This window comes from Perognathus longimembris, chromosome 1 (genome assembly GCF_023159225.1).
Source record: "Perognathus longimembris pacificus isolate PPM17 chromosome 1, ASM2315922v1, whole genome shotgun sequence".
Classification (NCBI taxonomy): Eukaryota; Metazoa; Chordata; class Mammalia; order Rodentia; family Heteromyidae; genus Perognathus; species Perognathus longimembris.
Genome location: NC_063161.1, coordinates 18,910,793 through 19,054,432, shown reverse-complemented (window position 1 = coordinate 19,054,432; position 143,640 = coordinate 18,910,793). Strand labels below are relative to the sequence as shown.

Below are 143,640 nucleotides of genomic sequence, written 5' to 3'. Positions count from 1 at the left end.
TGAGCTCAAGCCCCACAACTGGCAAAAAAGAAAGAAACAAAGAAAAATCCTTCTGTAGCATTTAATGTCTCTGTATGCTAAGTGTGTGTTCTACCACAGAGCTCCACCCCCAACCTCCTTGATGTTTCCTTTGAAAAGTAAAAACTTCAATATCACATAGATGAGTGAGAAGATGCAGCTTGGGGTATTTAGACTATGATTTGTAGTCATTATTATAGCACTGGATTATTTTCTCAAAATGCTGAAGTGTTAAGTATAAGAAGTAATGGTAGCTGGGTGCTGGTGCCTCACACCTGTAACCCTAGCTACGCAGGAGGCTGAGATCTGAGGATCATGGTCTGAAGCCAGTTTGGGCAGAGAAATCGGAGACTCATCTCCAATTAATCAGCAAAAAGCCAGAAGTAGGGTTGTGGCTCAAGTGGTAAAGTGCTAGCCTTGAGCAGAAACTGCTAATGGAGAGCATGAGGCCCTGAATTCAGGTCCCAGTACCCGCACACACACAAAAAGGTAATGGTAATAAGAATATCTGTGGCTTAAACATTTTTTACCTGACTCCCTAAACATTCAAGGACAGGCAATAGATACATTGTAAATCTGTGTCACCCACATCATGTGTGAGCCCCCACTTGTTTTTATTCTAATTGCTAAAACTTTAATGATTCTGGATGGTGGTTATTCGCACACATGTCCTATCTCTCTAAGTACCTGGAGGGCAAAAGCTGCATCTAATGCTCATGGTCACATCCAAAACAGTGTATTGCACATAACTATACATTTAATAAATGTTTGCTGAATAAATGAAAGTGTTCTATCAGAGAAAACTAAGCAAAAGAATTTCCAGGCTGGCCTGCAAGAGCCTTTTTAGCTTAATTTTCATGGCTCTCCATCCGGAATCCATTCTAAAGAGATATTTGGGCCAAACCTTGCTGATCCCTGTACCTCGACACTGCGCTGTTTTAACTGTCCATGGAGTATCTTGAGCGTGGCAGTAACATATTTCGGGACGAAACCATTCTCATCCTTGTTCTTGTTCTCATCCTTATCCTTTGTACAACTGGCTTCCGATGCTAAGAGGGTCTCAAGAAACTGCTGGGCAAAGCAAATCATTCTCCAGGGAGTATTCTGCCCCACTTCCTGGTTCTGCTCAAGATGAGAATCGCCACAAACCTGAGAACAAACAATACACCCAAGACCTCTGATGATGCCTACCTCTGTGGGCAGCCCCTCCTGGAATTACACGTGCCCTGCAGAGAGAGGCACCAGCATTGAAAGCCAAGAGCGGATACCAAGAGTGGATTTCAACAGCTTGTCTCTTCCCCTCTTGCTTTACTGAGCATTCTTTTTTTTTTTTTTTTTGCCAGTCCTGGGCCTTGGACTCAGGGCCTGAGCACTGTCCCTTGCTTCCTTTTGCTCAAGGCTAGCACTCTGCCACTTGAGCCACAGCGCCACTTCTGGCCGTTTTCTGTATATGTGGTGCTGGGGAATCGAACCCAGGGCCTCATGTATACGAGGCAAGCACTCTTGCCACTAGGCCATATCCCCAGCCCTTTACTGAGCATTCTTATGGTCCTATTTATCATAAAGTTCCTTGTTTCTCTCTCTTTAAATACTTGGTGTATTTCATATCTGTATGAAGAAAATCTTAGAGATATACTATGTTAGAAAATCTTGAAGAAATAGAAAATAATATTAAGAAGCATAAGTCTTATTTGCCATTAACCCCTCAAAATACCTCACATTTCCTGTTTATATAACTACATATTCCTTTGAGGAACCTTGAAGCTATATAGAAAAACTAAATAAAAGGAGCCCAATGGGGGGAAATATACTATGGCAAAACAATCTAGCTGCAACACAAATCCTTAAAACAGAAAAAGATACCTGGCAGTTTTAAAATAGATATTCAATACTAGTTTTGAGAAAAAGCAACTTAAATATGAAAATGGCTGGTCTTGATAGTGACTGCTCAGAGTTTGAGATGAACAGGCAGTAACTTTTCACAATATCTTTTTTCTGTCTTCCCCTTTAAAAAAAGTTTTCTCGAACAGGAGAGGAAACTCAAGTGGCATTTTCTTCAAATAACGAGGTAGCAACAGCATTAAAAAAGTTAGAGATGGGAATGAGAATTAAGGAAGATCATTTACGCATAGAAAACAGATGGAGAGCCTGACCCAGCAAAGCTCAAGGACAGAGAAAAAGAAGCAGGCAGAGCCCTGAATTTGCCACCAGAGGGCAGGCCCAGCCCAGAGCAGGGCGGAAGTAAAGCCGACCAAGAAGGCTGCAGGAGGCAGGTGCTGAGTTTTGGGGAAGAGCCAGGACTATGGAAGATAAAGCACCAAGGAGAGGCCAACAATGAATGGCACGTGATGTGATCAGAGCAATATTTTAGACCGAGGAGAATGTTCTCACAAGGTCTTTCCAACCCAAGAATTCTGTCATGCTACTCCGTACTTCCCAGGCCTCCCTGCTGATGTAGGAAGGATTAAAACGAGAGGTGAACACGTTCTGCAAATGGAAGTGTGTGTGACAGTGGGTGCTCCATTCCACTGGAAACAGACTGGAACAAGATAGATGAATCTCACAAACAGAAACGGTGAGAGAAAGAAGGACACATCACAGGATTCCATGTCTACAAAGTTCATGAACAGGAAAGTCAGCTGATGGTGGGAGAAACCAGGATGGTCTGATAGTCACCTTTGGGGAATGGTGGAGACTTGAAAGGGGAAAGAGGAAGACTTTTAGGAGCCACAGGTGACCATTTATTTCCTGTTGAGTGGTACATGACTTGGTGGAGAGGTACTCTAATTATGTATGTTTTTAAAAATGTGTGATCCTAGAGTTTGATGTGATAGCCAAGGTACTCTGCCACTAGAGGCATACCTCAAAGCTTTTTGCCTAAGTAATTTATTTAGTAACTAGTTACTTTTGTATTTGCAGTACTTAGGTTCTAGATCAAGTCCTTGTACTCTTATCATTTCTTTTTCTTTCTTTCTTTTCTTTGCCAGTCCTGGAGCTTGGGACTGAGCACTGTCCCTGGCTTCTTTTTGCTCAAGGCTAACACTCTACCACTTGAGCCATGGTGTCACTTCTGGCTTTTTCTGTTTATGTGGTACTGAGGAATCAAACCCAGGGCTCAGCCCACACTCTACCATTTCTGGCCATACACTTAGCCCTTTTTGTTTTCATTATTTTTCAAGTAGGGTTTTGATTTGGGGCAGCAGCTGAACTGTGATCCTCCTGTGTACACTTCTTGTGCAACTAGGATGTCAGACATATACCATTGTATCCAGCTTTTTATTGGTTTGAGATGGAGTCATTGGCTTTCAGCTGGGGCTGGCCTTGAATTGCTATCCTTTGATTTCAGCCTCCTGAGTAGCTATACGCCACTGCACTCAGCTTATTTATTCTTCAGATAAGAGTCTTGTGGCATTTTACCTGACTGGGCTTGGAATGCAGCCCTTGGAATTATAGGCATGAGTCACTGGCTCCAGCCCCAAATTTTACTTTTAAAATAAAATAAAGGGAAAACATTTAGGGAATAAGTACAGTTAGAAATGTGACCATTTTGAAAGAATGAGCTACTTGTAATTATCATAGCTCCAAAGTAGCCATTTCTTTATGAATATCCAAAATTGGTACCTCACATATATCAGTAAAGCTACAACTCTTAAAAAATTTGATATGACTGTGTCTTTATTGACAAAGGATTATGTTTTGTATATATTGAGACTTGAAGGAACTGGGTTGAGGGAGGAGGAAAATTGTAAGAAGAATTCTGTGACCTTCAAGTTTTTGTCATTTTGTTTTTGTTTTTGCTTCAACTCTGCTTTCTCACTGCATTCTGCAGAGTACTGGGAGACTACAAATGATCAGCGCATTGTCCAGAGTATGTGTGTACATTGGGCATGACTGTGACCAAAATTTTAATGGATAGCGTTCAAAAGGTAGTTTTGTCTTATCTATTATTATCTAGGGGATCTTGTGGCCTCAATGGTTAAGAGTATTAGAAACCTCACTTTCAAAAGTTGAGTGAAAGGAGCTCACTTTGGTGGAGGTTGGGAAAATTTTATAGATATTCACCTTTCATTGTTTCATGTCAGTAAGCTTCAGGATTATTTAAGAGAGAATTGAAGGGTGGAAAAGACCCAAGTGCCCACCAACAGAAGAATGGGCACACAAAAATACAATAGCTATGATGGAGTATCACTCAGTCTTAAAAGGAAAGCAGCTCTGATACATGTTACAACGCAGATGAAGCTATGTAAAATAAGCTAGACACCAAAGGTCAGCTACTGTATACAGTCCACTTAGAGGCATTTCCTAGCAGAGTCGAGTTCATAGGGATGGAAAGAATGGTGGTTGCTGGGAAACAGAAGAGGAAGGGGGAAGGGTTAGTGGTTCACAGAGGATGAAAGAGTCTGGAGATGGGTTGCAGCCACAACATGAATGTACTTAATGCCACTGAACTGTATGTGCATTTATAATCGTTAAGATGTTAAAATATATGTTGGAATTTTGATGAAAGACTGGAAAAAGAGTATTGATATTTATTACATTTATAATAGTTATGTGGTAACGTGTGTATGCATATATGCAGTACTGGGATTTGAACTCAGGACCTCACACTTGCAAGGCAGGTGCTCTGCTACTTTGGCCACATCCCTATCCTCCTTCTTGTACTAGTTGTTTTCAAGGTAGAGTCTTGCTGTAAGCCTAGCTCAGTCTAAGCTGAGATCCTTCCTTGTAGGCTTCTGTGCCCCTGTGCTGACAGGTGCACACTTGCTGTGCCCAGCCATTGTGTTTCCCTTATACTCAGGTAACAGATGCACAGCTACAGCACCCAGCCATTGGTTGAGATGGAGCCTTGTAATTTTTTTTTTCTCCCCCTGGGGTGGCCTCAATCTGTGATCTCCCATCTCCACCTCCCAAGTAGCTGGGATTACAGGCTTGAACCACCATGCCTGGCTCACATGTATATCTATATGATTAAAGTTTTTCAAAATAGTTACAAAAGCAACGAAAAGGGGACCATTGTTCTACTTCTTGCTGTAGCCATGCGTGCCCCCAGCCCCTGCTAATTCAGGGTATTGTAATGCCCTAGGATATGGAGGGGGGAGATTTAAACAGCTTCTGCTTTTGTTAACCCAGTGGACAAGGAGGAAGAGTCATCTTTTTCTGATGCAATCCCTAAAATCTATCTGAAATCAAGCTGTGTTGGAAAGATCAAGTACATGGCCATAAATATACTAGCCTCAGTGATTCATTTTGATAGTTCACTGGAGGGCATCCAAGAAAAGCAATGTGAGGTGGAGGTCTGAATCCTAACCTGAGCATTCATTCAACAAACATTTATTGAGCACCAGCTTATGAGGACAAAGCAATAAGGCAATCTTTGCACTCAAATCCCTGCCAGTTTGAATTTTTTTCAGTCTAGTAAATTGACCGTTTACATCCTGGCAACAGTGATGCTAAGCTGGTTTTTCTTGGGACTGGTGATTGGTTTTAACTTCTTAGTTCTAATGCTTAGCACACACGGAAGGCAAATGAGCCCAAGAAATATGGCCACAGGCCCCCCCAAAATTACCTGAGTATCTGAATTAAATTCTCCAAAATTGAAGAGCCTGGATCTCAATTCCAGTTCTGCTGCTTTTTCCTCCTCTCTCATACACTGGGCCTTGAGCATTTCCTTGTGCTCCAGCAGGAAGGTGACATTGGAACTTCTAATGTAATCGAAGAGAAGGATTCTCGTCTCTAACTTGCTTTAGCGAGGAAAGCGGCAGTCAGGAGCTACAGTCCTCTTTAAGGATGAATCATTGCTCGCAACTAGCAAGCCAGACAGGAGTTCGTGCTGGAAGACATGGCCTAAAGTGCTCAAGTTACAACGAGGAACACAAACACTCAAAGGCTGCCTTTTGCTTCCATCAGGAGTCATTTTCCCCTGTCTACTCTTGTGGTCCCCTGCGGGTCCCCCAAACACAGAGCAGCAGAAGGGAGGTTTCAGGAACTCAAGCTGTGGTGTGATCTTCTAGGCAAGTGTTCTCAGATATGGCCAATCAGAGCACCCACGGAGCCAAGGAATCTCTCCCTCACCCAGAGAGATTCTCCTAAAGAGCCTCTGGATCACAGGGTCTGACACAGACCCCCCCCCCCCCGCCCTTTTCCTGTTTGCCTGCACCTGTCCTGTCCCCAAAATTACACTGGGGGAGCCACACACTCTAACGACTGAGAATAATACAGGATTCAAAGGACACACAGCGGTGAGGGTGGCTGGAGAAAATGGATCTATTAACATCTAAAACATGAGGTAATCATGGAAATGATACCAAGCTATGTGATGAGGTAAAAATTACACTGGGAAAAAATTAAGGCAGTAGACATCATTTTATTTTTAGTCTTTTAAACTACCTTTCCTTATTACTAGCTAGGGAAAAAAAATGTTCACAAGGAAACAGGCCAGTCTCTTTTTGTAAGCACAACTTTTACCTTTCACACCTGTAGTGTGAATTTTAAAACATCCTAGCCACATCCTGGAGATATCATGGGCCAGGGCCATCATCAATGAGCTGGACATGGTCTCTTGTCAGGAATTGCTTAGTAGGTTAAATACTGTTGTTTTTAAATGACTTACATCTTATCCTGTAAGATTTTTTCTCTTCTGTTGACATCTTCCAGATTTTCATCTATTTCCTGGGAATATTGAACCAAATTAAGATTCTGCTCTTCCAGCTCTGTGAGGACTTGAAGTAGCTCTTCTGGTTCCTTGAAATAAATCTCTGGCTCCTAACCAGTAATGAAGAATACAAGTCACATATACATATACATATGCATATACACACACACACATATATGTGACTCATCTAGAAAATTCAATACAGTAAAGGAACACTGGGGCTAGCAAGATTGCCATCATATCACCTCACAAGGAGGAGAGGTTCATTGTGACTCAGAGTTTTCAGGGGTGTCAGTCCAGACACTTGACCTATCACTTTGCCCTTGTGGTGGCACAGTACATACATCATGATAGGAGCATAGATGGTGGTGGTCTGTTCACCTCTTGGTGGCCAGGAGGGAGGAGACCTGGGCCTATGTCCCAATATCCCTTGCAGGGGGACATCCCCAGTGACCAAGCTTCCTTCCACTAGGCCCCACCCTTAACTTCGTATCTTTACCACCTCCCAATAGCACCCCATGTTGGGAACCAAGCCTTCAACACATGGACCTTTGGGTGAGCATTCTCCATCCAAACCTTAGCCAACGGATTTGATTGGGAGAGAGCAGGAAGAGAATTGTGTAAGTGAGAGATGGCTCTTTGGAAGAGGACATTTTCGGAATGAGAGGAGGTCAGAGATATTAGAGAGAGAAGAGCAAGGGGAAAAAGAGAACAATTAGGAAAAGAAAAAGAAGGGTATAGCAGACAAGAAATCAAGGGCAGGAAAGAGGGAAAGGGAACAGCAAGAACGAAGAAATAGAAGACAAGAGGCTAAATGAAAGCCATTTTCTTTTCACCTTTCAATTTTTTTCTTTTATGCTCTCCAGAGTTTTAAGAATGTAAATAATCAGTGCTACTATACACTTAAAATGGTTAATTCTCTGTTTATGGCTTCACACAAAACACATTTATTTCAAAAGGATGTCTTGGGTAAGGTATGTTATATAAAATAATGAATGTTATTTTATCCTTTTGAGTTTCTGTGGTTGGATTTCAGGTGGGATAAGCATAAAATCAATTTTATAGCAATAAAGATGTAATTGGGGCAAAGACTTGTTTCTCTTCTGGTATAGCTACCCAGTCCATCTCAAATACATGGCTATTTTCAAATGAAGACTGTAGATTATAAATCCTCCCAAATCACTACTTTCCTATAGACATTGGTATAGAGACAAATGAAGAATAACATCAATATCCTATTTTCTTCTGCAAAATGTGAAATATTTGAAATAGAAAATTTTAATTTCCAAAAGCCCTCCAAAATACACATGTATACTTTTCATAAAGCACATTATGTAAATTGAGAAACAATAGCTGGTTACCAGAGTAAAGTTAATGTAGCCATCTAAAAAGAGATCTATACTGTCTTCAGAGCTGCTACTATCAGGCCGGCTGTAAAAGACAAAGATTTTGGAGTGATTTTTCTGTCAACAGATTGGCTTTCCTTTTTGAGTTGACTTTGAGTCCAACTGTAACACTGTTCTTTTCAGCAGCCTGCCAGTTAGCCTTTTAGGGAACTGCTCATTGCAGAAATCAGTGTGGTCCTTGAGAATTGGAAAGAAAATCGGATTTGGTTCCAGTGGAGATGTGGCTGCAAAAGGGGCCATATAAAGAAGATCCTCTAGGGGTGTTTTGGATTTGCCTGTGTCTATGTCAATTTGCTGACTGTGGCATTGGGCTGCACTTGTGTAAGATGGTACCATTGCGGAGAAGTTGGGTCAGCGGTACATGGGACCTGTCTGTATTACTTTTGGAATTGCATGTGAACCTATCATTATCTCAAAGTAAAAGTTGAATTGAAACAATAGGGACAGGTAAATGCCAGAGAAGTAGAGTGGAAGTAGAGTGACTGTTTCATTGTCAGAAAGATATCATGTGGGGCCTTGGGGGCCCCTAAAATTTAGAATCAAGTGTCTCTGTTAATGAATAATCATTGTGGACAGTGTAGTACTGGCTCAGAGCCCTTTTTCAGGGCTGGTGAGCCTGGCCTAGACATACTATCATCTCTTAAGTCTTCCTTGGCAAAGCCAGAGTTGAAAACGAGCCATTTGCAAAACAAGTGTATGCAAATCAACAATCCAGAGGACTATAATAAACCACATGTCAGTGGCAGGTGAGAGAGGAAAACCCCACAGGCAGGAGACTGGCACTTGCTGCAAATAAGATTTGCAGATCCTTGTGGAAGAATTCAGAGGCCAGAGAGCTGGCTCACTTCAGGAGCACACAGAAGCAGCTCCACGTTTGTCCTGATATCTGTGACCACCAATGCTGACATGGGGTCTCTGTGTTGAGGGAAGAGAGCTGACAAGAGCTACTTTCTAAAACTCACTCTCAGTTTCATGGCCTGTGACTAAGTCTGTACTGTACCTGGACGATTTCTTGGGCTCTGGGATGTAAATGGACTTCTTGCGTTGCTTTCCTGTTCAAAATTCCCCGCGGCAGGCATTCCAGGGTGATGGCATAGGGAGAGAAAGAGCATGGCTTTAGAAATTAATCTTTGCCATTTGGGATGAGATATTCAATTTTACCGCATATTACTGTTTTAAAATGTGACTGTTTCATTGTCAGAAAGATATATGGAAAATGGAACTCAGTCTACTGAAATTGAGCTCTAAAAATAGGTATAAAATCAAAAGGGTAGCTGGCCTGGCGGGGGTGGGGGGTGGGCGTGCATGATTTGTCATAAGCATGTTGTAACTACTATTCAAAGTCACAAACTAGGGACAAAAACTACGAAATACATGGATAGTTATCTATCTATCTACAACATATATATAGCTAGTTTATACATATTCATGTATTCCTGTGTGTTTGTATATATATATATATGTGTGTACACATGTGTATGAAGGAGAAAGTAGATGTGTTATACATGTACATGTGTTATGCACGTACATACACATAACACACCCCCCCACACTCACATACACACGTGACAGGACAGACACGTGCAACAGGGAAGTTCATAGCTTGAGCCCACACTAGAGGTTTTCATAGGAAGATGCTAGTTTTTAAATGTTGTCTCCAAATCAAACAAGGCCAACACACTGGAGCCTGTGGTTGTCGTGGCCTGTGGAGGAAGGTGGGGCCATCTACCGGAAGGGGATCATGGCCTGAAAGGAAGTTCTTAAAGCTGTCTATTCTTCCCAAGAGGGGCTTATCTGAGGCACAAGCCAACCGTGGTCACTTGATTGCACCTGGCCCGGTGTCCCGGGGCCGTGGCTAGGCCTTCCTTTTCTGCTTTGAGGAATATTCTCTAGTTTTCCTTGGGGGAGTTAAGTCACACATTTCAACTTTTACCTTTGCTCACTTTTCCTGTCGAATATTCATCTGACGATGTCTTCTCAGATGTCTTCTCAGATCCGTCCACCCGGTGGTGTTTTTTATGTGAACTTACTGTGATTTCTAAACATGGAAAAATAAAGAGGAGGGAGTGGAAATATTGCTGAGAATAAAAGCTTTTTTCCTGTTTAAAATGTTTTATTTTTAAATGTAGAATGGCTATTATAGAAGTGAAGTTTTTCCTGTTGAGGAGAGCATCTCCTCATCAAGGTGGGTTATTTCTTGTCAAAACTTGTAGGCTCTGAAATACAGAATAGAGAATGCTTATTCAGCAGATGACACAGGCAGAATGGACATGGGAGACCAAGGGGTTCCATTTTTCATAGCAGTCAGTCACTGCCTGTGAAATTCTAATAATCCTAATAATTACCATTCTTGACTGAGTGGGTTCTGAATATTCCTCTCTTGATATACTGAGTCTAGGAGGACTAAGTCTTTTAAGCTGTCAAATGCTTGCAAATAACTTCTTTATTTTGATTCATGTTTTCCTCTGCTCAAATTTTCTTTTTTTTTTTTTTTTTTTTTTGCAGTACTGGCATTTGAACTCAGGGCCCTGTGCTTGCCAGTCGGGTGCTTTACTGCTGAGTCATGCTCCAGCAATTTTGCTTTTGGTTTGTCTTATAGATAGGGTCTCATGCTTTTGCCTGGACTGGCTTCAGATTGTGATCTTTTTACCTCCACTCTACCTGTACCACTCTACCTGGTCCTACTTGTTCAATACCCTTTAGTGAACTTTGAGCAGGTGTGAGTGAACACACACACATGATCTCACAATTGGGGTAGTGAGAAATGAGTGATAAAATGGGTGGGGTAACCACCAGTGGTATGCTAGGAAAGGTTTAACCATCAGCTCTCTGCAAAACACATTCTCCTTGGCTTGTGGTTTGCCTGTGTCTGTGGTGTAAACGCTCATCTCTCAGCTGGGCTCTCCCCTCGCTCTCTGTCCTTTGGGACACCCTGGAAACGCTCTAGGAAGGAAGCTAAGGGAATCATTGTGCTTGTGTCATTGACCTCCCTTCTCCCAGGGATTACTGTGCTTGGTGCTTAGTGACCAAGGTCTGCAAACCTGTATTTCTTACATTTACCCAGCTCTCCAGAATGTTTTCCAGGTGGGAGGATACATCTAGTCCTAGTTACCACAAGTTGCGGAAGTCTCCCATTTTGGTTTGAACCTCCATTTTTGATCGCTGATTAAAATGTTTATAGAGTAAGATCAATTTCTAGTCCATTGGACTGACCTCCCTTCTGCTATTCTGATGATTGAAATGGCATGGCATTATATAATACATTAAAGGAACAATAATTTCTCTTACTACTTTCTCACATCAAAGTATTTGTTTCTAGGTGTCAGTAGCTCACAGTTATAATCCTAGCTCTTCAAGAGTTTGACATTCAGAGGATGAGAGTTTGAAGCCCCAGACAGAAAAATCTTTGAGAAAATATCTGCAAAATAACCAACCAAGTCAGGCTGGAGGTGCCGCTCAAGCAGTAGAGTTCCGACCTAATAAATGGGAATGCACACATTCATTTCAGGAAAACTGGTAACTTTATAATATGAATCTTCCTACCTGAAAACATAGATCTTTCTGTTTGTCAGACTTCTAGGACACATATACTAAGGGTTATTGTTTTCTTGAATTTAACTTGCTTATATATTTATAGTTAATAAGATTAGCTTACTTGAAATAATAGATTAATAAAGCATAATTGACTGTTGACTTTACAGAAAACCTTAATCATATGTAATAGTTTTGAGACCTTTAGAGGGATTTCTCTGCTATTATTTCATCTCAAAATATAGGTTTCTCTTTTTCCATGCATATATTTTTATGGCTTTATGCCTACAATGAATCTGAATTTCCAAATGAACCTTTTATAATATAGTAGGAATCCTTGCTTAGGTTTTGTTTGTAAAATTCTGATTTTTTAAATAAATAACACACATTGAAGCAGAAGATTCCAGAATCAAGGCTACTTACTTAATTAAAATTAAACTTACTTGGTACTATTTTTGGAAGAGCAGTGGTACTTTTTGCCGCCTGGCTTTTTTTTAGCGTTTGTTGTATCTGCCAATGTTTTGGAGATAATTTAAACAGAAAATGTCCATATTGCATGTACTCCCTAAGAAGGAATTCCGTTTTTGCTATGTCACTTCAAAAGAAATAAGGATATGGTCAGTTCTATCAGTATGAAAGCCATAAAATGCTTAAAAATTAATTCCCTTGATGATGTACTTATATAACAATGTACTTACAGCATTATAAGTATGACTTTAATAAAATATGACAAGAAAGATACCTATAGGAATGTTATCTGAATGAAATATACTAAAACTAGCCAGGCACCAATGGCTCACACCTGTAATCCTAGCTACTCAGGAGGCTGAGATCTGAGCATCACAGTTTGAAGCTAGTTCAGGCAGGAAAGTCCAATTAATCACAAGTGGTAGAGTGCTATCCTTGAGCAAAAAGGAGGTCAGGGACAGCGCCCAAGCCCAGAGTTCAAGTCCTAGGACTGGCAAAAAAAAAAAAGGAAAGCGAAAACTATCATTTTTCTTTGCTTCCTTATTTCTGCACAAAGCATGTACTGTACTAAGTCTTACACACAGAAGAATTTAGAGTAAAAGATAGTACTGGTCTGAGGGGAAGAAAGACTACTAACACTGTGACCACCTACTACGTCTTCAGCGATTTGCAGCATGTACTGCAGGTATAATTTTATCCCCATGACAACACTTACAGGGAGCAATTCTTATTTTAATCTTTTAGAAGAGATGGATGACTTGTGAAGTCATCCTTTGAGTGTCTGATAGAGCCAGCACTCAAATGGGACCATGAATACCCTACTGCCTCAAATCCTGCTGACAATACCTACTCAAACTGAAATGTTTCCCTGCTCCACAGTGATTTCACCCAATCACATTACAAAATAGACCCAGAGAAATGGAAGTCAGGAAGGCTCAAGTAAAGGGCGTTCATCATTCCAGGTCTTCCTTATTAAGATCCTTGTCAGTATTCTTACTGCTATTATAGTATACCAGTGTGCTCAGCTTCTATCCTTGATCTGTTAGGCTCTTCCTTTAGCTCTGGTGAGAAAGAGGCTTTCAGGGGCTGTCTGGAGGGTGTCACTGTGCAGAAATGTAGAACTGCACACATACATGCTGCTACTGGGCATCTACAAATATTCTTCGAATGGGCAGAATCTTCAAATGATAGCACAGAGTGAGAGAGGGAAAGGAATTCTCTAAGTTGGAGGGCCTTCAACTTTTCAACTTTATACTCCCTAAGTAGAGGAGGAGGCGTCTGTAGCCAGAACCTCCAGAAAAACACATTGTGAGTCCTGTAATTATTGTCCCAGGATGGTACTTAAAAGTAGTTCAAGTGAGTTTCCTTGGCTATAGAGGAAGGAAATACGCAGGTTCAAAAGAGAGTGGCAGAGCTGAGTGCCGGTGCCTCACACCTGCAATCCTAGCTACTCAGGAAGCTGAGTTCTGAGGATTGAGGGTCAAAGCGAGCCCAGGCAGAAAAGTTCTTGAGACTCTTATCTCCCATGAACCAGGAAAAAGCCAGAAGTGGAGGTTAACTCAAATGATAGAACACTAACCTTAGGAAAAAAGCTAAGTGAGAGCACAAAGCCCTGAGTTCAAGAGCCCCCCTACTAGCACTAGCACACACACACACACACACACACACACACACACACACACACAGAGAAAGTAGTAGATGGTACACAAATAAAAATATAAATTCCAACTCCTGCTCTTGTAATTTTTAAATTTTTTTACAGCCTAATTGCAATGTGAGATTCTACTTAATTGGTAGTATAAATATTTTCTAAAATACTCCTGATAAAAATCATAAGGCAAATGTAAAATGAATCCCAATTTCAGAGAGCAAAATATAGGGCAAAAATGTGTCTTAAAATGTATTGAAAAAGATTCCCTAATTAGCCTCACATTGCTTTGTCTTTCAACCCATTTCTGTATGTACAAGTTAGAAAATCTTTCCAGACAGAGCCATGTATTACTGATACCCAGACAAGAATAGTCCTTTTTTTTTTTTTTTTTTTGCCAGTCCTGGGGCTTGAACTCAGGGCCTGAGCACTGTCCCTGGCTTCTTCCCGCTCAAGGCTAGCACTCTGCCACTTGAGCCACAGCGCCACTTCTGGCCATTTTCTGTATATGTGGTGCTGGGGAATCGAACCCAGGGCCTCATGTATATGAGGCAAGCACTCTTGCCACTAGGCCATATCCCCAGCCCAAGAATAGTCCTTGACCAATAGGACTAACAGGACTAATTAAGTGGTTAATTGGAGATAAAAGTCTCATAGAATTTTCTGCCCAGACCTGCTTCAAATCTCAATCTTCATATCTCAGCCTCCTGAGTAGTAGGATTACAGATGTGAGCTACCAGCTCTTGATGAGAAGCATCATGACAACTTAGGTCTTCTTGCTGGGCACCAATAGGTGTCTCTATGGAATGTAAGAATCGAATAACAAAACATCTTTAGGTTTTATTATTAAAAGCTGAGTAAGTGGCCCGGACCTCACCTTTTTACCATCTGCATCTCCATGTTTGCTTTCTTCAGCTCAGCTGTCATTTGGAGTTTGTGTAGCGTTTCTTGAGCCGCACTGCAAAGTTAACAGCGGTGGGTTAGCATGCACCATCCTGGGTTTGAGAGGTGAAAACAAAGCAGCAGTAGGGAAAGTATTTGGCTAGAAGGAGGACACTGACATTTTGAGAGCATCTACAGATCTCTGGTCATTTTCTCGAAGGAACTCCTCAAAGGCCATTGCATCATCCTGGAGCTTTTTCTCTGCTTTTTTCAGTTGATTTTCCTTCGTTGTCATGCATTTATCAAGCTTTTTAATCGTATTTTTTTTGGTTGCCAGAGCGTACTGGGAATATTGAAAATGAAAGTGCATCAGGAGAATTAGCACACATTTCTAGAACATTCCAACAGTCTCACAATAGAGGAAAATAAGTTACACAGAAAGGGATTATTTGTGTTAGAAGTCATAGTAGGAGGACATCTTGGGACAATGGCCTAACTTTTATTTCATGAAGGAATGTGACTTTGAGGGGTAGTTAGAAGAGAGGTGAGGTCCTCTCCCTTACTTGTAGGAGGAGACTAAGTGTTGTTCCAAATTGGCTATGCCCCACAAATGAAAGAGCTCTGAAGCTGTGAAGAGTTAATGTAACTCTTCAAAGAGCTTGTCTGTCTGCTACCAGCAATGTATCATCCTCCAGCCTTCTTTCTAGGCATGCGTCAACTGGGTTGTTTGCAGCCTCCAAGTCTACCAGCTTCTTCTCCAGTAGGAAAGGCCAATGGAGAAAGCAATTTATACTCCACCCTGCCAATAATACATTCTTCTGAGCAATTTAGGAGAGGCCACTTTAGACTCCTAAGTACAATTTCCACGTCTACCTATGTGTTTTTAGGACAGAATGTAAGATTCTACTTGAGTTTTTAATGTCATGCATAAAAAATAAACAAAGCTACATACATTATAATGAATTTAAAACATCGAAATGACAATTGGGTGTAGTGGTACATGCCTGTAATTCCAGCATTCAGTATGAACAGGCAGGAAGATCTTAAGCTCAAGACAAGCTAGGCTGTGGAGTGAGACCCTGCCCCAATAGATAAGGAAAATGTAAACTAAACATAGAAATAAGATAATTTTAGAAAATTACAACCAACAATTGGCCCTCTGAGTTTATAGCAAAACTAGTTTATTTATGACTTTATTCCCCAAGTGTTTATTGAGTGTCTACTATGTGCCAGGACTGTTTTGAGTGGTGCAAATATAGAGGTGAACAAAATAACCATGACTGCTTTAATGGAGTGTCTATTCTAGTCAAGGGAGAGTTGGTGATATCCAAAGGAATGGGTTACCAGTGGGCAAAGGTAAATGTAGAATAACCAGTGAAAATCTTTTTGACATGGTAAAAAAAAATTAATCAGAAACTAGACAGAAGAAGGAAGCCAGTCATGCACGAGAGACAGCCATGTGGTTTGCTAGCCAGTGCCTCCAGTGCAAAGGCCACGAGGAAAGAGAGTGAGTGGGGGTAACTCAGGAACCACCAGGAGGCCCTGTGGTTGGAACACAGTGAACAGAGGGGCGTTGGTAAGAATGAGCTCACAGACAGCTAGGGACTAGATCAGGTTCCTCCATATCTTCAGCACATGAGGGGTTCGTTCTAATTCTGGGCAGAAGAGATTGGCTAAAAGGGACCAAAGCAGGAGCAGGAGGCAGAGTTTAGGGGGTGAGAGCAACAATTCACACTAGAGATAGTGGTGACATGGACTATAGTGGTAGCAGCAGAGCTCACAAAAAGTGGTCTGTGGTGGACACACACACACACACACACACACACACACACACACCCTGAGAGAAAAAGATACTTGGGTGTACTTGAATGTAGATGGTAGGGAGTTGAAGATAACTCCAATATTTTGGCCCAATCAACTAGGAAAATGGAATTAGTACCATGGCACAGGGAATCTTGCATGAAATATAGGTTACAGCATAGGAAAGAGTAAAACAGAATGTTAAGCCTGAAATACCTATGGAACATCTAAATCGAGGTATTTAGGCATTACAATCGCATCTGTGAGTTTTAGTGTTGAGGCAGGAGGACCGATTTCAAGAAATAAATTTGGAAGTTGTATATATGAACATGAAGATTTCAGGAAAGTGGAGGAGGAATGGAGAGAGCAGAGGGGGAAGACTGAGCATTAGGGCATTGGAACAGTTCAGGATCAGGGTGAGGAAGAACCATGAGGGAGGCAGTAGCTGGCAACCAGTTCCTGGAGATCAACTGAAGAAAATGTTTCCAGAAAGATAAGAGTTGAGATGTGGTGTGATGGCTCAGCCTATCACTCTAGCAGGAGGATCCAGAGTTCAAAGCCAGTCCAGCTAAAGTTAGCAAGACCCTATTTCTCAAAAGCAAAAATGAAAGGGTGGGGAATATGGCTCAAGTAGCAGAGTGTTTGCTAGCAAGTGTGAGCCCTAGGTTCGATCCACAGTACTAACAACAACATAAATAAAAGATGGAGTCAAATGGGTCAACTTCAACTCCAAGTTCAAAGAAAAGGAGTCCTGACAATTTGGTGTGACAATCAGAAGTAATCTTGGCAAAAGTAGTTTTGGTGTATGATGTGGACAAAATCCTGACTGAGGTTAAGATAGAATTAGAAGGAAGCAGAAGTGGAAAAATGAAGACAATTCTTTGAAAGTTTTTGCTTATTATCTAAAGGAGAACACCAGATTGGGACAGAAGATGATAAGGAATCTGAGAGCTAATTTGAGTTTCTTTTTTTTTCTTTCAAGATGAGATAAATAACAGGATGTTTGCATGTTTGTGACAGCAAGGGAAAACTAACCTTAATAAAAGCGAGACATCCTGGCACTGGTGGCTCATGCCTATAATTCAAGCTATGCAGGAAGGTGAGATGTGAGGATCAAGGTTCAAAGTCAGCCTGGGCAGAAAAGCCTGTGAGAATCTTATCTCCAATTAACCACCAGAAAACCATAAGTGGAGCTGTGGCTCAATGTAATAGAGTGCTAGCATTGAGCAAAAAAACTCAGGGACAGCGCCCAGGCCCTGAGTGCAAGCCCTACTACAACTGACAAAAAAGTAAAAATAAAATAAAAGATAAGAAAAGAAAGACCAGGGCTGGGGATATGGCCTAGTGGCAAGAGTGCCTGCCTCATATACATGAGGCCCTGGGTTCAATTCCCCAGCACCACATATACAGAAAATGGCCAGAAGTAGCACTGTGGCTCAAGTGGCAGAGTGCTAGCCTTGAGCAAAAAGAAGCCAGGGACAGTGCTCAGGCCCTGAGTCCAAGGCCCTGGACTGGCAAAAAAAAAAAAAAAGAAAAGAAAAGAAAAGAAAGACCATCCTTGGAAAATCATCACCTCTCACTCTAGTTTAATTGAAGCATAACTGATGTTTAACAAACTCCACATGCTCAATGTATATAAAGTGGTAAGTGTTGACATAAATATGCACTTGGAAAATCATCATCATAGTCAAAATAATGAATAAATTCTTAATGCCAAGAAGTTTCCACAGCCTCTTTGTAATCCATCCTTTCTTCCCAATTTCTTTCCTACTCAGGCAACTGATATGTTTTCTAGAGACAAACTTGAATTATCTAGAATTTGCCTTAAATGAAATGATAAATATGAACTATTTTGCTGTCTTTTTAAACTTGGCATCATTGAGGTTCATCCATGTGATTGTGGGCAGCCACAATATATTCCATATTACTACTGTATAGCATTGAAGTATTGAATTTGTTTACATATTTACTCATCCATGGATAGTGGGTTGTTTCCTGTTTGGGATCACTTCAAATAAAGTTGCTATAAACATGTATGCTTTTTCTCAGATAAATACCCAGGAATAGAATTGCTGTGAGTAATCAATTCTTCATCTTTGACCCAGAAATTTGATGTCTCCTACTAAGACTGTGAAACTTATTTCTTAGCTTGTAACTGGTGTTTCAGAGCTTTCCTAGCTCTCAACACCTAGCTTTAGTCTTCTACATGTGGATATCCAGTTTTTCCACCACCATTTGTTGAAAAGACTATCTTTTCTCCAACATATATTTTAGGTTCTCTTTAGCCATCTGTCAAAAATCAGATGGCTGTTGGTTTGTGGATCAATGTTTGAGTTTTCTAATCTGTTCCATTGGTCTCTTTGTTTGTCTTTGTACCATTACTATGCTGTTTTTATTACCATGGCTTTGTAGTATGATTTGAAGGTCAGTATTGTGATACTTCCAGCATTGCTTTTTTTTTTTTCCTCTCAAGATTGCTTTGGTTATTTGGTATCTTTTATACTATTTGATGACTATTTTGTGCCTGCATCTAAATCTGTGAATTGATATTTTTTTATTTCTGTGAAAAATGAAATTGGAATTTTTATGGATATTGCTCTGAATTTGTAGACTACTTTGAGTAATATGTCATTTTATGATATTGAGTCTGCCAATTCATAAGCATAGGAGGCCTTTCCATCTTCTGGTATCTTTTTCCATTTATTTCTTCAGGATTTTATAGTTTTCACTGTAGATGTCTTTCAACTTCTTAGGTTTATTCCTAGGTTTTTGTTTTGTTTTGTTTTGCTGGTCCTGGGGCTTGAACTCATGGCTTGTGCACTATCCCTGAGCTCCTTTTGCTAACAGCTAGTGTTTAACTACTTGACCCATAGCTCTACTTCTGGAATGGTAGTTTTATTAGCAATAAGAATATCACAGACTCTCCTGCTCGGGCTGGCTTTGAACCATGATTCTCAGATCTCAGCCTCCTGAATAGCTAGGATACAGGCATAAGCCACCAGTGTTTGGCTGGCATTTTGTTTTTTGAGGCAATTTTAAATGGAACATTACTTCTAATTTCCCTCCCATCCTGTTCATTGTTGGCATACAGAAAAGAAACTGATTTTTGTTGACTTTGTTCCATGCTATGTTGCCAAGGGTGTTTATAAGGTGTGGAAGTTTGTGGAGCTGGGAATTTGGCCTAGTGGTAAAGTGCTTGTCTCGTATACATGAAGCCCTGGGTTTGATTCCTCAACACCACATATACAGAAAAGGCCAGAAGTGGTGCTGTGGCTCAAGTGGCAGAGTGCTAGCCTTGAGCAAAAAGAAGCCAGGGACAGTGCTCAAGCCTCCCTGAGTTCAAGCCCCAGGACTGGCAAAAAAAACAAAACCAAAAAAAAAAAAAAGCAAAAGATGTGGGAGTTTGGGGGTGGAATCTTTAGAGTTCTTTAGATATAGAATCATGCCATCTGCAAATAGGGGTAACTTGACTTATTCTTTCCCTATTAGTGTCCTGTTTATTTCTTTTTCTTGCCTTACCACTTTGGCTAAGAATTCCAATATTATCACATACTTGTCTTAATACTGACTTTAAGGTAAACCATTTCAGTTTTTCCCTTCTTAGTGTAATGTTGACTGTAGGTTTATCATATATAGCCTTTATTATGTTGGGGTACATTCCTTCTATTCCTAATTTCTTTTTATCACAAAGGGAAGTTGAATTTTGTTAAAGGCTTTTTTTTTGTATCAATTGAGATGATTCTATAATTCTTGTCTCTGGATCTGTTTCTGTGCTGTATTATACATCATTGACTCAAATATATTGAGCTAACCTTTCCTGCTTGGAATAAAACTAATTTGATCATGGCATGCAATCTTTTCGATATGCTGTTGAATTCAGTTAGCAAGCATTTTGTTGAAAATGTTTTAGGTATGTTTATCAAAGAGATGGGCTCTATAGTTCTCGTTTTTGGCTGTGTCTTTATCTGGTTTTGGAGTGAATGTAATACTGGTTTCATAGAATGAGTTTGGTAGTGTTCCTTCCCTTTCTATTTCATGGAAAACTTTTTGAATAGTATTAGTGTTTGTTAAAGGTCTTGTAGAATTTAGCTATGAATCTATGAGATCATGGGCTCTTCTGTTAGATTTTTTATTAGTGTTTCAATCTCATTATTTGTTATGGATATATTTAAATGATTTATATGCTTAGTTCAGTTTTAGTAGGTTGATTTTATCTAAAAATGAATCTGTTTCTTCTGGATTTTCCAGTTTATTGTATAATTTTTCTGCGTATTTCCTAATGATTGTTTGGATCTCACTTATGTTTGTTTTCACTTTTTTTTTAGCCTAGGCTGACCTAAAACTGTGATCCTCTATTTCTCTCTCCTGAATAGCTGGAATTACAGGCATGGGCTGGGCACAAATAATTTTCGCTTAACTCATTAGCATCCAAGACTTTAATAGGTGCAGGCTGTCTTTAGATGATTAGATAATTGACAATAGAGATTTAAACAACGTTCAGTTAATTCCTTTCATAATTATCCTCTCATTGTTAAGTACTTTATCTATGGTAAGTGAATATTCACAGAGAGAAACTAAATTATCACATTTTTAGTTACATGGACTGGTTTCTAGTAAAGGTTTTTGATGGTAGGATAAAAGCTTTTGTTATTTCATCAAGTGCCCAAACAAAGATATGGATTTAAGTGAAGCTGGAAAGATTCCAGAATTCTCTCCAGAGTGCTTTGATCCCCATTGTATTCAACCAAAACTTCAAGAAGACCTAAATTTAAATTGGATTTCTTGAGTGTTACCAAGGTTGTTGAGGGAGAGTATTGAAAAAAAGGGAGACACTCTCAAAAGTAATTTTCCCAATAGATTACTAGGATATAAACTTTTTGAGGAGAGAGTCTTTTTGTGTTCACTACTTAGCACATAGTAAGCACTCAATAAATATTACCCAAATAAATTAAGACAAGACTGAACCAATTCATTCAGCCAATAGACTTGGTACATGTCATGAAAAAATACTATGTTGAAGTAAATATTTGGCAATGCAATACAAGATGTTTTCTGTTTGTCTAGTGGAATAAAAATTATTTTTACTACCTCAAGTAGAAACCTGCCTCTCTGGTCACTAATAAAGTCAAAGAGAGTCCTTTTTGCATCTGCACCTGTAAAGAATATTGAAATATTATCTTCAACATTCATTATCCTTCAAAGACGTTGTATGGAAGAAGAGTAAAAAGTCATTACATTCAGTATGCAGCTAGACTTAATTTTTGTGTCCAAACCTGTTGTAGACACTTCATAACTCTATTATTTAATTCTAACAATGATGTAACTATGGAGTTCTTTACTATCTATCCTGTCTGGGTCCTGAAGCTTCGCAATAGCAACATCCTTGCTTAAGTCCCTTCTAGTCAGACAAGGGGAGATAGGATGCCTCTTCTAAGTCTGTGTTGCAATCCACCAGATGAAATTGTTTAAAATAATAACAGATAGTCAATCTAGACAGAAACCCTGTCCCCACAGCTGAATTTTTATCAGGAAAGGAGAAGATATCATTCATTGGGCCATGTAGAAAATGAAATAGGAAATACTAAAAATTTCCTTTCATAGTTTTTTCCCCATTTGGAAAATTATACACATACATGATAAAATGTGTGTTTATAAAATACAAACAGACGGGGCTAGGAATATGGCCTAGTGGTAGAGTGCTTGCCTCGCATACATGAAGCCCTGGGTTCGATTCCTCAGCACCACATATATAGAAAAGGCCAGAAGTGGTGCTGTGGCTCAAGTCGTAGAGTGCTAGCCTTGAGCAAAATGAAGCCAGGGGCAGTGCTCAGGCCCTGAGTTCAAAGCCCCAGGACTGGCAAAATAAATAAATAAATAAATAATTAAATGCAAACAGAAATAAAAATAAAATAATGTTTCCTAAACAACTTAGTTGATTTGGATTGTTCTAGGAAGTCCAGATTTTCCTGGGATTGCATTCAGTCTCCACCTCCAGCTAGCTGGGAAGCCATGAGCAACGTACTCGCCCTTTGCATGCCTCAGTTTCCCTCTCTGTATAATGAGGATACTAATGGTGGCAGATATTATCATTTCAAAATATCTGCTGGCTCTCTGTATGAGAGGATTGTGAGGTGTGGCCACGTGTGCCATGAACACCATCTATGTTTCTTCCAAGCTGAAGCTTTAAGAACTACTGCCTAGTTCCCTCTCCTTTTGCTGTACCTTCTGCAATGTCCCAGGCATAAGTTGTTCCTTTAGGAGGAATTCCAGGGGGGAAACTCCAGACTTGAAAAGCAAACAATAATTATGTATACTTCTGGCTTTTAGAAAGTTACTGGAATGTAGATGTACAAGCTATCCTAAGTACTTTAGGACTTGGTTACATGTGGCATTGGCAGAAGGAAATGAGGCAGTAGATTACAAAACTCAATAACTTCTTAACAATACAATCAGAATGAGTAATCATTTCCTTTTGTAGGCCAATATGTAATAGCAACAACCATTGTTCTAGATGTTAAACAGTATTACCTTGGAACTAACAATGGAGTCAGACAGGCCTTGACCTGGCTTCTGTATCCACTTACAGCTCTGGGGTGCCTCAAACTCACTGAACTGCATTCATCACATGCAAGGAAGAGGCAAATACATCTGATGGCATTTTGTTGAGGATTAAACTATACAACAAAGAAACTAAAACATAACTACCTTTTAATACTTGAAAAAATTTATAGCCTGGCTCTGGTGGCTCATGCCTATAATCGGTGCTGGGAATGTAACTTAATGGTAGAGTGCTTGCCTAGCATGCATGAAGCCCTGGGTTTGATTCCTCAACACCACATATACAGAAAGAGCTAGAAGTGGTGCTGTGGCTCAAGTCGTAGAGTGCTACCTTGAGCAAAAGAAGCTCAAGCACAGTGCCCAGGCCCCGAGTTCAAGCCCCAAGACTGGCCAAAAAGCAATTCTATATTTCTACATCTAAAGCTCAGTAGGAGCTGGGTGATTGTGGCTCATGCTTATAATCCTAGCTACTCAGGAGTCTGAGACCTAAGGATCACAGTTTGGATACTTTTGTCTCCAATTAGCCCCCGGAACATGGGAAGTGGTTCTGTGGCTCAAAGAGATAGAGCTAGCTTTGAGCACTAAAGCTCAAGGGTGGCACTCAGGCCTGGAGTTTAAGCCCCACAACCAATAAAATAAAAAGTAAAATAAAACTCAGTAGGAATAGACTACATTATTTTGGCAGTGAGTTGCCTCCTAAAAAATATGAAAATCAGTTTTCTTGGAAAAGTATGTTTTCTCATTTAAAATAGACTTCTTTCTTCCCTCTTGACACCCATACATAGAGAAAGACCTTCTCCAGCATTGGGAGGCAGCAGTTTTTCTCACCTTCAGAAAATTCCCCAAACTACCTGAGGTAATATTCAAAACCATGTTGTACAACAAAGAGTCATTCAGACTTACCTTCTGTCAATCTGAGAATGAGAGTTGGATCTAGCTCCATATCTTCCAATGAACCCCCTTTTTCAGTGTAATAAGCCAGCTTGCTCAAGTGTGACCGGCTCTTCATTCGGGAGGAGAAAGTGGTCTTCTCGTGGACTTTCATGCTTTGGTTCAAAATTTTCTCCTGTCCAAGTGGTAAAGTTTAAAATACTTTAATACAATGATGTTTTATGAAGATAGTGATCATATATTAAAATAGTGTTTGTAACACGATATTAAAAAACAAGCAATACCAAGTTCTCATCTTTGAAGGAGTATGCACAGTTTTAATTTTTTTCCCATAGGAAGCTGAGCAAAAATATTTTTAAAAATTAGCTGGGCACTGGTGGCTCATACCTGTAATCTAAGTTTAAGCCCCACAATTGACAAAAATAAAAATAATTATATATATATTTATGTATTTATTTTAAAATTAAAGCTTTGAGCTGGGCGCCGGTGGCTAATGCTTATAATCCTAGCTACTCAGGAGGCTGAGATCTGAGGATCCCAGGTCAAATCCAGCCTGAGCAGGAAAGTCTGTGAGACTCTTACCTCCAATTAACCATCAGAAAACCAGAAGTGGCGCTGTGGCTCAAAGCCATACAGTGCTAGCCTTGAGCTGAAAAGCTCAGGGACAGAGACCAGGCCCAGAGTTCAAGCCCCATGACTGACCAAAGGAAAAAAATTAAATCTTTGGACTAGGGTACTAGTGGATCATACCTATATTTCCAGCTACTCAGGAGTCTGAGATCTGAGTATCATGATTCAGAGCCAGCCAGGGCAGGAAAGCCCATGAGACTCTTATCTCCCATTAGCTACCAAAAAGCTGGAAGCAGCGCTGTAGTTCAAACATTAGCCTTTAGTGAAAAAGCTCAGGGACAGCACCCAGGTTCCGAGTTCAAGCCCTAGGATCAGCTCTCGCCTTCACATGCGCACACACACACACACAGAAAGAGAGAGAGAAATTGAAGCTTTATTAAACTTTATTTCACAAATATGGGACTAGAAATGTCCTTTTGGTTTTATTTTCACATCCTATCCAAAAGGTAGACCAATCTTGGAAACTTTAAAGACTGGTTCTATAGAACTGAAAACTTGAGAGGAAACAGGTCTCTGGAGTGGCGATATATTTATAAACTTCTGAATTCATTAATCTTCTTTCAATTTAATTTTGGGTTAAATTTAATGAAACCACACAACATCTGCAGAAAAGTCATCACCCACTGATAAATCACACATAGATGAATCAACTGTTAAGCCTGTCTTCATCCCCCCCCCCCCAATCAGGGCTGAGAGTCCTGGGATTAAGCATGGCCTTGGGAAGGAAAGGAAGTAAATCTCTAGAAATGTGAACCTGGAAATTGAGAACCACAGGAATAGTGAGATAGACTGTGCAGGTGACCATAGGAATGATTGTCTCATTGCAGATTGAGCTTTATACCAAATAATTCTAAAATGATGCTCTTTCCTCCATTTTAACCCTTTCTTCTCCCCCACCACTAACATACACAGACACTTGTCTTATCCCTATCAGCTTGGGAAATTTTGACTTATTCTTGAACACTCAGCTCCAGTTAGCTCAGTGAAGCCTTTAGTTCACGTGTGTGTGTCTCCACACTCAAAAACCCCCTCCCCCATCTGTCTTTTCACCAACAAAGGTGAGTATGCCTTTCTCTGTTTCCTTTGCATACCTATGTTACCATAGATTATCAACGTGTTATTTATTTTAAGGCTCTTAGAATAAAATGTGCTATTATTTTATGCATAGACAATGATGTATGACACTAGCTATGTAAGCTAGACCCAGTTTCAGAAATGGGAAAACGAGCTGGATGCTGATGGCTCCCGTCTGTAATCCTAGCTACTGGAGAAGGTAAGATCTGAGGATCGCAGTTCAAAGCCAGCCAGGGCAGGAAAGACCTTGAGACTTAATTAACTACCAAATTAACTACCAATCAACTACCAAAAAGCCAAGAATGGAGGCGTGGCTCAAGTGGTAAAGCACCAGCCTTGAGTGAAAAACTCCTGAGTTCAAGCCACAGTATGGTGCATGTGCACACACACACACACACACACACACACACACACACACAGAGAAATGTGGGCGCTAGAATCGAGAGAGTGGGCTGCACCATAACTGTCATACTAGATTACAATAGTATCTGTCTCCTCTCATTAGCTGGCAATCTTTGCAGGTCTCTGCTTTGCACTTGATGTTATTATGCTGTTGCTGTTCATGGCTGTTCTCCAGAACAGTGTCCCCCACATATGGCACTGTGTCAATATTGGATACCATATCTTAACACATAAAAGTTCATAAAGATGACAGATAAGAGCAAATTATGCTCACATTAATGAGAAGTGCAATTTTCACTCCGCCCAAAGTCATACCTTTTTCTTGGCTGCCAATTCATTTTCTTTGAAAAGAAACAGATCTTTGACAAAGACCTTGTAAGGCTTGTCCTTGTTGCCTGCGTCTTTTCTTGCGTTACCTATGAGACAGAGGGAGTCAGCGAGGGAAGAAAAGAAGGAAAATGGGTAATTTTCTTACAAGATTAACCAAAGAATAATTTCTTCTTTGGGCAGAAGGGTAGGGCTCCCCCCAGCATGTGCCATCATGGGGTTTATGAGGAGGTCATATGCAGGTAATGGAAGCTGCAGGTCCCCATTTTCCAGGCACGAGGCACAGCCCTTCTTTTTCCCATGGCACCAATGCCTCATGAATGAGACCCACGTCCATAAAACAAAGAGGTCTTTAGCAGAACAGCAGATCCTATTTTGAGAGGGGCTGGGATTATGAAAATCCCAGACATATTTCTTTTTGTAGATCTGTGAGTTAGGGAGAAGAGGGTGGGGGGAGCAGCAGCAGTTGACAAGAAGGTAAGGAATCTCCAGGTCCCCGCAGTGGGAGGCAATCAAACTGTCTGTGTGTCTGTGGAGGAGAGCAATCTATGAGGTTGAAGATGAAGTAGATTGTAGCTGCTCCAGCTGATGGAGGACTAACCAGGTGGGGACTCTTCTCATGAGATGGGGACACGTCTGGGCAAGAGCAGAGGGACTTATTAGGATTTGGGGACTCTGTGGGGCTTGAAGATGTCAGGGAAGCACTTGACTGGATGGAGAAGAGACAGCTGAGGGTGAGTCCCAGCAACTAGATTTGAGGACAGCCAGAGTGTGGAAGATTGTTGAACACTCAAAAGGCCCTGGGACTGGGTGGCTACGAGTATTGATGTTAAGAGATAACATCAATACTGAATGCTCAGACTGGACCAAGAGATGCTCAGATTAGACTTCAGAAACTCATCAGCTAGTTCATGAGCTCTTTGTGTCTTGTGCTTGTGGTGCAGCATTCTTGTTTGGCTCCTCATGAAAGGTGGGGCCTAATGGCACTACATACAAAGCAAGAACTCATTGATTGCTTTCTTTTTACCTCCCAAATTCAGTGTTGATGACACTAAATGTGATGACATTTTGTCTCCTAGTCCTGTCCAAAGAAAAGGAAATACATTTTAGAACAATTGTGTGGATATTGCATAAAAGAGGCTAAATTCAAGTGCAAAGTTTTCTGGCTTTTAAAGGCAGCATACACACAGTCTCTATACCCAGTGATTTCAGTTCTAGCAACTTATCCCCCTCAAAAATTTTTTTTCATGCCGCAGCCTGGGTTCGTTTCCCGGTCAAGGAACAAAAAAAAAATTTTTTTTTCAGATATCTAGGGGGAAACTATAATGTTCTTTCAGTATCAGTAAATGGGAATTGATTAAATAACTAGTATATCTGTAAGATAAATTGTCATGTGGCCCTTTAAAAAATCTATAGTCACTATTTGTCTCTGCCAATCATATATTACATGTATTAAAAAAAGCCCAACTATTTCAAAAGAATGGAAATTGGGGCTGGGAATGTGGCCTAGTGGTAGAGTGCTTGCATAGCATGCATGAAGCCCTGGGTTCAATTCCTCAGTACCACATAAACAGAAAAAGTTGGAAGTAGTACTGTGGCTCAAGTGGTAGAGCACTAGCTTTGAGCAAAAGAAGCTCAGGGACAGTGCTCAGGTGCTGAGTTTAAGCCATAGGACTGGCTAAAAAAAAAATAAGGAAATAATATGAGTTAAATACACACACACACACACACACACACACACACACACACACACACACACAAACCTGAGGGGTATATGAAAAGCTAGTCACCAAACATGAAGGTGTGGCCTCTGTTTGGCACAATCTCTCTTCTCATTCTGGTCAGGTTTAGAATTAGGGTTAGGGGATTGAGGTACTTACTTTAGTTGTAAAATTCAAGAAACTGTCTCCCTTTAAAAAAATATGAAAAGACAAACATAAACCTCAAGTAAACAGAACAGTTATCAATATAAATAACATGCTAATGCAATATTTCCTAATTTATGCAGGAGAAATCTATAATTCATATTATAGTTTTGGTTGTAAATGCCCCTTGAAGATTGATTAAAAGGTGGAGTTCCCAGCTTGGTGCTATGGAGGGGTAGTGCCAGTGGGAAGTTTTTAGGTTATTGTTAATGTGCCTTTGAAGGAGATTGTGGGAGTACAGTTTCTTCCATTTCCTCTCTCTTTGTTTCCTGGCCATGCAATGAGTGGTTTTACTCCACTGTATAGTATTACTGAGATGTGCTATCTCACCAGAGGCTTAAAGCAACACAGCCAACTGATCGTGGGCTTCCAAAATTGTGATCCAGAACAAACCTTTACTCTTTATAAGTTGATGGTATCATATTGTTTGTTACAGTGATACAAAACAAAAATGCCACCAGAGTAATCTGGAACTTGCTATTGTAGACCAGTTTGATCTCAAACTGGCTATCCTGTAGCCTCTAACTGCTAAGTTCTAGGATTGTAGGTGTGTGCCACCACACTTGAGGTTAAATGGTTCTTAATATTATAAACTTAGAATAGACAGACCTGGAACAAATCATGTTAAGTGAGGTAAGCCAAGCTCAGAGAGACAAACAGTGCACGCATATTTTCTCATATATTTGGAAGCTAGATCTAAAATACCCAGGGGTGTGATAAATTATCTAGGACTTCAGAAACACACAGTGAGACCAAAAGAGGATACTGTTAGGGGAGAAACACAAGGGTGCAATACCTACTCTGATCATATGAAGTAATAGATGGCAACATGAACTCCAAGAAATGGAAATGAGAGGCTGTGTGTGTGTGTGTGTGTTCTTTTCTGTCTTGTTTGTTCATTTATCTGTCTTTGGGAGGGTAAGGGGAGACAGAAATGGATGGACAAAGGGTGAGCAAATGCAGCAGTGATACTATGTTGAAAATCAACTATACAACTTGCAGTTGGGAACAGGAGGGAAAAACTGGAAGAGAGTAAGGGAAGAGGTGATGTTGTCCAAAAAGAAATGTTCTGTACCTGACATATGGAACTGTAACCTCCCTGTACATCACCTTTAGAATAACAATAATTAAAAAAACTAACAGATGCTAATAAAAGCCTGTTAAAAACTGTATTAAAAAAGGAAAGCAAGTGCTGTGATCATAATATCAATATTTTAAATACAGCCAGGATCTTAATTTGTATTGATGTGACCTCAAGGTCCTCAGTCTGAATTTAGCTCATATATCTCATCTTTATTTAAGGCTTTGTTATTTTGTTCATAGTTTTTATATTATGGTTTGCATTTTCAAATAATGAATTAAAATATTGTTTTTTAATTTTTTAATTTTTTTTTTTTTTTTTGGCCAGTCCTGGGGCTTGGACTCAGGGCCTGAGCACTGTCCCTGGCTTCTTCTTGCTCAAGGCTAGCACTCTGCCACTTGAGCCACAGCGCCACTTCTGGCCATTTTCTGTATATGTGGTGCTGGGGAATCAAACCCAGGGCCTCATGTATACGAGGCAAGCACTCTTGCCACTAGGCCATATCCCCAGCCCTGCTATTTTAAATACTGGGGTTTTGCTTTGTCCTCAAATGTTATATCTAAGCCAAGCTAGGTGCCAGCTTCCCACTACTCAGGAGGCTGAAAACTGAGGATTTTGGTCCAAAGCCACAGGCAGGAAACTCTGTGAGACTTTTATGCCCAATAAACTACCCCAAATCCACAAGTGAAGCTATGGTTCAAGTGGTAGAGCACTAGCCTTGAGCAAAAGAAGCTCAGGAATAGCATCCAGGCCCTGAATTCAAGCCCCAGAACCAACACACACACACACACACACACACACACACACACACCCCACACACACGTGCACACACACAGAGCTGCATAGATTCTCTCAGACCCAATATCTTTCCATTTTTCTCCCCACCTCCTCTCCACCCACCTTGGACAAATACTGGGAGGAAGGGCTGTGCCCTGTGTCCTTGGATAGTGTGGAGATTTCAGAGTTAGCAGATTTTTTGTTTACCTGCAAGTCAGAGGCCACCAGGTCCTTGGCCTGCTCCACCACCCACCTCTTCTGATTAGGTCCGGAGCTAAGCACAAGGATGAGGAAATTCCTTTCAGCCTGACCTCTAGGGCCTTGCTGGCGTCAGGCTTGCTGTTTGGTGTGGACTTTTCTGTTGATGTTTCTGACTGCCCCTTTGGCAATCTGGAAAAATGTAACTAGAGGTCAAGTGGCCAGAAGCACAGGGGAAGGAAGAATGAAAATGTGGTCAGGTGATATGAAAAAATACTTTGCAAACTGACCAGATCAACAGGGATGTTAGTTATTACTAAGGAAAATTTAGTTATCCCTACCCTCATACCATCCAACAGTAACCAACGAGACTAATCACTCTTAGCCATCCTGCTTTGCAAACCTCATTTGCAGATGCTTCCCAGGTGACATCATCTGCTTGGATTGACAATCAGATGCATTCACTTCACCTACAAGCACAAATGCTCATGGAAAAGAAGTATGCTTTCTGTAGATTAAGCTGCAAGAACAGTGTGCACTTCACGTGTGCATCTCTGAAGTGAGCAATGTCTGAAACCAGATCCTTAACCTGACTGGCAAGCCAGCCAAACAGCAGTATTAGAATGACCCGAGGAAAGCGGGGCACCCGTGGCTCACTTTTGTAATCCTAGGTTCTCAGGAGGTTGAGATCTGAGAGGGCTGTGGTTCAAAGCCAGCCCCAAGAAGCAAAGTTTGTGAGACTCTCATCTCCAGTTAACTACATACACAAACAAAACACCACCACCAACAATGGAAGTGGAGCTGTGGCTCAAGTGATAGGCTCTGAGTTCAAACCCCAGTACAAGCACACATGCATGCACGCGTGCACACACACACACACACAACCTGATGACGACACTATTTATTACTCATTTAAAAGTAAGCATTGGCCTAAATGATTTATGTTTTATTTTATTTAAAAGTTCAAACAAGTCCAGAGAGTAGAAATAATTATTCCTGTAATGGGAACAAGAAAACTTGAGGTCTAGGGAAAGTTTAATTATCTGAGGTCAAGTAGCCCATAACTATCAGAAGCAGGAGCCCCTCCCTCCCCAAACCTTCTTTTTTTTATAATTTTTATATAATTTATAACCTTGCCTTTACACCGACAGCTGTATGAATCACCATATGTGTTTATAATGGCAAAATAAGATTAAAGTCAGCAGAAAATTTGTACTTTAATATTTCTCTGTGAATCAGTGACAGCACTTGTTTGCATTTCTTTTTGTTTCTTCTCTTTCAAACTGCATAAATACACAGAGGTTTGTTATTTTGTACTGAACTGGGGGTAGTTTTTGGATTTTTTTTTCCATTAGTATCTCCTTCCATCACATTATTTAACTCTTTTCAGTGGCTTTCCTTTGGCTCTTTCCCCTGATCTCTCTTTTTTTAGGTCCTGATAGAATGTGTTTTCTTTTTTAAATTTGTTTTTCTAAGGCAGCTCTTGCGAATCGGCTCTGTAGGGTTTGTTGGTGGGTTTGGCAGTACTGGGATTTGCATTCAGGGCCGTGTGCTGTATAGCCCGAATACAGTGCTTAACCATCAGCACAACACCTGCCCCTGTTTCACAGCCATAGATGGAGAGGGAGAAGAAGGAACGGGTGAGATTCACAGACCATCTTCCTTACACTCGATTTTGTCTTCCAGCCCTGACCGAGAGGGGAGCAGCCGCTGGGGCTACAGTTGGGGTGGGTGTGGCGGCCGCGGCTCCGCCTGCTTTACCTCCTGGAGCGTGGGTCCCTGCGTGGGTCCCTGCGTGGGTCCCGGCGCAGCTCCGACCAAGCCTTCGGGAAGTCGTAGGGGCGAAGTGGGCAGGGGCGTCCAAGGAGGATCCGCGCGGTCTCCTCTCTATCCCTCCTCACCCGGGTTCCCCTTCATCTTGGGGACGCTCTGGAAGCGAATCCTGGGGCGGGACTGACCAACCGAAAAAGTGCGGGCACCCGCCGCGTTCCTCCCCGCCGCGCGGCCCCGCGCACTTCCCATCCTCCATCTTCTCCCCAGGGCAGCCCTCCTCACCGCACCCCTTCCTGCGCCCCTCTTCTCTCCGTTGCACTTCTCCCCCGTCGCACCCCGTCTTCTCGCCATGCCCCTCTCCCCCACCGCACTCCTTCCCGCAGGTGACCCTCGCACCTCCTCCCTCAGCGCACCCCCTTCCCAGTGGATCCTCTCCTCACCCCCAGATCTGTCCCCAAAGGGAGCCCCTGCCGCCCCGGGCTCTGATCTTGGACAGACAGACACACACGCACGTGCTCACACACGCATAAACAGGCACACAATACATACACGCACACACAAGCAGGTACACATGCCACACATGCACATACACACATGCACGCATACATACACACATGCACACACATACAGGCACACAATACACACATGCACACGCGCACACACCATACGCACGCACACGCACACACAGTACACACGTGCACTGAACACACATGTGCACATGGACACACGTGCACATATACATATATACTCGCACAGAACACATACGTGCACACGCACGTTCACAGCATACACAGGTGCACACATGCACGTGTGCACACACAGAGGCTCTGCCCTCTCCTGGGGCTCCTTTCCTGGCTCCTTCACTGGCTCTTCCTGCCTGTTCCCTCTGGGGCTCCTTCCCAGGACCCCACTCCGGAACCCCCCCATCCAGGCAGGGGTCTCCCCCACTCTCATAGTCACAGGTCACCCCCTTTCCCTGGCCAGGGGATCCACAGAGCCCATCCTGATCTCTCGGGGTGACCCAGCCCCAGTTCTCTTATATGAGAAGTGGGGCCGCGATCTCCACCTCCATTTGCCCCACGTGAAAGAGTGACTTAGGAGAAGATGGGAGGCCGTGACAAAGCGCAGCGCTGATTGTCCTCGGTGGCACTCATTGCCGTCATCCGCATCCAGCTTATTGTCCGTCCCTGTTTTCCCCGGCGGCGTCAAAGGGCAGGGGCCACCAGTGCCCGCCCCGTCCCGCCCCGCGTTCCGGATCCCGGAGAGACCCGCGCTGTGGCCCGCCCGGCTGCTGCCTGAGCGCAGCGGCCTCGCGCCCGCCCGGAGGAAACCCGGCCGGCGCCATGGCGGGCGGCCACCGCCTCCTGCTGGAGAACGCGCGCCAGGTGGTGCTGGTGTGCGCCCGGGGCGAGCGCTTCCTGGCCGGGGGCGCGCTGCGCAGCCTGGCGGTGCTGGAGGGCGCCAGCCTGGTGGTGGGCACGTAAGTGTCGGGGCGCGCACGGTGGCAGATGGCCGGGGTCAGATCGCTAGGCTGCGGGAGATGCGGGGCTCTTTCTTTAACTTGTCAAAACGTTTCCAGGTGCCTAGAGACAAGCAACAGGCTTGTCACTTAGACACCTGAGGACAACACCCATTAGGACGCACCAGAACAACACCCATTAAGACGCACCCCGCCCCGTCTGGTAAAATAGCATAGTTAACCATTCCAGGATGATTTGGGGTTCGGCTTTTGTCTTCAGTACTGGAATTTGAACTCAGAGCCTTGCTGGGATGTTGTTCTACCACTTGAACCCCAGCCCTCACCGCCCCCCCACCTCTGTTTGAGTTGGTTATCCCTCCCTCCCTTCTTTTGCTTCCATTTACTGGAATACTGATGATTTTATTAGTGTTATCTTATATGAACAAAGGTACATAGGCTTTACGCCTTTGCATTCCTCCCCTAAGAATATTCTCCGTTGGTCCCACTGTGTCCTGTATAATTTATCATATCCCTGAGTATTTTAGATCTAGTTTCTGCTTATGAGAGAAAACACCGCTTATCATTTGTCTCTCTGAGCTTGGCTTACCTCACCTAACATGATTTGTTCTAGGTCTATTGCTTTGGTTATTTGGGGACTGGGATCTTGCATCTTCAGTCTTGACTAAAAACCTCCTTGTTAGGCTTTTCATGTAGTTAGGATGAGCTGCTACCAAACTTTTATTAAGCTTTTATTAAGTGTATGTGTGTGTTGGGGGGGTGGGCCCCCCAACCTTTTTACCTGCACTAGCTTGGTACTGCAATCCTCTGCATCTCTGCCTTCCATGTAGCTAGAATTACTTGCTTGAGCTGCCTTGCCCTGCCTTTTCTTATTCTAAGACAGATTTCCAAGTGCATCTACCCCCATCATCAGATCTTTTTCAATTGGCACCTGAGTTGATTGAGTCCTGAGACCTGAATTTGTGGTGTGTGTGTGTGTGTGTGTGTGTGTGTGTCTGTCTGTCCGTCCGTCCGTCCGTCTGTCTGTATAGATCCTGGGGCTTGAACTCAGGGCCTAGACACTGTCCCAGAGGGGGTGTGTGTGTGTGTGTGTGTGTGTGTGTGTGTGTGTAATTGGCAATAAGAGTCTCACAAACTGGATTCTTCAGCCTGGGCTGGCTTTGAACTGTGATCCTAAGATCTCAGCCTCCTGAGTATCCAGGATTACAGGTGTGAGGCACCAGTGCCCATCAAACCTGAGTTTTTATAAAGTACCTCTCCCATACCCTTGGTCTGCCCACTCAAACATGAGAACTGGAAAATACTTACAAAGCAGTGGCTTTGAATGATGGGAAGTCAGCATTTGACCTGATTATTTCAGTTGTTTTACCCTTCTGAGCTTTCTGCCCAATGTGAATAAGAGAACAACCAAAGTTTGCTAGGGCCACCTGGAGTAAGAGTGGGGATTGGATGATGATCCCCATGCCAGAACCCTATGGGACTCAGATTCCCCGGATTTCACAAACAGACCAAGGGTTATCAGAGACGGTGTAAGGTTGCACAACAGCCTAGCTAAATGCTAGGTCTGTTCTAGTTAATAGAGGGCAGAAACAATCTCACACTACAAATCGTTAAAATAACATATTTGATGGGAAAGCTGAGAAAATATCTACCTAGTTGTGGGAAATAGAATATGTGTAGAGTGATAGTAATACTATTAGACATGAAGTCTTGAGTTCTAGAACATGTTCTCTAGAATCACGTGCTCATGAGGACCACATAAAACAGGGAAAGAAAAAGGACAGAATCCAGTTGTGGTCTGGAAGGTCTTTTTTTTTTTAAATTAATTTGATCTTTAACATGGTTCTTAGAGTTGGCTGGGTTTGTTTATATTAAAATGTATTTGCAGGAGTAGTCAGAACTTTGCTGCTCAGATATGCCTGGTAATTATCTGGCGAATGTCCACATTTTTGCCTTTTGTGTGTATATATGTGCCAGTACTGGGCTTGAACTCACAGCCTCACATGCTTGCTTGTTTTTGTTTTTTTCCACTCAAGCTAGTGCTCTACCACACAAGCCACAGCTTCATTTCTAGCTCTTTGCTGATAATTGGAGATAAGAGGATGCACTGCTACTTTTCTGTCCAGGTTGGCTTTGGACTAGCATTTTCAGATCTCAGCCTCTTGAGTAGCTATAACTCAGTAATATCAACTAGTAGCCAATCCCTATAGACTGTTGATACAGAAGATGGGCCCTGGGATGGGAAGTGCTTTGAGCGATTCCAGAAACTCTTTTCTAAAATTAAAAATCTCAATACTTACCTGTCACAGGGCATTGTCTCTATTCATTGAGATCTTCAAGTCTCTTAAATTAAACCGTGTGTGTACATGTGCGTGTGTGCATGTGTGTGTGTGTGTGTGTGTGTGTGTAGGTTATAGATAAGCTTAAAAATAACCTCTGACTCTGTCATGAAGAGGTATTTGAAGAGAAGCACCAACTGTCACCTCCTTTACAAGTGTCCCAGCTAAAGTCTAAGAGCAATTGAAAATGTCCAAGTGAACAAGACAAATAGGAATACAAATACAGATTCACCTATAAAAACTATTGAAAGCTTCAAGGGAGAAACCAACATGGACTTTTTCATCCTTTTTAAAGGCCAGTGAAAGAGTTGGGTAGACACCAAACCTAAAAGTGGAGAATCTTCTTATCCATTCACCATAGATGGACTGAGCAGTTAGGGGATATGGAAATGATTAAGACTGGTTCTGCTTGAAAGAGCTGTCTAGGGAGGGACAAGACACAGGAAAAGATAACAGGAACCCAGTATGGTGAAATGCAAAGCTAGAGAGGCCTGTGCAGAATGAGGCTGATAAGGATCATACAGAAGGCTGCCTAAATGAATGGGGTGTAAGATCTGTAAGATAAGAACAATATTTAGAATGATAGACATAAGAGCTACTAGAAGAAACATCATCTTGCTATGCTAAGCTGGGCCTGAGGTGTATGTCTGTATTCCCAGCACTTGGGAGGCTAGGACAGAAGGACTGTGAGTTAAGAGGCCAGCATAGGCTACATAGAATGAGGTCTTGAAAAACAAATACCATAGTAACAAAAATGCCATCCTTCAATCACCCTCCTTGCAGTTTTCATGATGATAATCACCCTGTAGCTTCTAAGATTTGTTTAGGATTGCTGGTTTGCTTGACTGCTCCCAAAGATTTTGTGGAATTTTTCTTCCTAAACAGTGCAGAAATTAAATACAGAACAGCACATCCCTCTCTGTTCTTCTCTTCTCCTTAAAAAAATTACCCGTGATGATGGGCATCATGATGGGCATAATGGCACATGCCTGTAATTTCAGCTGAGAAAGGAAAATTGTGAGCTCAAGGCCAGGATGAGTTACATAGTGAGACTCTTTCTCAAAGCATTGAAAGAAAAGATCCAGTGGCTTGGGTTTGATTCCCCAGCACCACATATATAGAAAATGGCCAGAAGTGGCGCTGTGGCTCAAGTGGCAGAGTGCTAGCCTTGAGCAAAAAGAAGCCAGGGACAGTGCTCAGGCCCTGAGTCCAAGCCCCAGGACTGGCCAAAAAAAAAAAAAAAAAAAAAAAAAAAAAGAAAAGGTCCAGTGGAATGGTGTCTGGGACAATTTAGGGTTGGTTTGTGCTCAGTGGAAGGTCTGAGAGTCCCTCGCACAGGAGGGGCCATTTGTGGTGGAGTTTTTGAATGGAAGGTTGTGATTATGTAATAGTTTTTTAATGACAATGTTTCAACTGCACATGCTCATTTGCACAATGCATTTTGTTATGATGATATTAATGATATGCACAGCATAAGCATGAAAGCTTAACTAGAATTCCTTAAAGACAGCCAAAAACAGTGCCCACATGTGCTATTTAAGGAGGGTTCTTTTCTAAAGATACCACCTTTATTAAGATGTTTTGATGACAAAATTACCCACCTCTAGAAGGGCTGGGGGATTTAGGGTTGGAACTTGAGTAATAGATTTCCACCTTCCTCTGAGATATCTACCTACTTCTTTGCATCACAATCTTGCTCTACTGTGCACAACCCACTTTCTTACAGTCACTCCACCATCCAAGATGGCTGCTCCATCTCTAGTTGTGTCTACTTTCTAGCCAGTGAGAATAGGGAATGAAAGCAATCCAATTGGCTAGAACTTGGTCACATGGCTCTACTTGGCTGATAGGAGGCATGAAAAAGTAACCTTTTACCTGAGTGGTCCAACTAAAACTTAGGGCTCTAGTCCTGTAGGAAAAGAGAACAGCCATGTTGGGGAGCAGCTAGTACTCTCTACTACACATCATTTACCTTTTTGTCTTCACTGTGGCTACAGTCACTCTCCCAAAGACTCAAGTTTAAGAAGGAATCACAGTAAGTGTTGGCTGTTTGCCAGTATGGTATCTGAAAACATTTTAAATCATTAGCTTTCTTGCAAGGAATGTATCAGGGGCATAGTTGACAGCAGATGGGCTTTTCAGAAGTGATTGGACCTTACATCTTACATGGCTTCATAAGATGGCATTATTGGGGGGTGGTGAAAGATAGGAGGTGTGGCCTGTTTGGAGGAGGGAGGTAACTGAGGTGGGGGGGCAGCCTGTCCTGCAAGGCTCTGCTCACCACATCTTCAGTACTATAGTGGGCTGGTCCCTCTGAAACATGAGCAAAATAAGTATTTCCTCTGTTTAAACCGTTCTTTCAGGCAATTTGGTCAGAGCAACATAAAAGTAAAACATCTGATTTCCCACAAACTTGGTAACTATGTCTTGAATTTTTCTCCAGTGATGGGCTCATAAAAGCTATCGGTCCTGCTGATGTTATCCAACGTCAGTTTTCTGAAGACACTTTTGAAGAAAGAATTGATTGTTCTGGGAAATGTGTCTTACCAGGTATTTACTCCCCCCACCCCCAAAGCAACAGCTCTGAATGCTGTTTTGAACAGCCACTCAATGAATGTAAAGATGGAGAATAGCAGCTTGTTTTAAACAGGTCTAATAATGTATGAAAAATATTAATAGCTCCAGGTACTGAGTTTCTACTATTGAAGGTCTGGCTTGTTTGCAGCCATGCTTTCACCTGCAAAGTTGATGCATTCTCCTGTATTCCTTCTTCATGGACCTTCTTCTTGACCTCCGTTGATTGCAGGTTTGGTGGATGCACATACACATCCTGTCTGGGCTGGAGAAAGAGTTCACGAGTTTGCAATGAAGGTAACCTCACTGCATGATGGGATATCAACATAGAGTACAAAGATGAAGCTTTATCTACAGAGTTCCTCAGCTAGCAACCTTTGCCACATTCAACAGTCTTGTTTTTCTTTTCTTTTAAAAATGATCTTTAAGTAGTTGTACAAAGGAGTTGTCATTCACCAAAGCAGTTTGAATGCAGTGCATCTTGATCAATGTAACCCCTCTCAACATTCTCACTCCTTCCTCCCAAACCTCCCCTTCCTTCCTGTCTTAATTTTGTAGGGTGTGCATTGAATTTTTTACTTCATTCTCCCCATGAATGCATATTTTTACTTGGAGTATAGAAAGCAAATGGTAACAAAGCTAACTTATTTATAAATTCCCCAAACTCTGGTGCCCAAGTATGGACATGTAAAGGCTGCCCTTGGCCCCCTGGAGATGAAAATGGCTGTAATAGGATTCCCTGAACTCTTTTTTTCTTTCTTTTCCCTTTCCCTCTCTCTTTCTCTTTTTCTTTTGCGTGTGTGTGCGCGTGTGTGTTGTACTGGTACTGGGCCTTGAACTCAAGGCCCATGCTCTTGCTTAATTTTTTTCACTCAAGACTGGTGTCCTACTAACTTGAGTTTTTGGCTTTTTAGTGGCTAACTGGAGATAAAAGTCTCACAAGAGTGCTCAGGTGTAGCTCAGTGGCAAAGCAATTGCCTAGCAAGTGCAACATCCTGGGTTTGATTCCCCCCCAAAAGAAGACAAACAACAACAAACTCTCACAAACTTCCCACCTAGGACTGCTATCCTCAGACCTCAGTCTCCTGAGTAGCTAGGTAAGAACCACATGAACCCAACTAAACCCAACTAATTTCCTGGTCCTAGGGCTTGAACTCTGTGCTGGGGCACTGTTCCTAAGCTTTTGTGCTTACGGCTAGTGCTCTACCACTTGAGCCACAGCTCCACTTTTTTTTAGCTTTTTGTGGTTAATTGGAGATAAGCATCTCCCTTACTTTCCTGACTGGGCTAGCTTTGAACCCCAGATCCTCAGATCTTAGCCTCCTGAGTATCGAGGATTTACAGATGTGTGCCACCAGCACCCGGCCTATCTTTGCCTTTTAAAACTTGTTGAGAGAAAGAGGAAGGACTGTACCAAGGTATTCATTGTTGCTATACTGAGATCCTCAGCGACTCATCCATGCCCATCTCTGCCGTCCAATTCTTTCCTGGGACCCCCCCCCCCCCAGACTCCACCCCCACACAATCTAAGTAAGAGTAGAAGAATCTGGAAGATCCTACGAGTCTGGAGAGGTAGGGGCTTCCAGACATAGGCACATCTATTCTGCTATCTGCTTGGCGGGTGCTTGAGCTGAATGCTTCATCACCTCTTGCTCCCACTCTCGGAGGAAGGTCTGTAGACGTGTCTGCAGCCCTCCTGAGTGGGCCATGCGTTCAGTTGGCAGGAGCCACCTACATGGAGATCCACCGCGCTGGAGGGGGCATCCACTTCACGGTGGAGCGCACGCGCCAGGCATCGGAGGAGGAGCTGTTCGGCTCCCTGCAGCAGCGGCTCCAGTGCATGGCGCGGGCGGGCACCACGCTGGTGGAGTGCAAGAGCGGATACGGCCTGGACCTGCAGACGGAGCTCAAGATGCTGCGTGTGATCGAGCGTGCACGCCGGGAGCTGCCCATCGGGGTCTCGGCCACTTACTGTGGGGCCCACGCAGTGCCTAAGTAATCCCAGTGGAGGGAGGGACCAGGGTGTAAACTCGGGCGTGGCACCCCAATGGGGTAGGGGCGCATCAACTCTTCAGCCCATGCGCCGTAGATGGGAACCCTTGGAAAAATGTTCTAGTTCTTTCCACCACCAATCACCATGCCCATCTTGGTTTTTTTTGTCAGTCATGGGGCTTGAACTCGGGGTCTGGGTGCTATCCCTGGGCTTTAGTGCTCAAGACTAGCACTCTACCACTTTGAATGACAGCTCTACTTCCAGTTTTCTGGTAGTTAATTGGAGATAATAATCTCACGGACTTTCCTGTCTGGGATAGCTTTGAACCATGATCCTCAGATCTCAGGCTCCTAAGTAGCTAGGATTACAGGCTTGAGCCACCAGGCGGGGTTCCCCATTGGCTTTCCTAGACAGCTTATGATGAAAGAAGAGGAAAAGTTGCAAGCTCTTTGGGTTAGCAAAAAAGAAAAGGTCCCTCTAGGTCCTTTCACATTTTACTCATTTGAGTAATTTCCGGTGCTAATTAGCATAAAGCATTGTAGCATAGTAACGCTCTACACAAGATGGCCACACCCAATCAGCTAGGAGGCTCAGAAGGGATTCTTTTTTGTTCATATATTTACTTAACTTCAAATAGTTGGTGTTTTTTTTTTTTAAATCACTGAAAAAGTTTTTTCATGTGTTTAGTGCTGGTAATGGGGCTTGAACTCAGGGCCTCCCAGTAGCTTAGTTTTCTTAGCTCAGGTTTGGTACTCCACCACCACTTGTAACGTATCTCCACTTCCAGCTTTTTGCTAGTTAATTAGAGCTAAAAGTCTCCCAGATTTGTCTGCCTAGCCTGGTTTTGATCTGGGATCTTCAGATCTCAGCCTCTCAGGTAGCTAGAGTAGCTAGGATTACAGGCATTAGCTGTATTATAGAAGGTTTTAGCCTCCCCCTTTATCTAAAAGGTTTCTCCTACATGATTTCCTGTGAAGAACATCAACTCCTTATGCACCTGTACCATATCTGCCCAGAGCCCTTTTGATCCTTGAATTTCTAGACAGAATGGACCATGGTTCTAGACTTGAAAGATTTAAAAGAGGTCCATCTCAAGGAGATGGAGGTGCAGCATTCAGCTTTGATGACAGGTACACACATGCTATACACTTACAAACATTATCTGAAAATTCAGTCGTTTAAATTTATTTTACATGTTTACTTCTGTGATCTTTTAAAAGTGTAAATTACTTATTTGTGATGTAACATTGCACATATGGTGTGCAGCATGTTTTGCAATGTGAAATGACCAACTGACTTTTATTATATGTATTACTTTATCACTTCTGGTGATGAAAACATGAGAAGTTTGTTCTTGGAGAAGAAAAAGACAGGTTTTAGTCAACTATTTGTTATCATGTCTTGCCTTCAAGTGAAACCTGATTTGCCTAGGTTGACATAAATGAAGGATGTATAAGATATTAAACCACTGAGAACTGGTAGCTAACACGTATAATCCTAGCTGCTAAGGAGGCTGATAGGTGAGGATCAAGAAAGTCTATGAGACTCTATCTCCAATTAACTAGCAAAAAGCAGCTTGAAGAAATATAGTACACTATTATTAACCAGACTCACCATGTTCTGCAGAATTATAAAATTGTATTTGTTTTGTTTTTTGTTGCCAGTCCTGGGGTGTGGTCTCAGGGCCTGAGCACTGTCCCTGGCTTCTTTTTGCTCAAGGCTAGCACTCTGCCACTTGAGCCACAGCGCCACTTCCGGCTTTTTCTGTATATGTGGTGCTGGGGAATCGAACCCAGGGCTTCATGTATACGAGCCAACCACTCTTGCCACTAGGCCATATTCCCAGCCCCAGAATTATAAAATTTTAATGCTAATATCCCTTTTCCCCCCTCAGTCAGAGGAAGTGAAAATTTATATCCTTTCAAATTCACAAAACTAATTCTGTAGAAAAGAAATACAATGTGTACTACTTCCAGAACTTTTTTAGTATATATATTCCTGAAATTATCCAAGCTTAATGCTCAGAATATGAAGTGTATATAGGCAGCCATTTTGCTTTTCCTTTTCTTTTTTTTATATTGAAACCTGATTTGACTCAGTTTAGCTACTTCTGACTTTTGAGTGTGTGACTTAACTATTTAAAGCATGAGTTCTGCATCTGCAACATTGAGCTCCATAATACCCTACTCTATATGACTGTTTTGAGAAGTAGAGATCATTTTCATAAGCACCTTCTCCTCATTGCTTCCCTCCACCCATCCCCCTGCATAGTTTGGCTGAAAGACAGCCTTATGTGTGCCAAATACAGGGCTGAAGTTTCACAGGACTTTTCTCCAGCTGCCAGTGAATGTCTGAGGTCTGCATCTTGGATTCACTGATTAAGCATGGCATGTTAATCATTGCTGAATGATGTGTCCAAAGATATGGACCCAACAAAAAGTAGAGCTTTTTCTCCATCTGACTTAAAAAAAAAAAAAGCCCAGCTCTTTGTAATGGATCCTAGCCCCAGAAATGTAGAGGGTATTTCAAGGCCTCCTACTGTTCTCTCTTCTTCTCTTCCCTGATGGTGAGATGGGAAGCCTAGAGGGGGAAGAAGAAACGGGAAAGAATATTAGCTAGGTAGGTCCCAGGTAGCGGGTCTGACTTCTGTGGACAGCATTCTTGGCAAGCATCCAGAAGGTCCTGTAAAGTATCCATGGCACAGAGCTTTAGCTCTGCAGTGGGTGGCCTTCTTGAAAGCAACACTGGGCTGCTAATCTGGCTGAGCAATTTGCATCTCTGCACATGAGGTGGGAGCAAAAAAGAACTCTTTTGGATACTTCCACTATGTAGGTATAACCCAGCTAGGGGGTCTGAGTTTTAGCTTTGTTACCTTTCCATGCCTTGAGGTCAAGTTCTCTCTCAGTCTCTCTCTCTCTCTCTCTCTCTCTCTCTCTCTCTCTCTCTCTCTCTCTCTCTCTCTCTCTCTCTCTCTCTGTCTCTTTGTCTCTCTCTGTCATTCCTCAAGTATTTATCCATGGTGATCTCATTTCTGTCATCAGAGGGAAGACTGCCACTGAAGCTGCTGCTGACATTGTTGCTAGCCACCTCCCAAAGCTAAAGGAACTTGGCAGAAAGGGGGAAATACAGGTTGACAATATTGATGTGTTTTGTGAGGAGGGTGTCTTTGATCTGGATTCCACCAGAAGGATTCTTCAGAGCGGGAAGGAGATAGGGCTACAGATCAACTTCCATGGGGATGAACTTCACCCCATGAAAGCTGCTGAGGTATGATGGCCTTTGCCCTTCCTGTGCCAACGCATCCTTGCACATTCCTGCGGTGGGGAACGTCATTCCTTTGTTTGAAGTGAGCAGTAACCTTCTGAAAAGAGAGAGAATGGGGAACAGATGGACAATGGGCAGCTTGGTCTGATGGAGCCTGGGAAATTCTGATATCTGTTGGAAACTTTGTGGTGTTTGTGGGTTTTTTTTTTTTTTTTTTTACTATTTCCTTTGTTGTTATGTTTTGGTGCCAGGAGTTGAACCCAGGACCTTCCTCTTGCTAAACCTACACACTTACCCCAGCCTGATCATTTGCCTTACCATATGCTTATGATGTGAACAGAAAAAAAAGCACATGTATGATCTCATCTACTAAACTTGTGGCATATTTTGGTTTCCACATAAATTATAATATTATAATTATAAATATAAATTATAAATATAATTATAATTATAAATATAATAAATAAATATAATTATAAATATAAAATTATAAAATATAATCTATAATAAAATTATAATATAATAACATTGTAATAATTTTCACATGTAACTTCTAGAATCTTTTTTGTCACTTGCAGATCAGTATTGGTAAAAACACACCATCATTATTAGCCACCAGACAGTGCTCAAATGTATGCTCAGTATGTCCCTCCCACATTCACCTATTCACCCCTTTAATTTGTGTGGGGGGGGGCGATGCATACACATGCATGTCTTGGTTGTACGGCTTAACTCTGTTTGGTGGTAATTAGACTTTCCTGTCTGGGCTGGCTTCAAACCATGATCCTCAGATCTTAGCCTCTTGAGTAGCTAGGATTACAGGCGTGAGCAACTGATGCTTTTAAGAACATTTGAGTGTCCACTGTGTGCAAAGTGCCATTTCAGATATTGAGAATTCAGCAATGAGTAAGAAAGTCTTTGCTATCATGAGTTTAGATGTCTTTTCTCAAAGCTTTGGAGTTTAAAAAACAACTGCCTGAAGGGGTTGAGGATCTAGCTCTGTTGGTAGAATAATTCTCACATAACCAAGGCCTTGTGTTTGATCCTCAGTGCAAGTGCACGTGTACACACACATACACACACATGCTTGAATGATTGCTTTGGGTCATAAATATAGTTACAGACTATCTACCAACATCTCAATCACATTGCCACCTGATGTTTTAAATTTTAATACCACTTCCAGTTCTTGTTCTCTGTTTCCTAAACCATTACACGAAAGCATCATCTGTGTGTTGCTAAGTCCAAAATTTGGACATCATCTCAACTGCACTTACCTACCTTATTTGTACTATTAAGTTCTCCTACCTTTCTTCCTAAGGAGCTTACCAAAAGGTAAAACCCTACCTGAAAAGTAACTAAAGCAAAAAAGGGCTGTAGGCAGGGTTTAAACCTGCCTAGCAAGCATGAGGCCTTCAATTCAAACACTTGTATCTCCTCCACCCAAAGGATTCATTTCAGAAGCAGCATTACATGGAAATGGATATCTATTTTTTTCCATTGGGGAGTTTATGCTCCTAAGAAGTAGTTGGCAAGAAATCCTAATAGAGAGCAATTTCTTTGGGTAGGAAGGAAAATGTCATAGCACTTTATCGATTGCCATTTACTAAAGCTTTCCTTCTGTGTGCAATCTGCCTAGCTGGGGGCTGAACTGGGAGCCCAGGCCATCAGCCACCTGGAAGAAGTGAGTGATGCGGGCATTGCTGCCATGGCAACGGCCCAGTGCGCTGCAGTCCTCCTGCCCACCACGGCCTACATGCTGAGGTAGGATTCCTTCTGACCCGGAAACAGAGGCTGTAAGGACAAGTTCCTGAAGGATACAGATGATGGAAATGTAGATGCTACAAAGATGCCAGCTCTGCCTTGATGCTCATAAATGAGTTACCTGAAGTTGAATTGCTTTGATGGTGGCATTATTGTGGGACGTCATCCCTCCCTCCCTCCCTCCCTCCCTCCCTCCCTCCCTCCCTCCCTCCCTCCCTCCCTCCCTCCCTCCCCCTTCCTCCCCTCCCCCTCCCTCCTTTCCTTATCTTTCTTTTCCTAGATCTTGAATTTTTAAGTGTGCATTACTTTTATAGTTGGCAAATAATGAACAAGCTGTGTATTTTTATAAACACCTGTAAGGTGTTAAGGATACTTAGCAGCACCTAGTATGAATGAGCCATTTTCTACACAGATACTGGTGGACCACAACTGAGTGCCAACTCTCAGATCCTGAGGGTCTGGGTGGGGAAAGAACGGAGGAGGTAGAGTAGGTGTATTTTGTCAGATCTCTCCAGAGATTTTGTAGTAAGCCCTGTATGAATGGGATACACCTTGTCTATCTTTTATAATGGCCATTGCTCTAATTTTGCCAGTTATGAAACCCTTTCCATTGCACAGTCCTGTGATGGCTGTTGAGGAGTCTGTAGTCTAGAAAACCAGCACTCAAGAAGTAGTTGGTTTCTTCTTAGGGCTGGATATTGGTAAGATACATGGTCTGCTGGGTAACAATTCTGCAGTTAAAACTTTAGAGTAAAGTGATTTTGTTCCTCAGAGGACAGTTGGAAACATTTCAGATTTTCACCATCTAGGTAGAGAGAGGTGCTACTGACACCTTGTGGGTTAGAAATCCTTCAAGATACAGAACAGTCCTTCCCACATACCCCACTCACGCAACAAAAAATAATCTAGCCCAAGACATGATTGAGAAAGGCAAGACTGAGAGTAACATTTAGAAGGGAAAAGAATATTCCATTGCTTTTTAAACTATAATTTCATATACACACATACATACAATACAACAGTTTCATTCTGAATATTCTTTAGTTTAAATGTTAGATGCAATATAGGCTAAGCTCAGGAAATCAGTAGATATTCTTGGTATAAACAACTGCTTTACTTACAAATCTCAATAGTTATCAGTTGGAGTCCTCAATCAGTATTTAATTTGGTGACTTTTTCACCACACAAGAAACATGTTTTGCCAGGTGCTGGGGACTCACTCTTGTAATCCTAGCCACTCAGGGAGATGAGAGCCAGAGTATGTGGATTTAAAGCCAACCCAGGCAGAAAAGCCGGAGAGTCCATTTCCAAAATGGCCAGAAGAATGTAGGGCTGGAATGTCAGCTGAAAATCCTAATACTACCAAAAAAATAAAAGGAAACTATTTTTACATATACCCCAAGAAGGTTTTCTTCTATTTTCCCTGACTCTCTTAATATGGAACAAAAACCTGAGACTTTATGCTGCTGAAGGACAGCTGAGACTTCAAGTCTTTGTTCCAGTGCCCTTAGTAAATGAGAGCTGCCATTGTCACAGAAGGCTTCCATCTTGTTTATTTGATCAGGACAGTAATAAAAGCGGCTCACTCTTCTTTCTGGCTCCTCTGGTTCTGTATTTTTCTGATTTCCCCATTCACGAATTACCTCTGAAGTCCCTGCTGTTCCCTGAATTCTCTTAATTCACTCTCAAGGTTATTCTCGTTTCCAGGAAAGATATTTGAAACCTACTGAGAGAAAGAGAGAGACAGAGAGAGAGAGAGAGAGAGAGAGAGAGAGAGACAGAGAGAGAGAGAAAGAGAGAGAGAGAAAGAGAGAGAGAGAATTTAGATTAATAATGCTTCATGCATTATTTGTTGGTTGTTTAACTTGGAAGCCACAAAAGATTTTATTAGATTTTATTAGAATATTTTCATAGTTTATTCATTCTTTGTAAATTCTGAATTTCCTCCTTAGCAAAAATCTCTAAACATATATAAAGATTGGCAAGGGCAATGGTCCCAAATTAAATAACAACCAATAATTCCCAAAACAGAATATGAAAAACGAGTCCTTGTGACCCTTCATAGGGGTCTACCTAATTCTACTGCTCTCCATTTTACCTTGTGTTTTGTTTCTTTGTTCTCTTCTATTTTGGTCACCTATTCTGCAAAAATTCCAGCTGTAGAGACTAATAGCTTTTTCTTCACCTCTTAGATTGAAGCAGCCTCGAGCCAGGAAGATGGTAGATGAGGGAGTGATAGTTGCCCTGGGCAGTGATTTCAACCCCAATGCATATTGCTTTTCAATGGTAAGTATTAACTCAGCTGTTTTTTCTGCACTGATTTTAACCAAGCATATAAATAACTTAAAAATACTTAACTAGCTGCTAGACTATATAAGAAATCTATAAGTATTTCCCTGTGGAACAAGATTAAAATGGTGTAGATTGTACTAGAATTGGATTTTTCTGCACTACATGAGTGCCTCTGGACCTAAAGAGAGGAGAGAAGCTTTTGTTTGCATCACTTGTTGGTTTTGCCTTGAGTGTTGTGGTTTTACTTTAATTCATTTTCACTGGGACTCCCACCTGCCACTCCCACTATGAACCTTCATGTGCAAGCTTAGATTAAGATATTCATTAACTTTTTACTACCAGTACATTTTTTAAGTCTGCTGGGATTAAACCCAGGTCCTCATACATGCTAAGCCTGAGCTCAACCACTGAGCTACATCTTGAGCCTCTCCACCTATATATTTAACCACCTTTATTGCTGTGCTGTTTGTTTGGAAAGCCTTCCAAATTAGCCATTGCTGTTCTGCTACTTTCCTCCTACATTTTCTTCTTCCCATCTTAGCCAATGGTCATGCATCTGGCCTGTGTAAACATGAGGATGTCCATGCCTGAGGCCTTGGCTGCTAGCACCATCAACGCAGCCTATGCACTGGGAAAGTCTCACACACATGGGTCTCTAGAGGTTGGCAAACAGGGAGACATCATTATCATCAATGCACCCAGGTGAGTGTCCACCCGACCTATTATTTTATGTTCACTACCATGTGTAGACAAGGCTCAAGGTCCCTTTTCTCTAGTTATTGCTATCAGACTTAGTCATTCATATCTAGACTCAGACAATAACCAATAACCCTCTAATCTTATCCCTTTCTAACCAGAATGTGTACTTGCAGATCTTACACTTGGACAAGTTTTGGGGTGTCCTTCTCTGTATTCCATTTTTCATGGATTTCCAGGTTCCTGCTCTGTGTATGGGGACTTTGCACTTGAGCATCCTGGCATGTGTGTTTGGCCTTCTGCTTGGCCCTGACCTTTTGCTTGTTCCCAGCTCCAGCTTGTCACTCTGGTTCTGATTTGTTCCCCCACTCCTTTGACTTTGGATACCAATTTGATCCCCAATCTCTTTACTCAGTTTCTGGTTTCTTAATATTTATGCTCAGTCCCTTACCAGCCGGGCCTCCAATGGGACAATTTGGGTCGTATGGATCTAAATCTAAAAGTTGTAAATACTGTCCGTTTTTCACCCTTGTGAGCCTGCCACAATGGTAGGTCTTGAACCTCATGTTTAGCAGAGAGAAGCAGCTGTGTAATCCTGTCTCCATGGTCACACAACTCCCTCCACTGAAAATAATGTTGTTACCATTCATGTATCATGTCATGAAGCAAATATGTAAGGTCAAGTACTTAAATATTTTTAAGCATTTGATTTATATTGGGCCATAGCATAAACGATATGCAAAAATGGCCTAACTAGCAATGACCTACTATAGATACATCTTTAGAAAATTCATTTTAAATTTGAATTTATTGTTATAGTACAGATTTTGACTTCCATGAATTGAAAAACAGGTTTGATTTCTTTCTAGATGGGAACATTTGATTTATCAGTTTGGAGGTCATCATGAATTAATTGAATATGTTATAACTAAAGGAAACATCATCTACAAAAAATGATAGATCTGAAAGGAAAGAAAAAAACCACTTCCTCTGGATCAAATAAGTTGATACAGTTATATTTAAATAAAAGCACTTGAGTTGCCAGAGTTATGTAGCTTAAAGCCAAATATATTTCAATGTTCTATTAGTCCACTTGAAAAATCCCACAGATTGATTTGCTCAACTTGAACATGTATACTTGGATAGATGAACATGTAAACCTACTGCGGTGATCATCTCAAATTGTTTCACAAAGATTGGTTACAAATATTCTGAAGATTAATATGAAGAGGTAACTTAGAAATGCCTTTGTGGGAAAAATAGACTTGGCTTGAAATTTCCATTTTGCTTTTGCATCTCCACTTTCATTTTTTTAAACTATATGTAGTAGTCATTGGTGGATAGAAGGAAAGACATCTTAAGTGACATGACCCAAACAAAGCTAAATGATGCCCTTTTATAAAAAGCTCACAGCTTGTCTGTCTTTAAATGCATTAGTGTCCCTGGTGCACAGTCCTTGAGCCTTTAATGTCTTTCAACCTTAGCAACACAGCTCTGTAACAATTTCAAGACTTGTTACTCTACATAGAACTTTCCTGCAGTGAATGCCTTTAGATTAATATCAGTAATGTAGCTTTAAAAATTGTTTATGTTTTTTATTCTTTCCATCACAAATCTATTTTAAAAAGGATTTGAGTCATTATTTGCTGTGATTACTAATGTTGTTTCCTTATAGTCCTGGAAATAGATCATCAGTGTTGCCTGAGATTTTTGAATGAAGTTGAATGAACGCTGTATGTAATTATTTGCAGAGTGAGCAGTGGTGTTTCTAAAATTCTGAAAAAAAAATTTAAAGTTTCCATTATCTTCACAAATGTAATTACAGGGGCTGGGGATATGGCCTAATGGCAAAGAGTGCTTGTTGCCTATACACGAGGCCCTGGGTTCAATTCCCCAGCACCACATATACAGAAAACAGCCAGAAGTGGCGCTGTGGCTCAAGTGGCAGAGTGCTAGCTTTGAGCAAAAAGAAGCCAGGGACAGTGCTCAGGCCCTGAGTCCAAGCCCCAGGACTGGCAACACAAACAAACAAACAAAAAAACAAATGTAATTACATTATCAAACCTCATCCTACTTACAAAAAGTAATTTGTCAAGTATACATTAATTGAAAACGATCACCAAGTTGAGGTTCTTAAGTCTGAATTAGCAAGACTTTGTTGTATTCAGTGGATGATATTAATCAAGATGCATTGTACACATAAATTGACATGTTGAATTGAAACTCCTTGCACAACTACTTAAAGAGAATAAGTAAGAAATAAATAAATATAACCAAATCAAGATTCATGTATTAGTTTTTGTTACTATAATGAGATACCTGAGGCAGCCTAGTTATAAGAAGCATATTTAGCTCACACTTGTGACTATAGAAAGTTCCCAACATCATAAGACATGCTCTTCTCTCCCTCCTGTGTATGTGGGAGGTAACCCATCACAATTCTATACATGAAGCCAGAGAGAGACTGGGCAGGGCCAAGAACTGGCATGTGTAACAATGGTCTCACAAGAACTAATCCAGTCCCAGGAAAAATGCCTTTCCAGGACACACAGACACTGGATTGACCTCAGGATGTACCTCCTAGAGGTCCTATCCCCCAACATTTCCACCGTGAGGACAGAACTCCTAATATATAGACATTTGGGGGACAAAGCACACCCAAATGGTGGCATTCCTGGTTGGTGGAAGGTTAAGGATAACATGGCACTGCATGATCGCTGCTGCATCAGGGTCAGCAATCTGGTGACTGATGAAGGAGATTTGAGGGCTGTAGGAGGGGGACATGGTTGCTGTGGTTGTAGAAGAGACACAAAACCCAAATCTCAGTGTTCAGTCTGCCCAGGACCTAGGCCACCAAAGGCCTCATCCTCAGCTATCACTCCAAACACATATCCTTCGTGTCTTTTTTTATATGATAGAAGAAGAGGGTGCCCACCTGAATCTCCCCCCTAGCCCCAGTCCTCCCAGGCCAGTGCACCGGAAGCCCTTGTGGCTCACGGGAGCTTACTCAATGTGTAGAACTTTGACCTCGCCCAAGACCTGCTGAGTCAGAATGTGGAGCTTCAGGAACTTGTGGGTGGAGCTCAAGCCCATTACTCTGAGGAGGGAGCATCTAGGCCCTGGGCTCAGGGATGTGGTTTCCCCCTTCCCAAAGCACATGATCTGGCAGCACTATCCCTCTGTGCCTGCAAGGCAGAAGCTCCCCCTTGTCCACAAAGCTCCCCCTTGTCCAAGACCCCCAGTGGATGACAGCAACCAATAATGCTAAGCCCTATATAGACAAGCACGAGGCTTTCTCTGATACATACATACCTGTGGTGAAGCTTTGGCTTATAAGCTTTGTACCTACGATACATTTTATAAACCTATGGTTCATGCCTAGCTATTCAGGAGGTTGAGAGCTGAGGACTGTGGTTTGAAGCCAGACCTGGCAAGAAAATCTGTGAGAGTCTGTGGCTCAAGTGGTAAAGTGCTAGTTTTGAGCAAAAAAGTCTGGAACAGTGCAAAGGCCCTGAATTCAAAGCCCCAGTACCTGCATGCACACACACACACACACACACACACACACACACACACACACACACACACAGACACACACACACATACATGTTGCATTTATAAATTAAGGAGGTAGATAGTAGCAATTACTAGCAAGACAGGAAAATTATGACAATTTACTGTAGTAAAAGGTCCCCAAGATGGTCATTTACTTTCTGAAATATCTTGCTGTACCCACACTTTGTCATGGAAGTACTTAATGACTTTTCTTTGGCATATGTGAGTTGCCAGCATTGTTACCCTTGTATTTGGGGATTATTACTATGTCAGACAGGGTTATTGAAAAAACAAGCACTGCAAAAACAAGCACTGCAACCAAGCTGCTACTTAGAGCTAATAAGCAGGTAGTGTTTTCTGGGTGGAGACGCTGGACAGATGTCTGATTATGTTCCAGGTGGGGCACCATGACAGGGCTGCAGGATCCATTGTGCTACTCAGAAGGATACACAAATTAAAACTTGGAAGTTGTTGATTTCTGGAATTTTCTGTTGAATAATTTCAGACCACCGTTGAAAACAAATAATTGAAACTATGGAAAAGAAGAAGGAAAACCATGGTTGGAGGAATTACTCTACTTCTCTCTTCTCTATGTAGGAAGTTGCCCCTCCCCTCGTCTCCCATGTATCTGGGTAGCCTTCACAGTACCATAATTTAACTTTTTCCCATGCAGTTGTAAGGTAGAGAACAGGGGCCTTGTCTTGTCCTCAGAATCAAAATGGTGACTGGTTTACAAGAAGATGATCAAGAAAAGAGACGTGAAAGGTTTTTTTTTGTTGTTGTTGTTTTTAGTTTTTATTATTTTTATTTGAAAATGTAAAAACAGAGGTGTTACAGTTACAGATGTCAGGCAAAGAATACATTTCCCTTTGGATAATGTCACCCATTCCCTCACTCTATCTCAGTGATGTGAACATTATTTATCAAAATACAATGTCCCTGGGCATGGTGGTACAGAGCTGTAATCCCAGCATTTATGAGGTTAAGGCATTTATGAGGTTGAGGCCAACTTGTACTACATGAGACCTTGTCTCAAATGAAACAAGACAAAACAACATTGCTAAGCAAACCAATCCAGGATGCTGTGCAAATTCTTATTCTGTGTGTTGGAAGGAGCATATGAATTTATTACTGAGCCAAAGGAGGATGCTCATGGGAAACTTTAAGTGTAAAACTAAACAATTGTAAGTCAGGTGTGGTGTTGTATACATGTAATTCCTGCTAGGACGGTAGGTAGGATGACCTTTGTCCGAGGTTGGCTCTAGACAAAAAGGACATGATTTTATCTGAAAAAATAACTAAAGCAAAAAGGGCTAGAAGCCTGGCCTAAGTTGTAGAGTGCCTGCTTAGCAAGTGTAAGGCCCTGAGTTCAAATCCCAGCACCTCACAAAAAAGAAAAGCAACAGTTACAGCCTTGAAGGTTGGGAAGGCTTTTGAGGAGGTGGAACATCAAAAGATGGAACATCAAGAAGTTTCTAGGAGGTGCATAAACGTGTCCCCCTAAGGCAAAAGTCTCAATGGGGAGCTAATGCTGTAAACGCAGACCATTCTGGTTGCATAGGGATTTGAATATCAAATCACTAATTTGAACTTCAGTCTTAAAGCCAGGGGAATTCCCTGAATGTTTTTGAAAAGGGTGGGACCAGGACAAGTGTATGCAGAAAGAATAATCAGGCCTCAGTGAACACAGTAGGCCCTCCAATATTTGTTAAATGAATGGACCTTGGCAAGACTGGGTCTTGGCTGACTGGGTCCCTTGCAGGAAGCATCAAAAATCTACAAAGAAAACTCACAGTGACTCAAGAAGATGTGAGAATCCTTACTGTATGTGGCCCGGACCAGATCAACATTTATTTCTCAGCTTTTGAAAGTCAGCAGCTATTGCAGTAGAAAAATTAAATTTCCCCTAAAAAATGATTCTGTGAGTCCAGCTTTACAGGACCACAAACTATTAATATGTGATTTTTTTTTTGTTCACCGAGAACAATTTTTACTCCCTCCCTTTGCGGGGTGTGGAGAATAGTAAACATTATTAGATGCTGTGAGAGTCGGGTGACCCCGTAGCAAACAGTAAGGCAATACATGTGGGCCTCAGTTCCATCTTGAATTCTTTAGGTATCTATCTGGAAAATATAAAGGCTGGATTCCTTCCATCTCAGAAATGCTTCTATGTTGGCCACTGCCTGCAGGAAATTTACAATTCAATTAGGGCCAAATGATGGACTTTTTTTTTTTTTAAATAAGTAGAATCTATGCCAGATAGTATAAAGAGCTTGCTCTTTTAAAAGAAAAAATAACAGTGATGGGACATACTCATTTCATTATTTAAATCAGTTTAGCCAGATTTTCCCCTAAGCATGAAGCTCTGGGTCTTTTAGTGAGCTGTTGAAGGATAAAGACAGTGCCAGACTGTTGGAGAGATTTTTTTTTTCCTGATGGAAAGTTATTTCAAAATATGAATCCACATGTTTTCCACGGGGCTCCTGTAGTCATGGCGTGCCTAGTACCCAGATGGTAGAAACTCCTGGTGTCACAATGATCTACCCCTGCTCATGCACTCCTGAGATCTCAGAGTTGCATCAACGGGTAGTTTTTCTTCCCCTACTGAACCCTTAGCACAGACTTTTACCCTTCATGACCGCCTCTTCCCCCAATCTGCTTTTCCATAGTTCCATAGCACATGTTGCCATGGTTTCCTCATCTGGTTTCCTCATCTGGTTTCCAATGCCTGGACTATGAACTGTGAGGGAAAGGAGTAAGGCCATCTTGGTTCTCACATATTTAATGACGGAAATTGGTCAAACACAACAGTGGTTTCCTGACATGAATAGTGTTTGATTCAAATTTAGCTTTTTTCTCTAATCTCACCCTATGAAGCCCAGGTAGTCCCTTGTTTCGAGGCCCCCTGATGATCCAGCAGCATGGCAGGTCTTCTGTTTGCCTCTAGGGCACATGTGTTAGTGTGACCCACAAGTAGATGGGGAGAGCCTAAATACAGGACTGCATGACACAGTCGATAAACTCCAGTCCTGGTTCAGCCCCTTCTTGACAGTGTGGCTGGACCAGGTCGGATGCTGAAAGCAACAAGCATCAGAAACATGGGAGTCTTTGCTTTTCATTGCAATCAGAGACAGAGTAGGCTCCAGATTAATTTATGTAGAAGCTTTAATGGAGTGGAAGAACCAGATTTCTTCCCTCTTCTGCTGCCATCCACAATGGTTTGGCTTTGGCTGGCTGTCAACAGTCTTTCCTCTGTGTCTACCCATTTAGGTCAAGGAGGAGTTGGAGAAAGATGGCTTCCTGTTGTTCATGGGGCAGAAAACACTTTTCTAAGAACCTTGAATAAATTTCTTCTCTGTTTCACTGGTTTAAATTGCAACCTCAGCCTTTTGTTGCTGTTGTTGGTGGGGCCTGAACTCAGGGTCTGGGAGCTGTCCTTGAGCTTTTTCACTCAAGGCTAGTGCTCTACCACTTTGAGCCACAGAGCCACTTCCAGTTTTCTGGTGGCTAATTGAAGATAAAAATCTCAGACTTTCACACAGGCTGGCTTTGAACTGTGATCCCAGATCTCAGCCTTCTGAGTAGTTAGGGTTACAGGTGTGAGCCACCGGCACCTGGTTCAGCTCTTTCTTGAACTAAGCATGGAACAACAACAACAAAAAAAAACAAAGCAACCCAGGACCATCTTTTTAATCAGGCCCACATCTCCCACTATTCAAATAGTCTCCAATTTTTTTCTCTTGCTCTTTTTTCCTTTAGTGGGGGGAGGTATACTTTCAATGTTCACATTTAATAAAGTAGCTTAACTTTAACACAGATAACAAAAAGGGCAAAATTATTTTACTGCACACGAAATAATATGTTTAATAAAGATATGAACACAGTGACCAAACTGATCATACTGTTGATGAGATATCTATACTATTAAATAAAAAGATAGTAAAGGGAGAAGACTTAGAAATAAGAAGTTTAAAGTAGTATGAGTGATTTCCTTTTTATCTTATCTAACAGCTATATATCATGCCAAATCACATTCAAACTCTGACTGATACATGGCACAGCAGGGTCTGTGGCTTGCTTTGATTACTAGGAAATCAGAAGATATGGCACAGCAGAAGAATAAAGAGTCCTTGTTTGGGGTCACACCCTCTCCAACTAACCTGAGACACATGGAGAAGCCCGGGCGAGTTCCCCTCCCCCAAGAGACCTGATATGTCCAATTCTTTCCCTGATACTCAGCACAAAAGATAAAGTGAATATACTGGGTCCGTTTTCTAAAATACATTATCAGTTGGTGACTCTTATCTCTCAGAAACCCAATGTTCTACCTTTAAAATAGCCTTCCTTAGGGAGCTCTTAAACTTTAAGCCAAGTGTGATAGGGCACACTTGTAATCCCAGCACTGGTGAGGCAGAGGCAAGAGGAAGAGCTTACATTCAAGGCCAGCATGGATTACAGTGTGAGACCCTATTTAAAAAAAAAAAAACGGGGCTGGGGATATAGCCTAGTGGCAAGAGTGCCTGCCTCGGATACACGAGGCCCTAGGTTCGATTCCCCAGCACCACATATACAGAAAACGGCCAGAAGCGGCGCTGTGGCTCAAGTGGCAGAGTGCTAGCCTTGAGCGGGAAGAAGCCAGGGACAGTGCTCAGGACCTGAGTCCAAGGCCCAGGACTGGCCAAAAAAAAAAAACAACAACAACAGACAAAAATCCCAAGAACTTGAGTTTTATGTCAGGTGGTAGAAATACCTAGTTATCATGAGGCTCTGAGGTCAAACCCCAGCATGGTCAAAAACAAAACAAAACCTCCAAAACTTTGTTCTGAAAAATAAAATCTAATAGGGACTGGGAGTCCAGCACATATTTAGTGTAAGGTTTGCTGTAAAGGAAACCACTACATGGTTCAGGCAGAGAAGAGTTTATTGGGAGGAGAGCAAGCTGCAGCCTGCACAAGATGGAGGTGTGGGGAGACAGGGGGGGAGGAAGAAGAGAAAAAGAGGGAAAAAAGAGAAAAAGCAAGAGAGAGTAAGAGAGAAAATGAAAGAATGAGAGAGTAAATGGAAAGAGAGAGAAGACTCGTATCGAGCCAGATTATATAGGGGAAGGCGGGGTATATGGCCAGGTGGATTAGATGTGACCTCAGAGAAGGCGGAGGTAACTATCTCCAGGTGTGCCAGTTACCTAGGTAACACAGGTTCTGGGTGCACACTTAAACAAGTTGGAGCCTTCCTGGGGGTGAACCTTACACAGAACCCTGGGCTTAACCCCTAGCATCTAAGAAAAAAAATTCTAAGAATAAAGTGTCAACAAGACCATTAGTATATACAATTTATTTCATATTTACCTTGAAGCTAGGTGATGTGAAGTAATAACAGAGTAGTATAGAAAACCTCAATGACCAAGAATCCTTGTGTCCCAAAGAACTGCAAGGGACAGGAATCCAGGATTTTCCAAATTGAAGGGAAGAGCAACCATTGGCCAGGGCTTGGGAGCTCAAATGTACACATGTATTAGAATGAATAACTGACCTGTATCAAAATAATTGCAAAGATTACCATTATGGGGAAGGAATTGGCCAGCCCACACAGATTCCTGATCTGCACAGTGAGGCTGTTCCACAGGGTTATTAGGAACATAGACATCATAATGCTAACTGCAAACTCCAACTTGAATGTTGAAATGCCAGACTTTGAAGTCAGGCCCCACTTTACCACGCGAACCCCACTTTACCACGTGAACCTGAGATAAGTAGGCCCTGTGAGCAAACCCAGGACAAGCTTATTAGGGCCCAGACGGTCAAGAACTCTAACCGCTGGGAATGCTTAACTCTAACCACCCCTAGAATGCCTCGAGCCCTGAGCCAATCAGATTTGTACTCGTGTCCGGGTCTTGCTTGCTTGAACACCTGATTGCTGTAACTTTGTTTTTTGCCTTTATAAGCCCTGTGCAATTGCAGCTCGAGGCTCCCTTCCTAACCTCCACTGTGTCAGTGGGTAGGACAAGGCCCGAGTTGCAGCTCGCTTGAATAAAGCCTTGCCTTGCTTTTGCATTTCGGAACGTCTGAGTCTCGGTGGCCTTCTTGGTGGTTGTTTCGCGACTTGGCACAACAATATGTCAGTTAGCATGACACAATTCAGCAAGGATCACTCAGATATCAATAATCCTCCTTTTTTCCCCTTCTTTTTGTGCCAGTATTGAGATTAAACTCAGAATCTTGCACGCTGGTTTGGCTCAAGGCTGGTGCTCTATCACTTAAGCCTCATCTCTTCTTCTGCTTTTTGCTGGTTCATTGGAGATAAGAGTCTCCAGAGGCTGGATTCAACTCACAATCCTTAGATCTCAGCCTCCTGATTTCAGGCATGAACCACCAGCCTGACTTTCAACTATCAATCTTTATATTCATTGTTTATCTCCTTTCTACATAGTGCTTTCTGTGGGTTTTTAATATCTCCATATTTAAGGCTTACTCGCTATTCTTTTTTAAAAAAATATTTATTTTTTCTTAATTTTTATTTTTTGCCAGTCTTGGGGCTTGAACTCAGGGCCTGGGTACTGTCCCTGAACTTCTTTTGCTCAAGGCTAGAACTCTACCACTTGAGCCACAGCACCACTTCCAGCTTTTTGTGTTTATGTGGCACTGAGGAATTTAACCCAGGGCTTCATGCATGCTAGGCAAGCACTCTACCTCTAAGCCACAGTCCCAGCCGCCTCACTATTCTTAACTGTGATTCAATTATAAAAGAAAGGGTGGCTTAAGAACAATTTATGATGTAAAGCAGTTACTGATAAAGTCATATAAAGGAACAATGATCATATTAGGACATAGCATAATCAGAGAAAGAAGTTCAACTAGCAAAAGAAATTTTAAAAGAAAGCCAGATCTGGTGGCTCACATCTAGAATCCTAGCTACACAGGTGACTGAGATCTGAGAATGATGATTTGAAGCCAGCCTGGGCAGGAAAGTCTGTGAGACTCTTATCTCTAATTAATCAGCCAAAAACTGGAAGTAGAACTATGGATCAAGTAGTAGAGCACTAGCCTTAAGCAAATGTGCTCAGTGTGAGTACCCAGACCCTGCGTTCAAGCCCTAGAACCAGTACCAAAACAAACCAAGCAAACAAAAAAACCGAAATCATAAGAATCACAGAATTCAATATTTTTTTAGAGATGAATGCCAACAATCTGTTCTCCCATTTGAAATGGGTTGTCTTATACTAAGAGGGAAAAACAATAGATCAACGCCAGGGTGAATATTAAGAAGGAATGGCCTGATGATATGAAGAAATTAAGAAAACTCCTTTAACCTGGAGACACTCTGTACTTCTCACCATAGTAACAAGAATCCAAGGCTGGAATTGTCACCAGCCTAAGCAAAGCAGGTTTTAGAGAAGGGGTGTTACATGGCGGGCTGTCCACAGGCCTGTCTTTCAGCACAGTACTGTTCTGCAATCAGCTAAGTGACATCTGATTTGCTCATCCAGGACAAAATGTCCATTACAGGTCCTCAGACTCTGGAATTTTGATGGATTTCTTGCGTAGGGATTCCAAGGAGAAGGCAGTTGGGGAAACAGGTCTTGATTCTGGAATATGCTCCATTCTGTACTTTTCAATGTATGGTTCGGCCACTTCCCAAACCTGAAGAGAAGAAAAGAACAGAACTGAAAGTGCTACAACTGGGCTGGGGATATAGCCTAGTGGCAAGAGTGCCTGCCTCGGTATACCCGAGGCCCTAGGTTCGATTCCCCAGCACCACATATACAGAAAACGGCCAGAAGCGGCGCTGTGGCTCAAGTGGCAGAGTGCTAGCCTTGAGCGGGAAGAAGCCAGGGACAGTGCTTAGGCCCTGAGTCCAAGGCCCAGGACTGGCCAAAAAAAAAAAAAAAAGAAAAAGAAAGTGCTACAACTGTTCCCCTGTCCTATCAAACATGGACTTCACCCTAAGTGAAAACATCCTCTCCACCTGAGTAAACACATAGTGACGGTTTGCTTGTTCTTATTTGAAGCCACTTGACACATGATCTGTGTCAATTAGTCGCTGGGTGCATTAAAGGGCTTCTAAAAATACAAAGTTCAGGGGGGTGGGGATGTGGTGCTGTGGCAGAACACTTGCATAGCACGCACAAAGCTTTGGGATCGATCTCCAGAGCCACCAAAAAATGGTGTGTAAGCTGGAGTGGTAGGTCAGGGATATCACCTCTGCTACTAGGTGGGATCAGGGCAGAAGGATTGCAACTTTGAGGTCAACTCTGTCTCAGAATAAATATTTTACAAAAGGGATAAGGATGCTGTGGTAGGGTGCTTGCATACTATGACAGTCAAAATCTGGTCTAAGGTATTTTTTTTTCTTTCAAAGCAAAACAAGCAAATGCACAAGAAACAGAACCTAGAAGATTTAGTGTGCACAGAGCCAAGGATCCTTGGTTCAAGGGTGTGCTACGACGGTGTGCTTTCTAAAGCAAGCCTTGAACTATAAAGGGCAACTTGGATTTGCCCTGGGCTCAATTTCCACACCACTGTGCTCTGTACTTGCTTGCCTCTTGCTGCTGAAGTGTGACCAGTGTTCTAGCCCTGTAAGTCCTGCCTGGGATCAATCACAACCTCAGCATCCCTCTCTCTGCAGCCATTTACCTCATCTTAGACCTACCGAATCCAAAGATGCGTTCTCCCAAGGTGCCAGGAGATTCACAAACACAACATGTCTGAAGAGCGTGCCCTCAAATCCTGGTTTTGTTTTGCTTTATTTTTTTCCCCCTCTACCCATCAATCTATTTTATTTCAGGCATAGTATCTTCTCAAGTTGAGGATTTTAGGATTAAAGTTGCTTTTTCTTTTTTTCTGATGGCCTCTGACAGCCAAGGGAGTCTTTCTTTACTCTCAGAGTGCCTCATAGACTGTATGTTCTGACAAACTAGCTCCTCTCACACCTTTCCACTAGCCCCAGCGTTGGCAGCAAATAAGCCACTCTTCTTCAATGGAGAGAGGGTGTGCTTAGAAGTTAAGATCAAAGAGAAAATCGTTCCCCTTGAGCAGAGCAACATTCCTCAGAAGGCTGAGATCTGTGAGGATCATGGTTCAAAGTCAGCCCGGGCAGGGAAGCCTGTGAGACTTCTATCTCCAGTTAACCAGCAAAACCCTGGAAGTGGAGCTGTGTCTCAAGTAGTAGAGCACTAGTCTTGAGCAAAAAAGCTCAGGGTCAGTGCAGAGTTCAGGGGGGTGTCAGGTGGGGGGAGGAATCAAGTGGTTCTAGAGTACCTGACATAAGTTATTCAAAAGGTTTAAGGTGTGTGTGCATGTATGCACACACACACATGAAATACAAAAGGTATCTTTCATAGCATATAATATGTACTGTATATATAATAAATCAGCACACTAGGCACTCATATCATTCAGCTAAATCTGTGCTCATGAAATGAGAAGAAAACCCATACCTCACCCAGCCAGACAGAGAACAGGCTACAGAAGAATAATAGGTGGACTCAAGTTCCTTTGGCGTTAAAAAAAAAAAAAAAAAGCCCCATAATTCTTTGTCCCCAGGTCTATGCAGGTGTGCTAATGTCACCAGGAGAAAGTGCTTTTGAAATAAAGAGGTCATCTGGCAGAAAAGGAATCTGAGAACCTTTCATTAATTTTCTCTCTAAGAATATCTGTTCCTAAATTCCAGCTACAAAGCATTTCAACTTCTAACCCCTAGGTAGGCAATTTGACTTCCTAGTCACTCTGCCTCTATATTTTTGTATTCACTTCCAAGGACCGACCAGATGACAATAGTCTATGGCAGCATTTCTCCACCTTACTCCCACTTGGATTTCTCATAACAACCCCAAACCAAGAACTAAGCAAGTAGCCATCTTGCCTTCTGCTCAAGGAGCAGTCTGTGTGCCGCCTCAATATCCGGGGCCATGAAGCGATCTTTAATCCAGGGCCTACAAAGAAAATATTATCAATTAATCAGCTGGACACCGAGCTCTGCCAAGGTTCTTGGTGTGACACCCAGGGCCCTATTGACTTTACCTTACAACAGAGCGCACCAGGTCGTAGACCTTCTCCAGTGGAGTGGTTGTTTTCAGGGGGCGTAGAAACTCTATGCCCTGGCAGGCTGCAAGAAGCTCAATGGCCAGCACTAAAACAAAAATGACAAGGTAGTAGTTGATTAAAGTCTGACTTCATGCTTGAGGAACAGGAATCACCCAAAGTTGCAGCTCCCATTAGCCAACCAACAGATGGCTAGCTCTCTATTGGTAGCAGAAAGAGGCCTTGGTATCAGTTATCCTGGCTACCCTTTGGATCAGTGTTTAATAGTAAGAAAGAGAAAATGGCAACATTTACCCTGGAAAGAACATCAGGCTCCCTAAGTATCCTAGGAAGCTGTTCTTTAGGCTACTCTAGCAAAATTCCAGTTCTTCGCATTCAAATGCTCCAATCGAGCTTTGTAGTCAGGTTTGTAAGTATGAGTAGGGAAGGAAGTCAGCTCAGTCCTGGAGCCCCAGCCCTCTTAACTAAAGTACTTTTCTTTTAAAGCTTTTAATTTGTTTTAATTTTTTTCCCCAGAGCTGAGGACTGAACTTGGGGCCTTGCACTAACCAGGCAAGTGTTTTTCCACTGAGCTAAATCCTCAGCCCCCTAAGGTACTTCCTTATTCATAATTTCCAACTCTGTGTACACGAAGTGAGGGCATTCCAGATCCACCCAGGATTCTTCATCGTCTCCTAGTGTGACTTTCTGTACTCACCAAAACTCATAATGTGCTTCACAGATCAAAAGACAAGATGTCAAATAATTTTACGCCTTGATCTGAGTTCACCACATAAACGGTCTAATCAACTTTAAGCTTCTAAAGTATTCCCTTGGCAAATTTTGTTTAAAAAATTTTTTATAGCTTAGTATCAAATGTAGAGAAATGTCCATTTTAATAGTCAAGTATCTTGCAAGTTATGGTATATTTCATAAAAGTTGCTTTTCAAGCAAAGAAAGACTATATAGGTTGCTTTATGGAGAAACTTAAAAGTTGACAAGGTACTGAGTTCTAGAATTTCAGTTCTAGTGAATTTGGTGACATGAAATGCGCATTATAGAATTAGTTCCATGGTAGTCACAGACACACTTGTTCAGTCACTGACTTCTACCAACCTTAGATGAGGGTCCATATGGCAAGCCTAAGGGAATAGCAGGTCTAAAAACAACTCACAATTTACATAAAGGTGGAAATAGGAAATCATTATTTATCTCAATCTGAAGTTGGGCAAAAGTTAGTAAGGGAGAAAATATTTTTTTTCATCTACAGCCACTTAGATGTTTGAAATAAATCATAATAATTGGCGGATTAACTATTTCATTGGCCAACTTCAGGAGCATGACCAGATCTGACTCAAATCACACTCTTATGCTACAGAGATTGCATTCTGAGACAACCGGGACAGGAGCACATAGAGAATGATCCTGTACATGGAGGCGTGACGAAGCATAAGACAGCAGGGACTTGGACCAATCACCTGGGGTTAAACGCTAGCACTGGTATTAAAGCCTTATGACACATTACATTACAGAACCTGTACTTTGGGTATCTGATCTACAAAATAGGACAATAGTCCATACATTCTAGGGTTATGATGCAGATTAAATGAGTTATAAGGTTGCCCACACAAAAAAATCTCAATGTGTTAGTAATATGTTGTAACCTCAAAAGAAGGGCAACCTGACAGCTTGTGCTAGAGACAGAAAAGACTGAGACGTAAACATCTACAAGAGAAACAAAATCCTCAGCTTATCACCTTTGTGACATTTTGCTCTCCATAGCCAGCAGCTTCCCTATACTCCCTAAACTTGTTCATGAGGACTCAAAAAACCACACATTTGGTTATTATGAATTCCAAGGGTTCATTGCATTTTTATTTAGCTGGATGCTTTTTATGGGGCTTTTATTTTGAAATAAGTTGATATCTTATGGCCTAATAACCACTTTAACCGTCCAAGGTTTTTTGGGGTTTTTTTGCGTTTTGGTGGTAATGGGGCTGGAACTCAGGGCTCTTTCACTTGCTATGCAGGTGCTCTACCACTTAAGCCAAGCTCCCAGTCCCTAAGAATATTTTAATGCATTGAAAATATCCAAAGAGGAGGAGGTAACAAACAGTACAAGAAATGTATCCAATGCCTAACGTATGAAACTGTAACCTTTCTGCACATCAGTTTGACAATAAAAATTAAAAAAAGAAAATATCCAAAGAATTATGGAAACATCTTTCCCCTTACATAATTAATTTTTTCATCTTAACACCATAACTCACATGAAATAACTATCCTAAGAAAATAAATAATATTACTACTTAGATAGCTGCAAACATATGATCTACTTAGATACACTGCAAATGTATTCCCAAGTTCTAAAATTTGGATTCTATTTATTTTTTCTCCTTATGGTACTAATTTATATCTGTGTTTCTTCTGAGCTTTGGGGCACCTATTCTTGGATGTCCTCCTGTAAGGGTCTTCAGCTCAATTTATTTAGTGCCACTCTCTTCCTTTGCCTTGCAAAATTAGTATCGTGTGTGTGTGTGTGTGTGTGTGTGTGTGTGTGTGTGTGTGTGTGTTGTTCAGGTCTTAACCTGATATATAACCTTGGAACTGCCTTTCCAGTCCCTCAATACTAGATCTGATTTAGTAATATCCTCTTCCACTTTATTCTTTAGTTAAGATTTTTTTTTTTTTGGCCAGTCCTTGGGCTTGAATTCGTAGCCTGGGCACTATCCCTTAGTGTCTTTTGCTCACTCTATCACTTGAGCCAGAGCACCACTTCTGGCTTTTTCTGTTTGTCTGACTGAGGAATCAAACCTAGGGCTTCACGCTTGCTAGGCAAGCACTCTACCACTAAGCCACATTCCCAGCCTTTTAGTTAGAATTTTACCAAGTTCTATAAAGTGGCCAAGTTGTCATACAACCTTTGCTTCTCTGTCTAGACTGTAGTTTCCATGAAAACAGAAGCCAGGCCCTCTGATCTCATTCCCTCTTCAATCCTCTGGGATCAAATGGTAGAGACCTTTCTACCCCAACTGGGTAGATTAAGTTTCATTCAGTTCCCACGCTTATTACCAATACAATGAACAACCAGTGGGTGTTATGATAAGCAGGCTCTTCATCTTATACTTTATATCCAGTGTTACTAGATTCCAAGATTTAAACATCTGTAATAAAAACAAACATGGGTAACGAATATGCATGTGATACAAATGCCAGTTGTTTGTTTTTAATCATTTGTTGCCAACTGCACTCTCCTGATATAAATGAAGAGATCAACATTGGACGAATCAGAGCTATCTACATCTGGATGGACAGTGTCAACTTTACTGTCACACAAATATTTGAGCAACAAACCTGTGACGGGCCCTGTTCCAGGTGTTCCAAGTCCATTGAGAGATGTGATTAAGACAGAGAAGATCCCTGCCTTTGTGTCTGGGCATAGGTGGCTCTCATCTACATATAATCTGAGCTACACAGGAGGCTGAGATCTAAGGGTTGTGGCTGAAAGTCAGCCTGGGCAGAAAAATCCATGAAACTCTTATTCCAATGAACCACCAAAAAGCCAGAAGTGGAGCTGTGGCTCAAATGGAAGAGTGCTAGCCTTGAGTATGAGAGCTCAGAGACAGTATCTAGGCCCTGAGTTCAAGCCCTAGACCTCAAATTAACCACCAGGAAACCAAAAGTGGTGCCATGGCTCAAGTGGTAGAGCGCTAGCCTTGAGTGTAAAAAGCTCAGGGACCATTCCCAGGCCTAGAGTTCAAGTCACATGACTGACCAAGAAAGAACAAAAATCTAACCTGATTGTGGTGATCATTACACAATTCTATGAACATATGAAAATCACAAGTCCTCAGCTCAAAAAAGCAAAACAAAACCAGAAAGCAACCAAGTAAATTGTATCTTGAGATAGCTGCTTTAAAGCAAAGAAAACACATATTTATCTTAAAATGGTGATACTCTTCATCCAGCAATATGTATATATTGTTCTTTGATATACTTAGGAACCCAGAGGACCAAATATAAAGAAAGCCAACTTCTCTTTCAAAGACAAACAACAACAACAAACAAACAAGCAACAAAGAAGGCAAAGTAGATTGCTACAACACTCTCCGAAAAAATGCTTTTGCCAAATAGGTTGAACCTAAATCTTAGCAAGTCCATTGCAATATATGGGAAATACCCAGGACAAACTAGAAATGAAAAGTGACACAAGAAAGGCAGCTGCTGATGGCTCAAGCCTGTAGTCCTAGCTAATCAACTGAGGTAGTAGTTTGAAGCTAATCCAGGAAGAAAACTGTGATTAGCTTTAAACTACTACCAGTTGCCTGGTGGTGCTGGTGCTGCCCTTGGGGACCCCTCTCTGAGAACCCAGCCAGGGTAGCATGTCCCAGAGGCCCGTCATGCCCGGCTCACTGGCAATACCTTGCTCTGCGTGCTCCACGACTCTGAGGGCCTTCCTGGCTGCCCACCCTCCCATGGAGACATGGTCCTCAGTAGCAGCGCTGGTGGAGAGTGAGTCCACAGACGAAGGGTGGCACAGAGCCTTGCTCTCTGAAACTGCAAGAGACCAGAGCAAGTTAGGGGGCACTGTGGGCTGGATAAGCAGGCCTAGCTTCTTTCTGTCCAGGAGCTCTGGGCTGTGACCCACACACCCGTTCCTTTGGGGAAAAGGAAGCAGGTGAATCTCCCTTCCTCTCTGGTTCCCTACGTAAGAAGGGCTGTAACCCGCTGTGAGCTCTGAAACAAGCTGGGGATGAGGATCTGAAGGCCTCTGATTATAAACAGAAACATTAGACACATTAGGCATGACTGGGAGATTGGGGAAGAGAAACCATCATGGATGTACAATAGGTGGGCAGGAGCAACTTGCTTACCTCAGCCGAAGGGGTTGAATTCAGTGGTGACATTTGAGGACTGAGGCCAGAGCTACAGATTGGGGGGGAGGGGGCCCAAGGTTTAGCAATTCAGACTGTTCCACACAGGAGGTGTTTTTTTTAGGTTTAAGCAAGGCCTTGTGATGATGACCAGAGGTAGGAGGTTAGTGGTCTCTTGCACTGAGGCCTTGCAGATATGACTGTGTATATATCCATGTCTCTGGCATCTTCTTATATTGCCTTACTGAGCTTGGGGTGGGGCCTGAGATGCTGTCATTATAGTAAGCTCCTAGGTAATGTCATATTGTTGGTTGAAGACCTAGGACTTTAAGTAGCAAGGACCCTAGAATGCCAAGTTCTTTCTCCTCAGCTTCAGAAGTCTGCATGGTTCACACTCTAAAGTCTTTTCTCCTCTTCCATTGACCTTGGGTTCAGTTTGGTATTTTTCTGGGCCATAGGGGACTCAGGTTTAAACTGGGGTGGCCAGCTAGTTGTGGGTTGTTCAGTATTTTATACATTCTGGCTTTGTAAGTCTCAAGTTCCTGAGTCTTAAGCTGAGGGTTATAGTGACCGCCCCCTGTAGAATAAGATGTCTTTCTGTTGAAGGGGCATCTTAATAAACAAGCGGGCAAACAGAATATACTGGACCAATGAGAACCTCAGTCACTGAAGTGAGAATATAGATTTGGGAGCCAAATTGCCTGGGTTTGAATTCATCTTTACACCTGACTGTGCAATATTGGGTAAGTCAATTGCTTCCACAGTTCTAGTATTCTTCTGTAAATCAAGACATAATAGCACCTCCCTTGTGGTATCTGTGTCATGACTGAGTAAACATAAGCCATACCCTAGCACTTACTTTGTGTTTGACATTGCTCTGATATTTACTTATCTATCTCTGGAAACTGAATCAGAAACCAGCTATGGTGAAGCTCAATTTCAGAGGGCGTATTGCTATGTATTTATTTCTATTGGGGTTTGAACTCAGGGCCTTGTGCTTGTGAGGTAAGTTGTCTATCATTTGAGCCACGTCTCTAGCTCTTTTTCCTTTAGTTATTTTTTTCCACACAGTCTTGTGTTATGTGTTCAGACTGGCCTCAGACGGTGATTTCCCTACCTATACTTCTTGGGATTACAAATGTGCACCACGCTCAGCTTGTTCTTTGAAACAGGATCTTGCTAACTCTCACCCTACCCTGGGGCCTTGAATAATGATTCCACCCCCTAGTCTCTACTTCCTAAGTAGTTGGGATTACAAGTATGAGCAGCCACACCTGGTTGACATATTCCTTCTCGTAAACATTTTTTATATATTGCAATGGGATGTTTATCTATGTTGGCATATTTATTGGAATGTCTCCAAAGTTTAATTGCTCAGGCTGATTCAAGTATTAACATGAACCATAAGCATTTTTGTCTTTTCCCTTCTAATAATATTCACATTGAGTTAAGTGAGTTAGGAAAACCAACTATAAAGATGAAGTCTACACGCAACTGGGTGGTTCATGCCTATAATCCAGCCCGGGTGGCAAATCTGTGAAGCTTCATCTCCAATTAACCAGTGAAATGATTGACTGGAGGGATGGCCCAAGAGGCCAAGTGTCAGCCATGAGCAAGAATGCTAAATAATGGCATGAGGCCCTGAGTTCATGAGCTCTAGTACTGGCACAAAAGGAAGGGGGGAGAGAGAGAGAGAGAGAGAGAGAGAGAGAGAGAGAGAGAGAGAGAGAGAGAGAAGAAAAAGGATGAAGTCCCTATACATTGTGAATTTGCTTTCCACAGGACCATTGTCCACTTACAACCTCATTATTACAGTTATATTTCAGTATTACATTGTAGAGGTGTTTGTTTGTTTGTTTGTTTGCCAGTCCTGGGGCTTAAACTCAGGGCCTGAGCACTGTCCCTGGCTTCCTTTTGCTCAAGGCTAGCACTCTACCACTTGAGTCACAGCACTACTTCCGGCTTTTTCTGTGTATATGGTGCTGAGGAATCGAACCCAGGGCTTCATACGTGGTAGGCAAGCACTCTACTGCTAAGCCACATTCCCAGCCCCTTGCTGAGGTTTTTATTTTCCCTGAAACATGTTAAAGAGTCATTCTGCGCCATTAGTACCGAGGGAGGTAAGAGGGTGAAAATAAGAGTGGAGAAAACTAAGATCTCATTCAAAGTCAAAACCAGACAGGCCTTTAGCTAGACAGCCTTGTATTATGGGAGGTGGGAGGTCCTTACCGAGGGCAGCTGCTGTGCAGTGGGCTATCATAAACCCAGAGTTGAGGCCACCTTCGGCCACCAGGAAGGCTGGCAGCTCACTGAGGGAAGGATTACAGAGCCTTTCAATTCTTCTCTCACTAATCGCAGCAAGTTCATGGACACCAATGGCCAAGTAGTCCAGGGCCTGAAAGAATGCCTCAGTTTAGTTATCCTATACTGGACTAGGTGTTCAAGATCAGGAGAAGTTTTGAAAAGCTTACTTTGGCTGGGTATTCACCGTGGAAATTTCCTCCAGAAATCGTTTCTCCTCTACTGGCGAAGACCATCTTTCAAAACAGGTTAAGGCTTGAGCAATAACACTTACTGGTTACTTCAAGTATAAGGCCCTGCCCCACCTGCTTATTGTGAACATTGAAGTGGCCTTCCTTGTACAGCTGTGGGGTCTTTCCTTAAGCAGTTGTCAGCATACAGGAGCCCCAAAGCAAAAACAAACATTAAAGGTGAATATATACACCCAAATGGAGATGGAAGGAGCATGGAACATGAATTTGTGTTTGCGCTTCAGATCAGTGATCCCTAAGTACCTTAACAGTACTAACCTGGTGATTAGTACCTGCACTCCCAAGCAGAGGCTCAAACATCTGTTTGAAGGCAAGGTCTGTTGTTCATTGGGCACTTTGAGTTTGTGCTCCACAGAAGAATATGTCAAATAGAAGATGGTGCCTAATGAACAGGCATTATAATGTTGGGAATGAGCAGTGGGAACATTGTCAGAGTCTGCTCAGTGATCCTATACCAGCATTCAAGGATGGATGAAAGTCACCAAGTTCTCACAAATCCATTAAAGTAGGAGGCAACTTTGGACTCTCTGAGATAATTTTAGACTCAGAAATAATTCCAGTCTTTCATAACATTTACTTAAAGAAGGCACCCAGGCAAAGGCAGTAAACAGAGCCCCCTTCCTGGTTCCGAAAAACCTAATTTGTATTTATTGACCTAAAGAAGAGCTGGCTTTCCATATCTATGGATTTTACATTTGTGGCTTCAACCAACATGGGTTTGAAAATATTCAAGAAAAAATGTGTCTGTACTGGACATTATATTCCCTAAGTAATATAGTATAATTATTTACATAGCATTTGTAATATACTATGTATTACACACAATCTAGAGATGATTTAAAGCAGATGGGAAAATGTGCATGGATTACCTGCAAATACTATACCATTAAGAAATAAAGAGCTCCATCCTTATGAAATGGAAGCATTTGTGCTGTTCTTTGTACAAATTGGGAAATACTGACTGGAATCAAGTCCATGTCAGAAATAAAACTTGGGCTGAGAAAGACCTCTCTAGACACTTTGGTAAGTGTTAGAATGTTGCCAAGGAGAGCACATACATAAAGGCCAGCGCACCAGACTCGCCGCAGTCCCATTTGTGACTCCACTGCCAATGGCAGCAGTGGGCCAATGCCTTCCTGAATCACCTCAACCAATGTGGGAGGTGCTTCCTTTAATCTTTCAAAAGCATGGAGTCAGAACTCCAGAGCTGGTTGACAGGTCTGCTTACCACTTATCAATTCTGGTCTCAAGACAGTGACTTAGCCTAAGCTTCAGAGACAAATTCATTTACCTATGAAATGGAAAAACAGAACTCAGATGCTAAGCAAACAACAACCACAAAGATTGCCTTGCCAAATCCTAATGTGACCAGCTGGAATTGCATCAACACAAATGAGTAGACATTCAAAGGATACGGGATTATCTGTTGCACTATTCAGTTCTGTGGTAATGATGTCCTTCACAAATGCTATTGTGTCATTCACCACCCCGTGGACCTAAAACACAGCAGAAGTAAGGATATAGGATGAATTGATTCCAGTAAGGATGACAACATTCTTAGGAGACAACATCTTCAGTATTTCTCCAGAAACTGCTTTGCACTTGTGATCACAAAAAGCATGTTTGACTCATTTAAGAATACTAAGACAGTTTAAATGGACTTCCTAGGTTCTCACTGACACAAAATTAGAACTAGATTAGAATAGGATTTGCTATTTTAGATAGATAGATATTATATATACTCTCTTATTTTCTTTTATACTCTAGACTAGAACCTGACATAGCTGGTACGTTGTTCCCTGGGATACCTTTCTTTTTGGGAAGCGAGGGGTACTGCACTTGTATTCTGGACCTTGTGCTTTCATTCAGTTTCTTCACTCACTGATGGTTAAGCCTCACAGATTAGATGATAGTAATTTATACCTGATAATAAAAATGCAGGCATGGATAGACACTTGAATTTTGGAAGACAGAATGAAACTTTGCTGGAATAGCCCTGACTGGCTGGCTCAGTTTTATTTAATAGGGAGAGCCAGCAGGACTCTTTTTAACTCTAGCTATTGCACTAACCCAACACAGCAAGTTGTCTGTTGGACTCTGATAGGTTAGACAAATCAATTAAAAAAAACCCACAAATAACTTGGCATATATAGTAAAAAGGTTTTAGTAACTGGAGGAATGGAGGTACCTAATTTTAATAGAGGCATTAAAGAAATCTAGATTATAATTGGCCCTGTCATGATTTTCTAACACTTTCCTCATATCTATGTGTGTGTGTGCGTGTGTGTATACTGAACTTGGAAGTTTTATTTTTGAACTAAACTTGGAAAAGAGCTGCTGTTGTTGGCTTTATTTCCTGTTTTTACCTGGGGACAGCAACGCAAGGTGTATGCGTCCTGTACACGATCGCAGAACCTGTGGCTCTCTGTGGAAAAGGTGGGAGGAGGAGATGGAACAAATTACCAATCTTCCCACAGAACACAGAACCAAATAAACTCACTCATATAAACATGTCCAGACCTGCAATTTCTGATGGGTGGTGATCTGAATCCAAGAGTGACCGGAACCGGAAAGCAACTTCAATTTGCCCACGCTGAGGGCGAACGGCATGAATGTCTAGAATTGAGGAAGGGCAAAAAGGTCTGAGCAATTCTGATATTAGAATGAACTACTGTTAGAAAACCAGCCAAGGTTCTGAGACAGGCTTCAAGGGTCCCTAACCCACCACTCAGAATTGAAACATGATTCCTTTTTTACTTTATTCTTTCTATTTAACTATCTAAGTGCACTTGAACTTGAGACATTGAACCTACCCTTGTTGGAACTAGAGTGACGACTAGCTAGGAGCTTGGATAGTGACTTAAAATTAACTTCATTTTTGAACAGCTTTCTACCTTACTTCTTACAGTACTGAGTCTGCAACTCACTTTTTAAACAGCTAATTCTATAGTTTTTCTCTCCAGCTTTCTAATCAGGACAATTCTAATCCTACTCTAGGCTTCAAGTCCTGCAAAGAGACTTCTAAAACAGTACTGAATTTGATAGGACCAGATTGCTAGGTGATCTGTAGCAGGTCACCTACTTCTCAAGGTCTCAGTGGATGTCTGTCGCATGGTTGGCAGGATAAAGTGTGGCAGAATTTAGATGAAGCTGTACTGGTAACTGGACAAGCCATGAATACCTGGGTTGTCTCTTTCTTCTCTACCACCTACCATCCCCTTCCCTCCCCCAACTCCTGTGCCTAAGGACCCCAATCAACTGCCCACCAACTCTGGATGAATATACAAATGAACAGAAGCCTGGTGCTGACCTGTATCGAAGGCTTTGGTGGTGCCCTTCAGAACTTCAAGGGTCAGGGCTGCTACAATGTCAGCCTGCCGGGCAATGGCACTGGCTCTCTCCACAGCTTCACAGCCCAAGGAGGTGATCATCTGTGTTCCATTGATTAGTGCCAGGCCCTTTGGGAAGGGAGAGAACAGTTGTCTATCGTATTTATTGCAATTAACCTAACTACACGTGGGTTTCATGCCTTTTGCTTTTGTAAGAGAAAGCCTAGCCATTCAGCTGATCTATGGGTAGCCCGTTTTCTCATGTTCAGGGCATCAGAAGCATGTGAGGAACAAATGCCAGGATGATGGCGTCACTAGGATAGACCTGGAAAATGCATTACTTGAAAAATGTCTCAGTTCTCAGGGCAATTGTGTAACTAAAGAGCAGGTTACAATGCAATCTTTGTTCTACTTCACTTCTCCTTTACTTTCTCTCCACTATACATAAGACATTCTAAAACAATCTGATGGACTTTTTGTGGCTTGGTGTTTTATTTGTTTTTTTGGTATAGCACCAAAGGGCACTGTAATTAGCCTTTTCACTCAATGTTGATGCTCTACCAGTTGAGCCACAACTCCACTTCTGTCTTTTTGCCGGATAACTGGAGATAAGAATCTCACAGACTTTCCTGCTCAAACTGGCTACAAGCCACAGATCTCAGATCTCAGCCTCTTGAGTAGCTCAGATTACAGGTGTGAACCACCAACCCTGGCTTGCTTGGAGTATCTTAGTGGCCCTCAGCTGAGAATATCTTGCTAGGTTCTTCAGAGAACTGGATTTGAAGATTGAATTCCTAAGAGAACCCATAGGCATTTTTTTAAATTTTTTTTTTTTTTTGGCCAGTCCTGGGCCTTGGACTCAGGGCCTGAGCACTGTCCCTGGCTTCTTCCCGCTCAAGGCTAGCACTCTGCCACTTGAGCCACAGCGCCGCTTTTGGCCGTTTTCTGTATATGTGGTGCTGGGGAATCGAACCTAGGGCCTCATGTATCCGAGGCAGGCACTCTTGCCACTAGGCTATATCCCCAGCCCCCATAGGCATTTTTGCCATGAAGAGTCTTTGAAATGCTCATGGAAAGGCCCTTTGATCAGTGAGCAACTTTCAATAAACACCTAAGTGGGCTGGGGATATAGCCTAGTGGCAAGAGTGCCTGCCTCGGATACACGAGGCCCTAGGTTCGATTCCCCAGCACCACATATACAGAAAACGGCCAGAAGCGGCGCTGTGGCTCAAGTGGCAGAGTGCTAGCCTTGAGCGGGAAGAAGCCAGGGACAGTGCTCAGGCCCTGAGTCCAAGGCCCAGAACTGGCCAAAAAAAAAACAAAAACAAAAAATAAACACCTAAGTCACTTTTTTGTCAAGGTCGTAGTAGGAGTGTTAAGAATGAAAATAGTACATGAATTAAGATTTGAAAATGTACCGAATTTCCCTTGAATCTCTTTACCTCTTTTGGTTTTAAAACAACTGGTTTCAACCCATGAGCTTCTAGGACCTGTAGGATGATTTAAAAAAATTAGCATCAAGTATAATACTAACTCATTTTTTATTCCTGTGGCATTTAATAAAAGATTTTCTATGGACTTGGAATATGGCCTAGTGGTAGAGTGCTTGCCTTGTGTACATGAATCCCTGTGTTCAGTTCCCCAGAACCACATATATAGAAAAGGCCAGAAGTGGCGCTGTGGCTCAAGTGGTAGAGTGCTAGCCTTGAGCTTAGAAGCCAGAGACAGTGCTCAGGCCCTGAGCCCAAGCCCCAGGGCTGGCCAAAAAAAAAAAAAGAAAAGAAAAAAGAGATTTTTCTAGGCCAAAGGGCCATCTTATAAAAGATTAGAACTGCATATATTGATTGTGGTCATTTTTCAAAGTTAGAAAACACATTTAATTTTTAAATCACATTTGGCCTTAATCCAGGGGCTCCATTTTCTATAGAATCAGTTTTGGTTTTGAGTTCCTGTACACCTTTGTGACTCACCTCTTTGATTGCTAGTTCCTGATATACCTGTGTCTAGATTAAGGCTGGGCTCCTGGTTGCCTCTAGAACTTGAACAAGAAAAGCCAACCACCCACCTATCTGCTTTTTCTATCACTGGCAGAACTGTGGACCAGGGCTCTTGTGAAAAATGGGTACACCAATAAAAAGGGGGGGCACTACAGAAATCCCTTTTGTGGGTTGAGTCAGAATTCTGAGGGGAAAGAGGCAGTAGAGCCTTGTTCTGAAACCAAAGAGGTTAAAAATAAAAAAAGAGCCACTATATGAAGGTTCCTCTAGCAAGAAAGAAAGAGGAGTTACAGTAACAGAAAGACAGAAGCAGGGGGATTTGAGTAACTAGTACCAGTTTCTTTTTGGGGTGTTAGGCTGAAGCTGAGGGTGGGAGGAAGGGAGACAGAGTGATCGTATGCTTGAGGCTGAAGGAGATGTGTTGGGCACAAATAGGAAAATAATCACATAAGCTGTTCAGAGAGCCTGAAGGAGGGCCATAAGAGACTTGGGGGTCTGGGTAAAGAAAAGGCCCAAAGAAGCATGGAGCTTGATAGAGGACTTTTCAGAAGGAAAGAAAAGCAAGGCAAGAAGAATGTGTTCACTGTGGGCCCCCTGCCTAGAGCCCAGCACACCCCAGCCATCAGCAACCTCCAGGTTCTGTACTGGAGAGCCGGGGGTGGGCAGTACAGTGGAATCAAGTGACAAAGACAACTCTTCAGCCACATTAAGTTTGAGCTGTATCCTGAGGACAATGGGAAGCATTACAGGTTTCAACCAGAACACACTTGGATTTACTGCTGACTCAGGTCAGGCTGAATGCTGTGTGAAGGTGGTTGGAAAAACACTGTCAATAGAGAAATAATCAAAATCAGGCTTCATGAGAGAAAGACACGGGGAGGTGGTCCCTCTAGAAGATGATCTAGCCCTTTAGCTTTTTTTCCTCTTTGGCCCTCTGCCTCTTTCCATTAGGAGTCCTTCTAGCACGCTGTCCTGATACTTTAAGTGACGCTTTGGGCTGCTCTGATGGCATTTGGAGAAAACATTAAAGCTTTATCACACCACAGTTTTCTGACTAGCTACCAAAGAGAAGCTTGAGGAACCTGCTTTTCAGAGATGACAGAGAGCCTGCTAGGAACCACAGCTATGTACAAGTTAAGACCAGTTCCTAAATCCAGTTTGGACCCCTCCCCAACATGACTACTGGCAGTTTATTGGTATCAAATCAATTCCTGGGATTAACACTAGCAATTGTACCTTGTCACTGAAGTGACACTAAAATCCTGGAGATTGGTAGTCAAGTATGCAAGTATGCAAGTATGCAAGTCAAGTATGCATCTTGCCTAGTTTGACTTCCAAGCTCCAGTCATCTCATTTATAGCGTAAGAATAGGAGTGGCTCCCTCATTGGGATGTTGCAACTATTCAGAGACATAAAGCACACACAAATACATGCAGTCTAAGCGAGGAAAATCACCATCACCTAATGAAGTAGTTATGAATGTCTTACATATTTTGCATCAGCCCAGCCACTCTTTGGGGACCACATCTTCCCTTCTCCAATTAACCCAAGAGCAAGATGAGCGAGTGGGGCAAGGTCTCCACTGGCACCAACAGTTCCTTTCTCTGGAACGTATGACAGGCAGGAGGCTGTGAGAGAAGTAGGTACCGATTACCTCAAGACTACTTATGTCTACTTGTGTCATTGTGGTTATCTTTGCTTTGAGAGTGATCACTGCTCCCCCCTCCCTCCCTTGGCTGCAGCAAAGAGTCTAGCATCACTCTGTGCCATAAATACCCGGGGAAGGATAATTCCTAAAGCACATTATTGTTTAAAAGTTCCAGCTGACCTCCATGGAAAGAAAGAGAGGGGAGGGGATGGAGAATAGAAAGGTGGGAAGGAAGGATGGATGGAAGAAAGAAGGAGGGAGGGAGGGAATGGGAAAGAGGGAGGGAGGGAGAAAGAAAGAAGAGAAGGAGGGAAGGAGGAGGAAAGAGAGGAAGGAAGGGAGGGAGGAACAAATGAAGGAACAAAAGAAGGGTAGGCAGAAAGGATGGCCTCCCACTCCTGGTACCAAAGGCTTCATGGCTATAATCTGACTAATATTTCCATTTCTAGAAATTCTAGCTATGTACCTCAAAGGCATAATCAGGAACCAGCTAATGTTCATTACAGTTAGAAGATCATACACTTATTTAGAAGATCATACATGTAGAAATTATCTAGATATGGAATTAAGGGCCATTTGTGCAACCAAATCATATAATTTGGTTGGTAGCAAATGTCTGAAAACATGTAAATATTGACCATTTCAAAGTAATATAAAATACCTGAGAAGAACAGGGCACACCAAAATCTTAACACCAGTTCTCTGGTGGTGGTGGATTCATAGGCAATTTGGCCTCATTATTATTGTTATTATTATTTTTTGCCAGTCATTTAGTCAGTCACCCATTACCACTTTTAAGTGAATATGCATGGTTTTATAGAATTTCCCCTGAAAAGTTGTCAAAAATTTTGCTAAAATAAAATCAGACTCTTGAGAATGGTGGGTTTTTTTTTTTTTTGTTTTGTTTTACCAGCTGTTAAGTAGTAGGCTGGGTATGTTAATAGGCTGGGTATGGTAACATACACCTTGTAAGAACCAGCTCTTGGAAGGTGAAACAGGAAGATTGAAAGTTTGAGGCCAGTCTGGGGTACATAGTAACACGCTATCAATAGTAGTAGTAGCAGTAGCAGTAAGAATATTGAGGAGGAGGAGGAGGGGGAGGAGGAGGAGGAGGAGGAGGAGGAGGAGGAGGAGGAGGAGGAGGAGGAGGAGGAGGAGGAGGAGGAGGAGGAGGAGAGGAGGAGGAGGAGGAGGAGGAGGAGGAGGAGGAGGAGGAGGAGGAGGAGGAGGAGGAGGAGGAGGAGGAGAATAGTTTGAGTAGTATAAAGCAGTTTCACCCATGCACAGGCCAGTTTTCAGACCACAGTTAACTTTAGGGTGTTCTCAGCAGAATAGGGAATGTAGACTCACCATTAAAGCACAGGGGAGTTCAAGGTTGGGGAGTTGTACTGTCTGGGATTTGAGGCTTATAGGACAGACTGGGTTGGGATATGCAGCGCAGCTCTCTCTAGACTGCAGGCTTACATTCAGACTTCACTGCGCTACTGCAAGGCCCTGCTTCTCTTCCCACTCCTTTCCTGATGAAGCTCCTGAGTTTTGCTGACCTAGAAGTTTTATCCTTATCTTTGAGAAACAAACAACAGTGATTCCCAACCCTTGTCAAGAAGAAAGCTCCAGAGAGTTGAGTTGCATAATGTCCAACCACAATAATCATTTATGATTAAGCAAATCATTAAGCTCTTTATACTCTGTTCTACTTTTGTAAGACTTTGGATTTCAGGGTGTGAGTCTAGCTGGTACATCAGCTAGCAGGCAGCCAGACATACAAAACTAGACTTCAATATGGATGTCACCTACTAATCATTTCATTCCCCACCTAATATGGAGCAATTCCTCTAATCATATATGGAGGCGAGCACCCTACCACCAGGCCATATTCCCAGCCCCTCTAATCATATATGGGTACTACCGAATAGAAGGGTATGTCTAGGCTTGAACTAAAGAGCAGGCTCAAGAAGGACTCAGTCTAGTTTTATTACTGGTTGATTGAGTTTTGTGGAGGTGGTATCAGTGTTTGAAATGAGGGCCTCATACTTGCTGGGTATGCCACACCCTCAGCCCTTACTTTGCTTTAGTTATTTTTCTACATAGGACCTCAGTTCCAGATATCCTACCACTAACTTTCCCCTCCAGTGCCAGCCTGGACTGTCACCTCCTAATTATGCCTCCCACTTAGCTGGGATCACAGGAGTATACCACCATGCTCAGCATTGTTGATGATCTAAGATCTCACTTAATGTTCAGGCCTACTTCAAACTTTGACACTCATGACCTCTGCTTCCTGGCTATCTGGAATTACAAGTGTGTACCATCATGCCCATTTCTTTCTAGTCTTAAAGATGCCAGATGTTAAAGTGAGGGTACTCTAGGCTAGGCTAACATTCATAGGAAATCTCAAACCTTTTTCTAGCTTGTGCTTCATGCCAAGCCCATTTTCCACTCATCTCAATCATTTTGTCTTTATATCTCAATGTCCACAATGTCACTCAAGTCTACCCTGTGGGATGTGCCCAGGCTCCAGGGAAAGTCAGCCTAGGAATACCATTGTCTTACCATTAAATACGTCAATGACTTGTTTGAGGGTCTCGAGGGAAATGCCACTATATCCTTTGGCTAAGACATTGATCCTTAAAGCCAAGAGCATCCGACACCGCTCAGGGCTGAGTGGTTTTCCAACACCTACGAAACGTGACAACATTTTTTTTTTTTTATCCAAGAAAACCAAATCTTTTGCTACCTTTTGGTAGCAAAATCTTTTCCCACTACAGCCCAATCTCTAGGTAGCTTTCGAAAGCTGCTTAGACCACTCTCTCTGCTGCTTGTCTTGCTTCTCAAGTCCTTGTTTAGACAAAGGTAAGGCCCAGGATTCCCTTCTCCATATCCATCCCTAGAATGCTTCAGGGAACCCCCTATCTTCTAGAACATCTTCAGAATAATGAAAAAGCTCCTCTGGGTTTTAATGGGGCCTGGGCCTTGATAGATTTTCCCATTCACCTGGCTAACCCTCAGTCATTTCCCTTGTACTTCCTTCCCTGAATGTACCACCCCCTCTACAGGATGGGGGCACATGTTCCTGGGCCAACCCCACACTTCCACCTGGAAAGGTGGTCGTGCCTGATGCCATCTGCTTCCTTTCTGGCCCCAGCACTATGGAATGTACTTGGCATAACATAGCTGCTGTGGCTGACATAATGACTCGTTGTAATATGCTGTTTCATGTAATCAAACAAGATCTAGGAGGCACCCGCCAGTTTAAAACATTTACCTGAAGAATGGGAACGAACTAAGTTGACCTGAAGCTCCCTGGAAGAGAAAGATACACATCTTGCTTAGAAACCTCTGCTAAAAAATTATTCCCTTAGCTGGGAAGAGGAGAAGCATAGTTAAATCTTTGGGCAACCAGCCAATCTGTTTTCATTACCAATTCAGATATAAGTGAACCCAAGCCTTGCCCTACTTACCTGTTAACACACTGGGCACAGACCAATGATGTGCCTTGTTGAACAAAATCTCAAAGATAGTGAGCTCTGGGACTTGAGTGTATGTGTGTTTGAAACTTACTGTAGCTTATTGACAGGAATTACGGTTCTGGCAAATTTCCCAAAGCCTGTAGTAATACCATACACAACTAGAGGAAAATAAACCAACAGATATTCCATAATTAGATGTGGAAGATTGTACTTGCCTATGAGAGAATCAGATGCCACAAAGAGTACAAGATACCTGTCTGTTCTTTGATGATGCTATTTATGACTTCTCTGGATTGCTGCACCTTCTTTTCTGCAGTGGAAGTGAGCTGGGAAAATGTTCATCAGAAGTGAGCACATGAAAGACTTCCATGTCTAGTGAAACATGGCCAGACAGAATCCTTCCTTCCCTCTCTCTCCCAATACCTTTATTTTGTAGTGTCCTTTTCCCAAGTTGACCAGGTCTGCGGTGCTCAGACTGTCCCCATCTAAGGCGATATACTGCACAAGAGGAGACAATCCCAGTTACTGTGCTAATAAAAACACACAGCTTGCTGAAGAGGAGGCTACACAAGGAAAAGTCAGAAATGCAGACACTTGGTGCCTTTCTCTAAGACACAGGACAAGGCCCTGTCCTGGAGGGTAGAGTTGATTCTGAGTGTTGCTGACCTTCCTGCTCAAATAGGAAATGTAACTTGACTTCCCCCACAAAAAGGAAGTGATGTACCACATACCTTTTCAGGCTCTCGATATTTGCTGTATCTGAAGCCAGGTAAAGGAAAATTCTGGTAGTGTGGAAAAGTCCCAGTCCTAGTCCCACAAAGGAAAGTAGAGCCCCTGGAGCTTCCCACAAAGGCTGCAGCAAAGGATACAAATAAACTCCTTCTGGTTGTGAGGGAATGAAATCAGGGGACATTGCATCTCCTTCTATGACTGAAACAAGAAGGCAGGAGACAGCTCTTACAAATCACAACGTGGCGCTCCACATGTGGATTGTGCAGTCACTGGTGGTTCATGCCTCTAATCCTAGCTACTCAAGTGGCTTACTGTTTGAAGCCAGCCCAGGTAGGAAAGTCCACAAGAGTCTTATTTCCAATTAACCACCCAAAAAGCTGAGAGTGGACCTATGGCTCAAGGGGTTGAGTGCCAGCCTTGAGTGCTCAGGCCCTGAGTTCTGAGTTCAAGTCCCAATGAGCACTCTCCCTCTCTTTCTCTCTCTCACTCTCTCTCTCTCTCTCTCTCTCTCTCTCTCTCTCACACACACACACACAGATATATAGACATGTGTTTAACTGGAAGTTTAAGACCTAGTCCTTCCCGACACCTGCACTTTGTAATGTAGATTTTTAAGTATGAATTCCTGATACCTCTGGGCTGCTGGTAAAGTCTATGGAAGAACAAACATTTCTTCCGAGTGACTGAGTGATGGCAAAGGAATCCAAACCTGCAATCATGGGTTCAAGGTTGGACCCTGTCACTGACAGATGCCTAACTGTTAAGTCACCACCTCTGGGTCTGTTGATCCTTTGGTGTGAGAACCTGGCATCTGAGGCTTGGCCCAAGGCAAGCACATGTATTCTCATCATTTCTTCTGAAATGAGGGTGACTGTAGAACTCCCTCCAGGCCTGAAGGACAAATCTGGGCCATGCAACACCAGTTTGTCCCCCTTCCCTGCAGCCACTCACCTACTTCCACGAACTCATTGTCCTCCAGAGCCACCTCCAGCACATCCTCATTGTCCAACAAGCCTAGACCTTTGCACCTGCGCACCAGGAAGCGCACGGCATCCACCGACGAGAAGCCACCATTGTCTGGCTTGTTCTTCATGTAGCGCCGCACGGCCTCACGGCCCAGCCAGCCCACAGTGAGCTGGGCATCCTGGCAGGGCACAGCCAGCCATTCTCCGCGCACGTGCACGGTGTACCTAGGCATGGCTCTTCTGTAAGTGGCCCTGCTGTCAATGGGGCCAGCACAACTAGATGCCTGCTCCTCCCAGATGACAGTCCCAAGAGGGAGAGGTTTTATCCAGAAGTGACTGCCTAGGTGTGGGGGTTAGGAGCACGAGAATGGACTTTTCAAAACACACCCCTTCTGTCTCCTTTACTCATACATGTGCTGGACAAATATTTATGGAGGCTCCACAGGGGGTGGGGATGTCCTTTTGGCTTTTTGAAGTTGGGCTAGGTGAGAGAGAGAGGGGAGTCACCTATCTACCAGCAGGCCTGTCCTAGCTGGAGTCTCCCACCCTGGAAGGCTCAGCCCTTGCTGATATCTGCTCTTAGCCCCCACTGGTGAGGGCCCCTAATTTCTCCCTCTTGTTTCTGCCCCAATTCTCCTCCATGGAAGGCAGCTTTATAAACACCCTGTCCCAGGGACTTTATCAAGAATTACTCAATTGTGAAACACACCCTGCTAGCCAACTGTGACACCTGAGAGTGGGAGTTTGGCAATTTTCATTCATTTATTTCACAAACATGTATGGAGCAACCGCTCCCTGCTACCCCAGAAGTGCTTGAAGCTCTTGATCCACAAAGGAAGACTGCAAAGGCCAGAGATCATTTTCCCAACTCAAGGTCATCTGGACCAGTGAACTACTAGGGCTTAAAGGATAATTCCTTATTGTCCTTGAGCAAGAAGTCAGTAGACAGTTTCCCCATTTACAAGTAAAGGCACTAGCCAACCCCTTTAGTAATTTGTAAACAGCTTCTGATAACAAATCCCAGTCCTCCGATTTACTAGCTATTTGAACTTTGGGAAAGTTAGTTGACTTTTTTGGGCCCCAGTTTCCTAATTGTTAAATGGAGATAATGATAGCACCTTTTGCCAAGAGTTGCAGGGAGGACAAAATGAATTCGCATGTAGAAAGCCCTTGGCTTTCCTAGCAAGTTGGAAATGCTATGGAAGTATCATTATCATCTGGACTTTTAACACTTTATCACCTGTTTTGTGCATATTCTTTAGGATATCCAAAATTCAATTCTTCTTCTTCACCACAGATAAATGCTTCCTGAATCCAATTCAGTACCAGCAGCATGAAGGAACTTTGCATAGTATGGGGAAAGGATTCAAAGAAATGTATGCACTCTTTTTCACTAAACTCTTTAGTAATAAGATAGTTCTTAGAAATTTGATTATTACGACAGAAAATCCTGAAAAATCTGTTTCTATTTCAACAGGCCTCATTAGAAATAGAGACAGAGCTTTGCCCAACTACCACCCCACATCCACACCCAGAGGCTCTCCTCCACCATCTTCATGCAATCTAATTGAAATTTGCTCTTCAGCCACTAACATGCTGTGACCTGGAAAGTATCATCATTAGAATTTGATATATAGTTATTTCATATGACATCATCCTATCTTTTGCACACCATTTTTTCAGCCCTCCCCTTACTTTAGTCATCCACTTGCTAGGCAAGCGCTTTGCCACTGATCTACATCCCAGCCCCCAGCTTGCTTTTTGTAGTTCATCCTGATTGATCTTTCTTAAGCAATTTCAAGGTACTTTGCAACCCTAGATCTATGCCTACGGGTGGAGGGAAAATCATACCCTGGGTCCTCACAGTGAGCTGCAATTATGGTTTCCCTGACTATTGCAGAAAGTCCAGTGATCCTAAAGCAAGGCACTGCCCTTTGGCCTCAGAGAGTCTCCCACACCTCTCCTCAATATACACCCCATCCAATTCTGAGGTAAGCCTGTCTCCTACATCTCTGGAAAGATTGTGGCCCTCACAGATGCATCGTCTTCACCCTGCCCTCCTCCATCTACTCATCCAACAAATCACATATGGGCTGATTACCTGCTACGTGCCAAGCTCTAGCTGAGGTGCTAGGGATGAAGTTAAGATAGTCTCTGCCTTTATGGTGCTTCTTGTGTCGTGATGGATACAGACTTAAACTAAAATGTCTAACTACCCCGTAGGCCAGGAAGGTACATCCAACCACGAAATGACTCAGCTGATAGCCTCGGCTGAGCCCTGTTAAATTCCAAGATAGATTGAAGTGATCAAAGTCACCTGTAGCTGTGTGAAGACTCTAAATGCAGGCCCTAGACCTTGTGGAGATTTACTATTATTTCTGCCATGTACTTCCCAACTTCATTTGTTTGGCTAGATCATTCTTGCTCTTGAAATCTCAGTTCATGTCTTCTCTAAGCAGTATTCCCTAAACTTTTCAGTTGACAGCTTTAGCAAGTGTCACTTGCCTTTTATCTAGAAACTGCTTATCTTTGTTTATGGGTTCAGCTGACCTAGTACAGATATTCATTGTATGCTTATTAGCTGAACAGGGACAACTAGTTTCCTGTACCTGTCCTAGGCAAACCTGGGCAGGATGCTAGCCTCTAGCGCCCTCTACCTCTCTCAATAGTGCATTTCAACACCATTTTCAAGCATCACTTTCACTACCACTCATTAAGTGATCACTGAAAAATCGCATTAGCTTAGAGTTTGTCACAGGGCAGAAGCCTTAGATAGCATTATTTTAGTATGTGGAGTTGCTCATCTAGTCACGTAGGACATGGGTCTGTGTACCAGGGATTTGAGTTGGGCTCTTCTCTGGTATTCTTGACAAAGGCAAGTGAAATCTGAGCCTTAAGAAACAGAATCCCATTGCAACATAACATTCAAAAGAATACAGCTGGGCTGGGAATATGGCCTAGTGGCAAGAGTCCTTGCCTCGTATACATGAGGCCCTGGGTTCGATTCCTCAGCACCACATATACAGAAAATGGCCAGAAGTGGCGCTGTGGCTCAAGTGGCAGAGTGCTAGCCTTGAGCAAAAAGAAGCCAGGGACAGTGCTCAGGCCCTGAGTTCACGGCCTAGGACTGGCCAAAAAAAAAAAAAGAATAGAGCTACAAGGAAGAAGGAACAAGAGCTTCAGGATTCCAGGAATGGGCAGGAACTTGTCCTTTTGATACCTGCCCTCACCTCTGAGTATTCACTTATCTACTTTATCTACTTATCTACTTTAAACTAGGAGTCACTGCATAGGCACTTTTGGGAGGGTACTTGATAATGACACCCACCCATCCAGATTTATACTGACAAAACTGTTGGTTAGTTTATTTGGCAGAGGTGGAACAATCTGGGTCAGAGTCTTACCTGAGAATCTGGAGATGCTCTCTCCATGTGGTAGGAACCATTTGCAAAGTAGAGTTGGAGGGTTTGCAGGCTGGACACACAGATGACACGATTGCTGATGGCTCTGTAGCCCCCTTCCTTCAAGCCGACACATTCTTCTACATTCCCCCCTCCTCCCCACCATCCTAATATTCTTAAAATACACTTCTTCTTCTCTTGTTTACTTGGGCTGCTCTTGGGCTACAATCAAGAAATTTTAATTAATACAGCACTGGTTCCCAAACTGTGTGCCAACGTATCCCGGGGCATTACACTGCATGCACACGAGTGCTCTGTTGTACATGTCTTTCATGTTTTTATATGTTATATGTGTCTTGTAGGTGAACAGGAGGCAATGAGGCAGACTTGCTGGAGACTCGCTGAGGAACTGATAAACGGTATAGGGGTTCAATGTGGCCACCTGACCCATGAAGACCAGACCAGGACAAGTCCACGGGATCAGCAGCGTGGATCAAGGACTGGGGAGCAGAGGGCTCCCACTTGGGGAGGTACTTTTTTTTTTTCTGCAAGTCATGGGGCTTGAACTCGGGGCTTGGGCATTGTCCTCAAGCTTTTATGCTCAAGGCTAGCATTCTACCACTTTGAGCCACATAGCCACTTCTGGTTTGGGGGTGGTTGATTGGAGATAAGAGTCTCATTAACTTTCCTGCTTGGCCTGGCTTTGAACTGCAATCCTTAGATCTCAACCTGCTGAGTAACTAGGATTACAGGTGTGAGCCACCAGTACCTGGCAGTGTAGGTGCTTTGAAAGGGAGTCTGTCCCATCTGGTAAGTAGATAGTAAGTCCAACTAAGTGTTCATGTCGAAGGTTACTTAGACAGCAAACCACTAATCATACTATAATTTTGATTTTCAGATTTGAATAAATTTCAATAAATCATAAGGGAAATAATATGTTGCTATACTTTGTGATTATACTGAGAAAAAACCAATATGAAGTTAATTAAAAAATCTTAAACTCGGCATGACAGCATATGCCTGTAATTCCAGCACTCAGAAGGCTAAGGCATAAGGACTCCAAATTGGCAGTGAGCATTAGAATCTATCTCCAAAAGAAAATAAAAAGGTTTTAGATATGCAGATTAAAAGATTTTTAAAATTCAGTACAATTTACTTAACAAAGAACACACCACTATTTTAAAAGGCAGCAAAATTACTGACAAATAATAAAAAGCCAAAACTAGACACTTTTAATTATAATGTAAGCCAAAGTTTCATAATTCTTCATGACTGCTAAAAACAACAACAAAAAAAAACCCAGAAGTTTTTGAAGTCATCAACAGGTCTGTCCTTAGTCCACATTTATGTCTCTCCCCACCAGCATGGCTGTCACAGGATGCATACTGGCTTTGTGCTCTTGGTAGGCACGAATAGCTTGATCGTGGGATTTGTCAAAGGCAGCAAGATCCCTGCCAATGGGAGGAAAGAGAAGGAAAAGAAGGGAAGAGGGAAGAGAGAAACAGAAGTGGGAAGAGAGAGATGGAAGGGATTGGAGAATGAGAATATAAGTCATTATTTGAGATTAAATTTAAAATGACAGCATAGAAGATAGTGTGAGTCCCAGCCAATCAGGTGGCTCTGTATCAGTCTCTGTATGAGCCCTTCAGCAGGTGGGTCACAGATATTTAAGGCGTTGCAGGATAGGCTGGCATGGCTGGGGCAGTGCTGTTTACCAAGCAGCACAGAGGTATTTTGTTTGGACAGTATCTTCTCACCTAATGGCTCAACATCAGCTGTGCATAAGAGACTAAACCTCCCCAACCACTTCTGTGTTCATCTTTGTCCATATCAAAGTTGGAACTCAGGGCTTTGAACTTGCTGTTTAAGTCCTCTACCCCTTTAGCTACACCCCAGTCCTTTCTACTTTGGCTGTGTGTGTTTGTGTGTGTGCACACATGCGCATGTGCATGTGTGTGCGTGCACAGAAGCCCTCAGGCTTGAACTCAGGACCTGGGTGCTGTCCCTGAGCTTCTTTTGCTCAATGCTAGAACCCTGCCACTTGAGCCACAGTGCCACTTCTGGCTTCTTCTATTTATATGGTACTGAGGAATTGAACCCAGGGCTTTGTGTATGCTAGGCGAGCACTCTACCACTAAGCCACATTTCCAGCCCCTTTGTAAATTATCTTAACAGCAAAAATGTGTATGATTTATTTTCCCATTTCTTGTATAAGTAAGAAGCAAGATTTGTCTTACTTGAATAAGGGTCGTGTGAACTTCATTCTTCCTTGTTCAGTTGCCATTTTGAGAGCCAAAGGAATCGCTTCCTCCCACTTCGATTGAATGCAGAGTCGTAACCATCTAAAAAGGAGAATTTTTAGGAGGTGTGGGAGAGAAAAGAGGAGAAGGAAATGAGTATCACTATCAAGATGAAAAATCCATTGTGGTGGTATCATACTCTACTATGAGAATTTTGAATGCAGATATATACAGTTTAATAACTGGAGAAGAGAAGGAAGAGGAGTTTTGTTCTTGAAAAAGATCATACTAAAAGATCATACTAAATTTAAGTTTTGGATTATGGAGGTGCTCATGGACACTATGACTTGATGCAATTTCAAGAAACTAAACTTTGGTTTTAACCTTAAACTATCAAATTGAAGAAACCAAAATTAAGATATAATGGAAGCAAAGGTTTCTAACTAGTCTCAGATTCAATATGTCTGGTTGTGAAAAAACCTATTTACCATTGTTTCCTTCATTCTATTTTTTTTAAAGTTACAAGAGCTTAGAGCAAAATCTAACAAAAAGATAAATATTACCATCTTACAGACATTGCAAGTATTCACTAAATAGACTTTAGTTATTTCTGTATATGTAGTAAACTTGACAAGGATTTCTCACACTCTGCTTTCCCTTTCTCCACCTTTTAAGCTATTGTTCTGCTTTCTTCCACAGAGACAAGTTAAAATGATGTACCTGAATCGTATTTCAGAATTGTTAATGGCATTGAAGTTGTACACCTCTTGCATTCGCTTTATGTGCCCCAATGGAAGAGGTGCCTAAGAGCAAAATAAAGAAGTGTAAAGTATCATTTCAACAGGATTCCTTGGAAGAAAGGAGCTGGAGAGAAATTCTTAGCCAAATTAAAAACCTATATATTTTATAATATAGAAATAAAATAGATAAATAAACAAATGTATACTAAAGTAAGTCTTGTGCAAACTTATTCTGGATAAAGATGTTCTCTTGGGAACAATAATTACCTTTTCAGGTACTACAGAAGAATGAAAGTTACTCTCCTTAGATGTTTTAGATACTATCATCCAGACCCTCTGCAGAGTAGTCCAAGTTCTGCCTATACCTTCTATAGTTTTAATGTATCCCAGTTTCCAGATGAAATCACTGTTCTTGAAATGTCTTCTGATTGTCCCTGGCTTTCTTGTTATACATTTCCTCTGAAATCTCTTACAAAATGACAGTTTTAAAACTTTTCAATTATAGGACCCTTTGAAATCTGGTGAATAATATGAACTTTCTCTAGGGGCGTGGGGGGAACTGCATTTACAATACTAATACAAACTCCAATGTACCATTTCAGGGTGTTCATGATCACCCTGTGTTCATGTCAGCCCACACTACAAGGAGGAACAGCATGGATAAAGGAAGGATAGGAGAGAAGTTCAGTTTGGACAGGTAGAGTTTGAGATGTCTGCAGAGATTCCACTAGGGAGACAGAACCTCTCCTCTCCGGCCCCAAGCTCCTTACCTTATGGGACTCTCATTCCATGCGTGGTAACCATCTCTGCTCTCACTAGCTGCCAGTCCTAGCCCAACATTATTGAGAGTATCTGCTCTGGGGAGGACTCATTCAAATCCAAGTCCACCATAGTAGGCTAACTGGTTAAGGTCTCTACTGAGGTTCCCTGACTTTCTCCAGGTTTTTGTTTTTTTTTGCAAGCAGCAAAAAGGGCGTTTATTTCAGGCTAGCTCAGTCCTCCATGCACTCAGTAAACTGATGACGCTAAGAGGCCCTGAGCCTAAGGCTTCCAGCTGTTTTATACATTCTTTGGGGAAGGCATGGACTTACCATACTTCATAGCATCTTTTAACAAATCAACACACATGGCGGGAAAAATATAAAATAATTCTAAAGCATGTTTGGTGCATTTGGTGGTGGGAAGGAATCTGGAAAGGGTCATTGGTCAGATCAAGGGACTGACGCATTTCAAATTGATTGGTTCAGCCATAGGGGTGTAGCAAGGAGGATACGTGCACAGGTGCAGGTTTTTAATTAGATATTGGAACCCACACCTGGGTGGGGGAGTCCTGGCATAACTCCAAAACTTGTTTTTCTTCTCTGCCAGTCACTCTTATGGGTGTTTATGGTTTTTCTGAGAACTCCCTGTCCCAGGGCATTTTATGGTCTTTAGGGCTTACAGTAAGGTCAGTCAGGTACAGAATGGGGTCTTAGTACAATATGGGGTTACTCTGGTCCTTCACTCTGGCTCTACATTTTCCCCCTTCTCTTAGGTACCTTGGGAGCCAATCATGGCTCCCTTATGTCCATTTCAATGGCTTGCACGTCTAGGGGCTGGTATTGAGATAAGGCATGGGCCAATAGTTAGGGCCCAAAGTAGTAGAACCAAAGGGCCTATCAACACAGCTGTCAGGAGAGTTGCCCATGGTGACCAGGAGAACAGTGGCTGATACCAGTTCTCTCCTTTTTGCTTTCTGTTATATTTTTACCAAATGCCAAGCTTTCTGTAATGATTCCTGATTGATTGGCATAAAAACAGCACCCTTTTCCTAAGGCTACACATGAGGAGCAAATCCAAGCTTCACTTACTTTGCTCAGCGGGGGATTTCTCCAGGTTTTGACATATCTAAGCCCCAGTTATCCCTCCAGGAATTTAGGAAATTGTAGACTGATGCCTTCTTACTAGAATGAGGTCCCTCCCCATTACCTCAAAATCCTATGCTGCATTTTCGTATTAATTCCAAAGGAAATTACGTTTAAAATCTCTTTCCCCCTCAAGGTCTTTAGATGGAAGAGTGGTCCCTGTATTGTAATACTTCAAGAGCCAGCCATTATTTATCTCCCTTCTTTGTAGTCTCATGCATTCTCTTATTACTGCATTTGAACTTAAAATCTGCTTGGACATTGTCGTGTTCATCCCCAAACACAGTCAACTACAAAGCACTAGGCTTTCATCCTTTGCAAACTTGCTCATCAGGCCTGATCTCGCCTTCCTCTCCAGCTCACTTCCTCACCACCCTCCCCTCCACCCCCAACTAACATCCCCACTCTGAAGCTGTCACATCATCTGTAGTTTCAATGAACCATGACTGACAGATTCCTCGAGTAACTCTCCTGTTAAAAATGTTAAATCCCTTTTGACTGACCAGAATAAAATTTAAACATCTTGCGTAGCATCCAAGATTAATCATGTCTGGGACCCACAGTCTTTCTAGTTCTCACATCATTGACCTCCTTACCCAGCCTGGCTGTGCACTCTATGCTGGCTCCTTCCATGCCCATCACTTCTTCAACTTATTCTTGAAACTAGCAATCCAGCCTTACTCTTGCATCCTCTCCTTAATGGCTTCAGTTGGGAGGAAGTTCTTTCACTAAGTGAGTTTTTCCAAATGATACTGAAAATACAATTCCTTTATTGATAAATTTCACATATGATTTCCTCATAGGTTATGGGCTATTTGAGAACAAAGTGATTTATTTATAATAGAACATAACGCTAAACATAGGCACTTCAATTTTTAAAAGAAAGAATGAACTGTCTAAATTACTTTTTCCATGAGTTTCTACACTTAAGATTTTCCCAAGGCTGGGTACAACATACATTCTGTGACATTGTGTCAGAGTTCATTTCCACTGTGTTGAGCTAGTACTTACTCTCTGGAGCATCTGTGCTAAAAACTCGTTTAACTGATGAGAAGAGAGGTCTTTCAGATCTGCAGCACTGAATGAACTTAAATCTTCCTCTTTAGCCTGAAATAAATATTACCTAATTATTTCTGTTCATGTACCACTTAATGGTTAATATGAAAGTAAAAATGAAAATGACATACATGCATGAATAACACTATATAAAATAAACATAAGGCTGAGGTCATTTATGTAATCCTGAGATTAAGCTACTATAATTAAAAAGCTGATGATTGCTAAAATCTACATTGCTAAGAAAAAGATAATTAATAGCAAGAAAAAAGAACTCCCACTTTTTCTTTTTTATACAATTTGTAGCATTCACAGTATAGAGATTCCCAAAGCAAAGACACATAAAAGAATGGCAGCTAATTTTTAAAAAATGTATGAGGCCACATTTTTAACAGACTAAATGAGAGAAGGGGGGAGGCAGTCTCATATGTTATATATGTATATGTTCTGCATTTCCTTACTACTTAAGAAAAATAATTGAGAAGTTACATAAGGAGAGGAATGCACCAGTGACTACCAAGTCCTCACTGTGGCCCAACACTGCCTTTTCCCTCTGACACAGAGCTAATCATCTACTTTAGCTGCTGGGCCCAAAGGAACATCTGAGCTGAAGAAGGTAGTTTTACCTAGTACTGGGAAAAGGAGAATAAATTGTTTTAAACTAAAACAGAGAGTTATAACAGATTCATATTGCTAACAAAAACCAAAAACTCTATTTCCGATAGACAACTCTTACACTTTTTCCCTTGATACGCTTGTGAACTACACAAATAACATTCAAGATGCAGGTAGAAGAGCAATGTGTTATCTGTGGTAAGCTATGTTACCAGATTTCTGTTCATGGATAGAAATAAGCCTTTCCAAAATATTTAGAAGAGCACATAATTAAATCCCAGTTCTTCACAGGCAGCAACTTCTGCTGACCCCTTTCTACTTCATGTGCATCACTTTCATGCTTCTCATCACCTACTGCTCCCATTAAAGCTATTCATTATAAGTCTGCTTTCTTAAATTAAACTATAGACAATCTAAAGGTTAAGCCCTCTCGTTGCTATTCATTGTGGAAGGCACATCATTTTGTATGCAAAACTCTGCCAAGAATTACTGGCCAAATAAACTCTGAAAAAAAATTCAAAGAGCAACATCAAAATTTGCTATAATAATTGAAGTAAAATTACTGCTGTTTTTGTTCTCATTTTCCATTAAAGAATCTGGGTGCTGGTGGCTCACACCTGTAATCCTAGCTACTGAGATATGAGGCTCATGGCTCAAAGCCAGCCCAGGCAGGAAAGTCCATAAGACTCTTATCTTCAATTAACCACCAGAAAATCAGAAGTGGAGCTGTGGCATAAAGTGGGAGAGTGTTATCCTTTAGCAAGAAGATCTCAAGAACAGTGCCCAGGATCAGAGTTTGAGACCCCATGACTGACCAGAAAAAAAAAAGAAAGAATCATTCAGGGTACACTCTCAGTCTGGTTCCCTTAAGGAAGTCTTGTAGAAATGAACAAAGCTGGCAGTAACAAAGTCTCAGTTCTTTCCATCCTTTTTTGTTTGTTTTTTTTTTGCCAATCCTGAGGCTTGAACTCAGGGCTTGAGCACTGTCTCTGGTTTCCTTTTGCTCAAGGCTAGCACTCTACCAAGTGAGCCACTGTGCTGCTTCCAGCTTTTTCTGCTTATGTGGTGCTGAGGAATTGAACCCAGGACTTCATGCATGCTAGGCAAGCACTCTACCACTAAGCTATTCCCAGCCCCCTCTTTCCATCCTTTATAGCTGTCATTAGCACTCACCCAAGATCATTTAGATTCACCTGGTTTGGTCTTAATAAACATCAACTTGGGCTGGGAATATGGCCTAGTGGCAAGAGTGCTTGCCTCCCATACATGAAGCCCTGGGTTCAATTCCCCAGCACCACATATGCAGAAAACAGCCAGAAATGGCACTGTGGCTCAAGTTGGCAGAGTGCTAGCCTTGACTAAAAAAAGAAGCCAGACCAGTGCTCAGGCACTAAGTCCAAGGCCCAGGACTGGCAAAATAAATAAATAAATAAAATAAAAATAAACATCAATTCACTAGTATATTTGATTGCATATTGTACATATACAACTAGTCCACTGTCTAAGAAATGAGGAAAAATAAGAGAGGTAGAAAGAAAACATTTTCCCTACTTTTTTAAGAGTTGAAAGCAAGAAGAAGCAGAATCAATGCCATTAGTATCTATTTTTCCCCCCTTCATGAAACTTAACTTCATATGCTGAGGGTGAAGATGGTATCGCCTTGGACACACTTAACTTGTAGACAGCCTTTCTGGATAGAACTTCATGATATAAAGACACCCCTATGAGCAGAGTCATGCATGCCTAATTCACTAAGGAGTCAAATATCAGACAGTACTACTCACAGTAATCCATCTTTGGCTTAAGGCAATACAAGCATTTGTCAGAGTCATGTCATAACTGCAAAGATGAAACAAAATTAAAAATGAAAATCTATAAACATGCACCTGTTTTCATGTAAGTACAGGATTAAAGCTAGAGAATGCACTTAACATTTCAAAATTTCTTTTAAATAAAGAGCTTCTAAAGAAAGAGATATAGGAAATCTTTCACCTGACTTAAAAATATTGTGGACAGCCATGAGAACAAATCCAGACCGTCCTTCAGATGTGCCAAATATCTCAGCACAAGGTCATCCTAATGTTCAGGGAACAGATGATAAAGCGACTGGGACCTAAGCATACTGTCTGGCAGAAACAGCTCCCTTCTCCTTGAGCAAGACACTTAAGCTAACTAACCCTAATTTGCCACTTCTGAAAACAGGAATCATAGCTTATGACACTTTCAGATTACTAATATAACACTTCTAAATGAAAAGTACAATAATAGTCTGGACGTGACAATATAATTTTGTGCAGAAATAACCCAGTTAAAAATTACTTGTAATGGGGCTGGGGATATAGCCTAGTGGCAAGAGCGCTTGCCTTGTATACATGAAGCCCTGGGTTCAATTCCCCAGCACCACATATACAGAACATAGCCAGAAGTGGCGCTGTGACTCAAGTGGCAGAGTGCTAGCCTTGAGCAAAAAGAAGCCAGGGACAGTGCTCAGGCCCTGAGTCCAAGGTCCAGGACTGGCAAAAAAAAAATTACTTGTAATGGATGAACTAATTCATTACAAGTATGTTTATAAACCATGGAAATTGCTCTTGGCTTCTTAAAGAAATACCCAAGAATCCTTCTTTCATGGCTGTCTACTATCAGCTTAAGGAAAGAGTAAAATCCATCCAGATATTTTGAGTAGGCTAGGATTTAGGAAAATGAGAGTGAATGAGTGGCAGGTAAGTACTTACTTGGGTTTGATAGGAGGCAGGCCAGGAGAATAGAGCCAGGCGTTCCAATCAACTTGATTGAGAATGTCAACCTGAAAACAGGAAAAAACATTAAGATTGTAAATGATCTTACCAACTTGTACGAGTCCTCATGAGTATACAATTCTGTGTACTCTATCAAGTGAAGATAATTTCTAATGCTTTTTGTGTGTGTATGGTAGTATTGAGGCTTAAACTTGGGGCCTCATGTTTGCTCAGCTTGCTTGCTCGTGGCTGGTACTCTAACACTTGATCAGTGTCTAGTACAATTTTGCTGGTTATTTTGAAAATGAAGTTACACAGACTTTTCTGCACATGTTGGTTTCAAACCATAATCCTCCAGTCTCAGCAACTAAGTAGCTAGAGGCATGAGCTACCAGTGCCCAGTTCTTTTTTTAAATTACTTTTTAACTGACATACATTATTGTATTTAAGGAGCACAATGTGATATTTTGTTATATAACATGGAATGATTAAACATAGCTTATTAACATCTACATATGTATATCACATTATCAAAGTCTCTTCTAAAATATATTCACTACTAGTGTGGTTAGATATTAAAAATAGAAAATAAAAATTGAGACAAAGCAAATAATCCTGAATCAATACTACAGTTAAGTAAGCCAAGTTAGCCTAGCAATCAATAAATAAAGATATATTGAGAAGGAAAAATAAGAAAATGTGTAAAATCCAACCTTATCTTTAAAGTGAGAATATAGGAAATTCTTCCAGTCATCAGTGGTTATGCTCTTGTAGGAAAATTTCTCAACATAAGCCTTTAGGAATCCTAGGAAAACCTCTACAAATGAAAAGAAAGAAGAAAAAGAAATCAATTCACAGAAAGGTAATTATTTGACCTTTTGTTGTGGTTCATATTGGATTATAAGCCATAGAGAATAAAGAACAAGGAAACCAGTGAGGTTTTTGGAAGAATGTTCAAGACTAAAGCTGGGCCTTAAAACAATGCATGTAATTTGGAGGAAGAGAGATGAGATATCCTATTTACAGGTGAGGAGATGACACAATGAAGATATAGAAGAGGAACACACAATGTAAGTTCTACAACAGATAACCTCATAGGACTAGAAAGTAAGAAAACAAGATCAGACAAATGGAATGGATCTTGGAGGAGGGCCTTGAAAGTCAATCAACAAAGGAGAATACCTTCATGCCATCAGTAGGAGAAAGTCACATCGATGTAAAGCAAGACAGTATGATGGCATTAAAAAGTACAACACAGACTTCAGACTGGAGGTATGGCAGGAGTAGAGCACAAGTTATGAACAAGAAAGCCAAGCCAGAGTATGAGGCTCTGAGTTCAAGCCTTAGTACTGCCAAGAAAGAAAAGATACTAAATATAAACAATTATGGTAGTATGAACTTCTTTCTGGAGCTTATAATTGTTTAAAAAAAAAGTATGAGCTGGATTTATGTATACTGACCTAGAATATGTATGAATACTCAGTGAAAACCACAAACAACAAAAAACAAAACAAGATGCAGAACAAACATATAATACAGTACAGTATGTGTACAAAGATTCTAAGACCTCTAAAGCATTCCTAAAACTAGAACACACTGAACTCTAAGTGGACTATATTTTTATCTACATATAATACTTATAAGATTTAAGTCATGAAACTAGCATCAGCAAGTATTAATCCCTAGTGACAAAATAGAGCAAGGATCACACTATAATAAAAGTTATGTGAATGTGGTATTTCTCTTCCTCCGTATTCTGAGAATATTTCTCAGTAGCCATACTTCTTATCAGATCAATGGTTGTGTTCTCAGTGTTTCTATTCAAGTAATCCTTGTTTGCACATATTCATGGCCCCCAAATAGAAGAAGAATGAAGCTTGTAATTCAGGTATGCCAAAGAGAAGCCATAAGTGAAAGGATGAAAGTACTTGACTTAACAAGGGAAAGCAAAGTACTTGACTTCACAAGGGAAGACTGTTAAGACCTACAGTGAGAGTAAATCTTCTACCTGTGAAATTTTAAGAAAGGAAAAAGAGGGCTGGGGATATAGCCTAGTGGCAAGAGTGCCTGCCTTGGATACACGAGGCCCTAGGTTCGATTCCCCAGCACCACATATACAGAAAACGGCCAGAAGCGGCGCTGTGGCTCAAGTGGCAGAGTGCTAGCCTTGAGCGGGAAGAAGCCAGGGACAGTGCTCAGGCCCTGAGTACAAGGCCCAGGACTGGCCAAAAAAAAAAAAAAAAAGAAAAAAGAAAAAAGAAAGGAAAAAGAAATGTGTACTAGTTCCTCTGTGTAGTTGACTGCTGGTACTCAAATGGAAGACAGTGGGTAAGAAAAGATGACCATACACACATCTGTGTGCTTGTTTATTTCCACACAGAATCGGATACAGAGCCACACATACCAAACTAATAGCTGTTATCCCCAGGGGAATTGACCAGGGACTGATGGCCTCTCATATAATACTCTGGTGAACTTCTGTGACCTCAAAAATGTTTTCACTGAGTACATATTATTTTCTGATTATTAAAATAGTGGTGAGATTTCTTTTTTCTTCTCAAGAAGTCAAACAGCATTATAAACATCTCAAGAATTATTTTAAGAGCAGAAGTAACATTAGAAAACAGGTTTCTCTGGCAGAATGAATGAGAAGTATAAAATGAAGCAAAGCACAATTTATGATTCATCTATGTTTTCCCCATTACCCTCAAAAAGAAAGCAAAACTAGAAAATGCAAACTACTTACCTGGTCCTCCAAGAAGTTGTTCAAGGTGAAAGAGCAGAGCAAAGCCCTTCTCATAGGGAACAGAAGAATAGGCTACATCAGGATCCACATCCTTCAGATCAACCACGAGTTTGGTGAAAGGATGTGTCTCCCCAAAAGTTTTTATCTACAAGACACAAAGTAACATACATGTCCATGTATGAAGATGGGTACCACCACGCCAGGAATCTAGTAAGGAAGTATTAGTTCACTCGATGGCATAACTTGGGGAGAATCAAGAATGGCTACCCATATTGCCCTGCAATAATTAGGCTTTATTCTGATCAAGGAATCATTAGAACTGATTAATGGAATCACTTAGAAAAATGACTCAATACTTGTTCAGCAATTTTAGCTGTCAGGAGAGCCTTTAAAAATTGCTACGTATACTACATAAAGTTCAACCAAACAAGCACATATACTAATGGCAAAGACCTGGTTAGCTTACCACAGCTCACAATCTGGACCAGGTCCTGAGTGTCAGGTGCCATAGTACTACACAGCATCTGCTAACTCTCGTATATCTCTAAAAATGATTTCCTTCTTACTTGTTAGTGAAGATACTTTATAAGCTAAGTTTTGTAACAACTATACAACTTTAGATGACTACTTTTGTGTGTGCACACACATACCAATATCAAGGCTTGAACTCAGTGCCTGGTCGCTATCCCTTAGCTTTTCCACTCAAGATTGGTGCTTTACACTTGGGTTACATCTCTACTTACAGCTTTGTGTGTGTTTAAATGGAGATGAGAGTTTCATGGACTCTCCTGCCCAGGCTAGCTTTGAACTATAGTCCTCAGACCTCAGGCTTCTGAGTAGTTAGGATTACAGGCATGAGCCCAGCAGAAGAATGCTTTTTAAATTCCAATTTATAGTCTCACAATAACAACAACAAAAAACTCCAGTTGATGGAATTCGAGATGCTGACATAGGAAGGTTTGAAAGTTCAAAGTCATCCTGGGCAAGACCTTGCTTTAAAGAAAACAAATGAACAAAGAAATAAAGAGACAAAATCCTAATGTATTTACTGAATTCTGTAGCTCTCCCCATCCTCCCAGAGCATGGAAATGTCTGAACTTCTCTCCAAAGAGTCGTCCACAAATGTGGCGCTCCAAATACACAGTATGTCCTTCATTTAACCTGAAAGAAATATGAAGCACTGTCACAGCAGAGAGGCAAGGCATTAAAAATATATATTATCTATGTAATATTATTATATAGGCATATGTTATATATGTTTTATACACACACATTATATATATGCTTTCCTGTGGAGGACAGCAATTGTACAGCGTGACTACTGCAGTCTCAGCCCCCTGTCTATGTGACTTTCAAGCAGTAAACTCACAACAGTGGGAAATCCAGCCCAGCAGATGGCAGTAGAGACAATTAAGCTGTAGTTCCAGTTTTGGATGTCTGTGTATTAAATGTGACCGCAAAGCCAGGCATGGTGGTTCACACATGTCATCTCAGCCTTCAGGAAGCTGAGGCAAGAGGGTTACAAGTTTGAGGAGAGCCAGAACTGCATAGCAAGACTCCAGCTCACGAAGATAAAATGAGACTATGTCAGGAACTAAGTAACAAGCATAAACTGAACATCTAAGACTGCAGCTAATACGGAACTGAAAAATAAGCAAGCGAAAACAAGCTATCAGGTGACTGTAACAAAGAAAAAAAAGATTCACACCGAAAACAATTCAGTGGTGGGAGGCAGGGAAAGAGATCAATCCTAACAACCAATTCACAAATAATTTTTAAAAAATCATACCAAAAGTGGTCCCAAGTTTTGTTGGTCACTAGATTTCCTGTCCAGCTATGAGATATTTCATGTGCAATAACCTAAAGGAAAGATTGGTAAAATTGATTACCTCAACCTAAAAGGTGTTATTTAAACATTTTATAGCTCTTGACTTTTTTTTGAAAACATACTTAGTTCAGGAGAAAAAAAAAAGCAATTCAATCAGAGATCAAAAGAGTATGGCACACAAACAAAAACCCAAGAAAACATTTAATTAAGTAGATAGATTACTCCATTCAAAATACTGTATAAACATAAGATAAAATCAAACACAAAACTTCTTAAGCCTGTTAAATCTAATTGTTAGCATACTAAATAATATCTTGTAACGAGAAGCTCCAAGTTATCTTTTTTGTTTGTGCTGTTACTGGAGTTTGAACTCAAGACTTGGGTGCTACGCCTTAGCTTTTCACTCAAGGCTGGCACTCTACAGTTGAGCCACACTCCACTTTTGACTTTTTAGTGGTTAGCTGGAGGTAAGAATCACACGGACTTTGCCATGAGGCTGGCTTCAAATTCTGATCCTCAGATCTCAGCCTCCTGAGTAGCCAGGATTACAGGGATGAGCCCCTGGCACCTGGCTCCCAAGTGATCATTTAGAAGTGTCTTCAATACAACAATACAATGGGTATTGTAAAATCATTTAATTAAAACTTCTTGAGGGTAACTGTTAAGAAATTTTAACTTACATTAGAGAGCGACTTGTCACCTGCCTAAAAAAAGAGAAAAAACAAACAAACAAAACCTTAGTATGTCAGCAGTTAAATGACAGGCAATAGCTGAAAGACTGCCTCCCTCCCTTTTTAATATAGTAGCATTAGTGGCCCACTGTGTCTCAACTATGGCACTTTAAAAAGCTCAAAAGAGACAATTATCAAGAAAACAAAACAAAGCAAAAAAACCACAAGACTGAAAAGCAGTTTACTTTGACGTTGTTTTAAGTTCAGGGCTTTACGCATGCTAACCAAGTGCTCTACAACTTGAGTTATTCACCCACCCTTTTTGCTTTTTCAGTTTATTTCTTAGGTAGGGGCTTCCTTTTTTCTTTTTTTCCCCTAGGGCTGGCTTGAATTGTAATCCTCTACCTATGCTTTCTGTGCAGCTGGGATTACAGGAATGTGCTACTGAACCTAGCCAACACTATTCTTTCTTTCCCTAATCCTAGGAAGTTCTCCCTAATATTAGGAGGGCCAATAATCTTGTCTGACTTCAGAAACTATTTCCCTTAATTCCATTTTGTATATCTACACCTATCACTTTCTTTTCTTAGTACCTACAGAATAGTAAAGTTGGTAGAATTCAATATGTCCTGTGGTACATTTAATCTTACTTAGTTGCTAATCTACTTGACTTGATTGGTTCTGGCAGGGACTTAAGGTAGCTTGCAAGGCATATAAGATACAGCAATATACATGGGCCTAATTCTTTCCTGTATACATGGTGCACTGACTTTGGGTTTGTTTGACTGGTACCTATATATCAACTGAAAAATGTAGCTGCTTTGTGTGAGTAAACAATTCATCAATGGATTACTACCTGGTGCCCCTACCCTCAACACCCCAAAACACCCTCAGCAAAATATTCTCTTTCACCAAATGGCCAGATAATTTTCCCTTGAAAAACGAAATGTTGATATCCATCATGAGTAATAAAATCAGAAACAAAGGTTCTATAAACATGGGGAAGTATACTATAAATATTACCAGGGGTCTAAATTTCTTTCTACTGGGGCTTATTTTTGAGAATACCTCTGCTTCAAATGAAAAAAAAAATATACTACACTTACCAATAGAGTAGGAGTTACAAAGGTAAGGCAAGGATTCTCCATGCCACCATAAGGGAAAGATGGCGGCAGGACCAAGAGATCATACTGCCCCCAGACATATGGACCACCCAGATCTTCTGCAATTTTGAGCATAGATTCAGTCTGAAAAATGAATGCAGATACATATTTGTGTATTTTAATTATAACTTCAATAATTTCTCATAACATATATTACTATGAAGTCACAGGTGACTCCTAACTTATATATATATTTTTTTTAATGAAAATGATCATGATATAGCAACTGCAAAATTCACATAAAATACTTGATTTTTTACCCCTTTACTCCAACTCATCACTTATCACTCTCAAAATCTTAAATCTATTGTCTACCAAAATTGTTAGAAAGGATAACTCTAGGACCAACCTCAGAAAATTCATAAGCAGACTTTTCCACTTGCTCCTTTTCAGACCAAACCAAAGTTCTTGGGCCAATTTGCCTGCAAAATTGAAAAGTTTAATTTTTTTAAAAAAAGGATTCAAGGAAAATGACTCATGTTTTTCTAGGATAGACTTACAAATGTCTTATACCCAAACTCTTAGAAGTAGGACTGGATTTACCCTGTACCTGTGGGGTTAAATGGCATGAGATGCAAAGCTGCTGCTGTACACATAATAGTGAATCTGCAGCTCACTAGGGTAGCACAGTCTGAGTCAAAGGAAAATGAAGACAAGAGCTACCAAAGGTTAGCTTACTGGCTTTGGTAAGACCTCCAGGGTTATGGGTTTCCCTTTCAATTTCACAACTGTAGAAACTCAGTCACAGCTTGAAATAAGATTCATTATCCCAGAAGAGGAATAAAGACATACTTTTTAAAAAATGCACTTAAACACTGATACTTGCATGAAACAAACAGACAGTTCAGGCATCATGGCTCATGTTGTAATCCTAGCTATTTAGGAGGGTAAGATCCAGAGGATCATGATTCACAGCCAGCCTGTACAGAAAATACCCCCAAGACTCTATCCCAAAATAACCAGAAAGAAATTAGGCTGGAGGGATGGCTTAAGTGGTAGAACGCCAGCCAATCAAATGTGAAGCCCTGAGCTCAAACCCCTGTACCAGCAAAAATTAAAAATAAAAATAAACACCCAAAAGACAGAAAACAAAAGAAATCCTTTTGCAGGCTACAACATTGATGAATCTTGTGGATTCATTATACAATATGAAATAAGCCAGTCACCAAAAACGAACACTTTATAAGGTCTTGATATAGTCAAATTAATAGGAACAGAAAGTAGAAAAGTGGCTACCTAATACTGGGGGAAGAAAACAAGAGCAGTTGTTTAATGGGTGTGGAGTTTCAATTCTGCAAGATGTAGATCAGCAGATCTGTTTCACAACAGTGTGGATATATTTAAGACCACTGACTGGCATGCTTACAAATGGTTACCATGGTAAATTATAATGGAAAAATACCCGTAATTTTTTAAAAGGACAAAGGAGAAGAATGATATCACGTATATGTGCTGGAACTCTAAAACATCTTTGGCCTGAGGGTATAGTTCAATGGTGGAGCATTTGCTTAGCAAGCACAGGTTCTGTGTTAAACAAACAAAAACACCTTTTTCATCTTAAAAATTTTATGTGACATTAACCCTGAACAAGATTTTTGCCTTGGTAGTCAGTAGTCTCCAGAAGAGTTCTTCTGAAACTTTAATGTGCATATGAGTATCTGCAGAACTCACTAAAATATAAATTTGGATTTAGTAGGCTTGGTATAGCTATGGCCCAAGAATTTGCATTCCTAACCAACTCCCAGGTTAGGCCAAAACTACTGGTGTACAGATCACACTGTGAGTAGCAATGGGAAACGGTGCCACTCAACACAAAGTTAATAAGAGCCACAAGTCACAAATGCAAGCTATATACTTGGAATTGTAGGCACATTAAAAAAATTACTTTTAATTACATTCATTTCACCAATAAATCTAAAATGCTATTTTAACACATTACTAATGAAATATTATTTTCATTCAGTCTTTATTTTGCACATCTCAGTTTAGATGGGCTACATTTCCAGAGCTCAGCAGCCTTGTGAAACCAGTTAGTATAATTGGTCATTAAACAGCACAGGGTTAGGTAACATACAGTCAAAGTCACAAGCCCTAGGCTTTGTTCTACCTGAGGCATTTATGATTAAGCATGTTACTAAAACTCAACGGAACACCAGTTTCTTCTACTTCTTCTTCTTCTTCTTTTTTTTTGCCAGTCCTGGGCCTTGGACTCAGGGCCAAAGCACTGTCCCTGGCTTCTTTTTGCTCAAGGCTAGCACTCTGCCACTTGAGCCACAGCGCCCCCTCTGGCCGTTTTCTATATATGTGATGCTGGGGAATCGAACCCAGGGCTTCATGTATACCAGGCAAGCACTCTTGCCACTAGGCCATATCCCCAGCCCTCATGTCCACATTTCTAATAATTAAAAAATGTCATTATTGTAAACATTATTAATTTTTGGTTATTTAGGAATAAGAACACTCTAGTTATTGGCAATACTTTAACAAAAACATCTGACATTTCTGAACTATTTATTGGCTCCCAAGGGCTTTAACATTTGTTTCATATACCTACCCCATAGGATTGGCAGGGGATTTTGTAATTTCAAGGATGAAGAAATAGAGATTGTAGAAGTGACTTGTTCAAGCTTACTTTAGACTCAAGACTTCAATGTAAAACAAAACATGCTCATTCTATAACACTCAAGAAATCTAAGACACAACCAGTATTGATTGTTTTTAATTTAATTTGCTGCCTTCATTTCATTATTATATTAGAATTTTTCTAGACCTGTCTGCTTGATATCTTGAGGAATGATCTACCCACCAATCCTATCAGAGATGTAATATAGCCTAAGGTTTGACTTTTTTTTCACAAACCCCCAAATTTGTCCAAAAGCTTACCTGCTTTCTAAAGCTCCAACAACTAAAGCAATCAGGTAGCAGGGTATTGGAACCTAAAGGGGGAAGCATACACACCATATGATGTGTTAGTTCTAATAATGGTACAAAGTCAGACAATTCATATTTACAACTACAACAAATTTCCTTTCAAATCTCCACACATTAGAATGGATTACTTTCCTTTTGTACTTGTCAAATAGTTGTCAATTTTAAGAGGCCAAATAGTTCAAAACTATGATGCAAAAATGTTTGAAACCCTCTCGTTCCCTCTCATTCTAGGAAAGCTCCCGCAGGAAAGCCATAGTTAGAACCTAAAACCTACCCTAAGCACTTCTTCAATAGTAATAGTAAGAAAGCAATTTTGCTGTGCCTTTATGGGAGGTTCTCTCAACTTTCAAAACACTTTCATTCCCTAATTCCTTTACATTTTAAATCATCAATAAGTGGATGCCAAAGTGATGACAGCTGGAAATCCAAGAAGTTAAGATGGGAGCAATATTGTCCATTGTGAGATTATTAGTAAAACAGAGTCAGTTACAATCACCCACATAAGGACACATGTGCATTCTGTTCATTAAAGGTCAAATATTCAAGTTTAATTACCGGCCACATAGGAATGTTTAAAACAATGCTTTGCTGGCCTGAGGTTTAAACACGAATGAGCCACTTGTCCACAGGGGCGACAGGGTCAGTGAAGGAATGACTTTAAAGAACATGAAGTCTGCCCTGCCACTGACTATAGAGTGAGAGAAATGGAATCTGGGTACTCTCTGATTTGTTTATCCAATAACCTTCTTTCTTCCGTATTCTCAGATAAGTGGGACACCAAGAAAATCAAACAAAACAAAAAAGAAGAGCTGTTTTTCTTTTTTGTTTTTTTTTCAAGAAAAAACTCTCAGATATGAAGAGCTAGTGTTGCAGTTTGCTATCAATTGAAACAAAATCTGGACACTATGACCTTACTTTTTGATTGAATTTGTATATTTTCCTGCTTGGGTCCTCTGGGTCAGGTGCATCTCCAGCTCGAATAGCACTCATAAGCGCCACCAGTTCTTTAGGGACAGACACCTTAACAAGAAGAAAAACCACTTCCAGTTATAAGTAAAAAGGTCTAAGTATATTTAAACTACATGTACAAAATAACCCCCTCAACTGTTCCTAGTTATCTACATAATAAACAGAATTTGTCACATTTAAAGCTGGTTTCTTTAAAAGTGAATATTAAGTGAGGTGCTGGTGGCCCATACCTGTAATCCTAGCTAGTCAAGAGGCTGAACACTGAGGATCAAGGTTCAAAGCCAGCCCAGGCAGGAAAGTCTATGGGTCTTTCATCTCCAATCAACTCCACAAAAGCCAGAAGTGAAGCTGTGGCTGAGTGCAGAATGATAGCCCTGAGTAAAAACACTCAGGCCCTGAGTTCAAGCCCCAGAACCAGCACATACACATACAAAAACTACCTGTAGTGACTCATGTCTGTAATACTGGCTTACTAGGGAGGCTGAGATCAGGAGGATCAAGGCCAGTGTAACAAAAAGTGAGTGACTCCATATCAACCAACAAAAAGCTGGGCACAATGGTTCATACCTATCAACCTTAGGTACAGAGAAGCCTAAATAGGAGGACCATGATCCAGGCCAGTTCAGGTATAAAAATAACCAAAGGAGAAGGGCGAGAATATGGATTAAGGGGTACTGTCTAGCAAGCTCCAAGCCAAGCGCTCAAACCCTCAGTACCACCAAGAACAAAACAAAACCCTGACAAATGAACAAGTAAAACAAAAACAGGTAATGGTCCTAATTTCTTGACTTTAGATCCAGAATTCGGAAATCCTTTTAAAAAATGTGAAGGGGCTTCATTTCCCTTTGAAGCAGATGTTTAGATTAAGGTCTTCACTTCTTTTTTTTATTTTATTTTGTTTTTTGTCAGTCCTGGGGCTTGAACTCAGGGCCTGAGAACTGTCCCTGGCTTCTTTTTGCTCAAGGCTAGCACTCTACCACTTGAGCCACAGTGCCACTTCCGGCTTTTTCTATATATGTGGTGCTGAGGAATTGAACCTAGGGCTTCATGTATACGAGGCAAGCACTTTACCACTAGGCCATATTCCAAGCCCTCTTTTCTTTCTTTCTGTTTTTTTTTTTTTTTTAAACATATTTCAGGTAGAATTTCATTAAACTTTTTCTAGCTCCAAAACTCAAATGATCATCTCTGCTTAACATGCCTACCACATTTATTTATTATTTGATACAGTTAACAGTCCACGATATTTACCTCTGCACTGTAAGTTAATTTCACAGAAGGAGTGTCCTGGCAAGGAAGAATTGCTCTGCAGTGAATGGCCTAAGAGAGGGCACAAGAAAAAGAAATAGTGAGTCCCTTTCTTAAAACACTGAGTCATAAAGAAATGGTTACAATCATAGCACTACTGTTAGACATAGTCTTTTAAAAAATAAAAACAAATTTCCTCTTATTATCTATGGTCAGCCTTCATGTTTCAGTGAAGCATAAACTGTCAGGCAATGATGCTACTCTGGACTCTGCCTAACAGTAGCACCCAGTGAGCACTAGAAGCTAGAGTGAGCTCCTGGCTCTCAGGATCACTGAGGAAGAAGGGCACTGCACTGACATAAATTTGGGACCCATAGCATACCCCACTCATCCTGGAGAGTCACCAGGAACACCAGCCTTCTGAAAGGTCTAGAAAGACCTATAGTGAAGAAACCTTAATTGTTTACTTCATCCCACGTATTTTAGCACAAAACCTGTTTTTTTCTGGCGAGTCAAAATCTAATGTTCTCAGTGTTCTCAGGAAAAATAGCTTGATAAATGTTCTTGTCTTGACATTTCAATCTTGCAGCAAAGTTTGAAAGTAAAAACAAGGAAGGAAGGGAGGGAGAAAAAAAGAGTATCTGCCAATACTCCCATTACGCATTGCTTTAAAAAAAATTATTAGTGCAAATTAGTTGTACAAAGGGGCTTCACTGTGGCATTTGCACCATGCATATAATGTATTCTGATCAAATTTCCCCCTTCTCCTTCCACCTTACAATCATCCTTATAAGATGTGATATTAGTTTTCCGCTCCTACATCAATTTGTTATAAATACTGGTTTCACAAAAATGAATAGCCACAATTTCATAAGCCTGACTATTTATAAGGAAGTCCGCATAAGAGACAATAAAGCCCAGCTTTGTTGAGACAGTCTACTGAGCTAAAGGTCTGACACGATCTATCATCAGCACCATTCTCTGTGAAAAATCCTAGCTTTCCTTAAAATTCTCAGACTACAGCTCTTTCTTTCTTCATATTTAGAAGATTCCCCAAAGAGATGGGCTCCTAGGTGTCCTCTGGAAGCAATAAGCAGGAAGAACCATGTGGCTCTCTCCCAATCAGGGTTCCCAGTCTATGACTCATGTTCTTTATTGGTAGGTGATTGGGCAGTGTCAAAGGTACTGTTATCTGTATTTCATTGCATAAGATGGGGGCAAATAAATCTGTACAACCAATGTACTCCTCAAATAGAATCCCATCTGCATACTTCCTGTCAACTGCAAAATTTATTTTTTAGCTGAAATTTCTTTCCCATATTTCAAGCACTGCTACCAATAAAAAATAGAAAAATACACTTAAATTTTACATTCTTGGAACTCACAAACATTACATTCCCAGTTAACTTTAGCTTATAGACATTCCAGGAGAAATACTGAGTGAAAATCAGCTATTCAGGATAGAGTACAATTTATATATTCTTGCCCAGAACATTTTACATCTTCCAAATTATTGGACTGTTTTCTTAGACTGAAAAGATAGTCCAAGTGACTATACAAAGTAAATGTCTTATAAACTATGCTTCATTACTTATAACCTTTAACTTCCATTTAAGCCTAACATGATAGTTATCACATCAGAATATGCAAATGATTAGATATGCCTGGGAATATAGTCATGCTTACTGAGTTGACAGAATTAGGTCTTTCTTCTTTCAGAAGAGTTAGACACCTACGATTCCTTGTGAGAGGCTGTCTTTAATTGTATGGTTTTTTTGTTCTTGATATCTTTTTTCTTTGTCAGTTGTGAGGCTTGAACTCAGGGCACAGTCCCTGAGCTCCTTAGCTCAAGGCTAGCACTCTACCACTTTGAGCCACAGCACCCCTTCTTGTTTTCTGGTGGTTGATCGGAGATAATAGTCTCACTGACTTTCTTGCCTGGGCTGGCTTTGAACCAATGATCCTCAGATCTGTTTCCTGAGTAGCTAGGGTTACAGGTGTGAGCTACTGGCACCTGGCAAATAATATCATTTTAAGCATACTTAATGTATTAAATAATATATCTACATAAGTAAGTATAAGAGAAATCTGGAAAGATTATACTCCAAACTCAACAAGCAATGTTGGGGGGGGTATTAAGAATTTGATCCTTTACTTTCTTCTTCTTTTTTTAACCTGTAAATGAGCACATATTGCTTGCTTCTGTTGTATTAATATTTTCCTTGCACTTTACGGTCATTTGTTGATTCCTACTCTATGGCAACTTCTATGTCAGGTACTGGGATGTCAATGAGAACCTAAATACTCCAATGAAAGTGGACTGTTACCAAATTAAAGTGGACTTATTTTTAAAAACAATACATGATCTGTTGATAGCAAGAACTACACAGGAAGTACAGTAACCTTTTATAGAATAAATGAAAGCAATATGTAACACAAGATTCACATGAGGGGGTCTTCCTCATAAGAACCCATAAGACCCCTCATAAAACCCCCATGTGATGGAGATTTTCTTTATAAATCACTCTTACCTGGCACTGACTAAAGAGATATGGGTGTTTCTTCCCAGAAGTCTGTTCAGGAGTAAGCCACTGAAGAGCAGATGATTTTGGAGATGTCTCAAAAGAAATTTCTATAACAACCTCTTGATTCCTATATGAAACAAACATATCATTAGAGTATAATTCCATCTAACTAAAATTCAATTCACAATACATACATTGAATAATATAAGCAAAGCCATGAGATCTCAGTACTGGTAGAGAGTGAGCTCTAAGGATGCACAGATTCACAGATTACTTAAATGTGACCCTTGCTCTCTCCTTTGAATGTCAGCCTATGGGTCTTGTTCACTCTATTGCTCTACTGTTTTAATAAACATCAACCAATGTTCATTGTGATATTGATTAGCCTTTTTTAAAATTTCTTTCTTTGGTGGTACTGGGGATTAAATCTAGAACATCATGCTTTCTGGATAAAGGCTGTAACCATTTGAACTATGCCTACAGTCTGTTTGATTTTATTGTTTTTAAGATAGGGGTTTGTTAACTTTGTCCGGGCTAACCTCAAACTTGCAATCATCCTACAATTAGTCTTTTATGACAGGGGGAAGTGGAAAAAATAATTTTGGAATGTCTATTACCACAGTGGCGGGTGCCAGCGCATGAGATAGCATAGTGCTGATGTGCAAAATGTTCCTAAGAGGAAAAGTAGTTACAAACCAAGAAGTAATTAGAAACTTGTGGAGCTCATTTGTATCTATTACATCTAACAATAACAAAAAAACATATATGCCTGTATTTAATCTCCTCTTCCTAGCAATTCAGGCTCATGGTATTTTACAAAAATATCTGCCTATGACAGACTGGAAAAAAACAAAAACTGGTCATTACCCCGCTCTCTAAAGCACTGAGAATGAGGAAGTAGCAACAACTCTGGAGACCAGCAGCTTGGCCTATGAGAAGCAAGTTACTGGGTGCCCCTATGCCATAGTTTCCTCATGTGAAAAATGGGGGTAATGATGTCCACATTTCAGTTTAGCTGGGTGTTTATTCCCTCTCTCTCTCCCTTCCTTTTTGGAGACAGGATCTTGCTATGTGGTCTAGGCTACCCTAGAACTTGTGGTATAGCCCACGTTGGCCTTAAAGCAGCAATCCTCCTGCCTTCATCACCCAAATGCTGGCCTGCACCACCAAGCTCAGTACATCCCTCCTTTTTCTCAAAGGAGAAGAGAATGTGTGAAAACCCTGGCCAATCAAAAGTAGAGGCAGAGTACCCTTATGCAGGCCAATAGTTTGTAGGTCTCTGGCCCTCCTCAGTGTAAAGATTTACTCCTATCATGATTCTGCCTGCAGGACCACAGTTTTCCTTGAATAAGTAACTATTTCTCTGAAAGTTCTTCATCTGAACCTGATTACTATAAGGATTGAGGAATGCATCTAAAGTACTTATCCCAACATTGGACCTAGTTAACACTTCTACGATCAGCACTATGATTCTTATTCCATTAACAGCAGCAGCTGGCCTCTGAGGCAAAGGTGAAGGTGCAGCTTGTAAACACTTCCTAGGTTCTCCTGAAACACCTCCTTATGGTGGCATGTCCTTTCCTCATGGAAGATAGCAGTAAAATGATGAGTAATGGAAGAAGTCACAATTACCCTAACTTCCATTCTTTAATGTTTTCTTTAGTATCTTAAGGATATTTAACTTTCACTGCAAATTTAATTCGATCAGAGTGCATGTCAATGACTACATTTCCCCAAGTATAAAAGAGGAAGACAGCATTCATACTTGCTCAGAGCAATAGGAAGGGAGATTTCCATCGGTGATCCTTTGTAACTTTGTTTTTCTCCAAGGGTGTATTTGACTTCTTGTCCATTGATCACCACCTTTTCTATTGTAAGGTCTTTTGTATCCAAAGTCTAGAATAAAATGAGTATATTAACTAATAAGAAAACAGTTTTATATAATGGAAAATACAGTATTAGGTAGAGGTTAGCTACAAGGATTACAGAAGTAGGTGGGTACAGGGAGAAATTACAGGAATTAAAGGAGCCAAAAGCTAGTCAAGGCCTCATGGCTTCTGGAAACATTTGTATTCTAAGATATGAATATATACTGGGATAGTTATACAAATTTTAGACTCTAAGTAAAAGCCAATCTAAATTAACATGTCTTTAATTCTGCCTGCTAAACATGCTCTTCAATTATAAGTTAAAATTGGACTCATCAATACATCTCACCATATATTTCTTCTAAGATTTATATAACCCATTTCTGATAGTGTGTTGTCATATAAGTATACTCATCTAGTACACTCCTAAAATATACTTTCCTCAAATTTTTGTTCAAAAATTGAAACAAACCTTGGCACTTGTTAAGCAAGTAACAGGCTGGGTAGCTAAAGCTGGCCCTCATAGGCAGCTTGGACTGAATGGCCCAGTAAAGATCATATGTACTTGTCATGGCCAATTAAGGAACACTGTTTTTTTTTGGCCAGTCCTGGGCCTTGGACTCCGGGCCTGAGCACTGTCCCTGGCTTCTTCCCGCTCAAGGCTAGCACTCCGCCACTTGAGCCACAGTGCCACTTCTGGCTGTTTTCTGTATATGTGGTGCTGGGGAATCGAACCTAGGGCCTCGTGTATCCAAGGCAGGCACTCTTGCCACTAGGCTATATCCCCAGCCCAAGGAACACTGTTTTGAGCAGGAACAAGTGGCATCAAAAGTCAGAGTAGTTTAATCCCAAAAATCCTCTTAAAATCAGCACTCTTTCATTATCTCTCAACTAATGTCTTGTTCTAGAATGTTCAGTTTCCCTATGCTACCAAACTGTTTCCAACCTAAATGTTTTCGTAATATTTTTAGGACTTGACTTAATCATTTATTCTCTCTCTCTCTCTCTCTCCCTTTCCCTCTCTCTCTCATGCTGGTACTGACTCTTAAACTCAGGGCCTGGGACTTTTTCCCTCAGGGCCAGTGCTCTTCCACTTGATCAGCACTTCCAATCCAACACTGTGGTTAATTGGAGCTAGGACTCTCTTGATCTTTTCTAGTCCACTGACATGAAACCAAGATTTGCAGATGTAAACCTCCTGAGTAGCTAGGATTACAGGCGTGAGCCACTGGCACCAGGCCTCCTTCCTTTCTTTTCTTTTCTTTTTATTTTTTGGCCAGTCCTGGGGCTTGGACTCGGGACCTGAGCACTGTCCCTGGCTTCTTTTTTTGCCACTGTGGTGCTGGGGAATTGAACCCAGGACTCCATGTATACGAGGCAAGCACTCTCGCCACTAGACCAGATCCCCAGCCCCCTCCTTCCTTTCTTAAACCCCAAAGGCAATATCCTCTATGGCTGCTACTTTTACTTCTTCATCATCACTTGTCCTTCTCTTCAATCTGACGTCTACTAGCTACTTTGCTATTCAAAATGCATTCTCCCTGGGTCTACAAAATAGCATAGCTTTTCTGTGCAGTAACTAAAATCTGTCTATTTCTGAGCTGTACCACTTGGCTCCACCTCTTTTACACATAAATGGTTCCCCTACTTGTCTAATGCTTCTTCCTTCCCTTTCTTTAGAATCCCTCCATCTGTTCTAGCCTTGGTCCTTTGATTTTCTTACCATATTCTCTACTCCTTAGCTTTTACTCATGACCACATATTCAGCTAATATCTGTGCAGATAACTAACAATCTGTTTCTGTCTCTTTTTCTCTCTCCTTCCCATCCTCCTTTTCTCAACACCCCCCCTCCCCACCTTCCTTTCTTTCTTTTTGGTTTTTGGAGATAGGGTCTTACCTTGTGACCCAGGCTGGCTTCTAGGCTCAGCCTCTAGAATGTTGGGTTAATAAGCATGGCCCAACTCTACCAGTCCATTTCTGTAATTGTATCCCTGCCCATGGTGGTTAGCTAGACATCTGATCAACATTTCCATGGGTTATATAACCTCATAGTCAATAGGTTTCTAAAAAAACCAAAGCCACCATTACAACTCCTAAGTTCACTTCCTTCTTTGATTTCCGGATTCTGTTAATGCAATGCCTCAAAGTACCAAAAGTTTGAAACACTCAACCCACAAGTTGGTCTCACTTCCTGACTCTACACAATTATGTTTGTTCTTCTACTACTATCCTAGATTCTAACCCTGGACAGTGAGAACTCTGTTCTAGCTCATCTCCCTACCTCTAGCATCTTATTTTCTCTCTCTGATCTGGCCTGAAAAAGTATTAGGAGTTGGCCTATATATATGCATATGTGTATACACACATATGCATATATACAAACACATATGTATGTGTATACACACATATACAACAGCCATCTCCTAGTCACTTCTCTTTTGTATTAGATATCCATGGATAGCAAGCTCACAAAAAGTCACAAAGGCAATCACTAAATTCCATTCCCATCTCTCTAAAATCAACAATTTTTGTTTGGGAAATAAATTCCATCCTATCTTAATTTTCTTTGTTGCTTCTTAATTTTTCTCTAAGAGCAGCTAAATTTTCTATGAGTATCCCTTGCTTCATTCCTAGTGGACAAGTATTTCTTTCAGGTTACTTTCTTCTGGGGCTACTTTCCTCAACTATTACTCTAATTAGTACTGGCTTTTCTTCCCATACTTCAGAACATAGCCTTTCATAATCTAATACTTATTCTGAATATTTGTCTTAAAAATATACTTTGAACATCTATGATTATAACTCATTCTCATATAGACCTTAAAACCATAAAGACAAAATCATTAGATCATTTCCTAGTGCAACATATTATATTTTCTGTATTGTCCAAACTTGCTACCTGTTCAGAATCAGAAGAGCCAATTATTATAATGACTATCTTTTTCACTCCATCTTCATATCCATTTATTATTAGCCCTCCACTCTCCCTACCACTTACTGTACTGTATTATAATGCCTTGTTTTCTCCACTACACTGAGGATGCATAGACAGAAAAATCTTACTTATTCTGGCATTCCAAGGGCTTAGCACAGTGCCTGGAAAATGCTATAACTTACATAAAGCAAGTTCTGAATCAAAAGCAAATAGGAATGCAATTTTTAAGCTGTATAACTCAAGCTATCCTCAACCCTCATTTCTGAGTTATATAGTACAGCCCAAGATACTTACAAATGATTCTAAGAAACGGCCTTACTTATGGTAGGGAGTTATTTTGGATATAATCTAGGATACCTCACAATTATCTCCTTTGAACAACATACTAAAAAAGGCTGTAGTTCTATGTAGTCAGCTGCCTGGTCAGCTGCCATGGTCACTTGCTATGGAGTATATAGTGGATTGATTCCCTTTTTGTATAAGCTGCTAGAAAGTTCCATGTCAACTCTGCAGCACACTTCTTTTTTTTTTTTTTTTTTGCCAGTCCTGGGCCTTGGACTCAGGGCCTGAGCACTGTCCCTGGCTTCTTTTTGCTCAAGGCTAGCACTCTGCCACCTGAGCCACAGCGCCCCTTCTGGCCGTTTTCCATATATGTGGTGCTGGGGAATCAAACTCTGGGCTTCATGTATATGAGGCAAGCACTCTTGCCACTAGGCCATATTCCCAGCCCCTGCAGCACACTTCTTTACACCATCCTTATTCTCTCTTCCCTCAAATTCCTTAACTATTTTTAATCTTACTATACTGCATATGCTACTATACGCAATCTCAAAATTTTACTGGAACAAAGCCAGGTTTGAAAGAAGAAAAGCTTATCCCTCTGTACAATGTGTCGGTTAGTTCTACTCATTATCTAGTCAGAAGTGTTGGGGGGAAACAAAACAACCCACAGCATGCATGTTGAAACTAATACTAAAACCAAAACATACACCTTGCTGTGATTTCTAGCTCAGCCATTTTACTCAGTGGGGATCAGAGACCTGGCAGATGGGAGGACCTATAGTCAATGCCTGGCACCTCCGACTTCCTTGTGTCTCATCATGACCGATACTATGCCTTCTCGGAGACACCCACAGAAAGAATAGTTAAACAAAGCCAGAAATTTCAAGAAAAGACACAAATGCTTTCACGTTGTCACCAATGCTGAGTATCAACCTTCAGTGTAAATAAACCAAAACTTGAAAAGAATTGTAGAAAGCTAGGAAGTATTCCTTTTAGAGGTTTCTGGAGGCATCCTAGCTCCACAGACTTGAAAAATGAGGTGGAAAACCTGGTATCTTCCCCCAGGGAACTGGCACTGGGTCTTCTGTTGTGGTGCTGGGCATGATGCTATAGCACTAGGGAGATAAGAACACTATCATCAATGTAGTCCATATTAGGTTTGAGGGGGCACTGCTTTCCAACACAATTGATCTAATAATTAAACTTTGAATGTTCTCTATTAGCCAGGTGCTATATTAAGAACCTGAGATATAAGAAGACATGAAACATCTTCAAGACTCTATAATCTAGTAGGGGAAAGAAACCTAAATTCAAATAAATACAAACAACACAAGGCTTTTGATCTGTCATAAATAAGCAAACAAGCATAAACATATGAATCACTCTCTTTGCATAAAATCTCACATGATTCCGGCTAGCTTACTAAACAGATCTGCCAATCAAACATCATAATTTAAAAGTCTTGGTTTTGTCAAGATCTGAAGAATGTTAAAACAATGAGTAAGTTCTTAGAGTTGGGTGTTCTTTTCAAAATTTAAGCCTCCTGACTCTTCCTAACTTATGGTACAGAGGTAAAGTTTTGTATTTGTTGGTGGTTGTTTTACTTTTACAAAACTGTGCAAGGTCACATTAGGCAGTGATAAACTAGCAACATTTTTTTCCTTTTAACAAAAGGAGAGAAGACTGCCTTGAAACAGAACTTCAACCCTGCTGGAGAAAAGCTGTCAGTGCAATAAAAGATAGTATCATACTCCAAGCCCAAAGTTCAAGCTACCAGGGAGGAACTGTCTTCTTGCTTACAATGTGCTTTTTTTTAAGTACATTTTTGGTAATTGCAAATCAATACAATAGTAAGAGAGCTAAGTGCTTTATGAGTTCATATTAAAAAACTCAAAACAGAGATTATAAGGTAGGAAAAAGACAGATAAAAACGTGCACTTGTTACCTGTACTCAGATAATTCTGCCCAGTTATTTGACCCCACTAATTTCCTTCTTCAATAACTGATCAGAGTGCTTATTGCTGTGCTTCCATCCATACTACCTCACCACACCGTGAGACACTGTACACTCTTCCTGGGACGCTGACTGAGCATAGAGCTGGTCTTTTCCTGTCCTTCTTATGTCTAAAATGTTATTTAATGGAATTCTTCAGGTGAAGACTAACATCGGACAATAGGTGTAACACGGGACAGGTAAAAATCACTGAAAAATATTTCATGATTCTAAACAAACCTTTATGCAAATGATCAGTGGTACTAGACACTAGAGGTGCAATCATTACTCACTCCTTGGAACTATTCAAAACTGTATCAAGTCATTCCTAGAAAGCTTGGCTGTCCCACCAGTCCTTAAATTAGAAGGAAAGTGATAAGCAAGGGCAGAAAGAACCTTGAGAAATCACTATACCTAGTCTCAGGGAGCAGAGACTGAAAGCTTCAAAGTGGGGCTGAGAGAAGGGTCTGGGGCTTGCGAATGACTGCCAGGGGAGACTGAGGAAACAGGGCACAGGCTTGGCTCCACAGGTCGTACCCCACAGACCTGTGGGTGGAGTACAGGCTCCTGGGTGGCAAGAGGAGGTTCAGGATCCACCGGATATGGGATCTGAGAGCTCTGAGAAAGGTGGGCTGGAGGAAACCTAGGGCCTGAGGAGGGGGTGTTCTGGGTTGTAGCCCAGGAAATGAGGAGGGCCACGGGGTGGGGTGGGGCTTGGAGGTGGACGAACTAGGATTTCGGGGGCGAACTAAAATTTCGGGGAGTGGGGCATGAGGGACTTTTGCAAATGTGAAACCTGAGCACTGAGTGAGAGATGGGGCGCTAGGATGTGCCCAGGGACTGAGGAGGGGGCTTCAAGGGAGGAGCGCAGGGGAGTGGATGCAAAGGCGTTAACAGGGGCTGAAGAGGGGCTGGAGAGAGTGGGACCAAGGGAGGGGGCGCTGAAAGAGGAGTGGGGGCGAGAAAGTAGGTGCAAAGCCCGAGGAGGAGCAGACCCCGGCGCCAGGCTGCGGAAAGGTCGGCGGCGGAGGGCGCCACGCTCTTGCAGGGGGCCGAGAAGGGAGATGGGGGCACCGGACAGGCGGCCTGGAAGGGAGAAGGTGGCCGGAGAGAAGGGGACACTGGACAGGCGGCCCCCGTACCAGGCTGCGCAGATTGTCCTCCTGAGACTGGATGGTGAGCGAGGCGGTCCCGGACAGCACCCGACGAGTGAAGTCGACGCTGCAGCGGAGGTGCAGGTGCTTCGTCTGACAGACCGAAGCTGGAGAGGCCAAAGAACACGAATCCACGACCGCGGGCATGGCTCTGGGAGATCTAATGCACGGAGACACGAACCCCGATACTCGGCGGCCCGACTTCCTCGGCAAGACTGTGGAGAGAGGGAGGTAAAGAGAAGCGGCCTCGCGGTGCACGCCGGGGAAAGAAGTCTCTTAGAAGCAGAGGAGCACGAGGGGGCGGCGGGACTGAACTACTAATCCCGTGATGCAGCACGAGCAGGTGAGCGCAAGGACACCTGGGAGTGTGAGTTGGGCGGGGGTGAACACGGGGGCGGGACAAAACGGGGTTGGGGAGCTTCTGGAGAGAAAGAGGCTGTTAAAAGAGGGGTGGGTTGAGGGAACGGTGCAGCAAGGTGCAGCAAGGTGGGCAAACACAGCGCTTTCATTTTCATCTCATTGGACTGAAGAGAAAACTACGCGCTAACAAAAGAAGCCAAACCCATTGGCAACTGTCAGTAGGGCGGGGCGGGCGGGTGAAACAGGATAAAAGCTGTGACTGAAGGCGGTTTTGTGTGCAATTCCTCGTTAGTATAGTGGTGAGTATCCCCGCCTGTCACGCGGGAGACCGGGGTTCGATTCCCCGACGGGGAGGCACGTGGTGTCTTTTAATTTTTCACTCCAATAAGATCGTTGTTGGCTTCCTGTGGTAGCAAACAAGCTTATTTCTGTCCGTTTTAAACATTTCTTAGCCCGGGAAGTCCCAAATAGAATTAACCAATCATTCTTATTTGAGGTTCTGTAGCAAAGAATTCTGTGATAGAACTGTGCACAGGCTCTACGGCAATGTGGAACTGGGACTTTTAGTTGAGCTGTGAGGTCCTCCAGACAGAAAGCTGGGAGAATTTAAGAATGCCTTCTTTTCAGCACAGCCTCATAGAAACAACTGGAAAAATGAATGAGATAGATTTCAAAGAACAAAATGTATGCATGGGGAGATGTTGAAGAACTGTAATGCAGGCAGTGGCATCATGAACAGGTGGATGTTACCGAGAAAGCAGATTGTGGTTCAGAGAATTAAAAAGATCAGGAGAAGAAAGAAAGTATTAGAATAGTACTGAGGGAGGCGGTGGATTCACAGGTTGAGAGGATAAGCCTACCATTGCCATAAATCTTGGGGTTTTGTTTTTTGTTTTGGGCCAGTCATAGACTCAGAACACTATATGGAGAAGACAGATAAAAGGGAAGACCATAAGTTCCATTTCGGGCATACAGAATTTGAGAAACTATGGAAGACAAAACAAAGATGACCATGAGTCATTTGGACTTTCCAGTCTCTAGCTCTGGAGATGTGTCAGGTAGATGAGGAAGGTCATGGGTTTGTGGATCTTTGCAGACTTTTATGGTTTGGTTGAAGGTGGGAACCAGAGAGTAGTGGACTGAACAGTGAAAGAAAGGAGAAGGAACACAAGTCACTCTTTCAAGACCCTTGGCCAACATGAGAGGGGAAGATAAAGCAATAGAGAGAGAAAGGCCACATTGAGAAAGTGGTTTTTGCATGGGGGGGTGAGAGAAACTAACATTTTAAAATATAGGGGTGAAAGAGTTTCTAGAGCAAAGGAAATTGAAGATGTGAGAAGGAGGGAGAGGGGTTAATGGATTGAATATGTGGATACAGAACAATTCTCTATCAAAAGTGGTATAACATGGGATGGAAGTGTGGCTCAGTGGTAGAGCCCCAGCCAGGTCTTGTTTGAAACCCTGAATTTAAGCCCTGAGTACCTATGTACACAAAAATGCTGTTCTAACAATTAAACTTAGTCCCAGCAACAGAAAAAGATGCCAGGTATCTACATATCTTGCCAAACCAAAAGAAAACAGAAACATTTAATATCTCACATGTGCATACGTTTTAATTTCATAGAGTCTATCCATGTACACTGCAGTCAACATTTGCAAACATTTTTGAGGTCACTAAATCTAAAGTGACAAATATGATACAGTTGAATCAATGTAATCAAATAGTACACAATCAGATTCTATTTAATACTTAGTACAGAAAAAGGACAGATTGTTTTAATGAATTTCATTGTTACTATTAGTGTACTCTTGATTATCAAGAACCCACAGGATTTAAATGTCCCTGTATTCAAGAAACAGTATCCACTCCTAACTAAAATGAACCCAATTGATTCATAGGTGTATCGAAAGATAGTTACACAACAGGAATTATTTTCTAAGATACCACTGAACCCTTTACTATACAACATACAAAATTACCAATTCACACATAAATGGAATGTTTTTATATCACTGGTGGATTAGAAGTGGTTTAAAAACTAGAGTTTAAAAAAATAAGTTAAAAAAAATAAGTATTATAGGAGAATCTATCCACCAAAGGAGACTTTTTTGTAAGGATAAAAGATACCTATATGAAGCTTTATGAAAGGGCATAATACACATATTACAGCACCATATAAATTGAAAATATTGTAACTTCATTTCCTGAGAAAGTTACTTGGTCCCACGTTGTCTCTGGATAATTGAGACACCTGTGTCTCATGGGATTGTTGAATTATACCATATAGGGTGAAGTCCTTAGCACTTCTCTTGACACAGAGTAAGCGGTTAGCCGTATTAGTATTAATGTTTGCTTTTATTTAATCCATTTTGACCATTTTATTATTTCCCTTTTTCAAAAAAAATTATCAATAACAAAGGAAAGAAGACCTGGAAATAAGAAACAATCACTGTTTAGCAGAGCAGGTCACATCAAATTAGGCCTTGAAAGCAGATACAACATTAGCCAAGACTATGTGTTTTAAAATGCATTTTACAGAATTTCTCTTGGTGCAAGAAACACTTCCTTAAAAGGGATATAAAACCTTCACCTTGTTTTACCCTCTTTCTTGGAATGGTCCGTGTAATTTGCAAATATTATAGATATTAAGTGCATTCTACCATACTGTGCTGCCTAGAGATGAATGGAAGCAGGTCTTGCCTTACCTGTTAGATAATTTACACTCTTAATTCCCAGAAGCAGCAATGACCTAAAACAGCATGGTGTTAGGGTCAACGCTGAGGTCTTAGGTACACTATATATGAAGTTCTGTTCTTTAGGACAGGTCAGGAATAACTTAATGGAATCAGGACCTGAAAATGGAGCAGATTTTCATAAGAAATATGGGAGAACTGGGGATGGGGAATGAGGAGTAGGTAATTAACACAGATGGAATCAAGGCATGGGGCCAGCAGAGCAGAGATGAGTTTGAGAAAGAGCACTTCTACTAGTTAATCCAAAGCCCTTACACAGTCTTCAGGCATACACCTTTCTTATTCCACTGTTTGGCTTTCTACCACATGTACTTTCTGCCTCATCTCACAGAAGTGACTAACATGCTTTGGATCAAGTTATTTAAGTCGCTCAGCTTTAATATTCCATGTAGCAAACCCCACCCAAACAGTATAAACCCCTCACCCTAATTCTACATGTTGGTCAACATTTTGTGTTTCTTATCACACAATGTCAGGAACACAGGAGTCTTTTGGTGGCCATTAGGCTCTTTAGGACCTCATTTCTGCTTCATCCTTCTCACCTTCAGCCTGCTTCTTCAGGCTACCCTAGCTCATATACACATCCCCTTATAGGTACTCTTTTATCTCTCCCAGAATACTTTGATCCTTTTCCCCGTCTCCAAGTTTAGTCTGGGAATGCCCATTCTGGCAACTTCTGATAGTAATGAGAGGATATGTGGGGTAGACATGGAGGTGAATGGAAGAAAAAGGGGGGAACGTGGATGAAAAGCCTTATTGTCCGTGAGAAGGCTGCCAAAAGGTGTTGAGGATCTTAAAGATATCCAGCCCAGGACCTGCTGCTGTGAAACAGAAACTCTTTCCTCACAGCGTCTCTGAAATAAAAGTGTGTATTGAGCAGTTACAGATGTTAGCAAGACAAAGGCAAGTTGCATCACTTCCAGTAGCAAAGCTAAACAGCATTGGGAAATGCCAATTGGAGGAGCCAAGAGGATTTTTATAATGAAGATTGGGCAGGAAGGTGAGTTTGACATGGGAGAGAAGTCCACAAGCTGATATATACCTATTCCTTCTGGTTTGACTTTGGTTCAAAATCTGGAAAAATGACATGCAAAAAGCAAGTCATGGTACCTGAAGCCCAGAGCCAGGGATTTCAAGTTGAGGTTATAACTATAGTCAGTTTTTATGACACAATAGGTGTCGTAATTTCCCTTATCTCTTCCTGACACCTCCCAGCCTTTGTAATAAAATATAGGACATTTCAGAGATTTTCTTTTTTTATGGTAAAGGTGATATACAGAGGGGTTACAGTTATATAAGTAAGGTAATGAGTACATTTCTTTTTGAATGGTGTTAACCCCACTTCCTTCTCCCCCAAGTTGTAAAGTTCATTTCCAACATAGTGTCTAGTGAGTATCACTGCTGCATTGGTTCATCCTTTGTACCCTGTTTCTATGATTTCCCTTCCATTTTGCAAATCATATAAACATACACACACACACACACACACACACACACACACACAAGACAAAGAGTACAGAAATAAAAAAACAGTGGCAACAGGGCATAAACCAAAGGGGTGAGGGGAAGAAAAAAGAAATGACCATGAATCCAGAAATAAACTCAAAGTTTTTCTTATATTGCCTTTTAGAAAGATTTCTCTCCAGGAACATAGATAAGATCAGAGGAAGGCTATATCTAGGGAGATGTGGATGAGAAGAAAGAAAATGAGATATCAAGTTGATCTCTCCTACTGTCCTTTTTTGTTGTTTCTCTTGCTTTCCCAGTTTTGAGAGTTGTTCTAATACTTGTTATAGGAAAACAGAGCAGGAGGAACTGTTTTGAGGTGAAGGATGGTGGTGTAGCTCACCCGTTACTGAAAAGTGGCACAGATAAACCTTGATTCTTGCCTTGCAAGAGATGAGTTCAAGCAAGACTGGGAGCATAATGAAAATGATACATGCTGCAGAGGAGCAGTGGGCCTTGGTAAGTCTCCAGAGCCCCATGTTTTGTTTGACTGGGTTAAGATGTGAGTAGTCTTCTGAGAGAATTCTGATGGGCAGTTTGATTGGCAGCTATAGCTGATGTAGCACCTGTGCATCTGCACATGCCCATCACAGAGACCGGCTAGTCTCAGATTGAGCTCCCAGGTACCACCAAGCCAAGAGGTCACTGCAGAGTCATCTTCGTGCCCCCTCATACAGGTGAACTAAATGAGGTTCTACTTGCCTGCCAGGACCTGGCACCAGCTCATCAGGCCCCAGGAATTTGATCTCCATCTTCATTAGCTCCCTTTTGGTGGACCTTATTTAGATGGCTATTCACAGAAGCATTTACTAACCCTGGATCTTTCTTGAAGATCAGAAAAAGCACTTCTTGTAGGCGGATCTGAGTCTTGTCGGGGACCAAGGTAACCATGCTTGTTGCCCTGGCAACCATGGACCTACTCTTTGCTTCCTGCCTCAGGAGTCGACAGGAATATTGGTAAGATGTGGCCAAATTTAGCATAATTATTGAGGCCCAGCTGTTAGGACTTCTGGGAAGCCTAGATACAGAGTAGAATAGAAAGAGAGGAGTCACAGGTGATACTGGAGCTTTTGGCTTGAGAAACAGAATATAGTTTGATTAACCAAGATAGGGGCCGGAGGTTGTGAAAGAAGGAAACTGGGGTGGAAAAAATGTAAGTCAGGAGTTCCATCTTTAACATAGCAAGTTTGCGGTATCTCTCTGTCATGTGAGGGGAGATACCAAGTCAGCAGTTAGATACATGAGTATTGTAAACTGCAGGTAGCTGAAGAAACCGCAGCTATGTTCAAGAGCTTGCCAGGGCCAGGGGTGTGGCTCAAATGATGGCATTTTTTTTCCTAGCATGAGGAGTGCATCATGACATCCATAGACAGTCAGAAGGTCAAAGAGGACCAAAAGCACAGGCACCTGCCACACTTCTCAAAGGCCCAGCAGTGTGACTTTCCACACTCAGGCAGGCAAACCATTTGAGAAAGGACCACAAAGGGAGGGCCTCCATTCTTGCTACTTAGTAACCCCACCCCATTGGACAATATAACCCCAAATTCCAGCGGATTTAATGCAAACAGCCCTTATCCAACTGCCTGCCTCACTGAAGCCTATTTCTCCTTCATGGTTCTTTTGCTACACCTGGGGCAGTGTCCTAATCTTAAGACATTTCATCCAAAGAACTGAAAGACACCAGGAAATGTTTTTTTTTTTTCTTCAAAAAGAAGGAAACAAAATTCTCAGTGGGGAATGAGGCCAAGGGACGAGCTAAGGCACAAGAGATCCAAGGGAGAAGACATGAAGTAGTAATCCCGGAGAAAAGGAAACCGTGTGGATCATTTGGGTTGATAGGTCCCTGGAAAGGTCCACTGGTGGGTCTTGGCTAAGGATTTAATGAACCAAGCCACAGTTATTGGATGAACCTAGTCTCCTCACATATGGTTGCCTGAGGGTAGTTTGGCCCTATAGAGTATGCAAATTGGGGAAGAAGGAAACACTAGAGGTATGAGAGACAGTGAAGAAATAGAGTCAAAAGGTAGCTAGAATCAGGGTCCATGATCTGGGAAGATAGGGAAATCCAAATGTGAAAAATGCTAATTTAAATGACTTACTGTTTCAGGGATAGTGGCACATGCTTACAATCCCAGATACACGGTATAAGAAAAGAATGGAAAGACAGAACTAATAGGTCCATCAGGTTTTATTCAGGCTGAAGACCTGGGAAAGGCAACCAAGAATCTCTCAGCCTGAAGAGGTCATGGTGCATCCCCCCTCTACCCCTCCCCAACTCTTTTTATTCGGCAGAAAAAGTGAAATCAGGTGGGGCAGATGGAAGTGGGGTGATATGGAGGTTGGGTGTGAGCGCCATCTTCTCTTGAGTTGAGGGTTTCAGTTTCAACAGCTTCTGTGTGCATCAGGGGCATGGGCACTAGATGTGGCCTTACAAGATGACTGGGTGCATTTGTTCAGGGGCGGGGTGGTTGGGGAGGGGGGATGGTTTAGCCAGGTTGGCAGCAAGGGTGATTCTAAGTTAAGGCTGTCAGGAGAGTAGGTGAGTTATCTCAGTTGAAGTTATTGTTTCCTTACAGGGGAGGTAGAGCTAGAAGGATCATGGCCTGAGGCTAGTCCTGGGCCAAAGGTCTAGACCCTGTCTAAAAACAAACTGAAGAGAACAGGATAGGAGTGTAGCTCATATGGTAGACCACTCAGCACAAGCTCCTAAAGTCAAACCCCAGTACTTCAAAACAAGGAAAGAAAAGGCCAGGAAACTCATAGTATCCCTTGCCTGTGGGATAGAGAAGTAGAAATAAGTGAAACTATTTCTTATTCAAAACATGTATTTTTAAAAGCTATTTATGTGACATGAAAAATAAATAAGGTTATCTGAAAAAAAAACACAAAAAATAGGCTGTCTGTGGTTTCCTGTTTACTTCATGCTTGGGGGGGGTGGTGCTCCTCAATCTCCACTTCAGGTGGCTCCCCAAACTCTACATCAGGGGGGCTGAACTCAAGTTGCCCAAGCCTTCTGCCTTCTCCGCTCTTAACCTTAAGCCTGCATGCCTCGTCCCCCCCCCCCCCCCCGCCAGCCTCCTCCCCGCTCAGGCCTCCCTCTCTCCCAAGCAGCAGAAGTTCTACTAGAATCTGTCCCTGTGAGACAGGAATAGGTGACCCCTTTACTTCCTCCATCGGTGAGGAAGTGGAAGAAGTTATTTCAGCCACCATTTTTGTATGTCATTTAAAAATAGTCAAGGCAGACCTGGGCCATTTCTCTGTTCATTTGGTTATCCATTTCTGCTTGTTGCTGCCTCTTGCAAGAATTAAAAAAAAATAACTATTTGCACAAAGAGGAATTCTTTGTTTATATTCATACCTCCAGTCTGTTCTTCATGTCCAGAGAAAGGCATTGGACACTGGAGAGTGGGGGTCAGAAATGAAAAGCGCAGGAGACTAAGTTCTGCTAATTTTGCACAACAGCATACAAGCCCCTCCACCCATGTTCCATTCCAAGGCCAAAAGTAAGCAAGGAATGGAGAATCTCTCCAGTCACCTGTGTCTTTGTCCCTACAGATCTGCCTTTTGTTTCTCTGTTTGTGCACCATGGAGGGAATGTTCTGGGCTGGAGTTGGAGACATGGGTCACTTGGTCTTCTCTATTTCCCCACAAAGTTTCCTGCAAGATCAGCAACATCAGGACCTTCTAGAAGCCTCACAGGAAATACAGGTCACAGAAAGCTTGGATCTGCACTTTAATAAGATCTCTAGTCTTGTGTTGAGTGTGTGTGTGTGTGTGTGTGTGTGTTTGTGTGTATGTGTGTGTGTGATTAATCACTACTGATAGACTCAAAGAATCCCGTTGGGATTGGGGAAAACTGGGCACAAAATTTAGACATTTCCAGATCCCCTCTTTTAGTGTCCACTGTTCTGAAACTCACCCCTCATATTAGTACTCCATAAATACACTAATGTTATCCCAACAAAGCAGTTCCCCTACTAGAGGAAGTATCCTTAATCCCAGCTATAGTTTCCTTCTGAGTATGTTTGTTGGATAGATGAGCGTTCAAACTTGCAAATGGATGATGGAGAGATTTTGATGAAGTTCTATGCATCCTTGTATCCACTGTTGACACCAGGGCAAAGAGAAAGCCACCCTTGAGCCCTTTCCTGCCTTCTGATGCCATCACACAATATATTTGCTTGTAGCACCAAATGCCCTGGTTACCCTGTTACTAACAGTAAGTACTTGAAGACATCTTTAAAGCACATGATCTGACTTCATCTGTTTCCTGTTGCTATATCAAAATACCTCATGCTGAGTAAATTCTAAAGAATAAAACTTTAGGCCCAGTTGCGGGTGGCTCACACATGTAATCCTGACTACTCAGGAGGCTGAGCTCTGGAGGATGGGCAGTTGGAGACCAATCAGGCAGGAAAATCTGCACAATTCCACCTCCAAAAGAACCAGCAACAAAACCAGGCTGCAGGTGTGTGGCTTCAGTGGTAGAATGCCAGCTGAGCAAGCTTGAGGTGGTAAGTCCAAACCCCAGTACCATAGTTTACCTTGCTCTGTAATCTAGAGATGAGGAAATCCAAGAGCATGATGCCAGCATGCTGTCAGCCCTTTCATTGTGTCCAAACGCAGCATGCCAAGACATGCCAAGACAGATCAAACATGCCATCTGAGGTCTCTCCTCCTCTTCTTAAGAACCCATTCATTAATTCCTTCTTGGAGGATCCACCTTCAAGACATCATCGAATCCTGATTAACTCCCACAGACCCCCACACCAAATACAAAGGAATTAGAGGATTACATTTCCAACATGTGAGCTTTTGAGGGACTGCCTAAAACTATGAAAGGCCTGTATCATTAGTGTATGTAGCTCTCTGAATATTAAATTGAGCACATCAGATTAGAAAAATATATAGCCATCACTGCTCACTGTGCTGCAAGTTCTCTTCCAGTCTCTGTATGTTCCACTCTGGAGGGTCAACCACAGCTTGTGGGTTTGCATATTACTTTGACCTGTTTTGCTGTTTATATTTTTTTCCTTTGTGGAGATGGAAACATAACATGTGTTAGCATTTCCCTAGCCTCAGGTCCTCAGCTCCTCCCACTAGCCCCCAGATCCACCCATTCCTAATGAGCCACTCCTATTCACTTCCCCTTTACCCCCAGAGAGAAGCTGCCACCCGGATTAGGTGCACACACCATATAGATCCCTCTCCCGTGGGAACTACGGCCCCACTAATAAACCTCCTTATGAACCTTCTTCTTCTGTCTGTGATTATCTCTGCATGGTCCTCTGGGATGGCCGGGACCTATGCTTTCAACATGTAGTGTCACAATGGCACGAGGGCTCCTTTGCTTCAATATTATGTTTTGTTCATTATGTTTTGGACATTCTGTTGAGGAAATCTTCTGTACCATGGTGTATAACTCTAGGCTATGCATTCTCACTGCTGTATAGTATTCTGTGTGTAGTTATACCACAGTTTCTTTACCCATTTGCTTGTGAGTGAATGTTGGGGGTGATTTCTGGTTCTGAGTTAATGTGAATGGTGCTACTGTGGACATTTTAGTCAGGGTCTGTTGGTGAATGCATTGTAGCCAGATTTTGTTGTGCTGCTTTGAAGTTTGGACAGCAGAGTCCATGTGGAGAAGCCCCTGTCCTATAGCTACAGGGACACAAAATCCTTCATTGTAGCAACTTGGTTCCTTACTTGTGGTTTTTCTACGAATCAGCCAGCCTCCCAGTTTGTGTAGTTTGTGTAGTTAGAACGGTTGACCTGGGGTTGGGAGAGAAGCTGTTTTTCCAGTTCCAAGGGCATGAGGGGGGGGAGGGGGGGGAACGGGACGGACCCTTTGCAGGCACTGCTGTAACTCTTCCTTGATTTTCCTTTGTGAGGAGGTCCTTTCTTTTCTAGCTGTGCTGATTGCAAGCTCAGCTATACTTGTGTGGTTTTGTTTCTGACTCAGTGATTCAAACTTGTTCATGTTTTTCCTATTAAATAGTCAGTGGTATCTCATCACAGCAGAAACATACACCTTTTGTTCCAAGGGCCTAAAGCAGGATTTGACAAGTGTCTGCAGGATTTCATTTTCAACAGCTCTCTGTCTCATGTTCATTGGCCTTAAGTCCAATTTCTCTTATTTAGTCCAGAGCAGGCTCTTTCTACTTGCTCACAAGATATGTTTATGGAAATGAAGATGAGCCCAAAGAGCTTCCTCCTAAATGCTCTTCTCCTACACAGTTCCACGTTGGAAGAGCTACTACTCAGTCATTTCTTCCCACTGACCTGGGACTCAGAGTTGAAAAAATCTGAGATGCTCTGTTGGTCTACTCTAGCAATGTCTCTGATCTCTCTCTCTCTCTCTCTCTCTCTCTCTCTCTCTCTCTCTCTCTCTCTCTCTCTCTCTCCCTCTCTCTCTCTCTCCCTTAGATTGGCAGATGGTAGCTGTCCATAGTTATGGAGTACAAAGTGGTGCTAAGAGTTTTTAATAGAACATAGAATGACCAAAATGAGTCATCCGTCATCTCCAGCATTTAATGTTTTCTGTATCAAAAATATTTGAGATCTACTCTCTCGGTGACATAGATGAGGCACACGGCTCCACTGTTAGCTGGACCCACCATGCAATGTGCAGAAGGAGGAAGGGGAAGAGGAAGAGGAGGAGGGAGGGTGGAGGGAGAAAACGGAAGAGGAAGGGGGCAGAGAGAATGGGGTAGAGGAAGAAGAAGGGAGCAGAAAAGCAGAAAAGGGGAGAAGAGAGAGGGGAATGGGAAGAAGGAGATGATCAAGTGTAGCTTCCATGTAACTGAAGCTTTGTAGCTGTATTGAGCCATGAACTTCCATGAACCTCTGGCCCTGGCCTGCCCTCCCTAGCTTCCTGGCTGCTTCCCTTCAGCCTCCAGAGCAGTTCCTTCTCCTCCAGACCTTGCCCTACTCAGCTCTCCCCACCCAGGTCATGGTCCGGCGACATTCTTGTACCCTTTTCGCTTACCTCTGTTCCTTGACCTCTTCTTCATAAGCATTTTCCCAGTATATTTCCTTTCCTTTGGCCCTTAACCTTGCAGACCATGAACTTCACACACACACACACACACACACACACACACACACACACACACACACACACTTACTACTCACATAGGTAGATTTGGTATTTGCCAATTAGTGTACTTGCTAAAGCTCAGTTGTTAACCTCCAAATCAATACACACAGTTTCAGCTGCAGTCAAACAAGCTGACTCTGCCCTTTGTTTTCCTATCTTTTTGGTATCTTTGGCTTTTTGTTGGTGATTTCACAGTCTGGATATTCCCCAGCTAAGGGAAGAAGTGCTATTAAGTGCCAGTAAAGTGAAAGAAGGCTGTGACTTGCTTTGGAGGAGTGTGAGTTAGGGTGTGTTGTCTGTGAGTTCAACGTTAATGAATCAGTTGTGTATTACATAGAGAGCTTTTAATAAGAAACAAATGTAAAGCAAGATTCTGGGTGAGGAATCTACTTGAATTTCCCCTTGGAGGAATGGTTCAGGATCCATGAATTCAGTATTCTCTCCACCTTTTTTTTAAAATTTTTTTTTTTATTAATTGGACATAAATTTTTTTACAAGGTGTTGTGCAAAGAGGGTGCAGTTACATAGTAGGGCAGTGTGTACATTTCTTATGATATCTTACGACCTGTTTTTCTATCCCTTGTCTAGGTCAGGTTGACATATATGCAATATACAATGTATCAAGAACCTATACAGTATTCACAGACTTGGTCTCTACTGTCTCTCCGTCTCCCTTTGTTAACAGTCATATATCAGGGAGATCATGCCCCTTTGTTTTCTGTGTTCTAGGCTTGTCTCACTCAACATTATTTGTTCGAGTTCTGACCATTTCCCTGCGAATAACAGTATTTCACCATTCCTAATCGCTATGTAGTATTCCATTGTGTATAAGTACCATATTTTTTGGATCCATTTGTCTGTGGAGGGGCATCTGGGTTGTTTCCATATTTTAGCTATTGTCTCCACCTTTTTTTTGTACTTTATTTATTAATTAAACAAAAATTTTTTGACAAGGTGTTGTGCAAAAAGGGCACAGTTACATAGTAGGGCAGTGTTCATTTCTTGTGATATCTTACACCCTGTTTTTCTTTCCCTTCCCTAGGTCAGGTAGACATATATACAATACACAATGTACCAAGAACATATACAGTAGCCACGTGGCCTACGCCAAAGAAAATTTGCCTAGGGCTTTAAATGTAATGTCGACATTAGACAATATGTCAACAGTAGTCTTATATGAACGTACATACATAGCTTTTGAGCTATTGTATTCCACTGAGAGGTCAATTTTTGACCTTTATATGTTGAGTAGTTGTTTGGTTTTAGTTACATAATGTTGGGTCGCTGACCCAATCCTGTGGGAAATACCATTTGACAAGCAGTTTTTGGTTTCACAGACCTGGTCTCTACTGTCTCTCCGTCACCCCATCTTAACAGTCATATATCAGGGAGATCATGCCCCTTTGTTTTCTATGTTCTAGGCTTGTCTCGCTCAACATTATTTGTTCAAGTTCTGACCATTTCCCTGCGAATACCAATATTTCACCATTCCTAATCATTATGTAGTATTCCATTGTGTATAGGTACCATATTTTTTGGATCCATTCATCTGTGGAGGGGCATCTGGGTTGATTCCATATTTTGGCTATTGTGAATTGTGCAGCGATAAACATGGAAGTGCAAATGTCTTTTTGATATCATGGGACTTGCTGTTCAGGTTAGATGCCTAGGAGTGGTATGGCTGGGTCATAGGGTAGGTCTATATTGAGCTTTTTGAGAAATCTCCATACTAATCTCCAAAGTGGTTGTACTAATTTGCACTCCCATCAACAATGGTGAAGGGTTCCTCTTTCTCCACACCCCCTCCAGCATTTGTTGTTGCCTGAGTTCAGAGTACAGGCCATTCTAACTGGAGTGAGGTGGTATCTCAGGGTTGTTTTTATTTGCATTTCCTTTAGTACCAGGGATGTTGAACATTTCCTCATATGTTTCTTGGCCATTTTTATCTCTTCTCTTGTGAAGTCTCTCTTTAGCTCCTTTGCCCATTTCCTAATTGGTTTACTGGGCTTGGAGGGGCTTAGTTTTTTGAGTTCTCTGTAGATGACAGATATTAGGCCTTTGTCTGTTGCTGTGGTGGTAAAGATCCTTTCCCATATGGTTGGCTGTCTTTCTATTTTGGTGGCTATGTCCTTAGCTGTGCAGAAACTTTTTAATTTGTAGTAGTCCCATTTGTCAAGTCTCTCCCCTATTTGTTGTGCCCCTGGGACTATATTCAGGAAGTTCCTTCCTGTGCCTATAAGTTCTAGCGTCTTTCCTACTCTGTCCTTCAGTAGTTTCAAGGATTCAGGTCTGATATTGAGGTCCTTGATCCATTTTGAGTTGATCTTGGTGCATGGTGATAGACTTGAGTCTACTTTGAGTTTTCTGCATATGGCTGCCCAGTTCTCCCAGCGCCAGTAATTGAAGAGGCTATGTTTATTCCATTGTATGTCTTTAGGTCCTTTGTCGAATATCAGCTGACTGTAAGAGTGTGGTTTTATTTCTGGATCTTCAATTCTGATCCATTGGTCTTCCGGTCTGTTTTTATACCAATGCCAGGCTGTTTTTGTTATGATGGCCCTATAGTAGAGCTTGAAGTCTGCTATTGTGATACCTCCTGCACTGCTTTTTTTTTTTTTTGCCTAGAATTGCTTTGGCTCTTCTAGGTCTTTTGCTGTTCCATATGAATTTATGGATTGCTTTCTCTTTCAGTGAAGAATGTGACTGGGATTTTGATAGGGATTGCATTGAATTTGTATAACAATTTGGGCAATATGGCCATTTTCACTATATTGATTCTGCCTACCCATGAGCATGGGAGGTCTTTCCATCTCCTTGTGTCTTTTTTGATTTCCCTTATTAGATTTTTATAGTTCTCATTAAATAGGTCTGTCACGTCCTTGGTTAAGTTGATCCCTAGGTACTTTATTATTTTTTTTTTTGGCTACTGTAAATGGAATTGTTTCCATAATTTCCTTTTCTGCTTGTACATTGCTGGTGTACAGAAAAGCTGCTGACTTTTGTGGATTGATTTTGTATCCTGCTACTTTGCCAAAATGGTTTCTTAGGTGTAGGAGTTTGGGGACTGAGTTTTTTGGGTCCTTCAGATATAATATCATGTCGTCTACGAATAGGGATAGTTTGTTTTCTTCCTTGCCAATGTGGATCCCTTTGATGTCGTCCTCTTGCCTTATTGCTATGGCTAGGGATTCCAGCACTATGTTGAAAAGAAGTGGGGAGTATTCACTCCACCTTTGTAGCATATAAACTTCTGTGTATAATGGGAACATAGCAATCTTGTTTTGGTTAACATGTACCTCAAAATCCTTTTACTTAATTCCCAAACTACCTCCAATTATTTATGTGTTTATTATAGCAGCAACTAGTCCTGTAGCAGTTTTTGATTCTGATGGGGGCTCAGAAAGAAAAGAAGGGAGCAGAAGAGGGAGCCTCCAGCCATCTTCTGGGAGAACACAGTCATAAGCAGAGTGTTGTCAAGAATTTGGACAGTAAGGGCTATCCTAATGAGCTCTTAGATGGAAATGAGGGACATGCTGCTAAACGATAAATAAAAGTCTTTTTGGAAAGTGGAAAAGAATTTGCTTAATTGTGTGTATATTCCAGTATTTTATGGAAGATAGGACTTGCTAGCTATGAACTTAGATGGGTAGCTGAAGTAGTTTCTTTTTTTTTTTTTTTTAACCTTATTACTGAAATTATTTATTTCCCTCCATTGTTTTTCAGGGTTTGTGAAAGCACATATCTGATCATGTCATGTTTTCTTTTTTATTGTATTTGTTTATTTGTTTTGTTTTTGTTGCCAGTCCTGGGGTGTGGATTCAGGGCCTGAGCACTGTCCCTGGCTTCTTTTTGCTCAAGGGTAGCACTCTACCACTTGAGCCATAGCGCCACTTCTGGATTTTATCTATATATGTAGTGCTGAGGAATTGAACCCAGGGCTTCATGTATACCAGGTGAGCACTTTACCACTAGGCCATATTCCCAGCCTCTCTTTTTTTATTGTAAAGTTGATATATGGAGGGGTTACAGTTACATATGGTAATGAGTTCATTTTTGAACAGTATTACCCACTCCATCATTTTCTCCTGCTTTCTCCCCTCTCCAATTCCCCTTACCCCTAAAATGTAAAGTTCATTTCCAACATGGTGCTAGTGAGTATTACTATTGCATTGATTCACCCTTTGTCCCCCCCCATTTCTGTAATTCTCCTTCCCTTCCTCAAATCAGATAAAATTATATATAAGACAAAGGGTACAGAAATAAAAAACAGTGACAACAGAGCATAAACCAAAGGGGGGAGAGAGAAATAACTGCAAACAGTACATTATAAAAACCTCTTGTTTCCATTTCTTTTTTTTTTTTTTGGCCAGTCCTGGGCCTTGGACTCAGGGCCTGAGCACTGTCCCTGGCTTCTTCCCGTTCAAGGCTAGCACTCTGCCACTTGAGCCACAGCGCCGCTTCTGGCCGTTTTCTGTATATGTGGTGCTGGGGAATCGAACCTAGGGCCTTGTGTATCCGAGGCAGGCACTCTTGCCACTAGGCTATATCCCCAGCCCCTTGTTTCCATTTCTTGGAGCTTATTTTGATAAGCTCATTTTCAATGGTCATATGCTCCTAGCTATTAAGCTATTGTGAGCTGAAGTAATTTCTTTTTTTTTTTTTTTTTTTTTTTTTTTGGCCAGTCCTGGGCCTTGGACTCAGGGCCTGAGCACTGTCCCTGGCTTCTTCCCGCTCAAGGCTAGCACTCTGCCACTTGAGCCATAGCGCCGCTTCTGGCCGTTTTCTGTATATGTGGTGCTGGGGAATCGAACCTAGGGCCTCGTGTATCCGAGGCAGGCACTCTTGCCACTAGGCTATATCCCCAGCCCCTGAAGTAATTTCTTAAGTGTAACATTGAAGGAGCAGTTTGGTTTCTGAAAAGGATAATGAAATGTTGAGAAGACAGAAATGAGTGCAAGACATTGTTAATGAGACAATTAAGTAAAAAGGAATTCGAACTTCAAGACTGAGAAAATGCTCAGCCCATCTACAGTGCAAAAAAAGAGAGAGAGAGAAACAGAGACACACAGAGAGAAGGTATATTCCAATGAAATCATTAAGGCTGTGGCTGACTTCCCGTTTGATAAGGAGATTAGTGTGGGTGTGAATCATATATATATATCTGTCCCTTGCATTTTTTTTATTAGTCCTGGGACTTGAACTCAGGACCTGATGCTGTTCCTGGTCATTTTTGCTTAAGGGTAGTGCTCTACCACTTGAGCTACAGCTCCACTTTGGGCTTTTTTGTTGGAGATGAGGATCTCACATACTTTCCTGCCTGGGCAGGCTGTGAACTTCGATTCTCAGAGCTGAGCCTCCTGAGTATCTGGGATTACAGGTGTGAGCCACTGGCCCCCAGCCAGACCAGCCTTCTTCACAGGGAGAGGGGTGGGAGGGTAGCTGGCTGCTAGCCATCCAAGACTAAAGTAAATGGAAGAAACAAGATGAGATAAAGTTGCTAACATTAGCTGTCCTTCAAGAAAAGGATAGGAAGACCCTGAAAGCAATTGAGAGCTCACCAGGGCTGCTAGATAAACACAGCTGCCTCAATTTCAGTTTCAAAGGACTGCTACCTAGCAGAGTCATGCAGAGTGGGCCTTCATCAAGAGCTATGTGGGAGATGCTTCATGAAGCTGAAGAGTGGGGCCATTCATCAGTGACAAGAGGATCTGGGACATGAGATCACTTCCCCAGCACATCCATTAAGCCAAAGAGAATTTCTCTCTATCTTTAAGGCCTAATGGCGTTTCCATCCTATTGAGATGAGACACCAGAGCTTAGAGTTGATGCCTGAAGGAGATCAGACTACTGCAATGGAAGGATGCATCTTGCCTACAAGAAAGACATGAATTTGGGAGGAACGGCAGGATATTATGGGCTAAATTTTTGTTCCTCTTTCTCTTCGTTTTGCAGTTGAAGCTCTCACTCCCAAATGATGATATGAAGTGCTGAGGCCTTTTGGAGATATTTAAGTTTAGATGAAGTCTTAAGGGTGGAATGGTAAGGAAAATATGAGTACTGGAAAAAGGAATAAAGAAAAGAACTGAAAGATGAGCTCAATAGGCTAACAGGTTTTATTTGCGCTGAAAACCTGGGAAGGGCAACCAAATCTCCTTCAGCTTGGCTGAAAGAAAAGTGGCATGCTTCCCTTACAAGGGAGGTCTCTTTATTAGGCAAAAAAAGTGAAGCTAGGCAAGGTGTGACAGGGCTGGGGGAGGGGGACAGCTTTCAAGGTCTCAACAGCATCTGTGTCCTGTGGCATCTGTGACATCAACGCCAATCCTGGCCTTGGTCTCAGGCTCTCTATACCCAAGACCACTGGGTATATTTGTTCAGGGGACAAGGGAGGGGAGATGATACAGACAGAGGGTCAACAAGGACAGTTCTAAGACATGGCTGTCAGGAGGGAGAGAGAGTGCTTTCAGCGGAAGTCATTTGCCATCAGAAACCCCTATGATTAGTGTATTATAAGTAAAGGAGGAGAGGCCAGGACTTCTTTTCATGTTAGAAGCTTCGGGAGAAGGTAGCCCTCTGTGAACCCGGAAGAGGCCCCTCACAGGACCGCACATCTGCCCACACTTTGATGTTGATCTCAGGAGTTTGCTTTGCCAGCTTTGGATTTGCTTGGGATTTATCACCCCTTCTTTCCTTCTAATTTCTCGTAGAAAGGGATTTTGCCTCAGAAGCATCTCAAGCCACATACATGGTTTAGCTCATTGATGTTTCCTTTCCCTTAAAAGTCAAGGCAATAGGAGCCAGTGGAAAGACAGTTTTGATTGTATTTGTCACTGAGCACTCTAATAATATTATGCCTTGAATGTGATAGGCACCACTTCTACCATTTTCATTGGTTGCACAGGCCAGTCCTGATCCAATTGGAAGTGACTGTGAAACCAGGAGCAGCAGGAGATAGAAATCACTGGGGGTGGCTCTTGAGGTCTGGCTACTCCACAAGTTAGTTATTATTAGTCCCTGTTTTAGGAAGAATCATTTACCCAAGCCTCTCAACTTGGAAAAGGCAGAGCTGGGGGCACAAATCCAGACAAGTGACACTCCTTCATTGTACCACCCAGTACCCTAATCTGACCCCAGATCCCTTTTTCCTTCTTCTTCTAACTTCCTCTGTTCCCCCATTGCAAGAAGCATTGCAAGTGAGGTATGGTTCTCTTTTCCTTAGACCATTTTGAAAGTCATTGTTACTTAAGGGTAGAAGTTGGAGGATTTCCAAAGAATAAAATATACTGAGAACATCTGGTTGGTCCCTCACTACACAATATAATTAAGACAGTATTGTTCACCGACCAGGAATAACAGGACCACAGGCCCAATTTCAGAGCCTGACATTTACAAACTGAACACGAGGCAGAGCAGGTCTTGGGTACATTCTGTTAAATTCTCCTCCTGTATAATTGTTTGGGTTGAGTTTGTTGTCTCATGAGGCCCAGTGGAGTAAATTAAGCAAGAATTTGCTGAAGTAAGTCTGCAAGATTCGACCTTAGGAAATAAAAGCCAGAAAGAGAAATTCATTTCCTATAAAATGTGGAACTGTGGAATAACAGTTTAATGAAAGTATGACTGGATAGAGGGAAGATTATGTGTAAGAAGGAACTGGAATATATTTATGATACATGATGTTACTCACATAAATGATCATTAAGAAGTAAACATTTGTGGTTCTTCTGTTCTGATTCTTTTTGGCTAGTCCTGGGCCTTGAACTCAGGGCCTGAGCACTGTCCCTGGCTTCCTTTTGCTCAAGGCTAGGACTCTGCCACTTGAGCCACAGAGCCACATCTGGCTGTTTTCTACATATGTGGTGCTGAGGAATCAAACCTTCATGTATATAAGACAAGCACTCTTGCTACTAGGCCATATTCCCAGTGGTTCTTCTGTTCTGATCTTTTATACCAAGTGTGTATGTATGCATGTGTGTATGTGTGTGTGTGTGTATTCCATTGCACCAAATAATTGGAAGTGAAAATACCATTTTTCAGAGTTTTATTGAATGTGTGTTATAGATTGTCTTGCTGTTCACATTATTACTTCAATGAATAATGAGTAGACTGAGGGGAAAAGTTTGAATACAGCTATGCAAGCCTATCTCTGTGACAGAATGAGAACTACACAGGAAAATGGCCTCCAGAGTGAATTCTGATCCCATCCCCACTCTCCCTGCCAATGGAAGTTGTATTCACCTAAGGAAAGTGCAGAATGAATGAAGACTGGCTTTGTGATCCTCCTCCCCCTCCTTCTGGTGTTTCCTCAGTTACTGAACCGCTCTGCCAGGAGGTGAAAACTTTAAACCATGTTACATTGCAACATTAATTGGTGACCATACTTATTTTGCTTTTTGTATCTATTTAAGTTTTTTGTACTTCCTATGTGCCAGGTCTGTTCTAAGTGTTTTAAATATATTGGCACATTTCATTTAGACCTGATAAGAATGCTGGGAGATAAGTACTATTGCTGTCCTTCCTTCCTTCCTTCCTTCCTTCCTTCCTTCCTTCCTTCCTTCCTTCCTTCCTTCCTTCCTTCCTTCCTTCCTTCCTCCCTTCTTCCCTCCCTCCCTCCCTTCCTTCCTTTCTTCCTTCCCTCCTTCCTTCCCTCTCTACTTCTTTCTTTCTGTCTGGGTCTCTTTATATATTCCAGGCTGGTTTTGTAACTCAAGATCCTCCTGCCAATGCTCAGACATGTACCACTAGGCCCAGCCCACTGTTCCCAGTTTATTGGGTGACAGAGGCCTGAGACGTAGTCTAGTTGAATAACCAGTCAAGAATGGATGGCTAATAAGTTTCAGAATTCTGATGCAATTCAGACCAGTTAGTCTGATTCCAGAGAGTAGCTTTTAATCAAGATTTTTGCCTGGCATGGAAAGTTCATTCTTTTTATGTTTATTCTGCACAGAACATTTCCTCTACTGGAATGCCTTCCTTTGTCTTCTCACTCCCTTCCCCTGCCTGCTTCACTCTCAAGTCAATTCTACTTAGGCCCTCCTGTGGGGCTGGGTGCTGTCTCTGAACTCTTCAGCTCAAGGCTAGCACTCTACCACTTGAGCAACAGTGCCACCTCCGGTTTTCTGGTGGTTAATTGGAAATAGGAGTCTCCCAGACTTTCCTGCCCAGGCTGGCTTTGAACCACAATCCTCAGATCTCAGCCTCCTGAGTAGCTAAGATTACAGGTGTGAGCCACCAATGCGAGACTAGCTATTTTTTTTTAAGGAGGGTGTCTTTATATTGTTAAGTTCCTACATAACAAATGGCAACCTAAACAAACTGTCACATAAACAAGCCAGAACTTAATTTAGGAATATAGTTTTGTAACAAATAACTAAATTCAGACAACCACAGACAGCAGCAGATCAGCCATGCCTAGAGAAGGCAGGGGCTTCTTCTATACTCAGCCTAAAAAGAAAGACTTTTCTGCTACACTGCTGACTGGAACTCTTGTGTTGTCCAATTGATGAATCACTCTTTGCTCTGATAAATCCAGTGAAATTTACTTTGTTCAGTGTTTTTCTTTCATTGTTGTTGTTTTGTTTTTTCTGGTCCTGCAGCTTGGACCCAGGGACTGAGCACTGTTCTTGGCTTCTTTTTGCTCAAGGCTAGCACTCTACCACTTGAGCCACAGGACCACTTCCATTTTTTCCTGTTGATGTGGTGCTGAGGAATGGAACCCAGGGCTTCATGCATGCTAGGCAAGCACTCTACCACTAAGCCACATTCCCAGCCCCCAGAGTTTTTCTTTTTCTTTTTTGTAATTTATTTATTAATTAAACAAAATTTTTTGACAAGGTGTTGTGCAAAAAGGGCACAGTTACATAGTAGGGCAGTGTGTACATTTCTTGTGATATCTTACACCCTGTTTTTCTTTCCCTTCCCTAGGTCAGGTAGACATATATACAATACACAATGTACCAAGAACATATACAGTAGCCACGTGGCCTACGCCAAAGAAAATTTGCCTAGGGCTTTAAATGTAATGTCGACATTAGACAATATGTCAACAGTAGTCTTATATGAACGTACATACATAGCTTTTGAGCTATTGTATTCCACTGAGAGGTCAATTTTTGACCTTTATATGTTGAGTAGTTGTTTGGTTTTAGTTACATAATGTTGGGTCGCTGACCCAATCCTGTGGGAAATACCATTTGACAAGCAGTTTTTGGTCTCTACTGTCTCTCCGTCACCCCATCTTAACAGTCATATATCAGGGAGATCATGCCCCTTTGTTTTCTGTGTTCTAGGCTTGTCTCACTCAACATTATTTGTTCAAGTTCTGACCATTTCCCTGCGAATACCAATATTCCACCATTCCTAATCGTTATGTAGTATTCCATTGTGTATAGGTACCATATTTTTTGGATCCATTCATCTGTGGAGGGGCATCTGGGTTGATTCCATATTTTGGCTATTGTGAATTGTGCAGTGATAAACATGGAAGTGCAAATGTCTTTTTGATATCATGGGACTTGCTGTTCAAGTTAGATGCCTAGGAGTGGTATGGCTGGGTCATAGGGTAGGTCTATATTGAGCTTTTTGAGAAATCTCCATACTAATCTCCAAAGTGGTTGTACTAATTTGCACTCCCATCAACAATGGAGAAGGGATCCTCTTTCTCCACACCCCCTCCAGCATTTGTTGTTGCCTGAGTTCAGAGTATAGGCCATTCTAACTGGAGTGAGGTGCTATCTCAGGGTTGTTTTTATTTGCATTTCCTTTAGTACCAGGGATGTTGAACATTTCCTCATATGTTTCTTGGCCATTTTTATTTCTTCTCTTGTGAAGTCTCTCTTTAGCTCCTTTGCCCATTTCCTAATTGGTTTACTGGGCTTGGAGGGGCTTAGTTTTTTGAGTTCTCTGTAGATGACAGATATTAGGCCTTTGTCTGTTGCTGTGGTGGTAAAGATCCTTTCCCATATGGTTGGCTGTCTTTCTATTTTGGTGGCTATGTCCTTAGCTGTGCAGAAACTTTTTAATTTGTAGTAGTCCCATTTGTCGAGTCTCTCCCCTATTTGTTGTGCCCCTGGGACTATATTCAGGAAGTTCCTTCCTGTGCCTATAAGTTCTAGCATCTTTCCTACTCTGTCCTTCAGTAGTTTCAAGGATTCAGGTCTGATATTGAGGTCTTTGATCCATTTTGAGTTGATCTTGGTGCATGGTGATAGGCTTGAGTCTACTTTGAGTTTTCTGCATATGGCTGCCCAGTTCTCCCAGCACCAGTAATTGAAGAGGCTATGTTTATTCCATTGTATGTCTTTGTCGAATATCAGCTGACTGTAAAAGTGTGGTTTTATTTCTGGATCTTCAATTCTGATCCATTGGTCTTCCGGTCTGTTTTTATACCAATACCAGGCTGTTTTAGTTATGATGGCCCTATAGTAGAGCTTGAAGTCTGCTATTGTGATACCTCCTTCACTGCTTTTTTTTGCCTAGAATTGCTTTGGCTCTTCTAGGTCTTTTGCTGTTCCATATGAATTTATGGATTGCTTTCTCTATTTCAGTGAAGAATGTGACTGGGATTTTGATAGGGATTGCATTGAATTTGTATAACAATTTGGGCAATATGGCCATTTTCACTATATTGATTCTGCCTACCCATGAGCATGGGAGGTCTTTCCATCTCCTTGTGTCTTCTGTGATTTCCCTTATTAGATTTTTATAGTTCTCATTAAATAGGTCCATCACGTCCTTGGTTAGGTTGATCCCTAGGTACTTTATTCTTTCCTTGGCTACTGTAAATGGAATTGTTTCCATAATTTCCTTTTCTGCTTGTACATTGCTGGTGTACAGAAAAGCTGCTGACTTTTGTGGATTGATTTTGTATCCTGCTACTTTGCCAAAATGGTTTCTTAGGTGTAGGAGTTTGGGGACTGAGTTTTTTGGGTCCTTCAGATATAAGATCATGTCGTCTGTGAATAGGGATAGTTTGATTTCTTCCTTGCCAATGTGGATCCCTTTGATGTCTTCCTCTTGCCTTATTGCTATGGCTAGGGATTCTAGCACTATGTTGAAAAGAAGTGGGGAGAGTGGGCATCCTTGTCTTGTTCCTGAGTTTAGGGGGAATGATTTAAGTTTCTCTCCATTTAATATGATGTTAGCAGTTGGTCTGCTGTATATGGATTTTATTGTTTTGAGGAATGTTCCATCTATTCCTGTTCTCTCCAAAGCTTTTAATAAGTATGGATGTTGTATTTATCAAAGGCTTTTTGGGCATCGACTGAGATAACAATGTGATTCTTGATTTTAGTTCTGTTTATGTGGTGAATTACATTGATTGATTTACAGATGGTGAACCATCCTTGTGACTGTGGGATGAAGCCTTCTTGGTCATGATATATAATTTTCTTGATCAGTTTCTGGATCCTGTTAGCTAATATTTTATTGAGGAGCTTTGCGCCTGTGTTCATTAGTGATAGTGGTCTGTAGTTCTCTTTTTTTGTTGGGTCTTTGCCTGGTTTGGGAATGAGTATGATATTAGCTTCACAGAATGAGTTTGGGATTTCTCCCTCTGTTTCTATTTCACAGAAGAGTTTGAGGAGTATTGGTATTATTTCCTCACTAAAGGTTTTATAGAATTCGTTGGTGAATCCATCTGGGCCTGGGCTTTTCTTTGTTGGGAGGTTCTTGATTACCCCCTGTATCTCACTGTAAGTTATTGGTTTATTTAGTGGATTTATTTCTTCTTGGTTCAGTTTGGGCAGTTTATACTTCTCTAAGAATTGATCCATTTCTGTAAAATTATTGTTTTTTAGTGAGTAGAGATTCTGGAAATAGCTCCTTATGATTGTTTGAATATCGTGTGTACTTGTTGTAATTTTTCCGGTGGAGTCCCTGATTTTACGTATATGAGTGTCTTCTCTTCTTTTTTTTGTAAGTCTTGTGAGGGGTCTGTCAATTTTATTTATTTTCTCAAAGAACCAGCTTTTAGTCTTATTTATTTATTGAATGGTCTTTCTATTTTCAATCAGATTTATCTCTTCTTTAATCTTTGTGATCTCTCTCCTCCTAGTCATTTTAGGTTCGATCATTTCTTGTTTCTCCAGTTGTTAGTTTCATCGTGAGATTATTCACCTGCTCTGCTTCCATTCTTTTTTTTTTTTTTTTTTGGCCAGTCCTGGGCCTTGGACTCAGGGCCTGAGCACTGTCCCTGGCTTCTTCCCACTCAAGGCTAGCACTCTGCCGCTTGAGCCACAGCGCCGCTTCTGGCCGTTTTCTGTATATGTGGTGCTGGGGAATCGAACCTAGGGCCTCGTGTATCCGAGGCAGGCACTCTTGCCACTAGGCTATTTCCCCAGCCCCTGCTTCCATTCTTTTAATGTGAGTGCTGAGGGCAATAATCTTGCCCCTCAGTACTGCCTTAGCTGTGTCCCATAGGTTTCTTTGTGATGTATTTTCATTGTCATTGTGGCTTATGAATTCGTTAATTTCATCTTTAATTTGGTTTGTAGCCCAAGGGTTGGATAACAGTGTGGGGTTTAGCCTCCAAGAATGTGTATAGCCTCTGTGGTAACCGTTGTTATTGAGGGTTACCTTTAATCCACTGTGGTCAGATATAATACATGGGATAACGTCAATACTTTTGTATTTTCTTAGGTTCTTTGTGTGGGCTATGACATGGTCTATTTTGGAGTATGATCCATGGGCTGCTGAGAAGAAGGTGTATTGAGTCTTTGTAGGGTGGAAGATTCTGTATTGATCTGTCAGATCCATTTGGGATATGGTGTTACTTAGGTCCTCAGCTCCCTTGCTAATCCTCTGGATGTTGGATCTGTCTCTTGGAGAGAGTGGGGTATTAAAGTCACCCAGTATGATTGTGTTTGGGTCTATCTTGTTCTGTAGTTCTGTGAGAATTTGCTTGACATATGTAGGACCTCTTTTGTTCGGTGAGTATACATTTATCACCGTGATATCTTGATTCTGGATTTTTTCTTGTATTAAAATATAGTGACCTTCTATGTCTTTTTGAGTTGATTTTAATGAGAAGTCCAGCTTGTCTGAGATCAGGATGGCTACTCCTGCCGTTTTGGTAGGTGCGTTTGCTTGGAAGATCTTGCTCCATCCTTTCATTCGGTGCCTGTTTTTATTCCTTGCTGTATGGTGGGTCTCTTGTAGACAACAGATGGCAACTTTTTGTTTGCGGATCCATTCTGCCAATCTGCTTCTCTTTATCGGAGAGTTTATACCGTTTATATTCAAAGACATCAAGGATATAAGTGTTTTTTCTCCTTTCATTTTCTTGTTGGGCTGTTTTTACTCTTTTTTTTTTCTTATCTTTAGTGAGCTGCTCTTTCTCTTGGGCTCTGGCTATTGTAGTTTCTTTCTGTATCTGTCTGTGTGTCCTGTACGATTTCTGTTGGGTGGGATTCCCCTCTTAGAATTTGCTGTAAGACTGGTTTTTTATTCACATACTCCTTTAGATCCTCTTTGCTATGGAAAGATCTGGTTTTCCCCTCAAATATGAACTCCAGCTTTGCTGGATATTTTATTCTAGGTTGGCACTTGTGGGCCTGTAGAACTTGGATGGTGTTCTTCCATTCTCTTCGCGTGTGGTAGGTTTGTGTGGAGAGGTCTGCTGTTATTCAGATCCTCTTCCCATTGTAATAAATTTCTTTCTTTGCTTTGGCTTCATTCAAAATTTGCTCTTTATTCCTGAGATCTGAAGTCTTGAATATTATGTGCCTTGGCGTGGCTTTTCTGGGGTCTGGTCTGCCAGGTGTCCTATAGGCTTCAGTTACCTGGATGGGGTACCTTATGAGATTGGGGAAGTTTTCTGCAATAACTTTATTGAAAATATGTTGAAGCCCTCTGCTCTGGTATTCGGCTCCTTCTTCTATTCCAATTATGTGCAGATTATATCTTGTCTTTGTCCACTAGCTCCTGGATTATTCTGCCCTGGAGCTTTACCATTTCTTGGAGTGTGGTAATTTTCTGGTTCTTATTGGCTGCATCATCGTCCAAGAGAGAGATTCTGGCTTCAATATGGTCAATTCTTTGTGCTGTGGATTCAATTGCGGAGTTTATGGATGTCAGAGAGCTATTTATGGTTACCAGATCAGCTCTGATCGTGGAAATTTCTTCCTTTAAAGAGTTGTATTTTAAATCTATTTTTTCATGCATTTCACTTCTCAGGATGTTAAGGTCTTCTTTAACAGAGGTTTGCACTGTATCCATTTTTGCTTCCATTTCTTTCTTGGCTTCCTGGATGTCCTTCGAGACTTCCACTCTGAACTCCTGGAATTGTTTTCTGATTTCGTTTCTGAGGCTTTTCATCATTTCTGCTAACATAGCCTCAGTTGATT

At 41.7% G+C, this 143,640-nt stretch overlaps 4 protein-coding genes and 1 non-coding gene across 21 annotated transcripts in view; 2 read left to right on the top strand and 3 right to left on the bottom strand.

The window, feature by feature from the left end:
- Ccdc38 (coiled-coil domain containing 38) overlaps positions 1-32,329 on the bottom strand; it is a 36,858-nt gene extending 4,529 nt beyond the window's left edge. For 2 of the 16 annotated variants that reach the window (XM_048357950.1, XM_048357941.1), the window contains exons 1-14: positions 30,278-31,009; positions 28,078-28,197; positions 27,315-27,368; positions 26,276-26,376; positions 23,867-24,029; positions 21,494-21,558; positions 14,785-14,948; positions 14,601-14,681; positions 12,051-12,202; positions 10,010-10,114; positions 9,077-9,128; positions 8,032-8,101; positions 6,629-6,780; positions 5,585-5,720 (exon numbers count right to left, since the gene is read on the bottom strand). In XM_048357950.1, coding sequence (XP_048213907.1) covers positions 5,585-5,720; positions 6,629-6,780; positions 8,032-8,101; positions 9,077-9,128; positions 10,010-10,114; positions 12,051-12,202; positions 14,601-14,681; positions 14,785-14,948; positions 21,494-21,558; positions 23,867-24,029; positions 26,276-26,376; positions 27,315-27,368; positions 28,078-28,123 — 1,341 coding nt within the window. In that variant the 5' untranslated portion in view covers positions 28,124-28,197; positions 30,278-31,009. Of the gene's footprint in view, positions 1-939; positions 1,168-5,584; positions 5,721-6,628; positions 6,781-8,031; positions 8,102-9,076; positions 9,129-10,009; positions 10,115-12,050; positions 12,203-14,600; positions 14,682-14,784; positions 14,949-21,493; positions 21,559-22,933; positions 23,147-23,866; positions 24,030-26,275; positions 26,377-27,314; positions 27,369-28,077; positions 28,198-30,277; positions 31,010-31,935 lie in introns of those variants that run through there. The other 14 variants (XM_048357847.1, XM_048357854.1, XM_048357896.1 and 11 more) reach the window with 14 other exon arrangements.
- Positions 32,330-33,018: 689 nt separating this feature from the next.
- On the top strand, positions 33,019-50,232 carry Amdhd1 (amidohydrolase domain containing 1). Its single transcript, XM_048357989.1, has 9 exons — positions 33,019-33,521; positions 38,301-38,407; positions 38,664-38,728; positions 40,149-40,426; positions 43,466-43,691; positions 45,328-45,452; positions 47,645-47,738; positions 48,286-48,446; positions 49,310-50,232. Exons 1-9 carry the CDS (start codon positions 33,385-33,387, stop codon positions 49,395-49,397), a joined length of 1,281 nt encoding a protein of 426 aa, XP_048213946.1. The 5' UTR covers positions 33,019-33,384; the 3' UTR covers positions 49,398-50,232.
- Positions 50,233-59,034: 8,802 nt separating this feature from the next.
- Hal (histidine ammonia-lyase) lies at positions 59,035-83,277 on the bottom strand. The gene is made up of 20 exons (XM_048357833.1): positions 81,565-83,277; positions 80,751-80,811; positions 80,613-80,640; positions 80,305-80,379; positions 80,135-80,207; positions 79,973-80,039; positions 79,677-79,714; positions 78,965-79,090; positions 76,252-76,391; positions 74,209-74,256; positions 72,748-72,895; positions 71,958-72,053; positions 71,804-71,862; positions 70,853-70,933; positions 69,357-69,422; positions 69,115-69,280; positions 66,434-66,568; positions 62,012-62,120; positions 61,854-61,923; positions 59,035-59,632 (listed from the first exon to the last, which is right to left on the bottom strand). Exons 1-20 carry the CDS (start codon positions 81,809-81,811, stop codon positions 59,492-59,494), a joined length of 1,974 nt encoding a protein of 657 aa, XP_048213790.1. The 5' UTR covers positions 81,812-83,277; the 3' UTR covers positions 59,035-59,491.
- A 2,911-nt stretch (positions 83,278-86,188) lies between these two features.
- Lta4h (leukotriene A4 hydrolase) lies at positions 86,189-116,820 on the bottom strand. Of its 2 annotated transcripts, XM_048357816.1 has the most exons (19): positions 116,572-116,820; positions 110,116-110,246; positions 108,357-108,477; positions 105,829-105,897; positions 104,524-104,628; positions 103,561-103,613; positions 101,027-101,099; positions 100,621-100,761; positions 99,524-99,547; positions 98,805-98,875; positions 98,065-98,176; positions 97,016-97,160; positions 94,983-95,086; positions 94,267-94,337; positions 93,319-93,373; positions 90,875-90,970; positions 87,940-88,022; positions 87,217-87,321; positions 86,189-86,430 (listed from the first exon to the last, which is right to left on the bottom strand). In XM_048357816.1, exons 1-19 carry the CDS (start codon positions 116,728-116,730, stop codon positions 86,313-86,315), a joined length of 1,836 nt encoding a protein of 611 aa, XP_048213773.1. In that variant the 5' UTR covers positions 116,731-116,820; the 3' UTR covers positions 86,189-86,312. The 2 variants fall into 2 exon arrangements, with proteins under 2 accessions (XP_048213773.1, XP_048213781.1); XM_048357824.1 differs by lacking the exon at positions 87,940-88,022.
- A 405-nt stretch (positions 116,821-117,225) lies between these two features.
- Trnad-guc lies at positions 117,226-117,297 on the top strand. Its single transcript has one exon. It is a non-coding gene; the product is annotated as a tRNA-Asp (tRNA).
- The last annotated feature ends 26,343 nt before the right edge of the window (positions 117,298-143,640 follow it).

Bases quoted from the DNA above. Each gene is read 5' to 3' on its own strand.
- Hal (XM_048357833.1), bottom strand. From the start codon at position 81,811: ATGCCTAGGTACACCGTGCACGTGCGCGGAGAATGGCTGGCTGTGCCC. The intron at 80,641-80,750 runs GTATCCTTTGCT...ACCTGGCTTCAG, and splicing joins CAACCAGAAGGAGTTTATTT to ATACAGCAAATATCGAGAGC. The intron at 80,040-80,134 runs GTATCTTGTACT...ATTTTCCTCTAG, and splicing joins CATCATCAAAGAACAGACAG to TTGTGTATGGTATTACTACA.
- Amdhd1 (XM_048357989.1), top strand. From the start codon at position 33,385: ATGGCGGGCGGCCACCGCCTCCTGCTGGAGAACGCGCGCCAGGTGGTG. The intron at 33,522-38,300 runs GTAAGTGTCGGG...ATTTTTCTCCAG, and splicing joins GCCAGCCTGGTGGTGGGCAC to TGATGGGCTCATAAAAGCTA. The intron at 45,453-47,644 runs GTAGGATTCCTT...TTCACCTCTTAG, and splicing joins ACCACGGCCTACATGCTGAG to ATTGAAGCAGCCTCGAGCCA.
- Lta4h (XM_048357816.1), bottom strand. From the start codon at position 116,730: ATGCCCGCGGTCGTGGATTCGTGTTCTTTGGCCTCTCCAGCTTCGGTC. The intron at 104,629-105,828 runs GTAAATATCGTG...CTTCTTGTTAAG, and splicing joins AATTAACTTACAGTGCAGAG to GTGTCTGTCCCTAAAGAACT. The intron at 98,177-98,804 runs GTATGATTTTTT...TATTTCTTTCAG, and splicing joins AAAACTTGGGACCACTTTTG to GTTAAATGAAGGACATACTG.